The sequence below is a fragment of the Polypterus senegalus genome, chromosome 11 (genome assembly GCF_016835505.1).
Source record: "Polypterus senegalus isolate Bchr_013 chromosome 11, ASM1683550v1, whole genome shotgun sequence".
Classification (NCBI taxonomy): Eukaryota; Metazoa; Chordata; class Cladistia; order Polypteriformes; family Polypteridae; genus Polypterus; species Polypterus senegalus.
Window position 1 is genome coordinate 73,325,748 of NC_053164.1, and position 121,896 is coordinate 73,447,643.

General features: G+C 38.0%; 1 protein-coding gene across 3 annotated transcripts; it reads left to right on the forward strand.

Moving 5' to 3' along the window:
• Positions 1-29,458: 29,458 nt before the first annotated feature.
• LOC120539193 (muscarinic acetylcholine receptor M1-like) lies at positions 29,459-120,126 on the forward strand. 3 transcript variants are annotated; one of them, XM_039769039.1, is made up of 2 exons: positions 29,459-29,823; positions 117,592-120,126. In XM_039769039.1, the coding sequence occupies exon 2, from the start codon at positions 117,673-117,675 to the stop codon at positions 119,299-119,301; it is 1,629 nt and encodes a 542-aa protein (XP_039624973.1). In that variant the 5' UTR covers positions 29,459-29,823; positions 117,592-117,672; the 3' UTR covers positions 119,302-120,126. The 3 variants fall into 3 exon arrangements, with proteins under 3 accessions (XP_039624973.1, XP_039624974.1, XP_039624975.1); XM_039769040.1 differs by lacking the exon at positions 29,459-29,823 and adding an exon at positions 44,866-44,940; XM_039769041.1 differs by lacking the exon at positions 29,459-29,823 and adding an exon at positions 107,785-107,815.
• Positions 120,127-121,896: the final 1,770 nt, after the last annotated feature.

The following is a 121,896-nucleotide window of genomic DNA, read 5'->3' on the forward strand; positions in this document are numbered from 1 at the left end:
CTGAGGAAAAAGGGAAAAGGGGCAGGTTTTTAAAGGGGAAGGCAGGAAGTGAGGTCATAAGGATCAAGCACGTGGTCTTCAGCCATTGGATCACAGCCAGACGTGACATTAGAGGGGCTGGAGCTGGTGTGGTCGACTTCCATTGGCTCGGTCCTGGAAGTGATGTCAGGAGAGCCAGGTGGAATCCCCTGGGAATGGTCTACAGGCAAGGGAGAAAAAGAGTCAGTGTACTCTGCCACATCCCAGCATACCTCTGAACTGCCTTCACTCAAGCCCTTTAGCTGGCCCCCTTGCGCACGTGTGTGACAATAAACATCCCTTTTGTAACCCACTTATTCAATTCAGGAGAGCCTGCACCAATCCTGGCCTACACAGGGCACACATTCACAAATACCCACCCACCCACACTTACTCCTACAGGGCTAGCTAAGAGTTATCAATTGACATAGCATTGTCATTGGAGTGTTCAAAGAAAACCATAATATTCAGGGAAAAACCCACATGGACACAAGAAAAGCATGCCAGTTCCTCACAGCTAGTGCCAACTGTTCATTAAAGAGCTAAAAAAAACATTTTAATTGTTTTGCCCACCATATATGAGAAAGTCAGTGCAAGCTGACCTTCTGTTTCTTAAACATCTTCTGCGTCTGAGATTATGTAAATACATGGATTAATGGAATGGGTGTGACATTTTCTTGGTAATGCAATCATGGGACTGCAGGCATGTCAGACCGGTTTCAAGGGATAAACATCTAAACAGCTTGTAAGCTGAAGCAAATAGCAGACTTTCAGCCCACGCAAATGTTTCTATGGTGCACTTGCAAATGTAATTAATCTCTGTCGATTTCATGTGCAGGGCTGGTCATAACATTATAACGTTATTTATTCTGCTGTCCTCATTTCACCACATAGTCTAATCAAATCCTCAAGGTAGATATTAGTGAAATAAGTAATAGTGTATGGGGTTCAACTCCACAAAGATGTATTCACTGTAGCATTAATTCCTCTGAGAATGCCTCTGACAGAAGGGTAGCCTCAACCAGGAGGTGCACCACATTAGTCATCAAGTCATGGATAAATGAAACCCATTTATTGTGCCGTTCGCACCTTTTCTCAGCATGAGATGACAATTGTATTAAGATAAAAATGATGGCTAAAACTTAGCTGCCATTTCTTTTGTAAATGATTACAATTCCTTATGCCTAGAGGGTGCAGTAAAGACAGAACAGCTTTCTTACACATAATCAGCAAGCAGTGCTGAAGAATTGTAAGAAGCATTTCGCTTAAATGTATGCTCTAGCCTGACATTTGAAATTGCACACATGCATTATTGCATATGACACTAGATATTTTGCTTATTTAATGTTTTTTGGAAAGCAGACCCAAAAAGCTACATTAAAACTGTGCAATGCTATTAAATTCTAGCCAAGACTATATCCTTTCTTTTTTATGCTACTTGTTTCAATTCAGGGTCACAGGGAGCTACACTGGGCACGAGGCATGAGCCAACCCTGGCTAAAGTGTCAGTCGACCATATCAAACATACAAATCATAGTTGCTAATTTGTCTGATATAGAATGTGAAGAGAAAGTGACAATACTAGAATAAAGCCCAACACAGACAAAAAGGGAACGTGTAGACTCCATATACACAGTCTCTTAGAGCTGTGAGGAGGCATTACTAAACACTGCTCCGCCTACTAGAAGTGTTACTATTAACATTTTTCAGTTCATTAATACTTGTCTGTAATTTTCACCTACTCAGTCCTTACATTTTTCTGATCTACTTGCCCTGTTTCAAGTCTAAGGGTGCAGAAGTCTAAACCCACATCATCAAGAACAGCACAGGAACCAACCCTGGAGACAGTGCCAGTCTACAGCAGGGCATACTCACTAATAGTAAGCGAAACAACTTAACATACTCCTACTAAACTGAAGCCATTATTTAAACTCCATCCTATTAGCCTGTCTCTTCTACAGATTACCTTTTTGAGCTGCTAAACAATCATTAATTTTCATTCGTCCATAAGTAAATATTAGCCTCTCATACACAATCTGCTGTTAACCATCCCTCTGTCAGCAAGCTCTTCAAGTTCCATGAAATATTTTATTTATAAAGACACTATGATGATTTTGCTTTATTTTTCAGTCACCTTTTGCCTTTTGGGTAGCACCATGATACACAGGGCAACAATACTTCATTATAGCATTTCGAACCTTGATCGATTCATGTGTAGGATGCCTTCTGTGTGATGTTTGCATTCTCTTCCTTTCTTTAAGTGGATTCCATACAGATGCACTGCTAGCTTAATTGCCATCATTCAGTTGTTGTACTGTGAGTGATACAACTTAAAATAAACCAATGCCAACACAGTCACTAGTCAGTGAAATTGTATACACAAAGTTAAGGCACTGAATTTTTAAACCATGATGCTGCCAATTTAGTTCCTTTCCTTTGACTCACTAAGTCACCCTGAGCAAGTCACTTAGCCATTTTAAATAAATGCAAACTGTTGTACTAAAAGGCCAAACTTTTAAATCTAGGACAATCTTCTCTCTAGAAAGACATTTTAATTAAATAAATACTTTATTACCCTAACAATGTCAGTTGCATGGAATTTTATTTGGGGAAGCTCAGTCAGTCATTTTCCAACCCACTTTATCCTAACACAGGGTCACGGGGGCCTGATGGAGCCAATCCCAGCCAGCACAGGGCACAAGGCAGGAATAAATCCCAGGCAGGGCGCCAGCCCACCGCAGGGTACACATACACATCCCCACACCAAGCATACACTAGGGACAATTTTAGGATCGCCAATGCACCTAACCTGCATGTCTTTGGACTGTGGGAGGAAACGGAAGCACTCAGAGGATACCCACACAGACACGGGGAGAACATGCAAACTCCACGCAGGGAGGACCCAGGAAGTGAACCCAGGTCTCCTTACTGCGAGTCAGCAGCGTGACTACTGCACCACCGTGCTGCCCTTGGGGAAGCTAATCCATATGAAATTCTAACATAAACATAAAGCCTAAGGACCAGAATGTTCATCATTGTCCAACAGTCCACAAATAACAAGTTTAGTTTAAACACAGATGTATTTATCTAAGTAAATACTGAGCATGCTCTGTTCAAATCCTGTATCCAGATATTATCTGTATGGAGTCTGCACATTCACCGTATGCTTGTATCAGTTTTTCTTGCACATTCCCAAAGTCATGTACAGTATGTATGTATGCATCTATAGACACAGAGTATGTCATTCAAAAGAAAGCTAAAATCAGAAACAGCAGCAACCCATCAATGAAAAATGCTGATTTATAACAAAACAAATCAACATACCAGAGTAGCAGTGAAAAGGTGTGAAGTAAAATATAGGATGAAAAAGTCTTATATTATTCCAATCAGTCATAACAGACACATACTGTGATGTTCTCCCTGCTAAACTGAGAATATTCTTTAGGATATGAAAGGGTCTACTATATAAACTATGCATGTCCCATAACTTAATTTAAGAGTTTTCCATTTTCTGGTACTACTGAATGTCTGAAAATCAACTAGAAATTGGCTAAAGATGGAACAAATGCACTTTAAACATTTACCATAATGAAGAGCATCAATTTCTTGCCCATAATCTTTGAGAAATCAATTAGACTAAATTAGTCCTTGCTTTTACCCATTTCATGAATAATTGATCCCCAAAAATAAAAAAAAAAATGTTTGCATATTGAGAAAAATTCAGTTTTTCTCTTGACTAAAAAGCCACAAATACATTCAGGAAAGAAAATATGAAATTCTATTGAGTTGTAATATTTAGCGTTTATACATATTATACAGTGAAGGTGAAGCACTGTGGCACAAGTAGTAGTGTGCCTCACAATGTTTGGAACTGGCAATGTTTCCCGTTGGGGTGCTCAAAATGTGGAGTTTACATGTTCTTCGTGTGCTTATCCTGGGATTCGTCTTTTTTTCTTTCCCCCAAATACTAAATATATAACTACACATACTTCACCTACATAGATACTGAGTTGAAGAATTTGTTAAACATGGATATCAAAAACAGGGCTCATCTCATTCAGATAATAATGTCACTCTGTTGCTATGTCTGTTATTCACAGTGCAATCTGATCTTTGACAGATGTATCTATTTCAGACATTAAAAGGCTGCATATAGCAGAAGAGGTAAAATTTTATTTACAATGACAAATTCACAGGTTATGTTATTTAATGCTATGACTGTTCCTTGCTTCAATCTCTGAAAACCATTACTACATGATACAACTATTTTGTCAAATAGCACTAAAGGGATGGTAACTGAAAATGTTAATGTACTGTGTTTATTGTAATTAACATAATAGCACTACAGAACACCCAAATGCATCATTTTTCAACATAGTCTCTCTTATTCGACACTCTTTCTCCAGTAACGTTGAAGCTTAAAATGCTTTTAGATAGGTGGCAAGTTAGGTAACCACAGCTTCCTTCAGCTAATGGATGGCCTCGCTGGCTGGTGTGACTAATTTTCATTTGTCACTTTACAGACAGATACTGAATTATGAGAGGGGGATCAGCACGTGGAAGCATTCAATGAGGTGAGGTTGTTGCTCTTCTGGAGGCCTAATTATGCAGGTACCTCTCTTACTATATGTCTGTTTTTTTATTAAAAATAAACATTTCAAGATGAGCTTAATCTACTGAGATTATATCTTGGATTTAAATGTATGTAGTAGGTGGTAGTATAAACAGACAAATTTCTCACTTGTGACAAATGAAGTTCTATCAGATCTAATCAATATAATTAGGTTATATAGCAAGAAAGCAGTACTTTTTTGTGCAATTTTTGGTGTTTGGTTTATGACTTTGTATTTTTTGGCTGGAAATCTAATATCCCTGTATGGTAACATTATGGATACATGGCAATAAGATATCTTAGATATGATCAAGTCATGGTCCAAATAACAAAACTTTAAATATTTAATGATTTTCTTATAATTAATTAAAGAAAATAAAAAAACAAACCAAAGAATTACATAAATATAATTTGAAATTGTAAAACTACAAAAGTCAAAAAAATGTAAGAATAAAAAAATTAAAAATCTAAATCCAAAATATTCAACAGAAAATCATAACACAAAAAATGGAACAAAAACAGAAAAATGAAATATAATAAAAACAAAGCCAAATACACTAATCAAGAATCAAACAAAAAAAAAGAAACTAAACTCAAAAACCAGGAAATCAAAACATAATTAGTTAAGTTGCTCTAATTCTATGGTTTTGGAAGGTGTAGATTACATTTTATCATTACTGTGGTGTATGATTTTTGTGCATTATTTCGATTTTAATCTTCATAGCTGTTGTGTGTTTTAATTGCCATTTTTTGACTTTCTGGCTTTTGACCACTGCCTGATTGTTCACAAACCATTTCTCTGTTATATTCTGGCCGTGCTTTCTTTCTTGCCCTTGAGGACTACCAGTTTCCAGCTATGGTATGCACAGACATCAATGAACTCAAAAGCAAAAAGGAAGTCATAGATCAAAGCAAGATGCTAGTTAATTCCAAAACTTCTAGCTAATGGCAACACGTGTTATAAAAGGGGCCCTAGAAATAGAATTCTGAGGAAAAGAAAAGGGGATAAATTACACCTAACCCAGAAAATGAACACAAAGAATGATAAAAAAAAGAAAAAGACTAAAAGCAAAATATGAAATTGTGCTTCCAGAATAAACAAGCTGAACAACATGCCAAAATAGTTATTTTGGACATACAGATAGATTAAAAATTCTTAAGCCAAGACCAAGCAAAGATCAAAACCAGAAAGTGAAGAATATGCAATGCTAGAGCTTAACATTGCATGGTGGGAAGGTAAACAGAGCTAACTAATTTTCGGATTGCTGCTTTCAGTACTTTTCTACAAAAATGGATGCTATGTGCAGCATGTTGCCATCGTTTATACCATTTTTTAAGTGTTGTCACTTTTTGGAACTACCAGTATGAAGGGAGAAGTGGAATGCCACTCATAACCACAAAAGGATGGTGCACATAAAAGAAAAAACAAAATAAATGATGATGCAAAAATACAAAAAACATGACAATACGAATTGACAAATCTTTTAAATAGCGAGGCACATGAATAATAACTTTAAATGTAGAAACTGCACTTTACAAAATTATAATTCGTAACAGAATCTTAACAATGGTTGGCCATTTTCCCTTTATGATCAAAGCAGACCTGCACAGTAAGTGACACTGTTAGTTCTTCTTATCTTCTTGTAACTTAATCTTTGTCAAGTGTAAATTAATGATTTTCTTTTTATTGTTTACCTATTTATTATTGTCACCCTGCAATGTACTGGTGCCCTGTCTAGGGACTGATCCTACCTTAACCCCTGTGCTTGCTCTGACAGGCTCCCACTCCCTGTGACCCTGCTCAGTATTAAACATGCTTAGAAAATGGTATGGCATCATATGGTATGATATTTAGTATTTGGTTAACAGTTTTATAGGTGTATGGGCCTCTGAATTGTGTAGGTGTGAAGCTGCTATTTCAACCATTTGAGGCTAATTAAGGCCTGCTAGAGTCCTTGTTTAATTGCTGGGACAATGAAACTTTGTCTTGGTCCCTTTCTTTGAGTTGTCCTTTCTTTTGTTTATTAAGGTATGTTGATTCTTAAAGTTTTACTTTGAGGAAAGTTTATTATTAAAATGTAGGCTCTTTTAGTTTAAGAGTTTCTCCCCCTTTTGGAATTTCCTATATATTTAGAAAATGAATGTTGATGTGTTAATTCTAAGAAAGGTTCTCCCCTTATGTGCGGCTGTAGTGAAATTTGGCTTCTTTTTGATTCTTCAAAGTTTATGTTTGCTGTTAAATCTGGCTAAATTCCTGGTTTCTCTTCATTATTAAACATTTTTTATTTAATTGTTGATTTTCATAAAAAAATCTTTCAGATTTGTTTTAGGGTTTTTAGGAGTTTGGTTAGGGTGGCACGGTGGCGCAGTGGTAGCGCTGCTGCCTCGCAGTTAGGGAACCCGGGTTCGCTTCCCGGGTCCTCCCTGCTTGGAGTTTGCATGTTCTCCCCGTGTCTGCGTGGGTTTCCTCCGGGCACTCCGGTTTCCTCCCACAATCCAAAGACATGCAGGTTAGGTGGATTGGCGATTCTGAATTGGCCCTAGTGTGGGTGTGTTTGTGTGTGTCCTGTGGTGGGTTGGCACCCTGCCCAGGATTGGTTCCTGCCTTGTGCCCTGGGATTGGCTCCAGCAGACCCCCATGACCCTGTATTAGGATTCAGCGGGTTAGAAAATGGATGGATGGAGGAGTTTGGTTATTCTTCTTTCTCAAGATGCCTAAAATTATAACAATGTGAAATTAGCTTTATCTGTCTCCCTAATTTAGTTTAATGTCATTTAATCTGAAGTAAGGGGCATTACTAATTTTAGTTTCAGAACTGAGATAATCCCAGGATTTAGATGGCATAGGAGTATTGACCCTTTGTAGTAGGGAAATATTACAAAAAAATTCAAAAACTATTTTTGGGACAAGGCAAGGTGCATCTACTGTATTTTGTGGTAAATAAAAATTAAGGTTCACAAGCAAGTAAGAATTCTTATTCTTAAAATTAGACATGAAAGAGCATCATAAAATGAGTAGTATTAAAAATAACAATACGCCCCCCACACACACACTTTCATTTATAGTGATGGATGTTGTTGTAAAACTGAAGTCACGCAGCAGCAGCATTTGCCTAGTAGTGCAGCTAGCACTCAAGCTAGAGCTTTTCAAATTTTGATGGCTGTCCAGATTGTTATTCACTGATGATACAAGTTTTTTTTCAAAAAAACAACCCAGTCCTGCTCACTTTGGGGATGTGGTACATTATCTCTGCACTGTGCTCATTGTGCTGATTATCTTCCATAATATAGCAAACCTCTTATATCTTCAGCCCACTAACAATTGCTTTTAAATGAATTAACTCAGTTGCCCACACAACATTTAAAAGACATCTTAAGGAACTGGAGCAACTTTGAAATTGACACTGAGATTGTCCAGAATTTTTGGTATTTAAAGAAAAGTCAGAGAGAAGGAGGGGACAATAGCGACAATTTATATTCAACAAATCTATTTGAAAACATTATCCTTTATACAGGAGCTGTGCCAATGGGTTCACTTCTAGACATTTTACTGTCAAAATGGATGTAATATAACATGTCAATGGTTAGGTTTTTAAAACTGGAGAATCAAACTGATGCACCAAAGTGCTGTTTGAACCTGTAATAGTCCATTTTAAGCATGACATAACCTTTACATTGGCTTTATTGCAACTAGCTAATACCATTTAATCAGATATGACTAACATGCTTTTTGGCTGTGATTATTTTCTACTTCCCCAGGTACTGTCTTATGCAGAAAGTATGAAGTGAGAAATAACAAAATCAAGGCAAAGAAGTAAGCTAAAAGTCAATGCACCAATGAAAGATCAGCTATCAGAAAAAATTATTACAATGGATTTTGCTTTTAGAGTGGAGCAAAATCAATCCTGTTGCAAGTAGCAAGTGATTATATGCTGACCTGCTGGCTGTCTATAGAGATTCTATGGTGTGCACTCTACTCTCGAGAAATCTCTGCTTAAGGTTATCACATTAGACACTGTTGTGCAGCTAACAATATACAATGGCATTGTAGGAGATGAAAGCAGACAATCAAAAGAGTTCCCATGCCACTCACCTGATAAACGTTTGGCAGCCTGTGGTGACAGCACCACCTGCTTCTTGGAATGAGTGTGAGTTTACAAGTGGGTACTGTTGAAATTTGTATGGCTCAATATAAAGGAACTGTGCAAACAATAAAATACATAGGATTCTAAATAAGAGACTAAAAGCTTCCCTGTATCTCCAGGGCAGTACTTGAAAAAAGTCGAAGATGCTATACTCACAAGAATTTGTGTCATAATTCTGAAATCTTAGTCAGTTTATAAGAGGACTAGACACAAACACTTGGGAGGGCCAAGGTGGCAAGTTTTTCTAGAACTCAGCTGTACTGAGAAGCTGAGATTAGAAAAAAAATTTTTTTTTTCATTGAGTGCTTTTTAGAATATCTTACTAATTATTTATACACAGACTTAGTAACTTTTAATAATGTTAATACAATATAAAGACTTTTTAAGAACAGAAATATAATGCTAGCACTAAATGATTGAAAACTGTGGTTTACTATTAGGGAAGGTGTCATGCGCAAAGCTTTGTGCATCCATTTATACAATAACAAGCTTAGGCCATTTCAGAATCACTCTAAGTAGTAGTATCAGCCATAAAGCAGGACCAAACTCCTAACTGTTTCTAGCTGGAAACACTCAGGTCTGGGTTAGTTTACAACTGCTTGCCACAAATATGTTTGGGATGTAGAAGCGAAAACTTACGTTTCAAGAGAAAACACATGGGGAAGAATATATAAACTTCTTGAAGACAGTGCCAAGGCCAAGATCTGAGCAAAATACTCTATTGGTACAAGTTAGCAGCACTGAACACTTTACCATTCTGCAAATTCAGGACATGTACAAAGTAGAATTAGACCATATCCCAAAAGTATTCATACCTTTTTTTTATTTTAAGTTAATGTTACAAACGAAAACATATCATTCTCATACCCACTTAATTGCATTAAGGGTGGCAAGAGTCTAGGGATAATCACAGCAAAATTGATTATGAAGTAGGGACCATCCCTGGATGGGGTATAAAATCATTAAAGTTAATTTAGAATCATCAACGGACCTGAAATTTAAAAGTACCCTGGGAAAAATCAATGCAGTCACAACAGAGAATGACTGTAAGCCTCCTGGAGCTACAAGGAAATAGCACTAACCACTGTGTCACCAAGTCTATATATATATATATATATATATATGTATATATACTAGCAAAATACCCGCAAGAAGAAGTGTGTTAAAGAAGTTATGAAAAAGAAAAGGAAACATTTTAAAAATAACGTAACATTTGCTTTCTATTCGTTTGCATAAGCACAGTCCTTCACCAGCAATTATTTAATGTTAGCTCAGACCAGGCACTTAAAAGTTTCTCTCGCACTTTTGCTGAGTTTGGGCCAAATAGTATTCTATCTCTGACTATCTCATCTTCGTTTGCATAAGCACAGTCCTTCACCCGCAATTTTAACTCAGTTACAAAGTGATCAAAAGTCTCGTTTATACCCTGCGTCCTCTCAGTAAACTTGTATCTCGCGAATATCGTATTCGTCTTAGGCATGACAAACGCCAGCAGCAGCGTGTCTATGAACTTAATTTAAAGTTAAGCTTTACACCCTGCTTTCCTATTCATTTACATAAGCACAGTCCTTCACCAGCAAGTTTAACTCCGTTACAGCAATTTTAACTCTGTTACAAAGTAATCCAAAGTCTCGTTTATACCCTGCGTCTTCTCATTAGACTTGTATCTTGCGAATATCGTGTTTGTCGTAGGCATGACAAACGCCAGTGGCAGCATGTCTATAAACTTAATTTAAACTAATGGTTTACACCGTGCTTTGTTTCTGCAATAGCTGCACTTATGAATATGCTTGTATGCGTCACTCACTTCATATTCTTTTGCTGTCTTCTCAATTGTGTAATGCATTTTTTGTTCAACTCTCTTTGGAGCTCTTGCTTGTTCTCTGCGTACTGCGTTCACAGTCAGTTCAAGTGAGCTGCTCGGAGTACATGCATCGAAGGTTCTCAGCTGTGCTTGTGCTATCTCATGCGATATTGCGATGTCCACGGCTTTATCTAATGTTAGCTAAGACTTAAAAGTTTCTCTCGCACTTTCACTGAGTTTGTGCCAAACACTAGTCCATCCATGACTATCTCATCTTCGTTTGCATAAGCACAGTCCTTCACCCACGAATATTTAGCGGCAGCGTGTCTATTGGATTGCTGCTGTTGGGCAGGCACTCAATTACGTGGGAGGCGTGATAATGTAGGACGCCACTCCGTCTCACACGGTGACCAAGCTGCAGGCTATGGCCGTATATATGTATGAAAGAAGGTTCCAGTTATGACTGTTACGTGTAGAATTTCAAAATGAAACCTGCCTAACTTTTGTAAGTAAACTGTAAGGAATGAGCCTGACAAATTTCAGCCTTCTACCTACATGGGAAGTTGGAGAATTAGTGATGAGTCAGTGAGTGAGTGAGTGAGTCAGTCAGTCAGTCAGTGAGGGCTTTGCCTTTTATTAGTATAGATCAACTAGCAAAATATCTGCGCTTTCTAGCAGAGAAGTAGTGTGTTAAAGAAGTATTGAAAAAGATAAGGAAACATTTTGAAAGTAACGCAACATGATTGTCGATGTAATTGTTTTGTCACTGTTGTGAGTGATGAGTGTTGCTGTCATATATACATATATATACATCCACATATATACATATATATACATATCTACATATACACACATACATATACATACACACATACATACATACATACACATATATACACACAAATACATATATATACATATACAAACACACACACACACATATATATATACACACACTCTTTGGGGTGCGAGCAACTGTTGCTGGGGGTGGCAGAATCCATCAAGGAAGAAAAATGAAAAACATTATTTGTACAAAATCTTAATTTATTTATCCATTCCTAAATAATTAAATGGGCTATTTTGTATCAGTGCAATACGCTGTTTGTTAAAACGGATGACTCCCGCTCTTACGTGCAAGTCTGCGTGGATATTATGAACTATCATATCTGTTCAAGTTCTATTTAAATTTTAAATAGAAGGAATTATTTAGTCGACAGAAATATCTTTGGTGGGAATGGAAGTCAAATGTAGACATCATTGCATTAATTTTTCTTCACCATACAAATGTAAAGAGTAAATTCGCCTTACATTTCAACCAAAGATATTTGTGTCGACTAAATCAGGGGTGTCAAACTCAATTGCACAGGGGGCCAAAATCCAAAACACACTTTAGGTCACAGGCCGAACAGGATAAACATTTATTGAACACACTAAAACTAAACTTTTAAAACTTTAAAACTTAACTTTTTTGAACATAATTATGAATAAAAACAGACAGGAATATTATTCCAGAATAAATCAACTCAAACCTTAAATAACTTATAATATTTTGCTCTCCATAAAAATATATCCTGTCTAAATTATACAAGTTAGAAATAAAGTAAATGGTAAAAGAACAAACATTCAAATTTCTTTACTCTTATGTAATTTTATATAAAAAATAAACTTAGATTTTAAATATCCCAAAAGATTTTGCTCTCCATAAAAATATATCCTGTCAAAATTATACAAATTCAAATATGAACATGCTGCATAACAAAACCTGGAAATATAAATAAAATGTGTTCTTTTCAGCAATAACAAATCAAATCATTCAGTTGTCTTTGCTCTTATGTCATTTTATCAGAGCTGGACGCCTGGCATCTTTTTTTGGCAACAAGTTCGTTTATGTTTGGTGTGAGGTTCTGTGTTGTGGAGATTCTCAGGATGGACTGCAGGTGCTCATCAGTGAGACGACTCCTGTGTGCTGTTTTTTTAGTCTTCATGACTGAGAAGAGCTTCTCACACAGATATGTGCTACCAAACATGCACAAGGTTCGAGCCGCATGTAGACGGAACTGGAGCATTTTTGCGGTAATGGAGTGAATAAACTGTGCGGGCCCTGCAGTATCGTACTTTGCCTTCAGTGTGCCATTACACTGCAGCTCAATCACCTCCATCTGAATCTGCACAGGTGCAGTTTCCACATCGACGGCAAATGGGTTGCGAAACAACTCAAAATTCTTTTTTTGTTCTTCAAAGTCACCAAAGTGCCGTGCGAACTCAGTGCACAGTGCGCTCAGTTTATCAGCAAAGTGCGTATTTGGGAACACCGTTGTGCCGACTTGGTTCAACATTACTTGGCAACGGGGAAAGTGGGGCAAGTTGCACTGGTGCATTTGTGTCTCCCATAAAAGCAGCTTCACTTGAAATCACTTTGTGATTTTGCACGGGTAAAAACGTCTGCTGGTGTCAGATTCTTCTTTAACTCTTCTGCTTTCTGTATCTTCTGCATTGCATTCAGGTCTTTCAGGTTATCCTGATGTTTTGTCTCATAGTGCCGTCTTAGATTAAATTCTGTAATTACAGCCACATTAGCTCCACAAATGAGACACACGGGTTTACCGGCAATGTCAGTAAACATATACTCAGCCTCCCATCGGTTTTTAAAGGCTCTATTTTCAGAATGAACTTTTCTCTTTGGTATCAAGTGGGCTAGCTTCGCAATAACTTGCAGCATCATAAGCTAGACTTGATTAATGCGGTAAGTGTTCAGCAAGGCAGCTGAAGCGCTGCATTATGGGATCTGTAGTTTATTGTGTTACCAGCGCTTCATATCCCGGCCATTAATAACAATAATAATAATAATAACTAATAATAATAATAATAATAATAACTCAGCAAAAAAAGAAACATCCTCTGAATTTCAACTGTTTTTACTTTCAGTAAACTTAATGTGTAAATATTTGTATGAACACTAAAAGAGTCAACACCATAAGACATAAACTAAAAATGTTTCACAATGTGTCCCTGAATGAAGGGAGGCTCAAAATCAAAAGTACCAGTCAGTATCTGGTGTGGCCACCAGCTGCTTGAAGTACTGCAGTGCATCTCCTCCTCATGGAATGGACCAGATTTGTCAGTTCTTGCTGTGAGATGTTACCCCACTCTTCCACCAAGGCACCTGCAAGTTCTTGGACATTTCTGGGGGGAATGGCCCTAGCCCTCACCCTGCGATCCAACAGGTCCCAGACGTGCTCAATGGGATTGAGATCCGGGCTGTTCCACTGCGAGGATGATCAGCTGTCCTTTCTGTCTTCCTGTAGCGCTGTCTTAGGCGTCTCACAGTGCGGACATGGCAATTTATTGCCCTAGCCACATCAGCAGTCCTCATGCCTCCCTGCAGCATGCCTAATGCACGTTCACGCAGATGAGCAGTGACCCTGGGCATCTTTCTTTGGGTGTTTTTCACAGTCGGTAAAATCATGCATTGACAGAAGTTCCCCTTTGCTTGTATTGCAAAGTGTGATTAAATGCGTGATTTTTTAACGCGTTATGGAGCATGCACATGAAACTCTGCCCCCACGGCTTTCGAGCTCAACTCCATTACAGTAAATGGAGAAAAATAGCTTCCAGTTATGACCATTACGCGTAGAATTCCGAAATGAAACCTGCCCAACTTTTGTAAGGAAGCTGTAAGGAATTCAGCCTTCTACCTACACGGGAACTTGGAGAATTAGTGATGAGACAGTGAGTGAGTCAGTGAGGGCTTTGCCTTTTATTAGTATAGATATATTCATAAACAATTGTATGTTTTCTGGATGTCATAAATAACTTTAAATATATTTGGCTCTTTATTTGACTGTTTCTGAATTTACTCTGTCTTTCTTTCTCACCTCTATGCCAAATTGTCAAGATGCTGTCTAACAGTATTATGGTGTTTAAGCTCCATTCACTTGCAGTACGTGCTATTTGCATTTTTTTGCATCAGTACGTTGTTGTCTTGTGGGAGCAGGTTGAGATGTAATATGGCCCACAGCCTAGGGAAATGGATAGGAAAGCATGTAGTGGCAAGCTGATTGTGGAGCCTTATGTAATTAATTTTTGTAGCTTTAAATATATAATGCAATACACTTATGGAAGAGTGTGTAGTGCACAGTATTATGTAAACTTATCAATTGCTTTTTAATAACACTCCTTGTGAAAGGTGCTGAAATATTACCCGTATCTGTGTAAAATTTGAAAACTTCAGCATTCTTTCTTTAATGATTTACTAATTATTTGAATATTTTCCACCCATCGCCCCAAATCTGTCTCCAGCAAAAACAGATTGTTTGCTGTATGTTAATTTAAATGTTTAGTCACCAGTCTCAGCAATCACCAAGTCCAAGTCACTTGTGTTTTTATCGGTAAAGCTCAGTTTATTTATCACACATGGAATAATCTTGCATTTTATGTCGTTCTTTTGAATTACTTGTAAAAAGCCTTGAGATGTCATTTTGAGGGAAGGCTGCTATATAAACAGTATAAACAGTAATTGATTATATAATGATTTTTGGCGGTGGTGGTTAATGCAAGGTCTTGTAAAAGATGAAGGGCACAATATCACAAAAATAATTAAAAAATACAAATAATTAATAAAGTTATATTTTCTGCAAAGTTCAGAGGAGTTTTAAATCTAAATGTACAATGACTGCTTAAGAAAACCTAGAAAGTAAACAACTAATATTGGTCCAAATCACTGTAGATGTAAAGGTAATATCTACCTAAGTTGTTATAGCCAAAGTTGGTAATGTGTTCTGGTCAAATAATGATTTTGGATGTGTGTTTTATTTATTTGACTTTTTTTAAATATGCAGTATGCAAAACAAGATTTCATGTATCTTCAGACATTGAGGTTTGTGGGCAAATAAAAAGACTGTTGCCTTTCATTCAAGTGTATAGAAATGGAATGCATGCTCTTTTCCAATACATTACTATCATCTTTTCTGCTTAATAAGCATTTTGTAAATGCGTTTGCTATGGAAAGAACTATATAACATGAAGAATGACTGATGCATTCATGCTGACTAAAACATGAAATGCCGTCCTTGCTTTAATAAATACTGCATTTGTTTTGCAATGGTTCTGTTGCTCTTTTGCATGTACAACAGTTTTTTTAAAATGCTTCCTCACTTTATTTTTCAAAAATGTTTTACTTTGATCTTCCACTGAATTTGCTTCACTTTGAGTTGGGCAAAATCGAGAAAATGTTCAGGATCTTCACTGAACTCAGCGAAATGCAGTAAAGTCAATGGGGCAGGAGAAACTGAATTAGTTTTGAGTGGGTTAGAATGGTACAATTAAGTGTCACTGAGGGCTAGGGAAGTGTCTGCCAACTATGCTGTACTGATTAGTGTGGGCAAAAACATGACCTGAGCTGAGAGGCAGCAGTACTAACCACTGTGCCCCCCAGAGATAAAATTATACTCTGAGTCCACAATGCTTTATCTTTCTCTGCTTCTCAATAGCTTGTATCACTAAGACTATCTATCACCTACAGAGTCTGTGCTGCAGAGGATCAGCATTACATACTTAGTGACAGGGCTTAATTTACACTCTATTTGAGTTAGGGTTAGGGTTAGGGTCCAATGTATGCATACTGGTACACACACAGAGCTTTTGATGCAAGAGATCAGTTAATATACTCAGTGGCAGTGCTTGATTTGCAGTCTGTTTGAGCTTCAGAGTGCCAGCAGTTGATGCATGCATCACAGTGTATTTTGGCAAAAAGTGCATGAAGCTGTAAGGGGGTTCCCCTTCCCGATAATTTGTATATTGTGTATAATGCATCACATGGAGGAAAAGAAATCAGGCACAACAGAGAGTACCAGAAGTTATTCTGTTCAACTCCAAAGGGGTTGACCTATCCAACAATGATTGCTTCAGCTCTGTGATGTCATATACGTCTTACAAAGATTTAAGTAAAACTTGGAGAAAAAAAAGTTCTGGAATTTTGTATATTTATGTCTTGGGCATGACATTAAACTGGTCCTCCAACTTGCAGGGAAAACTTTGGGGTTGATGGCAGGATTGGCCTACCAGTGACTGTATAAAACTTCACACAGCTCTAAGACGGTACAGAACTCCATTCTGCTTTAAGAGGGAGTAGCTCTGCTGCAGCCACCCATAGAAAGGCTGCTTGCATTATGAAGGGGATGGGGGGAAGCCTTTGGGAGCCTCATCCAAGGAACAACCTAAACCACCGGAGAGCCAATGGGGTCTGGCCTGTTCAGGATCGGAACTGGTGTGGTACTGAGGTGTGGCCAGCTGCACAGCAGCACTTGGGCCCCAATTTGGGGTGGCCCATCCGGGTAGGAGCGTGGGACGTCTTGCCTCTCTGGCATGATTATCATCTTCCTCTGCTGTCAGGGAGCTTTGTAAACTTTTAGTGGCGGCACTCTCTGAGGTGTGCAGACCTAGAACTGGCTAGATCTCTGTGGGTGGGTACACCTTTTATTGGTCTGGTCAATCTGATGGCTGTCATACTCAGGAAGTAACTGTTGCTGTGGCAGATCAGCTCCTTCCGATGGTGTCCGATGTCACTCCTTTCAACGAGCGTAGTATGAGACTGAGATTAAGGCACTCTCTGGGTGCCTTGTCTGTTTTTTCAGTGTATGCTCTGATCTCAGTGAGTGATGTCTTAGTGATGGAGACACTTTATTTGGAGCTTCACTTAGTGGTTTATAAGTGCCCATGAGGTGACACTCCTCTGGTCATGGGAGATTTCAATGTAACAACTGGCATTGACAGGGTTGGTTATAAGGATTGTGTCAGTCCCCATGGGTCTGCTGACTGTGGCAAAAGTGGGTCTATTTTCCTTGACTTTGCAAAAGGTCAGGGGCTGCAGATTGCTGCATCTTGGCTCCTGTGCGCTGAGCCACACTGTTGGACTTGGTATTCCAATACTGGTGGCGTTGTGAAGGAGACTGATCACATCCTCATGGGCAGACACTGGAGGCTTTTACAAAACTGCAGAGTTTACAGAAGTGCCCAGTTTGAGCATTCTGACCGCAGACTTGTTGCTACTTTGAAGATCCAGTTTAGGTCCAGTAGGCAACCACCTACTAGGAGAATGAGGCTGGACCTGGCCAGACTCCAAATTCAGTCTATTTATAATGAGTTTGCCAGTAGTTTGTGTGAGGAACTTACAGACTTGGGTGCAACTGCTGATCCTAATGTGATGTGGAAGACCTTCTATGACAAGAACCTGAAGATTGCTAAGGGTTGTGTTGGTATTATCAGTGTGCCCAGAAGGAGGTGTTTCATTTTGCAGGGCACCCTGGACACCATCGAGAGGGGTCACAATGCATGGCTTGATGGCAACTCTGGCCTGTACTGGGAAATGAGAAGGATAGCTGCAAGGGCTCTGAGGGCAGATAAAGATGCATTTGTTAGAGGAATCTGTGAGCAGGTGACACACTATCTATGGTCTAGTAACCCACATCCTGCTGACAGAGGAATCAAAGCATTATGCACTTCCAAATATGTTCTTCAGACAATCAGGACCAGTGATGGAACGGTTCTTATTGATGACTCTGCTATTGTGACCCCCTGAGCTTGCTACTTTGAGAAGTTGTTTAAAGCTGATCCTCTAACTTGGACATTGGACATCTCTGGGTCCACGGTTCTTGAGGCTGATCCTCCAATTAGCTGTGAACCATCTAGTCTCACTGCACAAGTGGTAAACCAGCTGAAGGTAGGGAAGGTTTCAGGAATCTGTGGTATCCAGGGTGATCTTCTCCAGACTGGTGGTAAGGCTGTCCTCCTTGCATTGCAAGCAATCAGGGCTTCAATTTGGGAGATGATCATCATCCCAACTGACTAGAAAATGGGATTTGATATCTCCTATCTGGAAGGAGCAGGGTGATCTCCTGAATTGCGGCAACTACGGGGGATAACTCTGCTCTTGGTGCCTAGAAAGGTCCTTCCTAGGGTCATCCTCAATAGGATCCATGATCACTTGCTCACCTACCAGCGACCAGAGAAGTCTGGTTTTATGCCTAACTGTTCTATCATCGATCGCATCACGACACTTTCATAAAGCATTCGACTCAGTCAATTGAGCTGCCCTGTGGGACATCTTGAGACTTTGCGGGATCCATCCAAAGTTGCTGGATATCATGGCTGGTCTGTACACTGGTACTGTGAGTGCTGTGCAGAGTGGAGGCAGAATCTCTGCATTTTTCCCAGTTGATTCAGTAGTTTGTCAAGGTTGTTTTCTTGCTCCTACTCTTGGGTCAGCTTCTGTGTAGCATCTGTTGGTGAAGAAAAATTCACTGATCTTGACTTTGCCAACGATGATGTGATCTTTGTGGACTCAATGGAGGCTCTGATCGGGGCTTTGGAAAGACTGAGCATGGAGTCTAAGTGTCTAGGCTTGCGAGTGTCCTGGTTAAAAACCAGGTCCAGGCCTTTAATGACCTCTTGGGCACAGCCATCAGCAATGTGTCTGTCTGTGGAGAGACTGTCGGCCTTATCGAGAAGTTTACTTACTTCGGCAGCGATATTATGGTTACTCCTCCTATTAAGTCAGTAGACGAATTGGGAGAGAATGAGCGTCATGACTTTGCTGGAAAGGGGTGTGAAGTGCTCCCGATATCTTTGCAAAAGGGCAAAGGTTCCTGTCTTTAGAGCCCTGGTGTTTCCTGTTTTTCAATATGGTTGTGAGACTTGGACGCTATCCAGTGACCTGATACGAAGACTGGACTCCTTCAGTACTTTGACTCTTCTGAGAATCTTTGAGTGCCACTGGTTTGACTGTGTGTCAAACAAGCAGTTGCATGCGGAGTCCAAATGAGTCACATTACCTGCATTGTCAGAGAGTCAGTGTCAGTTATGGCACTACAGCCATGTGGCGCGATTCTAGCTAAAAAAGAAAATAATCATCACTGCAATTTTCTCCTTATTTGCTAAGTGGCTAAGTGCACAAATATGCGCAGCTTATCTGAACAATGTGCAAGTAAGTAACTCCTCCTTCAGAGTTCCTGTTTGTAATTGAGCAACACCTGGCATCAGGCAATCAGGCTCATTAAGGTTCCCGATGGTAGCTAGTGTTCTTCCTGTCTGATTGTATTAAAGGTATGTAATTTTTCACAGCTAATCTTATATTGCAGAAAGCATAAAGTGGATGATTGGATGGATATAAACTTTTATTTGGATGTTTACTAAAAATGAATAAGTTTAAGCAAGATTCCAGTTTAAACGATTAATGTTGCCATAATATTCAACCAAATTGATATCAAGCCTGCTTGCTTTAGATGGTGTTTGTGAAATAGGAGGAGAGTATTAGGTGTGGTTTCTGCAGGGTTTGCCAAAAATTGAGCATATCTCAGTATCTGAAACATTTGTTTTCTTCAGACACAATGGTTTATGTACAGTATGTCTAAATGTGCTGGATAACTACTGGATAAAACTTACATCCTAGACGAATACTGTAGCTATTGCTTTTTGTACCTTACCTTCTAATTAGAGACAAATTTTACCTTCTGCTTGAAATTCCTATAAACCATTTATTTCCATGTTACAGAAAAAATGCAACCTGAGGGCAGTAAAGTAGGTTACACTGTCTTGCTTATACTCATATCACATTTGCTTAACATTCACTGTATTTAAGATAACAAGACATAGCATAACATTATCAGTTATAATCCATTTTAGATTTGGATTTTTGGGGGGTTGGAGCTTATTTTAACAATCTGGGCATTATTCTGGGTAAATGTAATACTTAAGGAATGTTACTTTAAATTTACCAGAAGACTTAAAATTTTAAATTTGTTAAACCAAATGCATGGGCTGATGTACTCAACACAGTAAGTAATTTCAGACTGAGTGCAATGGAAAGCGTAGCTGTGATTTTAAGGAAAGATTGACAGTGCATTCAGCAAAAAGAGGGATGGGGGATGCTCATCAGAGAGTACTAAAAAAGGCTGCCAACATTATCCAAAATAACACATGGTAACTCATGAGTCATTATTGTTAAATTAATTTTACAAACTGGGATGTATGATACAATTAAAGTTGCCAAGTCTGCTTATAGTAAGTGGATATGAAGCCAGTATTTTGGAAAGAGTTGTGGATTGAAGATCTCTGAGCTTTTTTATGAAACATGTCAATTATATATATTTTTTTGTGACTAGCAAACAGTTATGCTGTTCATCTTACAGCTAAAAAATATATATAAATACTCACCAACCACGACATAGATAGATAACTTTTTATTTGGAATTTGCTTCTTCTCCATGAATCCACACTGCATTTCTTCCATATCCTTTGGACGTTCAAGCTGGACTAACAGAAGACTCTGAACTGAATCTGTGGATGAGGCCTACGAAAAATCCAATATCTCATCCAGAGCTGCTTCCATGTCTGTATTCAGTGATGCTGACATAAGAACAGAAGATGTTTCACAGACTAGAGGAGACCAATTGGTCTCTTAAGCTTGTTTAGTTAGGGTCTAGCTGCCCACAAACTAGTATTGATTATGTGTTTTGAAAAAAGGGGTGGATATACTGTACTATGAGGCAGCGTTTTCCCTCAAAGGTTTATTTTTGAAGAGTGATTTATTCTAAAAATATATTAAGACAGCGTTTGCATTAAACTTGGCTTGTTTTTAATTAATCACATGTAACCAGAATTGAAAAATAACTATTAATTGTGAGTCTAATTATGTTAGCATACATCCATCCATTTTCCAACCTGCTGAATCCAAACACAGGGTCACGGGGGTCTGCTGGAGCCAATCCCAGCCAACACAGAGCAGAATCCCGGGCAGGGTGCCAACCCACCACAGGACACACACAAACACACACTAGGGCCAATTTAAAATCGCCAATCCATCTAACCTGCATGTCATTGGACTGTGGGAGGAAACCCACGCAGACACGGGGAGAACATGCAAACACCACACAGGGAGGACCCGGGAAGCAAACCCAGGTCCCCTAACTGCGAGGCAGCAGCGCTACCACTGCGCCACTGTGCCACCCTGTTACATACATGCAGCTGAAATAAGGATGTTTCTTTCAGGCAGGCTTAAGTGATTAGGGCAAGTGCACTGTTCACAGATAGTCAAAAGAATATGCTATGTTTAAGTCTTAGAAAAGCGTATGTAACATATCCAAAAAACTCAGATGGGAGTTACTCATTAATGACAATTTTTACAAATAGCCCACTGACTATGTAAAATGTGTGCATATTTTTCAAGGTGCCAGAGAACTTCTACCCAGAAGCTGTCTTGTGAGAAGAATGCCTCCTGCACTATGCCAAAAAGAGACTAAATAATCAGCATTCCCCACAGAAGAATTGGATGATGATTGTACTGATTGGCTTCTCTTCACCCTATATTTGTATGCACAAATGATTATACTACAATGTATGTTAGGAGCAAAATCTGCATTTTAAAGCAAATTAAACATATTTTGTATCACATTTCTCTTGTCTGAATGTTTTCACCATGGTTACTGAGTATACAGTTAGGTTCATAAATACTTGGACAGAGACAACTTTTTTCTAATTTTGGTTCTGTACATTACCACAATGAATTTTAAATGAAACAACTCAGATGCAGTTGAAGTGCAGACTTTCAGATTTAATTCAGTGGGTTGAACAAAAAGATTGCATAAAAATGTGAGGCAACTAAAGCATTTTTTAACACAATCCTTTTAATTCAGGGGCTCAAAAGTAATTGGACAAATTAAATAACTGGAAATAAAATGTTCATTTCTAATACTTGGTTGAAGACCCTTTGCAGGTAATGACATCCTGAAGTCTTGAACTCATGGACATCACCAGATGCTGGGTTTCCTCCTTTTTAATGCTCTGCCAGGCCTTTACTGCAGCGGCTTCAGTTGCTGTTTGTTTGTGGACCTTTCTGTACAACGTTTAGTCTTCAACAAGTGAAATGCATGCTCAATTGAGTTAAGATCAGGTGACTGACTTGGCCATTCAAGAATTTTCCACTTCTTTGCTTTAATAAATTTCTGGATTGCTTTGGCTGTATGTTTTGGGTCATTGTCCATCTGTATCATGAAACGCCGCCCAATCAATTTGACTGCATTTAGCTGGATTTGAGCAGACAGTAAGTCTCTGAACACCTCAGAATTCATTCGGCTGCTTCTGTCCTGTGTCACATCATCAATAAACACTTGTGTCCCAGTGCCACTGGCAGCCATGCACGTCCAAGCCATCACACTGCCTCCACTGTGTTTTACAGATGATGTGGTATGCTTTGGATGATGAGCTGTTCCATGCCTTCTCCATACTTTTTTCTTGCCATCATTCTGGTAGAGGTTGATCTTGGTTTCATCTGTCCAAAGAATGTTTTTCCAGAACTGTGCTGGCTTTTTTAGATGTTCTTTAGCAAAGTCCAATCTAGCCTTTCTATTCTTGAGGCTTATGAGTGGCTTGCACCTTGAAGTGCACCCTCTGTATTTACTTTCATGCAGTCTTCTCTTTATGGTAGACTTGGATATCGATACACCTACCCCCTGGAGAGTGTTGTTCACTTGGTTGGCTGTTGTGAAGGGGTTTCTCTTCACCATGGAAATGATTCTGCGATCATCCACCACTGTTGTCTTCCGTGGACGTCCAGGTCTTTTTGCGTTACTGAGTTCACCAGTGCTTGCTTTCTTTCTCAGGATGTACCAAACTGTATATTTTGCCACTCGTAATATTGTAGCAATTTCTCAGATGGGTTTTTTCTGTTTTCGCAGCTTAAGGATGGCTTCTTTCACCTGCATGGAGAGCTCCTTAGACCGCATGTTGTCTGTTCACAGCAAAATCTTCCACATGCAAGCACCACACCTCAGATCAACTCCAGGCCTTTTATCTGCTTAATTGATAATGACATAACGACGGACTTGCCCACACCTGCCCATGAAATAGCCTTTGAGTCATTTGTCCAATTACTTTTGAGCCCCTAAAATGAAGGGATTGTGTTAAAAAAATGCTTTAGTTCAATTATCATCATAATCAATTATATTAATATATTAATTATCATCATAATCAATTATGCCTTAGTAACAGTACAGTTTAAAGTAACAAAACAACAAATTACTTTCTTTACCACGTTAACTTATAATTAGAATATCATGTTTAATTGAATAGTTGGACAGTGGTTATATGAGACTGAAATTGCAGAGTTTTCCCTTGCATATTGCAAATATAATTGGATTAATTTAAGTCTTTAAAATTGCCTTGTGTGATTAAGGATATGTGCAACAGTGAGATCTCTCCTTAACGGACATGCACACAAACCAGTGCTCGCTGCTCCTGCCTTGATCCTATTACTGTCACTATGGACCGTACTTCTACATTATCCTAAACTTCTTGTAAATAGGTGGATCTTTAAATGATTGCTGAACTTGTTTTAAAAATAACAAAACTATAAGAAAGAAGGTACTGACTGTTAAGAAAATTAATTAATTGGCCAGTGTTTAGATCAACATTACCAGTTGCGCTGATTCTTTAAACATGACTATGAATTCCAATGATTAATGAGTTTCAACTGCTGATATCTGCACATTAAACATAGCTGGTGGCATAGAGGTAAGGTTTTACAGTATGAATAATGGTAAACGTTTACACAAACACAAGTCCTCCTGCGATGGATTTACAAGCATACAGTCAACTGAAAGTCAGGAATGTGGTGACAATCGGATTCAAAAATCACAGAGGTTACCAGCAATGCATAGCTTTGTTATGTTTCAAAACAAGGCTTATAACATTTGATGGACAACTGAAGAAAGAAGAGTTGAAGTCTTAGATGCAAGAGTTAATTCAATATTGTGCAAAACAACAGTAAGAAATGCAAATTGTTACCCATAAGGAGGAAAAAAAGATATAAAAAATATATAATACACAGATGGGATAAGAAGCAATACCTGAAAGTCTTGAAGTCTTGGCTTAAAACAATATAAAGGTTAAGTAAAACTCTCTATTTTAAATGCTTTTCATAATTAAAAAGGTAATTCAGGATTAAATTTAGCTACAGGTACATTAAATTCCAACAAGAAACACTACTTCCTGTGCAGGAACAAGCATGACCAAGGACAAAATCAAACTAGAAAAATAACGTTTTATTAACATTAAAAAAGCCAGTGAAACAGATTTATGTCTTATTGTAGGACTTTCTTCTATATTTTAGTTTTAAGAAAATTATTATTTTGATACAATTCTAATTAATATTATAAATTAACTGCAGTGTTACATTATTTTTGATGTAAGAATATGTTTAGATATGCAACACAGAAATTCTGCAGTTTATTCTGACCACCATAAACAGAACTCATGCCAGAGCCACTCAATAGTTTCGAATAAAGTAAATGATTTATTTAATCAGCCGGCACACTCTCTAGATTACAAGGACCACTCAATGGCCTTCATAAATCTGTAGTCCTCTTTAGAACAATACCAAGACTTTATTAACATCTTAGGATTTCTTTAATAGGGCTAATACTATTTGAAAAATAAAATGTAAACCCTTCAGAAAACAGAGTTTTTTCTATATCTTTGCAGGAATTCAACTTTCCCCTATCCTTCCTAATTCCAGTTTTAGTCTTTATCCTTGGATCACATGAGTGGAAGAGGTTGGCTGTTTTTTTCTGTCATAAACATCACTGGCGGTGTCTTGTGTTCCTGTGTTCCATTTTCCCTCCTGGGCAGGGTCCATTCCTGATGGTTTGTGTTCCCCACTTCTTGAGGAAAAAAGAAGAGTACAGTTTGAGGCATTGAAGTGCTTCACAACCTATCCCTTAGCATTTCTTTGTACCCCCAGCTCAGATGTCACAATGAATCGGAGCAAACCATGACAACATTTAACAGATATATTGACTTATATGCAGAATGCTGTGCATGAAACTACTGGGATAGTCTTCCGTTCCCAGAAATGCTAAATTGGAATAAGGGGGCCTGAGAATACCATATTGTATTATGTTACTAATATAAAGTTAAAACACTTCAGTTGACTAAAATCTTCATGTTGTTTTTGCAAGCAGGGTGCACAGAATGTGCAATTTCTAATTTCAGCCCAAACATACTATCAAAATGCTGCCAATACAATACAGGTAACTTTCAGTAGATTTGATTTCACATTACAAAGTAATGTTGACAAAATACATACACTAGTAATCTTCTTTCACGACAAAATGGCAACCTCTAACATCCAAACAAAGGTCTCACATGAATGAAAGTCACATGCCATTTATTTTATATTTAGTAAACCAATGCAAGTCATTATTATAGAAGGTTAACACCTTTTTAACAGATTGAAATTTTAAGTTGCTAATAATTATAATAACCCTGGGGCATTTTTCAGCAATCTCCATGTGAGGGGAGGCAGTACCCCAAAATAAAGCTTTATTATTCAAAAAATAAAGGCAGTCGATTTTTCGCTAAAACCTGACAGATAACTTCTCAAACACGTGTTTGCGTCAAATTTAAACATTTCTTTACTTAGAAACTGCTACTAAACTAGGAAAAAACAGGCCCTCACAGTAATATTTTCAAATTTTTGTTTCCTGATACATGTAATGCCAGTTTTTTCAACTCTGAGGTGTTCCCAGACATCTGTACCTATTTAAAGTTTAATGTTTATAACACAAAGCAATGAATAGTTACAGCATTTGGCACCATTGGTCATCCTCCCCTATCCAAAACCTCTCCAAATGACTCCCCCTACTGCATCTACTTAAGCTTGGACTTGTTTTGATCAGGAGAATTTACTATAAGTACTGATGTATCACTTGTAGATATTTATTTTTAAAGTTAATTTAGTACGTAACTTTTCCATAGCTTTTTCTTACAGACTTCAGTGTACATTACTATAGCAAAATGAATTCCTGGCTGTTCCAGACCTCTCAGTTGATTCAAATGTATGTAGTATACAAATGTACAATAAATGTTCATTATTTACATGTGCGCCTGAAATTAATGGTCCCACTAAAGTGTTTGTGAATAGTAATGAAATGAAATTCCTGTATATATACATTTTATTTAAAGTAAAATAAAAGTGCATAGCTTCAGGAGGAAGCAGAAAATTTTAATATATGACAAAAGGCTTCAATGTTTTAGTATGTTTGTGTAGGGGCTTACATACAAGTCTGTTGTTAAACTAAGAAACCAGAAAACCACTTCCACCTCTTTTTCATATTGTAATGATTTATGTTCTGATTTTTAAATGCCTGTATTTTTTAAGTACTGGAAAACGTTTAAATATTTGTAGAAATCGATCTTTTCAAGTATATCTCATACAGAAGTTCATGAAAATTGGCCTTTTAATAATTACAAAACATGTTATAACAATTAAACACACAAACAGTAGCTTTAGTAAATGATCATAGTCCTTCCAAAGTAAAGCAGTAAAGGTCAAGTTTTATGACCCTTTAAAATGAAATGGAAGGATGGATAATTTAAAGCAGTTGAAGTGTGAGCAAATTGCTCCTGGCTTCCTCCCTATGAAAATTTGTTATGGTAATTGTACAGATGGATTTTGAGTCCAGCACATAAAAACAATATGTTGGACTGTGGAACAGACTGTGCTTAATATACTCATGTAGAGCAGTGCCTATTTCATATATTTCAAAATTCCATGGCATTATAAATTGCCTTGGGTTAATTACTACAGACTGACATCACTGGAAAACTATTTACAAATAAAACAACTGTTGAAATTAGCCAACCTGGCATAAGCTTAATCTGACATTTTCTCAATCTAAAACATGTCCAAAATACACATACTAGAGTCTTGACTTGGATAATACATGGTGATCATATTTCATCTCAGCTAGCACAGTTGGTCTTGCTTCTTGTCAGATACTGATTTATATTAAAAACGCTGATGTTAACATGCATACAGTAGCTGTGAACACCAACATTCCTGATCACCTGTCTGTGCTGCTTACTTCATATATATCTATGATTTTCTGAAGCCAGTCTTCTAGTAGGTCAGGTTGGAGAGCATGCACTGGTACATTATGCTGCCACACCCACCACATCCTGGTTAGCAACACCCCAGGCAAGCAAGCAATCCAGTCCCCCCACACCCAGAAACGACTGCCAAAGCCAGGCGTTAAAAGGGCATCACCTTGGTCTGCTGTAGCTGCTTGGGTCCTCAACAGTGAGGATTACCCTCAAGGAGTTACTCCACTTGACTGGATCAAGATAAGTGAATTTCTTCACCAACAGATGCCCCACTGCCTCTGGACCCCACGACCCTGCCCAACACCTAGTCCATGAAAGCATTTAACAGAGTAGGAGCAAGAACACAATCCTGACGAACCCCAGAATCAACTGGGAAAAACACAAAGGTTTTGCCTCCACTTTGCATAGCACTCACAGTACCAGTGTACAGAAGAGCCAAGATATCCAGCAACTTTGGGTAGATTCTGCAAAATCTCAAGATATCCTGCAGGGCAGCTTGATCAACTGAGTAGAACGCCTTACGAAAATCGACAAAGACTGCTAATAAGCTCTACTGATATTCGGGTTTGCGCTCTATGAGAACCCTCAATGGCAGAATGCAGTCAATGGTAGACTTCTTAGACGTAAAACCAGACTTCTCTGACTGGTAGGTGAGCAAGTGATCACGGATCCTATCAAGGATGGCCCTAGCAAGTACCTTATCAGGCACAGAGAGACGTTTTCTCCCCCTGTAGTTGCTGCAATCCAGGCAATCACCCTTCCCTTTCCAGACAGGGATGACAAGTCCCATTTTCCAGTTAGGCATAAAAGCCAACTGCTCTGGTCGCTGGTAGGTGAGCAAGTGATCGTGGATCCTATTGAGGATGACCCCAACAAGGACCTTTCTCTGCACCAAGACCAGAGTTATCTCCCTGTAGTTATTGCAATTCAGAAGATCACCCTTCTCTTTCCAGATAGGGACATCAAGTCCAATTTTCTAGTCAGCTGGGATGACACTCGTCTTCCAAATTGAATAAAAGATTGTTTTCAATGCAAGGAGGACAGCACCACCAGCCTGGAGAAGTTCACCCCGGATATCACAGATCCCTGCAGCCTTTCCTGCCCTCAACCTGTTCACCTAATGTGCAATCTCTGTGAGACTGGGTGGTTCACAGCTAATTGGATGATCAGCCTCAAGAACAGTGGACCCATCTTTTAGAAGTTCTACAAATTTAAACTGCTTTCTTGATGCTCTGAAATTTTGATTTGTCCCCATATGCTGGAAAAAGAAAAAATAATCATGGGGTGTACTTTTTAGATAGGTGTTATATCTAGTAAACCTAAACACTGACTTATCAGCCAATCGCCAGATAAATTAGATATTTGACTAATTGCTCAAGTTTATTGACAAGTGTACAAAGCACAGTGAAATACTTATTTTCACGTCAGATGGTAATGCAACACATTGACTGACATTTCATAAATGAAATACATACACAAACTGACTTATTTACTAATATCCACTTGAATGTATGATTATTATGTGTTATATTAAATATATTCACACATTGACTAATGTCTTATTTGGATAAATGGCTGACTGATTATTTAATTGACTCATTAGTTAATATTAATATTTAACTAAAATGACTTGTTTAATCATCTCTTTCTGGCAAACCACATTAGAAAACGCTCCTGCAGTATTCAGTTTAAATATTAAATATTTAAATATAAAGATTTTATACAAGTAGCTACACATTTTTATGATGCTCTCGCGAAGTGTTATTTTCAAGTCATTCGTGTGATATCTTTCTTCTGGGGCTCGTTCCCGGTCTGTGAGTTCTCCACGCAATATCATTTTTGCGCTCTCATAACGAACTATTAAATGAAGAAGACGCCATCATTTTTAAAGACGCTCTTCAAGAAGAACTGCTAGCAGCTTAACACTTGTGTTCTACGGGGAGAAAGGCCAAGCTCGTCACCTGAACTTCGCGCTGTCGTGACATAATATTTACTCAAATTGACAAGCAGGAGTTGCGGAGCCGCCAGTGCCTGCGCAGCGCAGCTCAGTGCAGGAGAACGACAGCAGGTGAGGAGCGCAAACAGAAGGACAGCTGTGCGCTCGCGCGAGAGGCTAAGACATGAGCCCATCCCGCCGCTCGCTGCGCTTTCGTCAGCTCTCCAGTAGCGCAGGCTGGACGAACTGCGCTCTGTGCCACAGAGGAGTCTTGTGAGCCGGCAGAATAAAGTGAATCCGGACTCTTGGTGATACCATTGACACCTGTTGGATTTACACTTCACAAACTTTGTATATTTGCAGGAAAAATAAGGTAGGAGTATTGAAGTGTGGCGCTGGTGCTGTTTTCTTTTAATTTTTTTTTTACCAGTGGTCTGTAGTCATGAAAATTCAGTTATGTTTTGTCGCCAGAGTTAATACTGCAGTAACGCAGCTTGCAAGCCTACCAAAGGTGTAGTCATTTGAAACATAAACGAAATGCTACGTGCTGGAACGTTTGTTTGTTTAAACTTTAGAATAAAAATAATCCAGTTCAGCAATATGCAAGGTGTCCAAGTAGTGATTTGCATGAAATTTGCCAATGTTCCCTGCTATACGAGGTGTTTTTTTTAGTTTAGGGAGCTGTATTATCATTATCGTTATCATTTAATTGTCACTTTACTTTTTTATCCGAAAGAAATGTTGAAAGTGTTCTTTGCATAAAACCAGAGAAACAACGAAGGAATTTATGTGTATTATGTGAAAATCTATCGTAGCGGAGTCAATTCAGATCAGAGTAAACGAATCGGTAGTTCGTATAAAATGATTATTTTGTCAGCTGTTTTGGGATGGTTAAATGTACTAATTGAGAAACTCGGCACAGAGCTTCCTTGCTTCTTACAGCTGTAATGGTGTAGAAGTGCGAGTATGGCTCTACCCAGTAATGAATGGACTTTCATCCCGTCCAGGAAACGCGTCTGTCTTAGCTTCTGCTTGAATGTACAGAGGGTCATTTCTGGACTGACCAGAAGAAGTAGCTTGCAAAAGGGATTGTTAAAATTATGTTTTTAGCGTCTCAAATTCTACCTGAAGTTTCCAGTGTGCTTTTCTGGCTTTTAATAAAAAATATATTAAATCTCATTCCTTCCGTAAAGTGAAGCTGCCTCTTTACTGAATTAAAGTCTTCAGTTTTTCTAAGAAATTCAGTCGAATATGGTTAAATATGTACTTGTCTTGTTTATGTTCTATTCAGTTGCTTGTTTTCCCTTTTTTCCTTGCCCTCAAATGTTGCTCAGATTGTCCGTTTTCTAAGCGATGAATTATTGAACTTATCAGGGGACACAGTTGTAAATCGAGAATAAGTAAATTCCGCTTTTGAAAACATAACTCAAAGTGGTCATTTCACCATGAACAAAAAGAGTGTAATCTAGAAAGGTGTTTAAGTGGATTACCAGCTATTATCCATCCATCCATTATCCAACCCGCTATATCCCAACTACAGGGTCACGGGGGTCTGCTAGAGCCAATCCCAGCCAACACAGGGCGCAAGGCAGGAAACGAACCCCGGGCAGGGCGCCAGCCCACCGCAAACCTGCTATTATGGGTTTCTGAAATGATGATTAATTTTGGTAATAAAGAAACTGTACCTAATGAATTATTGATTAATAAATTGAATTATTTGTTCAGTCTTGTTCACTACAGTTGCATATTATTAATTTTTTTTAGTTAAATCATTTGGTGTTAAGTCTTTTCTAACATCAGTTTACAGTATTTAAGACCTGTTGTGTTCTGTATGTATGTAGGAACATTTTGAAGTTGTCTTTTTCCATGAACCTGCCTAGACAGGCCAAGACAACCTTTTTTAACATAAAATTTCAATATTACCCTCTCAGTCTTGCAGTTTTTTAATGAGTGTTATTTAAATAGCCAGTAAACTACATTTTCAAGCTAAAACCATTTCAGTATCTCTGTAAGTGTATCATTATTTAGAGTATTTTTATTTTTGTTTTGTTTCATGTCATATTGTGCCAATTGTCATAGAAGAACATTGATTCAATTTTCATGTATAATAATCTATAAAATGAAATGACTTTGCTATCACACTTAATTTTAATAATTTATTTCTACATTGCTGCCTTATAAAATGTATAAAACATTCACTACAGCTGTGTTATCATTATATGCTATGTGGAATTTATATCATACCTTTGCAGCTCTGATTCATCCTGTTTGTACATTGTTTACTTAATCCAGGACACAATGGATCTCAGACAGTATTAAAAGTAGTAAATATGTTTTGTAGTCGGCCTACAAATTCAGTACCTGTTATATAACTTTTACGTCTGTATTAAAATGGCAATGGTTTTTCAGTGATATTCAAAATACACTGATAAAAATTGATATGAATCATTTTTTGTTGATGCGACTGCTTTCTGGTTTGTCAGTAGTCTCCAACAGTCCCAACTCATGCTGTTAGGCTGCCTAAATTGTATAGGGTTTCTTTAGGGAGAATTGGCATTTATGTAGCATGGAAAACTGGATGTACTTTAAGGGGCAGCAGTAGTTGGCGATATATAGTACCTGTTGATCCAGTATACTGAGTAAAATTCTTCTTCTGGTAAGGATTTAAAAAAATATATTTTATTAGTATACTAAACATTAGTGGAAACTTGTGAACATATTTGATGGTAAAATACAAAACTTTCAAAGCTGCATGTGCAAAAGGAAAAGGCAAAGCAAGGTGATTTTCTGTCTGTGTATTAGTCTCTTAAAGATCAAAATTCTTTGTATTGACTTGTATGTAAACTCTATGTAATAAGCGAGTCTATACCTTTAAGAATATAACCCGGAATGCTGTGTAATTCATCTTAATTGGTGAATTGATTCAAACAGGTAGGTAGGACAGAAAGAAGCAAAGTCTTGTGCTATGTTTGTTTAACAGTAGTGAAACAAGCATTTCTGAATTGGTATTACATTAGTTATTGGTTAAAAAAAATACACTTCAGTCTGAAAATTATTTAGAGATGAATTATACCAGTATCTTCCATTTTTTTAAATATTACTTATCCAATGCACTGTGTGGCGATGGCCAAGAAAAATATTTTAATCTCATATTTTCATGGAGAATTGAGCTAATAAAGTTTATGCTTCAATGGAAATGAATGGTTGCCAATGCTGGAAACCGCAATTTCAAAACATCCATTAAAAAATCTCAAATTACTCATGTTGCATAATCCACATAATCTCATCCATTTGAATACTCAAAATGTGTAAAACACATACATTTTTTGCTAAAATATTGGTAAACTGATTCCACTGTTAAACTGAAAGTAACCCACAACCTGGAACCCTTTTAGACAAGGTCATATTTTTAAATTGAAGACTGGACTTTTAGTCCATGTATCAGTGGGAAAAGTGGATCTTTAAGTCAAATGCACAGCCCTGTGTGAAAGGGTTCTGGACTAATTTAGTTCTAACAGAGAAATAGATGTAACAATATTTTAGTTCAAAATTCATGTGGATAACTTTATGTATATTATGTGACACAAGTAAGAGGATATTTTTTTCATGGGTGTTTTGAAATTATTTGCTATTTACAGCATTGATCCCTGTCCACTTCTATTGCAGCCTAAACTGGATTAGGCCAGTTTACATGAAATATGAGATTAATTTTTTTCCTTGACAATCACTACAAAGAACATGGGGTAAGTAACATTTTAAAAAAATACATTTTTGTGTGGATTATTCATTTCATTAAATTGTTATAAAGATTTTGACTATACCCCACTCTCATAGATAACACGTTAAGTGAAGAGGCATCCCTGATATCAGCAGAGTACCTATAAATGGGTATGCAGGTAGAAACTTCAAGAACTATTTGAGGATTTGACATTAGGCCAGTGAGAGCCCTCACACCACTTATTGCTTCTCAAGTGAGACTGATCCTGTAAGTCTGGAGTAAGCTTACAGAGGCGCCGGGATCCATTAGGTAGTTCTCTCTGTGGCCATTGATCTTCTGAACTGCCAGTCAAGCCTTAGGGGTGTAATATAATAAATTATTTCTAAGATGTGCATAAAGGATGATCCCTACCAGAGCAGAATTAAATTTGGACCAGAGAGATAAGATAGAGCTAAGGTTTGTCAGTTAAAGGGTATTGTTGCCGAATGTTTGGTAAAGCAAATTGAAATGCAGGTAAAGAAGCTGTACTGGTAGTGGTATATGTGGGCAACTAGACAAGCCATCCTGTCAGTCAAAAACACATGACCTATGAAAATCAGACATTGCAGGGCGAATAGGATATATTTTCTGCTTTCTTTACTTAGTATTACAAATCAATCAGTCACAACATTAAAACTCCTGACAGGTTAAGTAAATTTCATTGATTAACTTGTTACAGTGGCACCTGTCAAAGGATGGGATAAATTAGTCAGCAAGTCAGTTCTTAAAGGTAATGTGTTGGAAGTAGGAGAAATGGGCAAGCATTAGGACCTGAGCGACTTTGACAAGGGCCAATTTGCAATGGCTAGACAACTGTCACAGAGCAACTCTAAAACAACAGATCTTGTGAGGAATTCCTGATCTGAACTGGCAACAGGGTTATGGGCAGCCAAGACTATTGATGCACGTTGCGAGCAAAGGTTAGCCTTCTGGTAAGATCAACAGAAGAGCTACTGTAGCTAACATTGCTGAAAAATATTATGCTGGCCATGCAAGAAAGGTGTCAAAATTTAGTGCATTACAGCTTGCACATCTGGCTGCATAGCTGCAGATCAGTCAAAATACCCATGCTGATTCCATCCACTGCTGAAAAGCCTACATTTCGCACATGAGAATCAGATCTGGACCACTGAGCAATGGAGGAAGGTGGCCCAGTTTGATAAATCTTTTTTTCATTTAGATCATGCTGGATGTATGTGTGTGTGTGTCGTTTACCAGGAAAAGAGATGGCTGCAGGATTTACTATTGGATGAAGGCAAGCTGACGAAGGCAGTGTGATGCTCTGGATGATTTTCTGCTGGGAAGCCTTGGGTGGTTGTTACTTTCATATGTACCAGTTGCCTAAAGATTGGACCACATACTTTCTTTCGTGGCAATGGCATTCCCTGATGGCAGTTGCCTTTTTCAGCACGATAATGTGCCCTACCAAATGTAAACTTTGTTGAGAAATGATTTGAGGAACATAAAAAAAGAGTTCAAGCTGTTGACTTGGTAAATTACCCAGATCTTAGTTCAATCAAGCATATGTGGAATGTGCTGGAAAAACAAGTCCAGTTCTTGGAGATCCCACCGCACAACTTATAGGACTTAAAGGATTTGCTGCTAGCATCTTTGTGCCAGATACCACACAAAACTTTCAGAGGTCTTGTGGAGTCCATGTCTGGACGGGTCAGAACTGTTTTGGTGGCATGAGGTGGACCTACACAATATTAAGCAGATGGTTTTAATTTTGTGGCTGATGTTTAATTATTCCAGTCTAGGTTTCATTTAAAAGCTTGTATTTTAATATTACATAGGACTTTTTTCGTTTTTCTGTTTCATAGTGAAGGTGGCACATGGGGCAATTGAAGTTGTACATATGGCTATACCCATAAATGGACTGACGTCCTGCCCAGCTTTGCCTTATCCCTTATACCATTTGTCTCTGATTATTAGCAACACTGCTTTCCAAACAGCAAGCTCAGGGAATGGAAGGATGAAGGAATGGCTGAAATAGATTCTGTCTTTCGTTATAGCATGTGTGCACAGATGAACAAGGTAGGGCTGTTAGGAGTTGTAAGATTAGCTAACAGAAACAATGACAACTGAAAACGTAACACTTAAAATGGACAGTAGGAACATTCAAGCCCCTGTAATATTTGTACTAGTGTAGGGTCTACTATCTTTGCATTCACTAAGCATCAGGCACTGCCTAACTAAGTAACTTTGCTCCTCCAGCATGATTATGCAAAAGCTGTTACTTCCCTTCATTGAGTCATTGGCTAATTTCTTTGCAGTGACACATTTTGACTGAACATTGCTATAATGCTGCTATTTTTCCAGTTGGTCAAACTTAGCAAATTTGCATACTAAGTTATTATTAGCAGGTTTATTTTCATGATTACTATTTTAATTTCTGTAATTTTCTGAATTTAAAAAAACTCTATTACTATACGTGAAACACATAATGATGTGCATTAAGCAGTGGTACTCAACCAGCGACTCTTCAAAGGCCAGTTGCAGTTCTTTTAAGTCCTACTTAAGAAAAAGAAAATCTCTAAGATATAAGAAAAAAAATGTCAGCAGAATTCATTTCGTTGTCATCAGTCTATCATGCCCCCAACCCTTAACCACCTGAAAAACACAAAAACAGTTTACCTAAGGTCTTACACTAGGAAAAATAGTGTGAACATTGTGAAAACTAGCATTTAGCAAAAATGGTTAAATAATGTAAGAGACACAAATGTGAAGTGGAATACTGGGCGTTTAAGGATGACTAGGAACTCAAGTTTTTCTTTGTATCAAGTGGTGCAGGAAGATTCATCTGTCTGCTTTGTGATAATGTCATTTTGCAGTTTAAAAGGTCCAATTTGCAGCACCATCACAAAGCTAAACACCCAAAGTTCAGTGCCCACTATGGGCCAAAAAGACTCAAGCAGACCCGAGCTGCTCAGAAAAACTTCTTCCACAATGACATTAGTGAAATGGTGACAGAGGCATCCTACTAAATTGCATATGAACTGATGAAAAAGATGAATCCATATATTGTTGGAGAATTGGTGAAGGATTGCATACTGCTTGCCTGTTTGACGCTTTTTCCCAACAAAAAAGACCTGCAGTGGAACCTGGAAAAAACTCAACTATCAGATTCTACTTTGGCTAGCAGGGCATTGGACATTTCAGAAAATATTGCAAATATTCTCAAGGACAAACTGTCATCCACAGAATTTGTCAACCTTGCAATGAACAAAATCATGGATATCAATGAGACGCTACAATTACTCATCCTCATCCGAGTAATTATCAGTGAGTTTGACATTACAGAAGAACTGCTTGACATGGTTCCACTGAAAAATGGAACAATGGGTGTGGAGACCAAAAAATGCTGTATTGGAGACGTTGGCAAAGTTCAACTTTGAACGAGAAATAAATCACAGCATACACAACGGATGTTGCACCGGTAATGCTTGGTAAGAAAACTGGGGCCATGACTTTGCTGAAAGCTGCACTGAAAAATGAAGGAGTTGCTGGGGGCATTTTCTTATACCATTGCATTGTGCATCAGCAAGCCTAGTTTGCCAAGTTCAAGAGTCTAAATGACATAATGGCAAACGTACTCAAAGTAGTTAATTACATCAGGGCCCATGCGTGAAACCATTTGAACTTTAAACTGCTATGTGAAGAGTGTAACACTCATTACAGTGATTTGGTATTTCACACAAAGATTAAATGACTATCTATAGGACGTATGCTCGCACATTTCATAGACCTGCTTGAACCACTGAAAGCCTTTATTGTCAGCCAATGGGAGACTTTCCAATTTTCTTTTTTGGATGACAAAGAGTGGGTACTTTTTGTTGCTTTTTTCATGTGACATTACACAGCACTTGAACCAACTTTATCTCAAGATGCATGAAAGAAACAACACCGTATATGATCTCTATATGGCTGTCAGAGGATTTTCTGACAAATTGGATATACTCGAACACAGTATCCATGGTTCTGATTACTGATTTCTTCTCCACTGTGCATAAAATGATGGTGATGTTTGTAGATACTGCCCCGTCATGTCAGTCACAGTTCTGTGATGTGCTAACAGACCTCAAGTAAAAACTACAAATCAAGATTCTGTGGCTTCAAGAACCAAGGCAATGTTTTTCTACTTGTGAAAAATCCATTCATGATTGAGATCAATGAAATGAAACAAATACAGTGCATCCGGAAAGTATTCACAGCACATCACTTTTTCCACATTTTGTTATGTTAAAGACTTATTCCAAAATGGATTAAATAAATTTTTTTCCTCAGAATTCTACACACAACACCCTATAATAACAATGTGAAAAAAGTTTACTTGAGATTTGTGCAAATTTATTAAAAATAAAAAAAATGAGAAATCACATGTACATAAGTATTCACAGCCTTTGCAATGAGGCTCAAAATTGAGCTCAGGTGCATCCTGTTTCCCCTGATCATCCTTGAGATGTTTCTGCACTTAATTGGAGTCCACCAGTGGTAAATTCAGTTGATTGGAGATGATTTGGAAAGGCACACACCTGTCTATATAAGGTCCCTCAGTTGACAGTTCATGTCAGAGCACAAACCAAGCATGAAGTCAAAGGAATTGTCTGTAGACCTCTGAGACAGGATGGTCTCGAGGCACAAATCTGGGGAAGGTTACAGAAAAATGTCTGCTGCTTTGAAGGTCCCAATGAGCACAGTGGCCTCCATCATCCGTAAGTGGAAGAAGTTCGAAACCACCAGGACTCTTCCTAGAGCTGGCCGGCCATCTAAACTGAGCGATCTGGGGAGAAGGGCCTTAGTCAGGGAGGTGACCAAGAACCCAATGGTCACTCTGTCAGAGCTCCAGAGGTCCTCTGTGGAGAGAGGAGAACCTTCCAGAAGGACAACCATCTCTGCAGCAATCCACCAATCAGGCCTGTACGGTAGAGTGGCCAGACGGAAGCCACTCCTTAGTAAAAGGCACATGGCAGCCTGCCTGGAGTTTGCCAAAAGGAACCTGAAGGACTCTCAGACCATGAGAAACAAAATTCTCTGGTCTGATGAGACAAAGATTGAACTCTTTGGTGTGAATGCCAGGCATCATGTTTGGAGGAAACCAGGCACCGCTCATCACCAGGCCAATACCATCCCTACAGTGAAGCATGGTGGTGGCAGCATCATGCAGTGGGGATGTTTTTCAGCGGCAGGAACTGGGAGACTATTTAGGATTTAGGGAAAGATGACTGCAGCAATATACAGAGACATCCTGAATGAAAACCTGCTCCAGAGCACTCTTGACCTCCGACTGGGGCAACGGTTCATTTTTCAGCAGGACAACGACCCTAAGCACACAGCCAAGATATCAAAGGAGTGGCTTCAGGACAGCTCTGTGAATGTCCTTGAGTGGCCCAGCCAGAGCCCAGACTTGAATCCGATTGAACATCTCTGGAGAGATCTTAAAATGGCTGTGCACTGACGCTTCCCATCCAACCTGATGGAGCTTGAGAGGTACTGCAAAAAGAGGAATGGGCGAAACTGGCCAAGGATAGGTGTACCAAGCTTGTAAACTTTTTTCACATTGTCATTATGGGGTGTTTATATGTAGAATTCTGAGGAAAAAAAATGAATTTAATCCATTTTGGAATAAGGCTGTAACATAAAATGTGGAAAATTTGATGCATTGTCAGTACTTTCCGGATACACTGTAAGTGACCAGCTTGGAATTACGCAGCTTGAACTAGAGTTTGCAGAGTTAAATGGTTCAGATGAACTTTTAGAAATTGTCGGAGCATCTTCCAAACATCTTCAGACTTGCAAGACACTTCATTTCAATGTTTCCATCCACATACCAGTGTGAAACCGCTTTCTCTGCACTCTCAAAAATAAAATACTGCAGCTGAAACAGATTGACTCAACAGCACACAACAGAGGTCCTGTGAATTGCCGTTTCTAGCGCAGTGCCCGACTACAAATCTCTTGTGTGACAGAAGGATTGTCAGAAATTGCATTGAGTGAAGTAAGCACAATGCTGCTCTTCTAATAACCCCTTCTAATCTAAAATATCAATGTAGGCTACAGTAGAACTGAAAGTCTGTTTCCTTTCTCCTTCAGGAGGGGATACAGGAAAAGAAAAAGGGAGAAATTTGAAGTGTATTGTACTGTATGTTACCTGCTGTTTTGGACTGTGAAAAATGATCTGCAATGTGCTGTCAGTTTATTACCTGCTGTTAATGGCTGGGATGGTCAATAATGCTGTGCTGTTAGCACTTTGAAAATCATTTAATAATGATAATGTTGAAACTGCCAGTAATGTTGAAATTTGTGTTTGCAGTGAAAATAAATAACAGTTATTAAATGATGTATTTCATCCCTTAAAAACATACATTGTCCTTTTTTCTCAAATACATAATGGTTTCAGGGAAGAAGGGAACATATTTGGATTAAGGGTCCTGCAAAAATATTTTTGTTAATGTGGCTCCTGAGTAGGGCAAGGTTGAGTACAGCTGACATTAAAGGGCAGGTTCTGCAGGTGCAGAAATTTAAATGATTATAAAAAACTATGATACAGTACATTACAAAGCACTTTAACGGATTAATTCACCCAAAAATGCTATTTTTTACATATTACTTACACATGTAGTTTGTAGTAATGGCCAAGAAAAAATGTAATCTCATGTTTTCATGTAGAAATTAGATAACATACTGTAGTTTTGACATCTATGCTGAATAATACTGGAAAACAGAAAACAATATAAAAAAAATATGAATAAATCTTATGTAACTCTTGTTGCATAATTCATATATCAAGTCATCTAGTCTTATAGTAATTTTTGTTTTTTTCTAAAACGCTTCCGGAAAACACGGTATTGAATAAGCATTTGAATTGAAGACCCTGCTCCCCACCTCATTAATTTTTCTCAGTCACACTACATATTACATGGTAGTAAGTAGCTTGTAAAAATAGCGTTTTGGGTGGAATACTCCTTTAAGAATAGGTAAGGAAATTACTGATAGATTTACATTAGTACTAAACTTCTTATAGCCCTATGATTTAAGGGAAGGTATGGTGAAGGTGAATGGAATTCTACATCATCAGTTTACAATAATTATAAATTTTTTGTTTATTATTAATTTTATTATTTGAGTATTCTAATGGATTTAGGAATTCACAACCAAACAGCATTGATGAACTATAGGTCTTACACTTGTAAAATGTATTATTGTTCTTACTTATGTTAATCTTGTACTTGTTAGAAGGTATAACCCAATGGCAAAAGTATAATATTCCCAAATTATTTTTCTGTGTTTACTTGCAAACATAGCTATTTGATCACATAAAATAAAAAAGAAATGAGGATCAATGGAATAAAACATGGTACAGAATACTGGGTTGTATCCTGGAAAGAAATTACAAGTAATTGATTCAATCAGCTGAAAAAGTTTCTTTAACATCCCACTTCATTTTGGCTGAAGTTGACTCAAGTATATAACAACAAACCTTTACAAAATAATTTAATATATAGTGATATTTAATTATAAACAAATAATGCTTGTAAGGAACATTTTTCTTATTTTTTGAAAATGCAAAATGAGGCTTTCAAAAACATACTTAGTATTTCGAGTAGTTGGTATGGCCAAAAATCCATATCACTGTTTAATTTAAAATTCTGATTGTTTCAGTAGATACCAATATAATGTACACTGCTCCAAAACAATTAAAAGAACACTTAATCATCACAGTCTAACACTGAATCAATTAAGCATTAGGGATATCAATCTGTCTAGATAGAAAGCATAAGTGATTGTTTATCAACTTCATGAAAGTGACAACAGGTACACTGGAGAGGGAACAGCAAGACAACCCCCAAAAAGGCAATGGTTTTGCAAGTGGTGGCCATAGACTATTGGACCCTCCTTATTCTTCCTGACTGATTCTTCTTAGTTTTGCGTTTTTGCTAGTGTCCTTTACATTACTAGAAGCGTGAGGTGGTACCTTCAGCCGATTCAGGTTCCTTCAGGATGGCACATCCATACGTGAATGTTTGCTGTGACTCCCAGCACAGTTTCAAGAGTATGGAGGAGCTACCGAGAGACTGGTCATTATACAAGAAGAACTGTACCTGGGCTGTAGAAGGGCATCAACTCAGCAGCAGGATCGGTATCTGCTGCTTTGTGCGAGGAGGAACAGGAGGAGCACTGCCAAAGTCCTACAAAATGACCTCCAGCTGGTTACTGGTATGGGAGTTTCTGAAAAATATGTGACATGAGGGCCCAAAATCCTGTAGTAGGACCTGTTCTCAGAACCCATCACTATGCAGCTTGATTGGCATTCTCCAGAGAATACCACAACTAACAGATCCACCATTGGCACCCCTTTCTCTTCACTGATGAGAGCAGGTTCACAATGAGTACATGTGACAGACGTGAAAGAGAGTGGAGACACCATGGTGAACGTTATGCAGCCTGCAACATCATCCAGCATGACTAGTTTGGTGGTGGGTCAGTGATAGTCAAGGGAAGCACATCCTGGGAGGGTTGCACAGACCTCCACGTGCAAGGCAACAGTACCCTGTCTGCCATTAGGTACTAGGATGAAATTCTCCGAGCCACTGTCAGACCTTACGCAGGAGCAGTGGGTCCTGGGTTCCTCCTGGTGCAGAATAATGCCCGGCCAGAGTGTGTAGGCAGTTCCTGGTTGATGAAGGCATTCGTGCCATTGACTGTCTCGCACGTTCTCCACATCTGAATCCAACTAAGAAACTCAGGGATGTTATGCATTGGTGTATCCGACACCACCAAGTAGAGCCACAGACAGTCCAGGAGCTCACTTTTGCCCTGATCCAGGTCTGAAAGGAGATTCCTCAGGACACCACCTGCCACCTCATCAGGAGCATACCCTGACGTTGTCGGGAGTGCCTACAGGCACATGGACACCATACCCACTACTGAGTCATAATACAAGTTACTGTGACGAATTTCATGAAAGTTGGATCAGCCTGTGATTTCAATTTTTGACTTTGATTTTTGGTGTGATATTGAATCCATCAACCAGTTGGTGATTTTGGTTTCCATTTACTATTGTTGTGTCATTTTGATCTTGACAAATTACACAGTATTACTCAGTAAGGATTTTCCACTTGAATACTTTGTTCATCGAGAACCAATGTGTGATGTGTTCCCATAATTTTTTTCTTTCTATTTTGAGTATATTTTTCAGAGTAGAACTTTTATTTTAACAGATAACACAAATATTAATCATTAATCTCTGGGAAGAAGATCATATTTCTTCCTATTTCAATAAGTGTTAACGTTCTGCTATTCAGATAGATTTGATAGCAGGTATTCATCTCTGTCTTCTTCACTCATGCCACTGCCAAGCAAACATGGCGTAGGACATGGCTTCTTCCTGTTTAGTTTGGATATTTCCTGTTTAGTTAAAAAGTTGAAATTTGTCAGGGTGAAACATTTAGGCCAGTAGGTGTCTGCTAGAAATGGACGTTATATCAATATTTAGTGGTAAACCCCCAACAATAGAAAAATCTATATCCCAAAATCTCAAAAATGATCCTTCTTTGAAATTTAGTTACATTTTTATTGCTCGATATTTGTCAGTAATAACGCTGTAGCAAGCTGAGCATTCTTAGGCAGTGCATCCATCCTCTTTTTGCTGTGGTCCGGCAGAGACATGGGGTGTGCAGTTCAATGAAATAAACACCTTTAGCAGAACATGCAGTATTCCCTTTTCTGTCAGCTTCTTCTTACTCCACTGACTTGATTGTCAAGTGCTCTTATAAACATAAACTTTAAGTAAACAGGTGGTGGAGGGGTGGTTGGCAGTTAGGAGGGCCAGCATGATGTTAAAATACATGTAGTATTGTCAGAGAACTAAAGTGTCCTTTGGAGGTCAGACCACGGTATGCTGTTGGCTTGTTGTTCAGAAAGCAGAGTTAGGGAAGTGCCGGTACAGATTACCAGCCCACTTCAAGCCTTGGGTACAACATAAGCCGGTAGCAATGGTATACCTAGATCATTTTAAATGCTCCCGCAGCTCAGTAAAGGGGTCCCCCACGGGCAGAACAGAGAGGAGGTAGGCTTTGTACATGGTTCATTATTTTATTTCTTTTCACATGTTCTTATCTGTACAGTTTTTCAAGCATTCAGCTCATTACATGTATTATGGAAATGTTCAGCATGTAAACCTCAATTCTATAAGTAATAAGTTAAAGAAAAGTATGAATCATTGTATATTTCTTTTGAACTAAGCCAGTACAAGAAGCAGCACAAGATTACAGATTAAAGCATTACATTCAAATCTGAGAGACGCTACCACATTTACAGGATGTGCTACTTTTTATAAAAGTATAAAAACTCAAGCACCCCAGCAGCGCTTCCCTTTCGTTATACTTCTCACCCCTACAGCCTCATCTTCTGGTCTCTGTTTTCCTCATCTCCTGCTCAGCTGTTATTTATTACCCTAACTCAACTTCACCTGGGAGAAATCAAAAATTAACCCATCAATTACCTAATTAAATGAAAATACAGCTTAAAGAAAGAAAACACATGCAATACAATTAACTGTGTATAAAAGAAAAAGATCTTATTTAAAACAAATGTGAATTCAAACAATTAACAAACCATGAATCACTCAATTTAAACACAACACTTACTCAATCCAGTGACATTGTCCAAGCTGTGACTTAAGCCTAGGACCCTGGAGCTATGGAACAGCAACACCAACCTTTATACAATTGTATACCTGATCCCATTTGTGTTCATTAAAATATATATAAACTCTGAGTTTCCTAGTGTAGGCTGCAGCAACTGGGCTCATAAGAGAAAAACAGCAAGTTATCTACAGTAAAATGTTAAAAGAAAATTACTGACTGTCCACTCCATATGCAAATAAAAAATGTAAAATTTAACCTATAATAGAAGACATTAAGATGAAGCACAATGATATTAATAGCCTACCAAAATGTCTGAAATTAAAGATTTTGAAGACAACCGCAGAAGATAAAAAAATTAAAACCCATACAGTAGCAACAGAGACTTGGTCCCATTCATAATAAAAACTGACTATTGAGAAAGACAATAACAGTAATTGCTATCCATAAATATACTGTATACATATATAAATATATATTTTTCCCCATGCTCAATACAATTTCATGTTCATGTTTGATCATCAGCTTCAAGCAACATTTCTTAGAAAGATTTCCAACTCATTGTGGCTTATACTTGCACACACACCTTTTCCTGCCTCCTGGCCATTTTTAAAGTTAAACGTTTAAACTTACTGGGATTTGGGTAGGAAATCAGAGTAGCCAGAGAAAAGATACATGAAAACAGGACAATGCACAGTTTCCAAGCCAGGACTTCAATCTAGTTCAGTGGACCTATGTGACAGAGGTAATAAATAGTATGCAATGCCAGTGTGTCTCAGGCCACAAAGTAAAAATGTAATTTTTCAGCTGATCTGTATATAGGTTTTTCAAACTATGTAAAACAGTTTTTTCAACAACATTAAAAGTAAAAAAAGTATTACTAAGTACAAAACAAAAATAAGTTATTGCACTCAATATAAAGCTGTTTAAGATGAAAGTACAGCCTTCTCCACCGCAATGATTATTTGTCATTATTTACTTAACCTTTGGTATATATATTTGTAGGTATTTGTTTCTGATGAAAATTCCTGAACATACTCTTGTTAATACAGATACTTTCTAACAGGCTCAACAACCCTGAACTAAGGTAAGAGAATCAATTTTCCAATAGACATTAGTTATTTATAAAATATAACCCCATCCCTTGTAAGGAAAGTAACAAATGAATCTATGTGCTAAACATATTAATTTTTATCCAGACTTGCAAGGTTGTATTACCATATGCATATATATTCAGAAGTAAAGTAAAATTAATTTTTTATTCGAATTGCCTACACAACTGACCTATTGGCAGTACTAAAAGTACTTCTTGGCACTGAAATATTTAGTCCTAATCTGTGCAATAAATATGGTCAGAGTAGTTAACATAGTGTAAAAATTCCCAAATTGTGCAGTTTTATGTTTTTTGTTTTTTTCAAACACACCCATTACTCATTTATAGCTGGACAATTGAGAAGTGCTATTTCACTTAACAGTTTTGAGATGTGAGATGAGAGGAAACTAAAGTACCCAGATAAGACCCAAGTACATAGGAGAAGAATGTGCAAAGGCCATGAGCATGCCAGGAATCAACACTGGAGGTATAAGGCACCAGTAGCTACAGCTTTTTTTATTGAGTTATTGAAATATATTCATATGTTCAGTTGTCAGACTCTTAGTGATATGCTGTATAGGCAATTGTATTTGAACTTTTAGCTTTTCTGTATGCAATTCAAAGTAAATGACTTTGTGCATACTTTTAATGTCCAAATCAAATTGATAAAGTCCTTCTGCAACTAAACAAATAATATGAATCACATGACAGAGTGTGACAGGGTGGCGCAGTGGTAGCGCTGCTGCCTCACAGTTAGGAGACCTGGGTTTGCTTCCCGGGTCCTCCCTGCGTGGAGTTTGCATGTTCTCCCCGTGTCTGCGTGGGTTTCCTCCGGGCGCTCCGGTTTCCTCCCACAGTCCAAAGACATACAGGCTAGGTGGATTGGCGATTCTAAATTGGCCCTAGTGTGTGCTTGGTGTGTGGGTGTGTTTGTGTGTGTCCTGCGGTGGGTTGGCACCCTGCCCTGGATTGGTTCCTGCCTTGTGCCCTGTGTTGGCTGGGTTTGGCTCCAGCAGACCCCCGTGACCCTGTATTCGGATTCAGCGGGTTGGAAAATGGATGGATGGATGAATTGTCTTAGTAGACCAACAGAGCAAACGCATGTGAAAGCTGGCCCAGAGGGCAATCAAGTTTTTGTTTGCTGTTTGTGATTTGTTTGCTGTGATACCTGCGTCTGTGCTGTCCCTCCTCTTTGAGTATTATACAAATAGACACACCCATTTTTTTACTTGCATCTCCTTTGGCATTATATGTGGTGTTGTGAGATGTTAAAGAGAGATGTCCAGTATTAGTATTATTCTGTTGATGTGCATTAGACTTAATATTACTTATGTGCATAGTTCATATGGCTGCAAGTTGTGTGTATACTTTACACCATAGATGAATATCAAACATGCATCTTTGATTTCATCCAAATAGAAATTCCTCTGTCCATTACCTGTTATTCCTCAAAGTGCCTTTGAAACTTCAGTTTCCCGCCTCAGTCCTGTCATACTGCATTTTTTTCATAAACTATGAAGATCATTTGAGGATTTAAGGGCTTCAACTGACAATGCATAAAAATCTGATGAAAATTATTTGATCCAGATTTTTAGAAGACTGTAGAACACTCATTCTGCATGTAAAGGAAGCCTCACATTACAGTACAGCAATATCTAAAAGGGTTAATATGTTTATAACCAAAATAAAATAATTTTACAATATGTCATTAATTTTAAACAATCTCTGTGAAAGTACGTCTACACTTTTTTTGTTCAAATTATATGAGGACTTAGCAGTAAATATAAAATGTTAACTAAAAAATACAAATACACCAAAACCATGTCATGCTTCGAAGGTGTTGAAAATGACTGTGTAAATGTACATTAAATTATACATTTTGTGTAATTAAAATATTTATCACTCTGTTTCAATGTCTTAAATGAAAGATTCCAATAATTTTAGAATTTGTGAAGTAGCGGACATTATAAGGTATTTAAGTGTTTAAAATAAAACACCATATACAATATATATGTATGCTATAATGTTTACATCAGTGCAGGAAAATAGCTGAGATGCAAGTTTCTGATAATACTGGACAAGAAACATTTTCAAATGTTTTGTATCATGAAATATTTTTGATGATTATGATCGACAGCTTCATTTTGCAAATGAATATAATTTTAGAGTGTATCGTATAGGGAGTTGGGGTAACACAAAGTAATTTTTATTAAATGTAGCATGTTTAATTGCTTAATGTTTCTGCTTCATTGCATTAGTTCAACTGAGCTAATTTTTTTTCTGCTGATTTTCGTTTATGCTCAGCAACTGATGCTTCTTATTTCAGTGTCAGTTGGCCAGCTTTTAAGGATTCCACTTAACCTTATACCACTTTTCCATCGTTGCAATGTCCTGGTGAAACCTTTCACAATGTTTATTACCGACTACACCACAATTAGCAGGGAAGAAGTATAAGTGTAAGTGCAGAAAATGAATCTTTAGCAAAATGTTGCATTTCCAGGTTTTGCTTGCTTTTGCGCTGACAACCAGTTGCTAGCTGGGTGCTCTGTAGTTGACAAAAAGTTCTCAGCAACATCCTTGAATGACTTCCATGTGTTTTCTGCTGGCTCCACTTCTTTTCTCATCAGTTCAAACTATATATGAAGAGAAGGAAAAACATATCTTTGTTGAGTCGAGAAGTGCTTCATGTATCACACTTTCCCAATAATATGAGGTTTCCATTCTAATTGAAACAGCTTCTTCAAATTTTAATTTTATTCATTCTATCCACCAAAGAAAGAAACGTGATAGTTGGCAAATATTTTCTCAAGTTTGTTTAATTGTAAAAGTACCAACCTTGGCATTTTTTGTTTCTTTTGAATATCTAGCTGTTGTTATTAAAGGAGTACAGTATCATGTATTATGATATTAACCATCTATTATACGCCAAAACATAATGCCTCCTTCATCAATGAGTTTTCAGATTTAATATATATCAAAATAACTAATTAACAAGTTTTTAATAGCAGATGATTTCAGTTTTCATATTGATAATCAATCTGACACCAAAGCAATGGAGTTTATGTATCTTGGTTAATCCTTTCATCTTACTATATTAATCAACCATACATTATATTTATTAATATCCATATGCTTTATATACAGTGGTGTGAAAAACTATTTGCCCCCTTCCTGATTTCTTATTCTTTTGCATGTTTGTCACACAAAATGTTTCTGATCATCAAACTCATTTAACCATTAGTCAAATATAACACAAGTAAACACAAAATGCAGTTTTTAAATGATGTTTTTTATTATTTAGGGAGGAAAAAAATCCAAACCTACATGGCCCTGTGTGAAAAAGTAATTGCCCCCTGAACCTAATAACTGGTTGGGCCACCCTTAGCAGCAATAACTGCAATCAAGCGTTTGCGATAACTTGCAATGAGTCTTTTACAGCGCTCTGGAGGAATTTTGGCCCACTCATCTTTGCAGAATTGTTGTAATTCAGCTTTATTTGAGGGTTTTCTAGCATGAACCGCCTTTTTAAGGTCATGCCATAGCATCTCAATTGGATTCAGGTCAGGACTTTGACTAGGCCACTCCAAAGTCTTCATTTTGTTTTTCTTCAGCCATTCAGAGGTGGATTTGCTGGTGTGTTTTGGGTCATTGTCCTGTTGCAGCACCCAAGATCGCTTCAGCTTGAGTTGACGAACAGATGGCCGGACATTCTCCTTCAGGATTTTTTGGTAGACAGTAGAATTCATGGTTCCATCTATCACAGCAAGCCTTCCACGTCCTGAAGCAGCAAAACAACCCCAGACCATCACACTACCACCACCATATTTTACTGTTGGTATGATGTTCTTTTTCTGAAATGCTGTGTTCCTTTTACGCCAGATGTAACGGGACATTTGCCTTCCAAAAGTTCAACTTTTGTCTCATCAGTCCACAAGGTATTTTCCCAAAAGTCTTGGCAATCATTGAGATGTTTCTTAGCAAAATTGAGACGAGCCCTAATGTTCTTTTTGCTTAACAGTGGTTTGCGTCTTGGAAATCTGCCATGCAGGCCGTTTTTGCCCAGTCTCTTTCTTATGGTGGAGTTGTGAAGACTGACCTTAATTGAGGCAAGTGAGGCCTGCAGTTCTTTAGACGTTGTCCTGGGGTCTTTTGTGACCTCTCGGATGAGTCGTCTCTGCGCTCTTGGGGTAATTTTGGTCGGCCGGCCACTCCTGGGAAGGTTCACCACTGTTCCATGTTTTTGCCATTTGTGGATAATGGCTCTCACTGTGGTTCGCTGGAGTCCCAAAGCTTTAGAAATGGCTTTATAACCTTTACCAGACTGATAGATCTCAATTACTTCTGTTCTCATTTGTTCCTGAATTTCTTTGGATCTTGGCATGATGTCTAGCTTTTGAGGTGCTTTTGGTCTACTTCTCTGTGTCAGGCAGCTCCTATTTAAGGGATTTCTTGATTGAAACAGGTGTGGCAGTAATCAGGCCTGGGGGTGGCTACGGAAATTGAACTCAGGTGTGATACACCACAGTTAGGTTATTTTTGAACAAGGGGCAATTACTTTTCACACAGGGCCATGTAGGTTTGGATTTTTTTTCTCCATAAATAATAAAAACCATCATTTAAAAACTGCATTTTGTGTTTACTTGTGTTATATTTGACTAAGGGTTAAATGTGTTTGACGATCAGAAACATTTTGTGTGACAAACATGCAAAAGAATAAGAAATCAGGAAGGGGGCAAATAGTTTTTCACACCACTGTAGATGTAACACATATTTTCCCCTTTTTCAATATCTGTTACTTCCCCATGTAATTAGAACTAACAAGAATTGTCATTGTTAAGAGACAGTATTTTCATGTAGCAACTTCTTTCACATTTTCTAGTATTATTACTAATCATTTGGAAGCAGCCTCTTATTCTGTTACATCCAAAAATATTCACAGCAAGGTGACCATTTCACTGCTAGGGTGAAGGTCGCAGCTGACATAGTATTTCCAGAAAAGCTAGTTAAAAATCAATAAGTACTACAGTTCTGTGGAAAAACTAAATTATAAAGTCAAAATTTATTTTGTAATACTGAACAGTCAATTATGAAGTTGTGAAAGCACAAATAACTAGATGTAATATAGCTGTCCAGTCTCAGAAAGAGTCGTATTCCTGTAAAGTTTTAAGTAATGCTGTAAGTAGTCCAACACTGCCTTTCTCAAGTGTTGAGTGTCCATTTAACCCAGAACAACCTGTTGAATGGATGAACAAAGCATCAGTGAATGATAATAAAGCTTTTCTGGCTTTTTTTTACAGAATAAATAAATATCAGATCTAATACAGACCTCTAGATCTGAGTAAGCTGAAACTCTCCCATTCAGTAAAATGAACCAAACTCCTTTACAGAAATATGTGTACTGTAGTTGACTTTATAGAATAATTTCTCAAACTCAAATCTTCCACCTGCATCCTCAATATGGTCCCTAAAGACTTTTTCAAGGAAGTCTTAGACTGCTTACTCAGCAATGCTCTTGACATAGTTAACTGATTAATAGATTTTGGCATTTTTCCAAATTCACCAAACTGTTGTAATAAAACCTTTTCTGAAATAAAATAACCTCGGTTATCCTGTTTAGGATAATTCCAGACCTGTCTCTAATGTGCTGTTTTTAAGAACAATTCTAGAAAAAGTGTTTTTGAAATATTAAATATATACTTGATATTAGGTTTAGTGTGTCTCAATTATCTGTTTTAGTTTCTTTATTATTTACACTCATTATGCTCGCTTTAGACTAGGTCATTTCTAAATATAAGGTCAGTTACACCGAGCTATATATATCAATCTCACCAGAAGACCCAGGTACTGTCAGTCCCCTGATACAATGTCTCGGTAGCATTACAAAATGGATGAGCAGTAATTTTCTTAAATTAAACAAAGAAAAAACAGAAACTGTAATTAGATAGATAGATAGATACTTTATTAATCCTAAGAGGAAATTCACATAATCCAGCAGCAGTATACTGATACAAAAAACAAAAAAATTATTGGCAGAGGCAAAAATATTGAGAATATAAGGGTAAAATCCAGATATGTGGAATCTAGGTGTCATTATACATTTAGAATAAAATTTTAAGTCACATATTAGTCATGTTATAAAGACAGTGTTTTTTCATTTAAGCAACAGTGTGATCTTTATTATCTGTACAAGATACTGAAAATGTAACACTTGCTTTTGTTTTTAGCAACTAGATTATTGTACTGCACTCCTGTCATGGATGCAAAGAAAGAAGAGATCATCTGTAGCTAGTTGCAGCCACACAAAATTTAACCAAGAGATTTTTTAACACAGTTCACCAATATTAGCATCATTAAATCTGCTGCCTGTGTCTTTTAGGATCAGTTTTAAAATTCTGTTAATAGTCTACAAGGTTATGAACAATCATGCACCTTCCTACATTACCAATCATAAAGGAAAGGATGTAAAGAACACTGGTTAATTAAATTATACTTCTCAAGCAAGCACTTTCTTTCAATAATCATGGCTGCAGTAACAACAAACATGTTGAATTCAGCCTTAGGCAATATCAAATCCTGGGTGTTTGACATTAAGCAAACAGATATAAAGGTATTTTGTCAGGTAGTAACCTAATAAGAATACAAGTGAGATTAGAAATGGCACCATATTAACGTACATATTGTATTCACCCTGCTTTGATGCCAAGGCCCATCACACTTATTTAATAAGGGAGAATTTGTTTCAAGTTAAAAATCAGTTAAGAAAAATAGAAGATGAAAGTAAACTTATCACATTGCACATTGTTTTTACAGTTTGTACTGTGCTTAAATTGAAGGCATTATACAACATTTCAGTGCATCTATCCACAAGGAACAGTGTTATTAATATTTTAATGCCAACCACATTCAAATATTGCAAAGCAAATAGAAAATGTTAAAATCCAGGGTCCAATATTTTTCAGGAACACAGATCTTAATACCTTCAAACTATTCTAAGCTTTGTTTTATTGCTTGGTTTAAATTATTTAAATACTAGCAAAATACCTGCGCTTCGCAGCGGAGAAGTAGTGTGTTAAAGAAGTTATGAAAAAGAAAAGGAAACAATTTAAAAATAACATAACCTGATTGTCAATGTAATTGTTTTGTCACTGTTATGAGTGTTGCTGTCATCAAGAATTTTATTATCATTATTTCTTTCAGTCAGGTTCGTATTTGGAGGACGTGTTGTTTTGAAGTTACATTCCGTGTTTGTCAACTGTTGTAAAGATAACAGGTTTCATTCATCGAAGTGTTCACTACCCAAATCGCTACTCGTGAATGTAAGATGTTTAACAGGCATTCTTGATATTAACTTGTGGATTTGCCTGCGTATATTTAGCAGCAGCATGTCTATAAACTTGTGGAATCTCTTGCGAGTATTTAGCGACAGCGTCTTGTAAAGGTTGTCACACAATCTTTTATTGTGTGCCTTTAACTGTTTCTGCCACGTGCTTCCTTTTAGAGATTATGTCCCAGTAATTAACCGTCTGTGGGATATCTGTTTAAGAAGAATTGGGGGCAAACTACGCCTGTGGGTCCTTGCTAAACGTACCATGGTGTGATGTAAGGGGAACTGACTGTAAAAAGGCAAGGAGGCGCGTATTTTGAATGAAAAGGGAGAAGACAGCGAAGGAGTGGAAAAATGAGAAGAAAACTGTTTAAATAAAGAGCTAGGAAGGTGAATGGAAAGAAGCAGCCAGCGGTAAAGCAATGAAGACTCCGTAATAAGGATGGTTGGGTGCACGTAGAAGGTGTAACAATAAGATTGTTAAGCCTTATGATAATGTTCCCCCACAGAGGGTTTAGAGAGACGGACTGGGAGAAGTATAGAATAGGGAAGCCCGTGTGACTGTTCTGCTGTTCTCCTTCGACAGTTCTGTGGCTCTGCATATTTCTATGCACCTCTCTAAAGTCAGTTTGTCTTCTTTCAGTAATCTTTGTTGCAAACTTGCATCACTGGTTCTGCACACAATTCGGTCACGTATAAGGGAGCTTTTAATAACACTAATAAAATTGCATGTGCCTGCTAACACTCTCAGATCTGTGACGTAGTTGTCTATATTTTGTCCCCTTGCCTGATTTCTTGAAAAAAATCTGAACCTCTTTACAGTTTCGTTTATTTTCGGGTTCACGTGAGCCGCTCGGAGTATATGCATCGAAGGTTCTCAGCTGTGCTTGTGCTATCTTGTGCGATCTTGCGATGTCCGCCCCTTTATTTAATGTTAGCTAAGACCCGGCACTTAAAAGTTTTTCTCACGCTTTCACTGAATTTGTGCCAAATACTAGTTTACCCCTGACCATCTCATCTTCGTTTGCATAAGCACAGTCCTTCACCCACGAATATTTAGCGGCAGTGCGTCTATTGGATTGCTGCTGATGGACGGCCTTATATGGGCAGGCATTCAATTATGTGGGAGGCGTGATGATGAGGGACGCAACTCCGCCTCACATGGCAACCGAGCTGCAGGCTATGGCTGTATATATGTACGTAAGTAGGTTCCAGTTATGACCGTTACGCGTAGAATTTCGAAACGAAACCTGCCTAACTTTTGTAAGTAAGCTGTAAGGAATGAGCCTGCCAAATTTCAACCTTCTACCTACACGGGAAGTTGGAGAATTAGTGATGAATGAGTCAGTCAGTGAGTGAGGGCTTTGCTTTTTATTAGTATAGATTTACAGCTGTTACTGGCTAACCAGTCAATTTGACAAAGAAGTTCATTTTACCTTGTTTAAACCTGTTAACCAAAGCAGTTTCTATCTACTCTTGAAAGGAAGTGAAAAACTCCTAGAAACCATTCTTAGTTGCCAGAGGTAAAAAGGAAAATCCATAATTCTTTGTCTGTTATCATTAGATTAGTTGAAAAAGCAGAAATTAGTTAAAAAGTGTAATGCAATAGTTTCAAACAAAATGGAACAATATTAGCTTCTTTACACTGGCTGTCTGTCAGTTTTCCAGTTGATTTTAAAATCTTGCTAATTTTTAAATCTTTACATGGGCTTGCTCCTGCCTATTTATCCGAATTGTGTGTTTTACACCAGCCATCTAGAGTGCTTCGAACTTCTGGTCAGTTGTCTCTTGTTGTCCCTCGTACCCAGTGTAAAACTAAGGGGGAACAGGACTTTTGCAGCTGCTGCTCCTCGCCTGTGGAACTCTTTACCTAAAGGTGTCGTGTTCAATTGAACTGTTCAAAACAAGATTAAAGGCTCATTTCTATTCACTTGCATTCCGTGACCTTCAGTAATACTGATGGTTTCCTTGTTGTGATTATGTAACATTACTTCTATTTATTATTTATGTTCATGTATTTTATTTGTATTTATGTTATTTATGTTAATTGTATGTTTTCTTTTATTCTATTATTGTAAAGCACTTTGGCCACAGCATTCTTATGTTGTTTTAAATGTGCTATATAAATAAATTTGACATTGACATTGACATTGACACCAGGAATAAACATTAAAAATTGAATGTGGAAGTTCAAGCAACAGCTTTTGATGTCATACTTTCTTTATGCCTCAGTTCACACCAGCATAAGTATGTAATTTACTAAAAAAGTTGCAGTATTGAACCTGAAGTACCTTTTTTACTTGTTCAGTCCTGCATCAAGTGAATTTTCATTCCTTTTGCTGTACAGTTAATCTACTTTTGAGAACACTGTGCAAGATAGAGTCATCCATGCTTGTGAAGGTAACACCAATTGGGTATATTGGTAAACAATTGACTTATATTAATGACAAAATAAACAGATGTGATTAAAATGAATGAAAAAGGCCAAGAGACTTTCTCAAAAAATAAAACAAACAGGAGCAATAAGCAAATAAGAGCATAGTCAAAAATGTAGGCTAAATAGCAAAATCTTTGTGAGCTAAACATATGCAAAATAATTGTAAAAAAATTGTAATAGGCATGAAAAAGAGCTTTACAAAAGACTTTTAAAACATGAGAAACTACATGTCTAAGACAAGACTGAAAATCGTAAGTCTGTTTAACTCTTTGAGGGCTGAATATTTTTTCCAAAAAACTCAGTTTTCTGAAAAGCACACAAAGCAGTGGTTTCACAGATAAATCACCCTAAAATGTCTGTTGCTACATGCTGTGGCTGCTGTTGGTGCATGTTTGGCATCTCTGTGGCACCGCTGGGGCACCTCAATAGCCTGCAGGAATGCACGATGGGCTGGAGTGGTAGTCCTCCCAGGCGAAAGCTGCCATAGGCAAATCTGCTACCCACACGTGTTCAGCACCACGGGATCAGCAGGGGACTGATCAGCAGGGGACTGATCGGCAGATGCCGGTACCTCACTTTTGTTTGATCTCCATCTTCTGATCATTTGCATCAAATTTTAAGTCCAACAAGTCAGCGTTCGATTCAGCAATAATACATAAAACGTCCATAGAGTATTTTAATTTGCATATCCGCTTTAGTCTCTCACCAGATGTCGATGCCATTTTAGAAATTGTTTGCTCTTCGCTACTCATGCAGGGAATCTCGGTCAAATCAACAAAGCTATTTAACTTTCCTTCTAGCAAAGAGAGTCGAACTAAAATGGAAGGGCGAGTTTTGTCGCAGTTTACAGCTGATTACCATCCTCTACCCCTGAATTTCGATAAAAGTCGACATCAGCCCTGAAAGAGTTAAATGCACCTGCAGATAATCAAAACGGAATCAGCCGACTACCACATAATTATAGTTTACATGCAACAGAAAGTGAGTAGTGTAACCAAAGACAAACTACATGATAAAGGAAAGGCCAATATAATGTGTCAGGTGGCATAGATGAGGGCGTAACTTTAGATATTGAAGGGGGTTTCACCAAATACATCTACAAGAATCATGGCAATTGCTAATTCATTTTTCTACGTTACTATGATATTATTTGTTCAGGACACCTTTGAAGTTTTTGTCCTCTCTGTTGCTTACACGTGCATCTTTATATATTTTACTAGCAAAATACCCGCGCTTCGCAGCGGAGAAGTAGTGTGTTAAAGAAGCAATGAAAAGAAAAGGAAACATTTTGAAAATAACGTAACCTGATTGTCAATGTAAGTGTTTTGTCACTGTTGTGAGTGATGAGTGTTGTTGTCATATATATATATATATAATATATATTTACACACACACACATAAACATATATATATATATACATATCTATACACACACACATATATAAACATATATATACATATACATACATATCTACATACATACACACACAGCTATTTCAGATCAGTGCAATACGCTGTTTGTTAAAACGGTTGACTCCCGCTCTTACGTGCAATAACAAATCAAATCATTCAGTTGTCTTTGCTCATATGTCATTTTAGAGCTGGACGCCTGGCATCTTTTTTTGGCCACAAGTTCGTTTCTGTTTGGTGTGAGGTTCTGTGTTGTGGAGATTCTCAGGATGGATTGCAGGTGCTCATCAGTGAGGCGACTCCTGTGTGCTGTTTTGTTAGTCTTTATCACTGAGAAGAGCTTCTCACACAGATATGTGCTACCAAACATGCACAAGGTTCGAGCCGCATGTAGACAGACTTTTTTTGTTCTTCAAAGTCACCAAAGCGCCGTGCAAACTCAGTGCGCAATAACTCTAGCTTCTCAATAACTTGCAGCATCATAAGGTAGACTTGATTAACGCGGTAAGTGTTCGCAAGGCAGCTGAAGCGCTGCATTATGGGATCTGTAGTTTATTGTGTTACCAGCGCTTCATATACCCGGGCTTTAATAACAATAATACAGTATATAAAATGATCTCGGGCGGATATAATTACACGCGGGCGGATGTGGCCCGCCCCTTGAGTTTGACACATATGGACTAAATAGAACTTGAAAAGATATATTTTTCAAATGTGATCGCGCAATTCAGATAGAGTTGACGCGACTACAGCCTGCATGCCTCAATGAGTCATCCTCCCTCGCTCTTACTTTTTACCGCTCATCTAATGAATACACTGAGTATGGCTTTACCAAAACAATCATTGATGGCGAATAAAGTATCCATTATTCGAGTATGTAGAGCGGATATATATATATATACATATATATATACCCGCGTATCGCAGCGGAGAAGTAGTGTGTTAAAAAAGGTAGAAAAAGAAAAGGGAACATTTTAAAAATAACGTAACATGACTGTCAATATACAGTATTTGTTTTGTGAGTGTTACTGAGTGTTGCTGTCATCAAGGATTTGATTATCATTATTTCTTTCAATCAGGTTCGTATTTGTAGGATGTGTTGTGTTCAAGTTACATTCCGTGTTTGTCAATCGTTGTAAAGATGACAGGTTTCATTCATCGATTCGTTTCTTACTGCATCAATAAACAGCTCGTCTTCTTCTTTATCTGAGACCTGACACACTGCATGCACGGGTTTTTTACACTGTCTTCCTTTAGCGGACATTGACTTTTTCCACCGTGTGCTTTGTTTCCACAGTAGCTGCATTTATGAATATGCTTATCAGACGCTTCATATTTTTGCTGCCTTTTCAATTGTGTAATTCGGTTTTGTTCAGCGCTCTTTGGAACTGTTGCTTTTATCTGTGCACTGCGTCCAGTTCACGTGAGCCACTCGGTGTACTTGCATCGAAGGTTCCCAGCTGTGCTGGTGCCATCTCGTGCTATGTCCATAGCTTTATTTAATGTTACCTTAGTCCTGGCACTTAAAACTTTCTCTCGCAGTTTCGCTGAGTTTGTGTCAAACACCACCCTGACCATCTCATCTTCCTCTCCATAAGCACAGTCCTTCACCCGTGAATATTTACCCGTGGCAGTTTGCTATTGGATTGCCGCTGACGGACGGCCTTATATGGGCAGGCACTAAATTACAAACGCCAGCGGCAGCCTGTCTATGAACTTAATTTAAAGTGTAGGTTTACATCGTGCTTTGTTTCCGAAGTAGCAGAACTCATGAATATGGTTGTATATGTCACTCGCTCGCTTCTTATTGTTTCGCTGCCTTCTCAATTATATAATGCATGTTTTCTTGAGCGCTTTTTTGAGGTCTTCCTGGTTTTCTATGTACTACGTGATTACGTGGGAGGCGTGATGATGTCACACGAAACTCCGCCCCGGCGTTGAAGCTCATCTCCATTACAGTAAATGGAGAAAAACTGCTTCCAGTTTTGACCATTACGCATAGAATTTCGATATAAAACCTGCCCAACTTTTGTAAGGAAGCTGTAAGGAATGAACCTGCCAAATTTCAGCCTTCCACCCACACGGGAAGTTGGAGAATTAGTGATGAGTCAGTGAGTCAGTGAGTGAGTGAGTGAGTGAGTGAGTGAGTGAGTGAGTGAGGGCTTTGCCTTTTATTAGTATAGATTAATTAGGGACAACAACAACATTTATTTATATAGGACATTTTCATACAAATGATGTAGCTCAAAGTGCTTTACAGGATGAAGAGAAAAAAGACAAAATATATATAAAAAATAAAATTAGGCAATACTAATTAACATAGAATAAAAGTGAGGTCCAATGACCAGGAAGGGTAGAAAAAACAAAAAAAAAACTACAGATGGCTGAAGAAAAAAATAAAATCTGCAGGGGGTCCTAGGCTACGAGATCCCAGCCCCCTCTAGACAGTCTACCTAACATAAATGACCTCACAATCTGTCCTCATGGTATTTAGGGTTCTCATGGAAGAACTTGATGATGATGGTCATGTGGACTTCTGGCCTTTAATCCATGAATGTAGGGACATTGTGGTGCTTTGATCGGGTGGTGTGGCACAGATCACCACCACAGAAAACCAGAAAAAGAACAGCGGAGAAAGTATGGGTTAGTACGAATTTCGGAACCACCATGAATGATAAGGATAATTAAATGCATATACAGAGTATCAGGATTAAACTAAAATAAAACTATGAGAAAGCCATGTTAAAGTAAAGTGGTTTAACAGTTTTTTTAAAATGATCCACTGTATTAGCCTGGCGAATTTCTATCGGTAAGCTAGTCCAGATTTTAGGTGCCTCATGTATAAACGGTGTGTATGCACATAAATGTTACGTGCGAACGTTTCCACACTAAAATCGTGATGTATAAAACCTAAACTTAAACGCGCATTTCCACGGTAGCTCATACCGTGGCGTACGCAAGATCTCCGCTCGGTTTAGCAAACTGGCAGCAACCAGCGTCAAAGCAGTACTACTGTTCTTGTGTGGTTACCCTTTCTTTTTTAGATCTAAATCCCTGACACGGCTTTATCATATACACTGAAACTAACTGCATATTGTTTATTAGTTTAAGGCATCTGATTTTAATTAACCTTTAACAATATAATGGTCCAGGGAATAGCCAAAGTATTCTAAATACCATAGCTGCTTTAGCGTTGTTACTCTCACTGCACCTTCTTTTCTTCTTTCAGCTGCTCCCATTAGAGGTTGCCACAGCGGATCATCTTTTTCCATATTACTCTCACTGCACCACTCAGAGTATTTATATCACTGTATCTGAATGGGGAATCACAGCTCAGCAGCTGATTGGAAACAAAATTATCGGGATACAGAATCAAGCACACACTGTCTCAGCCATGCTGCCTATTAAACTGATCTCATAAGGGAAATGTTTCAGAGCCTTTCCTCATGGTTCAGAAACAGTTTCATCCCAAGAACTATAAACAAACTCAATCAGTCCATCAAGTGCTCCTTGTAGAACTGTTTGTACTTATGCAGTAAGTACAATTACCTTACTGTAAACTTGCGATAGTGATAATATTGCACAACCTGAGCCACTTTATAAAGGACATATTTACATATGATGACGATATCATTTTTAAGATGAAATGCAGCAAAATATGTTTATTATACAGATAAAACTTCTGTATAAGTTTATATAGTCTAAGTCTATATTGTTAATAAATAAACATGTGAGGACACAGTGTCACAGCGCTAGTGAGCAGCTGGCGCTCCATTCACGGATTGTTCCTGCCTCGCGCTTTATTCTTCTAAACATGTACTACGAAGATATTTCAATGTTACTTAAAAGTTTTGAAGAATCAGCATTCTAAGCTTACAGATGGCTTAACGTCTATTACAGAGCTGATTGTGTGGTGATTGGGTATTTGTAGAAAGAAAAGGAAGGATGGGAATTGGAGGTTAGTACGTTTGACAGAGACAGTACTACTGCAATAAATTATTTCATCAATGGTCGCGCATGGCAAAGCAAGCATCTTGCATGAGGCAGGAACAATCACTGCGCCACCGTGTTCCCATGTGTAATAACATGCTTTAACTCCTATCATCATGAAAATGATATCACGTATACATCTCAGTATTTTAATTATTCAGAGAGCTGTAATATTACGAATGTAATGGATTCTGTGGCCTGTCAGAGGAAGAGAAAGCCCGGAAGCACGCAGTGATTCATACGCATAGAGCACATAGAAGATCAAATACAAAACAAAGCATTTAACATGCTACTTTAGTTACGATGGGATTTGAGAAACTAGTAAGTTAAACAAATTTAAGATGAAGTTTATGATGTTCTACTTTAATGACAAAATAAACTACATGATTAAAGTGGAAATTTCGAGATTAAAGTTGGCATTTCGTGGTTTTTTTCCCACTGTGTGCCTATTTTTTTTCTCTGTACCCTAATAAGCTTTCATATGACACTCAGACGGTGGGCTACGACTCACCTTTTCACGGCAACTTATCTCACAACTTCATTTTTATTTCAGGCACTGTGCGGCTTTGTGAACTTGAGTTTTCGAGTTTCTCCGACACTCTGTCACTTGATCAACTTCCTTTTGTTGTTTATACCACTGTTTAAACCAACAAATAGTATGTTTTTCCTTACCTCCACTTGGTATTTGCTGAAATTCTTCTATTTCCCCCCGTGCTTTTGCCATTGCCTTTTCACAGAAAACTGAGCTTATGGGCTATTTATATTGAGGCGTAATTCTGGGAGGAGACGGGGCGGGACAGCAGATGCATGCATGCTGGATTTTTTTTGTGCTTAAGCACATTTCTGCTTTTGTGCTTTTGTTATAGTGTGAATTCTACGCACGGCGTTATGCATGAGGCCCCGATCTTTATTTCAAAAAGCTGTAGCTTGTTCTTTCTTATTGTTCCCAACACTTTAAACCTTCTTTCCAGTAGTTCCTCTCTTAAAGTGAAGGATGTGAAAAAATGATTACAGTAATCCCTCCTCGATCGCGGGGGTTGCGTTCCAGAACCCCCCGTGATAGGTGAAAATCCGCAAAGTAGAGACCATATGTTTGTATGGTTATTTTTAGATATTTTAAGCTCTTAGAAACTCTCCCACACTGTTTATAAATATTCTCCGCACAGTTATACAGTAAACCCTCGTTTATAGCGGTTGATCCGCTCCAGCCAGATAAATGGATTTCCAAGAAGTAGGATTCTTTATTTATAAATCTAATATTTTCGCAGTTAGAGCATTGAAAAACTGTTTATGACCTTCTAAATACGTTTTTTAACATTATTAGAGCCCTCTAGACATGAAGTAACACCCTTTTCCTCTTCAAGGTGCGCCGTCAGGAGCAGAGAATGTCAGAGATAGAGTAAAGTAAACAATCAGGCGCAATGAAGGGATCAATGTGAAGGTAACCTTTCAGCATTTTTTTACAGGCGCGTCCGTATCTTCTAAGCAAACAGCCACTGTGCAAACAGCCCCTCCGTCAGGAGCAGATAATGGGGCCAATTCCTGATGGTATTGAATGATGGATAAGTATCTGCCTGTATTTCTCAGAGAGAGTGAGACACAGATTAAAGCAATGAAAAATCAATACGGGTTTTTAGAGCTTTGAAGTGTACGAAGCAGCACGCGGGAATCATATCGTATATCATTGAGGAGTTTTATTTAATATGTAATACGTGCTCTGATTGGGTAGCTTCTCAGCCATCTGCCAATAGCATCCCTTGTATGAAATCAACCGGGCAAACAAACTGAGGAAGCATGTACCATAAATTAAAAGATGCATTGTCCTCAGAAATCCGCGAAACAGCGAAAAATCCGTGATATATATTTAGATATGCTTACATTTAAAATCCGCAATGGAGTGAAGCCGCGAAAGTCAAGGGCGATATAGCGAGGGATTACTGTACATGTGAAATTATGATCAAACTAGCCATGTGCGTCCAACTACGTTGCGCGTGTTAAAGTTGTCTGTGAAGGGCTCCCTGTTTAAACGCAGCTGCCAATCGTGAACTGGGCCCTTCGTCGCACAGCATTATGATTTTTTTATAAGGGAAACAAAATTACAAAGGAAAACCTTTGGACATTGATTCGATAGGAACGGCCCACTCGGAATCACTGTCCGAATAGTAATTATATGGTGGTGTAGGAGCATTTCTGCTTCTGTCCATTCACGGTCTGTCTCGTTTTCACGATGCTATCGTTTCCTCTCACAATGTCTTCTCAACCTTTCTCCAATCTCGAAGGTTGCTTTGTGGCAATCCAAAGAGTAAGGCAATATACACGGAGCAATGGTTATAAAAGGGGGACACATAGGTATCCAGGCTCTTTAGAGCATAAATAGGGATCACTTCACTGACCTGTGAACAAGCCACGGTACAACTGTGAGACGCACAGCACTCGCCGGCTACAACGTAACAATAATAATTTCCGGAGCGTGCCGTTACGTTGTCATTCATTTTACCCACTGTCTTTCTTTCATTCATATGTTACGTAGGCACGTACCTTTTATCTTCGGCAATCTCATTCTCTAACCAGGTCTCAGGAGCTGACCAGCGTAACACTGTCCACCACCCCTTTCGTTATTCCGGCACATTGTTGACATCCGTGAGTAACAAAAACGTACTAAACTGGAAGGTGGTCTACGCATGCATGGAATTCGCGGACAAACAAAGATCAAGATCTAAATAGCCAAGTTTCCCATCCAGTTTTTTGCGACGTTTTGTTATCGACAAACAGAATATACGTAAAAAAAATGTGCGATATTTGCTGTCTCCAGCCTGTTTCCATCCAACTGGCTTTTTATCGATAAAATGGTGTGCGTGATGACGTCATCCCCCCCAAAACGAACTGTCGCATAAGTTTTGTTGTATCACGAAAAAAAATCTGCCCTTGAGCCGTTTCCATACATAATTTTGTTTTCCACGTTACATCCCCTCCACTAAACAAAGAAACTGAGAGATTATTTAGACAGTTTTTTGAAATTTGCCAGCTTACTGTTATTTCAGTTTCACAAATAATTGGAATTGTACATAATATCCGAAGACGACAGCAAAATGAAGCAGTTGTTTATTCGATAGCCCTTGAGCTCGAAGAAAGTACCCCAGTGCGACGAAACCCACGGGTATGGGAGAGACGACGGAATAAGACCTTCTGGGAGGAGGTGGTGGGGAGACACTTCACAGAAAATCTCTGGCTGCAACATTTTAGAATGACACGGCCAACGTTTGAGATGTTGTGTGGATTCATCAGTCCTGATGTTGCGCCAATCACAGGTTGCCATCGACCACCGGTTCCAACCCAAAAGCGGATTGCCATCGCCCTTTACAAGCTGGCAACCTGCGCCGAGTATAGAGTAGTTGGAGAAACTTTCGGGGTTAGTAAAACTACCGTCCATCGATGTGTATATGCTGTGTGCACCGCTATTAAAGAAAAATGAATGCGGCGTTATATCAGACTTCCGACTGTAGCGGAGGCCAATGAAATTGCATACCGCAATTCCTTGGTGCATCTTGTGCCACAGATTTACGGTGCGCTGGATGGCACGCATGTGCCTATTCTTCCCCCGACGGAAGGCTACGCGATTACATTAATTGCAAAGGGTGGCCATCTATTGTTCTCCAGGCCCTTGTTGATGACAGGTGCATGATACGAGACATTTGCGTTGGCACTCCTGGAAGTGCCCATGATGCAGCTGTGTTTGCAGCATCGGATCTGTACAGGTGAGCCTACCTTTCAACATCCCTTCTCAGTGCGATAACAACTGAATTAGTACTGTAACCTGCTTCCCTTAAGGTTTTTAATTAAAACTGAAATTTGAATTAATACAAAATAACGACGTTTAATAAAAAAAAAAACTAAAGTTAATATTAATGAGAGAATTTCTCATTTATGCTAAAACATCTGCCATTTAATAATAAGAAAAAAATGTTTAGATAATGAAACACACGGTTTATTAAATATTTTGACTGGCACAGTAAACTACCTTTGCGGTTTTTGTATTATTTAGACATCCTGAGAGACACCCCCAGGCTACAGTTGATGTGGAGGGAGTTCAGGTACCCCTTTTAGTAGCAGGAGACTCAGCCTATCCGCTACTGCATTGGCTCATCACGAGAAATAACGAGGCTCTTCATCAGACCATGCGAACCGCTCCGCTATTCTCGTTTTGATTGCACGTGATGAAAATGTATCATGTGACACATTTATTTGCGTTAAAGCCCTTTTTTTCCGACAAAAATGTTTCCAATGTAGTTTTTGCGACATCTGAAGTATCGATATGGAATTTATGCGCTAAAGTAAAACGGAAAAATATTATGTCGACATGTACAACATTTTATCAATAATTAGCATTTCCATCAGCTAAAATTTGAAGCGCTAAATATTTTTTCGCAAAAACTTCTTGGATGGAAACCTGGTTAATGAAGATCTCTTTAGTTAATTTAAAGTACAACAATTTGTTTAGTTTGAATGTCTGTGTTTTGAGGTGTGACTGGCGTACTACAGTCTTCAGTAGTATAAGCCTGAAGGAGATTTTTAATGCAATGCCTATGTTTTAGCTGTCTCTCTACTGCCATCTAGTGCTTCTTCTTCTAATTCATTCACGGACAAACAAAGATCAAGATCCAAATGAAGATTATATATAGAGATACTCTATTGGGCACTACCAAGGCAACCTTCATATCCCCTTTTTCTCAGATTTAGATTTTCATTTACAACATAGACTACCTTTGTTTTATTCCATATTTTGCAGACTTGCTGGGCATGTACTGTCAAAAGGAAATTTGTTCTCTGAAAGGTACTTGCCATTCATGAAGAGTCACATATGGGCATGGGTTGTAGAACAGATGCAATTGCTGAACCCATTTATCCCAAACATCCTTTATGACTGTCAGCTTGTCATTTTCCCTCTTAATGTGATATTGTATCCTTGTTATCTAAGCATATAGCACAGGAAAATAAATTGAATTTCTCCAGAGACTCTGGATACAAATGGTGCCCTTCCAGTATTATTATTGTTCTTAAGGTTTGTTGTTACTTAAACTTTATACCTATACATACCGGATAGAATCCCAATGTAGACTTACTGTAGGATTATATCTACATCTTTTTGCTTTTCTCCATACATCTGCCACTTCTGTGTTTGACATCTAAAAATTCATATTTTCCATAGTAAAAATGATTTTGAATTATATCTACAGGAAACATCCCTCAGGCCAGGAAAGAGATAACAAGAGGTTTCCTTTTTTGGAAGTTAGAGTGTCTGCTCTAGTTAGCTGATAGACAAGTTCCTTGGGATTATGAAACTTCAGGAGGGCCACCCTTGAAGAAAACACTATCATCAGTGATAGTAAAAAGGCCTCACATAAAAGAGACAGTTTTGCAAAAGCTTAAATCAGAGGACAATGTAGGATACATTCAGTTTACAGCTGTGTACTACAGGAATTGTTTTTGCTCAGGAATCTGCTGTGTGGTGTCACAAGCTAAACACCCCATATCTGTCATGGATACTGTTCATTTAATTCAGCTGGACTAAGGAATAATGCCTCGTCACTTAATGATGATATCCTTGGAATGGATTGTGAAGAAATCACAAAATTAGAAAACAAACTACGTATGTTATTGAGGAGGATCATGTTCTAATTAAAAAATTCGGTGCAACATAAAACTGCAGACTGAATTTGGGAATCCCTGATCTAAGATAATATTGGGAACAAGACCAATTTGAATCTCAGATAATGAACAAAGGTCAGCCATCCACATGATACACCATACTTTAAATTATGTAATTCATTTAAAAATTATATGTCTCATACACCTACCTCAACTAAGAAGATTACCAAAAATATATTGAGGACTAAACCCGAATTGTAAATGAAGGTCAAGAGGCTATTTCTCTTTGTCATATATTTTGGGAATGTCCTACACTTAAATCATACATATTTCTTCTTATTTGTCAGACAGTTTTTGATTTACAATTATTCCAAATCCTAACAGCATTTTTCACAGTAACAAGTAATACAGCACCTTTCTGCCATTAAACATTTATTGTAATATCTTTCCCTGCATTGTTTGCTCATCACTTTATCTTAGTATATGGAAAGAATTCAATACTTTTTCAGAATTTAACAAGAATATATGAATACTCATCTAAAATAAACTAGCTGAACCTCTGTTAACTATGAGGAAATCTCCTCATACTGGCCACTGTGGTCACACTTCTTCAAGCAGGATAGAGTATAGGTTTTGTGATTGATGTGAGGCATAAATACATGGGATATTCTTTAGTGTTGACTTTGTCCTTGATTGACTTTTATTCACTGGAAAGTAATATACAAAATCAATAAACTAAAAATGAAAAAAAAATGTACGTGGACCAGGGACAGCATTTGTAAAATGATCATACAAACAGATTTTATCTTAAAATCTATGGATTCGATCATACATGAAAATTGAGGTACAAAACTAGGACATAAAATCCTGACCTTGGCCTGACAACTTTCTTCTATATACACAAATTACAAAGCATGTGTATGAAATTTTTTTATGCACATACCATGCCGGTAGGCTACTACTCGTTCACTTTTGTCTAGTTGGGAAACTTATTCCTAATGGTATGTGATTTGTACAAAAGCAATAACCAGCAAACAAACAAAAAGGGCATTAGGTTCAACTGACATATAGTGTGAAAACCTTAAAACTTAAAGACTAAACAGATAGCCAGAACAGAAGAACCAAAATGAGCATGACATTAACATATTGATAGAGGCCAGCAGACGTCAATGCAGAAAGAATATAGAGAGCATGTAATAAGACTATTCAAATTCATTTAAGTACAAACATATGCAATGCTGAATTGCAAAATCATCCCCTTTTTATGAGTCATTATTTCAAATAGCATTTATTTAAATTGTGACATTCACCTTACTCACTGGTCAAGCATCATTAGTTTTTACCATGTATTGGACAGATATAAGTGAAAAGTAAGAACACATGGCAGCACTTTATCTACTAGAGAACTTAATGTTGGGGGTTTGAGAGGGGGGGTTGTCCACCACGAATTGTAAAAAACATTGGGGGGGGGTAATTAAAAGCTTGTTTATACTTGTCACATCTGTGCTGGGTGCAAGGGTAAAAAAATTACCTTGGACATGGGGACACACCAGTATTCGGTTTTTGCAGAGCACGCCAATGCACACTCAGTGCTGTGTATTCAAAGTGGTGAATTTACAGGAGGGGCGAGTTATGTGTGGGCCAGAATGATGAATGAAGGACTTAATATGACACAACAAGTCATCAAACACAAAATGGATATGTTGGAATATTTGAAGAGCATCTGTTCATCATGTAGGTTGCCCTCTCACAAAAATATCATACTGAAAGTATGATTTGACTTTGATATGGTTCATGTGTATTCAATATACATGTAGCTTTCATTGTGAACTACAGTCTAAATCAGTTGTAATCAATCACAGTTTTTATGAATATGGTACATGTTTTTGTAGTTGTTATTGGTGCAACAGCATGCTTCTACCAGTTGTACTCAAACCTTCACTGTATTAGTGTATAGTCTTTAGACTTCTGCATACACCATACTGAATATTAAACACATAGTAAGTATATCAAGCCATTACATCTTGCCTGAAGAAGGGGTCTGAGTTGCCTCGAAAGCTTGCATATTGTAATCTTTTTAGTTAGGCAATAAAAGGTGTCATTTTGCTTGACTTTTCACTAAATTTACATCTAGTAATAAATTTGTGACTTGCATGATCTGTAAAAATGATCTTACTTGGTACAGGAGCACAACAGTAACCACCTGAAAAGAAAACACATCAGGTAATGGTGATTCCTGTCTCATTTACACCTGGGGATTATTCTGTAAAAATGCTTAGTGTCAGTTGTAATGAATTTTCCTCAACATGCTGAAGGCATTCCATCTGCTACCGCTCACCTTCCAAAACAGTACGCTGACTAATATAAGGATTGGCCAATATCACTCCTACTTTGGACTTGCTGTACTATCAACTGAGGTGGGGATCTATGAAGTACCGCCACATAGAAATGTCACATGTTTGGTGTTTGTCTTTCTGGTCTGCTCAGGCAGGCAAAGAAAACAGCCTGTACATGCTAGTTTGAAGTAAATTGGTGATTGACAGCTGCACCCCCAAAAGGCAGGACATCCGATTTCCCGGATCTGTAATTTGCATAAATTGTGCAGTTTTTTAAAGAGAGAAAGAAAACAGTAATCGGAGAGAAAGACTTACATGTAATCTAAACAGATCAGTAAATTCATTAGCCTTTTTTTTAGAACATTACAACAATCTAGACGAGAAATGGCGATTTGGCCCAACAAAGCTTGCCAGTCGTATCCACTTAATTCTTCTAAAAAAAACATCAAGACGAGTTTCGAAAGTCCATAAAGTCTTACTGTCTACCACACTACTTGGTAGCTTATCCCAAGTGTCTAAACCTCTTAATGGGAACAAGTTTCCAACTGTGTCTCCATGTTCTTGAACAAAATTATCTTAATCTATACTAATAAAAGGCAAAGCCCTCACTGACTCACTGATCACTAATTCTCCAACTTCCCATGTAGGTAGAAGGCTGAAATTTGGCAGGCTCATTCCTTACAGGTTACTTACAAAAGTTAATCAGGTTTCATTTTGTAATTCTACACATAACGGTCATAACTGAATCCTACTTATGTACATATATACATCCATAGCCTGCAGCTCGTTCGCCGTGTGAGGTGGCGTTGGGTCCCCCATCCCCACTCCTCCCACGTAATTGGCTTCCTGCCTATATAAGGCCGTCCATCACTCCGGACTCTTCATTCCCTTCCTTGCTTCGCCACAAATATTCTCCTTGCTGATCACTGCAGCCTTTTTATTTAATCTACGGCTTCTCCGCTGTTTTATTGTGCTGATAACTGCAGCCTTTTTATTTAATCCCTGGCTTCTCCGCTGTTTTATTGTTTGTTTATTATGCTTATAGTTATTGTGTAGGTATTTTAGATTTACTTTACGTTGTTCCGGTACCCATTTCTTTTACCGTTCCAAGCGTACCCCCATTAACATGTCTATCGAGGTGATCACCATCGATCAAAGAACTGTAACTTACCGAGTGGTTTCCATGCCCGGAGATGCCGCCTGCCTTTTACATTCTCTTTGTTACATATTGCACGGCCATATCAGGCTCACTCTTGATATCTGGAGGAACATTGTGTCTTATGTATTGAATGACTGGGACAGGTTCAAGGTGTGGACTGATGACGGTACAGGAGATAATTATACTACACAGGAGCACTATAAGAGTGAAATGCTTAAGCCCTTGACATATGCTTCTGCATATGAGTTGATGGCTGCCACTGAATTGTTCGGTTGTCGCTTTCAAGTGTACCAAAATGGCCAAATATTTTACACCTTTGGAGAACCGCCAATGCCTCTTAAACATCTTAGATTCACAGGTGACGATTTGAGTAGTGGACAATTTGATGTTTATGAATGTTTCAACTCTCAAAAGCTGGATTACTTCTCCGCTGCGTAGCACAGGTATTTTGCTACTCATTTATAAATACTAAAAATAGCATCGGCCCTTGCATTGACCCCTGTGAAACACCACTTTTAACATCCACCAATTCTGATATGGTTCCTCACACCATAACCCTCTGATTACTGTGTCTGAGCCAACTCTGCACTCATCTACAAACATCACCCTGAGCCTGTCCTTTTAGTTAGCCTGCTGAATTGGTGGGCCTCTCTTTATTAATGTTACTGACCCAGCACACCACAGCATGGAAAATCGCACTAGCCATCACAGAGTTGTAGAATTTGTGAAAGATGTCACTACCCACAGTAAAGGAATACAGCCTTCTTAGAAAAAATTATGCTCTGCTCTTTCTTACAGTACCTCTGTGTTATGAGACCAATCCAACCTGTCATCGATGTTGACCTCCAAGTACTTGTAGCAATGTACCACTTCTATATCTACTCCCTGAATAGTGACCAGGTGTAGGGGCTGCTTAGTGTGGTGAAAGTCAATAACTAGTTCCTTGACTTTGCTGATGTTAAGTTGTAGAAAATTCTTTGTGCACCTAAAATGTGGGTCCAGTTCTTCAATAACATTCTGATAACTGACACTATTAGCACATTAACATTTGTGCCAGTCAGTAATAGATTATTGATAATGGCAAGGATGGTACCTGCCAGAACATTGATTGAGCTTTTCACTAGTTATACTGGGGCTGGGTCTAAGAGACAGGTATTATGTTTCATTTAAGAGAATAAGGTTCTTATTTCCTGTTCTGTTATCAAGTTAAAATTACTAAAGTGGTGTTCGCAAGGAGAGACAAGATGCAAGATGATGCTGAAAGGTGTAACATTGGCTGCTTTGAAGAAACTGGGGACTATACCTTTTAACAGTGACATATTTATTATTTCCAGTATTGATTGTGCAGCTATTGCAAGTCATTTTTTCATAGACGATGAATTTAGGCATAACGTACAAGTATTGGGTTTTAATGTGTAAATTGGATGTGGAGTTTACTGCTCTGCCATAAATTTACTAAGGTGGCAGGTGGACAGTGCTACATATGATCACAATATTACTACATTTGCAAACTTATTGATTATTCTGTACTTTTAGGTAGTGTAATATTAAAGAAATTTATATACTTTGAGTCCTTGCAGACTGATGCATATACTCTCCATCTCAATACTGATTTATGGTGTTCTAAGTAAAGTGTTTTTACTAAACCAAGGTGAATATTTGTAACTTCGATAATTTTATTTTGAGAAAAGCATATTTATCTAAAGCCTTCAAAATATATGAGTATATTTATGTGAGATGGTGTAAGACAAAATTGACAAATTAATATTTTTGTATATGAATATAGCCACATTTTGCTATCACCATTCAACCTGATCACTTTTCTATCAAAGCTTTAAAAATATGAATACTAAAAGAAAACTTGTCATACTGCTGTAAGTACAAAGGTACACATGACAGCATTTCTTCTCTTCTTCTGCCCTTCTGTCTGGCTCTTGTTTTGAGGAAGCACTATAAGCCTGTCGAAGACCCTTTGATACTTGTCAAGGCAATAGTCACAGCTAATGAAATGGAAGGGTTGCTCTGTCTTTCAGTGATAGTGTAAGTAGCCATAATCAGAAGGAGAAGTAACATCATAGTTCATATAATGAAATTAGAGGCATTTTGGGTATGATTAAAAGGTATATCACCTAAAAGCAGGAATCCTTAAAAAACAGTGACAGTAATAGAGATTAGATGAATTTGGTTGAGGTTTCTCCACAGTGATGAAGTCAGAAGAGTTGATTTTTCTGGTGTCAAGTGGGCATGTTAAATTAGTGTGCATCATTATTACATCATTATTGTATACTAGCCGAAGCCCGCCGTAGCATAAAGTGGTGTAAGAATTGGAACGGAAAACGGTGAGAAAGGAATTCAGTATAACAAAGGCTTAGGAAACCACCGTCGCAGTATAACGAAAATAGCAAGGAGGGAAACCAATGCCAATGGTTGAGAGAGTACCTTCCTGTAGCAGGCTACGGAAAACATAGACATATATAGATAGACGCCGCATTCACTGTGTTGCCCAGTCGACATGATAAGTCAGCGCATCCGCCCTATTGTGAGTGGTAAAAGTGGCATTTAAATGGTATCGTTTACATACAACAGATTTTGGCAAATCATTTACATGCAATTATTTATATACATTTATACACTAAATGCGTGTGTATCCCATTGTCTTAAAGTTGGTGGGCGGGGCTCTCTGTCTTGCTTGCCCTTAGTTAGAGTTGGCAGGCGGGGCTCTGTGAGTAAGCGATCGTGGCTTTCTGTCTTGTGTGCGGTGTAAAGTCAACATGGCTCAGAGGTGCATGTGGACTTTTGCACAGACGAAAGTGACTGAGGCTGTGTTTGGTGAGTTGTTGCATGCCTCAGAAGCGACGCTGGACTCGGGAGGACAGTTACAGTTGGCGTGCGTGGCTCTGTCGTGCATATCCCATGACGCGGTAGGAGGGTTAGAGTTGACGGGCGGGGATCTATCGAGTGTATCCCATGGTCTTAGAGTTGGAGGGCGGGGCTCTGTCTTGCTTGCGCTCAGTGTCTTGCGTGCCCTTAGTGAATTATATATATAGATATTGGGGAAGCGGATATCCATGCAAGCTAGAGGTTGGCTCCATAGCATCAGAATAGAGCAACTATATAACGTCAGAAGCGCTAATAATTACTGTGCTTATGGTAACAGTACTGTTCCATTCCTTGTCTATTCCTTATTTTTAGCAAGTCTTAGCAACAGGCAGTAGGTTCAACTTTCCAAGTTTTGCTGATAAAATTACATTAAAATTACATAATCATATTAAAAAGGGAGCTTTTTGTTCCAGAATTGTTTAGGGCCAGTAGCCTGCCATTTGATGTCCCAGTCACTTTTTATGGCTTTCTTGTTTACAGTACTTTTTTAGTATTAAGTAAAAAAAAATTTTTTTCAGCAGTTCCATGTTAAAAATGCATCATAGTAAGTGGAAAAAATTCTTACTTACTGTATACTCAAACCAGTTCAACTTAGAGGTGACCAATAGCAGAGGAACATTTTGGAGGATAATCAGCCAAAGGGCAGGAAATGCACTTAACACTGAGAACAATTCTGTCTTCTCTTCATATTACATACTGTATTATATGAGGTATTCTGTATTTTGTGCTTACTTTGCAAGTGTCATTTCATAGTTTTAACCGAAGTTAATTTATGTTTAACGTCACAAACTTGAATATACAACCCTGAGTGGAAATAACTGGATTCAGAAAATGTATGTTAGGGTGGCACAAGATAAAATTAAAACAAAAAATATGCTTTCACTCTTTGTATAAAATCAGGGTAGGTCTTTCAGGTGCTTTGCCAGGTTGAAGTGTCTCCTCTTTGGTTTGCATTGGTTGGAGCCAGTTTGCAGACTGTTTTCATTGCCAACAATATTACCGTGAGCATCTGCCTCAAAGGCAATGCATTCCCAAACATGACATCTGCTCATGGACCACAGAACTGGGGGTTCAACTGAAGGCCCGGGCCACCATTCACCTAATATATTCTGTGTAGTTATATTTTTACATAACCTACATAGCAAGATTCACACTTCCAGAGAAACTATAGTGAGGTGCGTATTGGTAAAGTGTGTCGATAAAAAGTTTAATTGCAGTCTGCACTGGGGATGTTACCAGAACCAATATTTCGGTACCAATTTAATACCAAAGTTCAAAAAACAAAACAGTGCCAGGTTTTGGATAGTACCAAATAAATGTTGGCAATGTACTTATGTGTGATTGCAAGTAGATGAATGATTCTGAAAAGCACAGTAAAATGTCAGAAATAGCAGAAGTAACATTTGAAAATGCTTTTTCTGCAAGAAAATTTCAGTGTGCAATTGTGGGAGTTGTGCTAGATGTTAAAAAAAGAGCCTAACACACACATAAACATTTCATTATTACCATTTATATCCCTTTACAGAGTTGGGTCAGAAATAGATTCATGTGCACTTTGAGAATGCAGTAATGTGACTAACCAGATGGGAGTTATAACACCAAAACATTGCACGTATCCAATGTTATGCATATAGGTCTGAGCACACTGGCAATGTTAACAACAGTTGTAGCAAATAAAAATCAAAGCAACATTCAAACAAAGTGACGATTTGTCTTATCTACACTGGCAATAAAACAAGATGCTCAATATGTTAATACCAAAATAAAATTTATTTAGTGCTTCAAAGCACAAAACACTACTGTTATGCCAGTTAGCAGGATGGGCAAAATAGCTCATTTCTTTGCTAAACATGAATATGCAAGAAATGTGTGTCATTTATTTGGTTTTAGAAGCCAGTCTAATGTTCATGAGTATAAAGCACATACAGTATGTCATATATTTGAAAGGTATGTTGGTGAATGTAATGCAGTCTGCCAGTTACACTGCAGATCCAGTTAGCATTCTAATTCTAGATAAAAGATAATTTGAAAGCAGAACAACAAATGGTGTTTAACAGGTCTGAAACAATGGGTTAATATGAAACTAATAAGTTTAATTTTACACAGAAAATTGAAGTTTGGACAAATGTAAAAAAAAGGAGGGCCAGGTTAGCAAAATTAAAGCAGCAGGAGTTTGTGACATTTAAAAATTTACTCAATTTAACTCATCCCTTAAATATTACTCTTTAGTAAGTTTTTTAAAAAGCTAAAGATGCAAACGTAAATCTTATAAATCTTACAATAGCAAATGTTACAAACCAAGCAGGGGGATTATCTGGCAGAACAGATTTTAAAGGCATGTTGTTACATAAACTGCTTTGAAGAGTCTATTTAAATGAAAATATTCATTATTCAGATTTTTCTTGGAATTGACTAATTCAGCAGTACAGATTTAATAATTTTTTGAAATTTATTTTAAGTATTTATTTTAAACAGTATTTTTCAGTTACTGAAGAGAAAATGTTAGAGAATAGGTTTTGAATAAATAAAATATATTTTGTTTGTGTGTATAGTAAGATAAATAATATAAACCCCCTATGATTAAATCCCCCTAACATTACAAACTTTCACCATTTGTTACACTGGTGGAATCCCCATGACTATCACAAATTAAAATTCAGGCCTGCATTTTATTTTGATATTTATGAATGCCAATACTAGTTTACTTACAGTAAATGATAGTTGGGCACTGTAACTACCTCATAGATACAGTATACCACTATTTTAAACCTGCTGTTACTATTACTGTTTATATATTTTATGTTTGTTTTCAGAAAAATACACAATATTGTTCACCTGAATAATGTTGATGCTTGCTATTACTGTGGTATCAAATGGTTATAGAATATCATGAAATTTCACTGGTAGTGGTTTGAAATATAAAAATTCTGGTATCATGACATCCATACTTTGTACATGTGATAATAAATCTGAAATGAACTTGCACTTTTATCATAGCAGAGTCTTAAGTATTTGAAAGAACCAACACTAGTGTTCACATACCATGCCATTATTAAGTTCACAAAAGCAATCAACACATTATGTGCTTTCTGTGGAATGTCTTGTGCATGCACAATAAAAAAATAATCAGAAAATTAAAAATGGGAGATTATCAGATTGAGCTAAAGCAGGATGAAATAGAATGAATTGTCAAAAATGTATTTTTATACCTAGTCTCTGTTGTTGAGAAACAGGATGCTGTTTTTGAGTGAAAGTACAGTAAACCCCCGCGAAGTCCCAGTTCAGAGTTCGCAGCCTCAGTCATTCGCGGATTTTTCCTTAGAACCTATCTAATTAATAGCGGAAACTACAAATTTATATGGCTTTTTTTGTGGCAATACTGTACAGTAGAGAGAACAGGAGGCAACTGTAGAGGAAAACGCGGCTTGGGATGGTGAAAGCAGCCAATAGAATTTGAAACTGCAGCTCCCAGCATTCCCTGCAGTGGCTCTGATTGGTGTTCTGCTGAGGGTGCAGGGGCTGTTCCGGTCAAAGGATGTCAGCGCAGCTTTTAAAAAATGGGGCCGGTGACCAAGAGCAAAAAAAAAGTTTTTGTAATTTGTGTTACAAGTTCCTGTCTGTCTGCCTTCTGTTGGGTTACCTGTACTTATTCATTTTGTCCTGGATCGTTTTGTGGTTGGCGTCTGGAATGTCTGCCGTCTGCCTGTGTACATGAGTACTGTAAGTGGATTCATGGCCATCCTGCAAAGAAAGGAGCGCTCCTGAACCCGTCCACCCGTCTTCACCATTTCAGGAACTACCAGTAGGACTATCTTTACATTCCCATTCAATGTGCGAACCTCTGGACTATGTATTTTCATCATTACATTTCATCCTTTGCCATTTTTCATGAACATTTTTCATGATTTATTGTGTGCGTTTTGTTTGTGCTTTGTTGTACAGTATTTAATGTGTAGTCGCCGTAAGGGGAACAGGTGTGGTATCGTTTTTTTTATTTAATTCATTTGTTTTCATTACATTCTTTATTTGCTGTTTGATTACCGGTTTGCTTTATTTTTGTCTCCGTTTGTGAGTGGCGTGCAGGCTGGGCCAAGTCTGGGTGCATCCCTGAAATCTCCACCATAAAAATAAATTGCCGTCTTCTCAATGGTGTGAATCTTAGCAGCACCGGACCACTACAGCGTTATTCATTTCTCCTTACTGCTGATTGACTGTGATGCATCTCCAGCTGAGAGTTCTTGAGTTCTCTGTTTTGTTCTTCTTAACCCTTAAACCACCACATCCAGCTATAGTCGTTTCCCAGTGCCACTTGCGAGCATGCAGGAGCTGATCAGTCAGTGCCGTACATTCGCTGAGCAGCCAGCTCATGACCACTTCCAGCCCCTGCAGCACTGCAGCCTCACTGTCCCTGGGATTGAGCCGCTGCACTAGACTAGCCTGCAAGCATCAGCGCTTACCTCAGTGTGCTTGTGTGCAGCCAGTTCAAGCACAGTTGGCTCAGTGATTTACTGAATTTCACCCATGACGTCAGTTGCACTTTGTACATATTGTTCCAGTAGGTTTTTAAATAGTTTTTACAGTTCATTAGCAGGGTGTAAAATGATCAGTGTTGCAGTAATAGTGATGCTATTTGCATGAAAAAAAATGTGTTCCATTAAAATTTCACTGTTTCTTTGTGAATTGTGACGTTTACTTAAAAAGTGCAGCAAAAAAGTATTTGGCATCCAGGGATGCATTAACCCCCAAGTATGTGGCAGTTTAAGGGTTAAAGCCCCAAGATGCTGCCGAAATGCCCTGCACTTTCTAATATTTTCTGGCAATGAAAGCGCACTTGCATAAATTACAGTACATATAGTGGTAACATCTGTATTTTACATTCTAGCACTGCGGGAGACATAGCAGTACAATATACAGGTTTACCTTTATATTCTTTTTTTAGGTAATGTATTAAGCTGAGTATGAAATTAAATTAAAGTGTCTTGGGGGCATATTTAGGGTTTAAACTATAAAAATACAGTGGTGGGCTGGCACCCTGCCCAGGGATTTGTTCTTGCCTTGCGTACTGTGTTGGTTGGGATTGGCTCCAGCAGAACCCTATGACCCTTTGTTAGGATATACCGGGTTTGATAATGACTGACTGACTGACTATAAAATAGGCATTTTTTTAACCACATCCAAAATTCACGCTTTTTCACAATTTGCTGATGGTCTAGGAACATAACCCCCACGAATTTTGGGGGTGTACTGTACTGTAATTAGTAGCTTTTACTGTTTTTTGTCAGTAGAGATTCATTTTAGTCCACACTTGGGTGCTGATTCAAGCCTTTAATACATTACATAGTTATTCATCATAGTACTTTGAAATTAACTTTTAATAACTTTTACCAATCATTTTAACATCACCAAATCCCACTACTGGCTTCTGTTTCTGGTGCAGTCTTTGCTGTAGGACTCCATATTTACTGCCAAGTTGTTGCAGATGCTTTTTAAAGTTGATGCTTCAAAGTTTTTCTTTTTGAATATTGTTATGTTTTCCAGTGCTGTAGCTGTAACATCACTACTGTTACCAATTTTCATATGTAGTTTTGTCTCACATTTATTTACTTGTTGGTGTATATACCGAAGTAGTTCCTATACTTGCAGGCAGACATGAGTGCAGTACCAGCTTTCTTTCAGTAGTACTGATACAGTTATGTTTTCTGAATTTTGATATTGGTTCTTCTGAAATCACAATTATGGCTTTTATATAAAATTATGGCTTAACTCTCTGGTTTAACTTAACTAAAGCAGGAAAATCTCATTGCTCCCATTGAAATTAGTTTGAGACCACAATGATATGACTTGTGAGATGAAATTATTTTAAGGTGCAGTGTCAAGCATTTAAATAAGGGAACTAGAAATAATTACAAAATGGATTTATTTTTAACCCAGCACCATACTTAGCCCAATAATGGAATAGGGGCTTTGCATTCATTTTCTGACTGTAACTGATGAAGCTACAGTTGTCCATTCAGTCATCCATTAATTTTTCAGCTGGGTTATGAAGCGTTATCAGTGTTGCACAGAACAAGTGCCAATCTTGACTACACTGGGAACCTGCCTTGGATTGGGCACTTCACTAGCACACACTCATATTGGACTGATTTTGAGTCATCAGGTAATCTATATTGGACTAAATCCGGAGTATCTGGAAGACATTTTCATAGACAGTAGTAGTTACAAGTTTCAATCCCATTTATTATCTCTGTATCTGTAGCTAATCAACAATGGCGAAGAAATGAGCTGTTCCATTTGTTTATTGAAAAATAAAATGTGCTTAGTTTATATTTCAGATCTTCCATATTGTCCAGATATTTACAAATTTATTTTCTTGTTTGGCATAGGTCATAATCTTTTAAAGTATGAGGCAAATTCTTCAAATGATATAACGGGTAATGCGTTAATGGAAATGTGTAAATACAGAGACACACAGTTAGTAGTTTGGTATAATGTTGGTATTGGTGTACTTGATTGCTGAAAGCAGATCATCAAACACTACGTTTGTGTCCCTCATTGGGTTTTGTAATGTTTATCACAACTAAAGTCTAATGAATGTAGTGAAAATACATACAACACATATTTTAACGGTACAAATAAGATCCAGTCTCCTGTTACGTTGAATCATTGTAATTTAGGTCACTTCAGACATAGTTAGCAAATGGCCTCCTTGGGTTCTCACAAGTGACCTAGCTGGTAAAATACTTGCAGTGTTTTTAAGGTCAGACCACAATATTCCACTACATCCAGGTTCACAAAACAGAAACAGGGAAGTACAGGTACAAGTCTTGGGTACAACACAAGCCAGGAGAGAAGCTATTCCTTGGTCAGTTTAAATTCTTACACACTTCAATAACAGGGTCCCACATGGACAGGATATAGAGGAGGTGGACATTGAACATAGTTCACGATAATGCTTTCTTTTCACCTGTTTTCTGTGCAGTGAATTAATGTCCAGTTCATTGCAAGAGCCATAAATCAACCTGTAAAATTCAATGCTGTATGTGTTAAAAAAGCACAATCCAGTGCTTTTGCTCCGTCTCCTCAAAAATTTATGATGGTACAAGATTATAGTTCATAGTGTTACATTCAAATCTGACTGAAGCTACAATTTTTGCAGAGTGTGGTACAGGGTAGAAGTATATTTTTACCCAAAGTGCCCAATATTCCTACTACTCGCATGTTTAAATTTAAAATTGTGTTTTGCAGTGAAACGTCAAGAAAAGCCAAGTCACTAGAAAATTGATTGATCTGCAGTAGGAATGTTTTACTCCTGGGCAATTGTATGTAGCATGTTCAAGACTAACAAGCTCCAGTAAAATAACAATATTAGCCTCGGGGGGGGTGGGGGGAACAAAAAAACAACAATTATTGTATACAAAACAGTTACTTAAATAGGACTTTTGATATACTGTATCCGATTACCCCTCTGCACTATTGGTGAGGCTGGGTAACAAACATATCTAGTCTTTTTACATATTTAAATGCCACCAAGAAGTTGTTTAGTCCACTAGATACAAGAACAAGTGCAAATATGAGAAGAAGACTTGATCCTTAACAATATTGTATTTCTATCAATCAGTCTTGATTGTATTAAATAAAAATGAGAAAATGTAAGTATGTTTCTCTCTTTCTCTTAGAACAACATAATGTTCCTTTACATTGAACTTTGTGTAGCATACGGCATCAGATAGCAAACAAGCTACAGCATGCCCAACAGCTGGTTGTGTGATGGTATAGCAGTAATCAGACTGATTTAATCTCTGGGTCCATGTTGCAGTGTTTACTCTAGTTGGAGGACATAAAGGGTTGGAAAACAAGAAAGGGAATATACAGTAAACAGAGCACTACTTTACAAATGGCAATTCTATAAGACAGGGGTTCTGTCATGTGCTGCTCAGGACTTTAATCTCTCCTAGAATTAAAATGTATCCTTCCTCATTGAAGTATACAGTCCTTCATATTGATGGGTAAGCATACAAAAAAGTGACCATGAAATAAACATAATTCAGACACTTGTGGAGACTAGTTATGGAGATTTTCTAGCCTGTGTATTATAATCATTTTAAAGTAATCAGGAATCAGTCTAGAAGTCTGACAAAATAAATTCTTCAGTAGTTGCTCGGTTTATTTTGGGAGGGATCAGTACAGGAAAGTGCTCTAAAAATCTTTCTCAAAAATGTCAAAGGTCAAAAATTGTGATTATTATACAGGACTATATCTTACTGATTGGTTCTGTTTTGTGGCTGATCTGTTCTCATTACATTTACACATTCTTTAAGTTTATAAGAACAGTTGCCATTTTTATTTTTTGGGGAGATGGTTTTGAGCCCTAATTTTTTATCCTTTTTTATTGGAATTATCTAAATGTTTTGGGAGTAATTATTAAAATACATTCTTTCTTGGGATAAACAGTTACAAGTATAATTTATCTTTGATGTTTGAGATCTAGTTTTGCATTAATGTGACTAATTATTTCTTTTTGTCTTGGTCATTCTTGGCTTCAGGTGTAAATTATATTTATACATAAAGGAGAAGTTCTGCTTTTTAGTTTTTCACAATTATGTATTATCTTGAAGCATTTTTTAATTATTTTTTTTAAATATTGTGTCTGTTCCTACAGTATACAATGGTGTTATAAGACTATAATGTCCAAATGTGAAAGTAAAAGCCTTAGAATGTATCAAATATATCCACTTTAAAATGGCAAAGGTTTTGATTTAAGAAAACATGACATTTATGAGACATCTTTATGATAATGAAAGGAATTTGTAAATAATTGTTTTATCACAGATTCTTGGTACTATTTTCTCAAGGTGAGGAGGCGTTGAGTTATGACAAGACCAAATTAACCCCCACACCTTTAACCCCCATGCTTTACATTCTGTGTTGTTATTTATTTTACATAGCTACAGAGTGACATGCATTCCAAGTGAGAGTGTAGTGAAAAAAGTGCATAAGAGTTTCATTGTACTTTACACTAGTGCTGGGAGGTATACCGGTTCATACCGAAAACTATTTTTTATTTTTGTTATGATATGGATTTTCCTTATACCACAATACTGGTTTAAATAGCCTAAACAATGTTCGGAACGTGGCGCAGTGGGAAACTGTTTAAGGGGGGACCTTTTTCACTGCTACACCCCTAAACACACATGCAACAAAGTACTGGACATGCGTTAGTGGAACTTTTGAGCGGTAAAAATGGACAGAGAACATTCTGAAACTGAAGCTGTAGGAGACGATACAGTTGAACATTGTTGCGATGTAAGATTTTGCATATAGCTTGATAAATGTTTTGTATGTCTTTATTTATAAGGTTATAAATTTATATGGTTTGGGAGCAGGTGTTAAGATGTTCTACATGTATTTCCCCCACTGGTCTGATGTATGGCTGTTTGGAATTGGCTTGTCTCCGAGGCCTTTAAGTACCATGATGTCCTATTGGCTGTAGGGGTTGGACAGAAAACCCATAAATTTGCTTGTTTTATCTCACTCTCTCTCTCTTACTAACATCTGAAAGAAGCATCTCTTGCTAACCTGTGATGATGAAGACAACTCAATGAAGAGCACAGCTCGGCAGACATATTGAACAGACATGTGGCTGAAAGCTGAGCACCAATGATGCCTTAACTAGAGACGTTTAAAGTAACTACAAGTCTGTGTGCCACCTAAGCTACACATCACCATTTAATCAGGTTGTATGGTTGCCAATATTCAAATGTACTTTGCATATTGTTATTATTTATGAATATTATCAATGATACATTATTTTATGTGTAACTTAACTCCTGCTTGTCTTTTTTTACTACATCTAATTGCCTGAGGTTATAGATATAGAAGGGAAGGTGGGGATAAGTTATATACAATAATACCTTATAAACAGTGGTAAGTCTGTGAGATTAGTCATTCTAAGGCTACATATTAATAATACAGTAGGGGAAAGTAGAGCAATATATTACTCTACCAAGATAAAGCAAACAGGATGCTGAAAAAAGGAGCTGTGTCTGTTGTCTGGAGATACTTCGGTTTTAAAAGGTTGGATGAAGACCAAACAACTATTTATGGCAAATGCTGTAGAGCTAAAGTTGTCGCCAGAGGCGGCACCACAAGCAATTTGCTGCACCACCTTAGCCACACACATGCTTTGGAGTACCATGAATGTGTGGAACTAAGACTGGCACCCTCCATATGCTTAGATAAAACTGAAAAAGCTAGAGGACACTCGAGTCAGACGTCACTTGTAGACACGTTTGCTAGAGGACTGTCTATGACAGAAAAAGCAAGCGGTGGATGAAGATAACCAACACCATTACAATCCATATGGCTGATGTGTCAGTGGATAGAGATTGTTAACATTAACAGAAAGTGTAGTTGGTTTACAAAACATATTATCTATTCATTCCTTTTCTAAGACATGTTCAGTGCAGTACAACTTTTGTCAAGCACCTCTGGATATTTTACTAAGTCTAAATGCCTCTTTGGATGGTTGAAAATATGTTGTCAAAATTATAGTTTAAGTTGTTTGCAAAATTTGTTCAATAAAAAGGTTCTATATTTTGACTGCAACTGTCACGCAATGTGATTCCTTCTCTTCATTAGTGCCACCCCCTTGAAAATGATCACTTTATGGGGCGATGCAAACCTGTATTAATACTTGTGTGCACATTAAAATGTTTTTTTGTACAATGTACAATTCTCATGACAGTGGAATAGGTTATTCTTAGCCAGTCTACTGCAGTAATTGCAGTAGAAAATGTGGTTAACATGCACTCATGCATGGGAAAAAAAATACCATTGAATAATTTTGAAAAATACTGTGATATAGAATTTTGGTCATACCGCCCAGCACTACTTTACACACAGAGCAATAAATATGAACTAAACTGATTACACTGCATTGCATTTTTAATAAAATCCATAAATTTTTGAACGTGACAAGCACCTTTTTCATATTGTGTCTTACGCACGCTCAATCAAAAAAAAATCTCAGAAAATGAAAAGGGCAGCATGTTTCATAGAGTAGATGGAAGTAACCCAAACCAATTATAGTGTATTATTTTTTTAATGAATGATGAGTTGCTCTTTCCTGAGGATATGGTATTAAAAGAACTTAGCTCATTGTTCTTAAGTAAGTAAATTCATTGACACTGGTGCCAGTCAATCCATAAATACACAAAGAGAATACATAGACTACATGGAGAGCCTGGTGCTGTGAGGCAGGAATGGCAGCTCTTCACCACTCATCCTATGTTAAAATATTTGTACTTAACTTACTAAACTTCAGCCTGATTAAATTTTGCTACATTGGCCCTGGGATGTGTGTGTGTGGGTGTGTGTGTGTATATGGGTGTTTGCCCTACAATGGACTGCCTCCCTGACCGAGGATTGTTCCTGCCTTGTGTTATTTAATATTATTGTGCCTATTAGGCTGGGATAGGCTGTACCTGTACTGTGAAAATGCTGAGGATAAGCAGTTTAGGAAGATGGATGAATGGATGTACTGTATGCCTGTAACGTTTGTTCAGTTCTTGTTACTTGATTTTATGCTACATAGAAACTCAATATTCTCTCTCACTGAAGCACAGATCTGCATAAGCAGTCCAGTGGCAGCAGGAAATATCTTTGTGAAATAAAGAAAAAAGCTTCCAAATATTGAAAGAATATAAGCAATCATGTGACTTTTTGCCTTGAGCCCTCCCCAACCATAACCTATTGTCTATAATAGAGGAGCAGAAGCTTTAGACTCATCAAAAATGCCGATATCCGGTTTCTGACGGATCTTGACGTTTTAGGGTCCTTCTATACTGAAAACATTGATATCTCAATGTTCAATCTGATGGGTGTGTGTGTGTCTGTGTGTCGCAGTTTCTTGAGGACATTCTAGAGCTAAAACGGGTAGACGGGAAAATACCAAACTCGAAACTTAAGCCTGTTATGAGATGACGATATGTCGATTATTTTTTGAGCCAAATTGAACAAGAGAAAAAGACACACTGGAGGAACCCTCAAATACTGTAATTCTGCAATTAATTATGAATTCTTCTTGTCAATTGCTATCGTAATGATCTATTTTATAATCAGAAAGATGAGCATCAGAGTGGTAAATAATTACTGAAATGTTATAGAATAGTTCGGGTAACTTGGATCCTAGGGCTCAAAGCCTACTGGCACTCCTGTCCGAATTTTTTTTATTTATCATTGTCTAGTTATCTACAGAACTGCACATTTGGGCATCAGCATTCAATATTGTAAGACTGACTGGCATTATCCTGGCTTAGCTTGCTGCTGCCAGACACTCTTATTGCCTGCTAAAAAGTCTCAGCTTGCCTGACAGGGCCAAATTATCAGAATGCAGCTTTGTGCCTTAACTTACAAGATGATCAATACCAGACCTAAACAAAATTATATAGCATTTTTATGATGAATACTGTCATGTGCTTTACAACTACAAATTTTGTGTATAGTTTTTTTCTTGTTGTTGTGATGTGAAATTTTGCATACAAGTTGATAAATATTTTGTCATAAGTCTTTTGTAATTTAGACAAAGCAATGCAATATTAGTGTTACATTATAGATAATAACAGCAATGGTTTGATGGTTTAAGACCCGCTTCCCCCCTTTAGGAATTTTATGACAGGGTTGGGGGAGAAGTGCCTCAAACAAGTTTGGTAAGTGTTTCTCTGAAAAAGTCTCTCAGTCAATCCCCATAGGAAAACCAGGCTGCCTAACTGCCAAGCTTTACTTTAACATATGGTTTTGGGGGCAGGTGTGAAGGTGTTCTATTCCCCCATTGGTCTGAAGTATGGCTGTTTGGAACTGGCTTGTATCAAAAGCCTTTAAGTACCACAACGCACTATTGACTCTAGGGGTTGGACAGAAAACCTATAAATTTGCTTGCTTTACCTCACCCTCTCTCTCTTACCAAACTGATGAAAGACCATCACACACCATGACCTGAAAAGGACAACACAATGAAGAGCACAGCTCAGCAGCCATATTGAGACAGGCATGTGGCCTGTTCTGAAGAAAGCTGACCACAAAATGATGCCTTAACTAGAGACATTTTAAGTAACTAACGAGTCTGTGTGCCGCCTGAAACTACACATCAACATTTATCAGGTAGTATGGTTGCCAATATTCAAATGTATTTTGCATATTGTTATTATTTATGAATATTATCAATAATACATTGTTTAAATTGTAACTTACCTCCTTCTTGCCTTTTACTACACCTAATTGCTTGAGGTTATACAGTGGGATGCAAAAGTTTGGGCAACCTTGTTAATAGTCATTATTTTCCTGTATAAATCGTTGGTTGTTACGATAAAAAATGTCAGTTAAATATATCATATAGGAGACACACACAGTGATATTTGAGAAGTGAAATGAAGTTTATTGGATTTACAGAAAGTGTTAAATAATTGTTCAAACAAAATCAGGCAGGTGCATAAATTTGGGCACCACAAAAAAGAAATGAAATCAATATTTAGTAGATCTGTCTTTTGCAGAAATTACAGCCTCTAAACGCTTCCTGTAGGTTCCAATGAGAGTCTGGATTGTGGTTGAAGGTATTTTGGACCATTCCTCTTTACAAAACATCTCTAGTTCATTCAGGTTTGATGGCTTCCGAGCATGGACAGCTCTCTTTAACTCACACCACAGATTTTCAATTATATTCAGGTCTGGGGACTGAGATGGCCATTCCAGAACGTTGTACTTGTTCCTCTGCATGAATGCCTTAGTGGATTTTGAGCAGTGTTTCGGGTCGTTGTCTTGTTGAAAGATTCAGCCCCGGCGCAGCTTCAGCTTTGTCACTGATTCCTGGACATTGGTCTCCAGAATCTGCTGATACTGAGTGGAATCCATGCGTCCCTCAACTTTGACAAGATTCCCAGTCCCTGCACTGGCCACACAGCCCCACAGCATGATGGAACCACCACCATATTTTACTGTAGGTAGCAGGTGTTTTTCTTGGAATGCTGTGTTCTTTTTCCTCCATGCATAACGCCCCTTGTTATGCCCAAATAACTCAATTTTAGTTTCATCAGTCCACAGCACCTTATTCCAAAATGAAGCTGGCTTGTCCAAATGTGCTTGAGCAGACCTCAAGCGGCTCTGTTTGTGCTGTGGGCGGAGAAAAGGCTTCCTCTGCATCACTCTCGCATACAGCATCTCCTTGTGTAAAGTGCGCCGAATGGTTGAATGATGCACAGTGACTCCATCTGCTGCAAGATGATGTTGTAGGTCTTTGGTGCTGGTCTGTGGGTTGACTCTGACTGTTCTCACCATTCGTCGCTTCTGTCTATCCGAAATCTTTCTTGGTCTGCCACTTCGAGCCTTAACTTGAACTGAGCCTGTGGTCTTCCATTTCCTCAATATGTTCCTAACTGTGGAAACAGACAGCTTAAATCTCTGGGACAGCTTTCTGTATCCTTCCCCTAAACCATGATGGTGAACAATCTTTGTCTTCAGGTCATTTGAGAGTTGTTTTGTGACCCCCATGTTGCTACTCTTCAGAGAAAATTAAAGGAGGAGGGAAACTTACAATTGACCCCCTTAAATACTCTTTCTCATTATAGGATTCACCTGTGTATGTAGGTCAGGGGTCACTGAGCTTACCAAGCCAATTTGAGTTCCAATAATTAGTTCTAAAAGTTTTGGAATCAATAAAATGACAACGGTGCCCAAATTTATGCACCTGCCTGATTTTGTTTGAACAATTATTGCACACTTTCTGTAAATCCAATAAACTTCATTTCACTTCTCAAATATCACTGTGTGTGTCTCCTATATGATATATTTAACTGACATTTTTTATCGTAACAACCAACGATTTATACAGGAAAATAATGACTATTAACAAGGTTGTCCAAACTTTTGCATCCCACAGTAGATGTAGAAGGGAAGGGTGGGAGAAGTTATATGGTACAGTACCTTAAGAAGCAGTGGTAAGTCTGGGAGATCTGAGGTATTCTGACAAAGGCTACATATTAATAATACAAAAGGGGAAAGTAGAGTAAAATATTACTCTACCAAGACAAAACAGTTGTTTGTCTAGATTGAACAAAAATAGGTTATTTGACTTCCTTAACGTATAAGAGTTGGAGGTAAAGTATTGAGTTGACAAACCTGACATTTTTAAGTTATATAATTTCTTATTCACTATGCTACACTGTGTATCTGTCATACATTCTAAAAGCAAAGGTTGATTTCAAAGAGAAGCGAATGTAGATCAATGATGACAGGAAACAGCTGTCATTAAAAAGAAATTTAATTTTTAAATTAAAAAAAAATAAATTAAAGGGGTTACAGTAATACTTCTAACATTGTTCTATTGAAATATTTATTGATCACCATGTTCATTTCCAAACAACTACATACATTTATTAATTTTTGAACCCATTTAATCATTCCAGAGTAAAGCATAGAAACTACCCACACAGCATCCAGCATTTGGCAGAAACCATTCCAGAACAGAATCATATATTTGAAAAGTGTTTTAAAAATTAATTTGCCCTTTGATTAGTTGACAATTTATGTTTCTTTGTGGTAAATAGTGACCTCTAAATGATCTCATTTTTCAACATTACATAAATGCATTTTTTTACTTTCTTGTGTTTCTCTGACAAATGACACTATTTTTACAACCTTGTGAAATGTGCCATATGTTTGTACCTTGAGGACCTCTCGTTTTTATTTTGCAGTTTGTTACAATGTTCGTAAAAATGACATGTTTTTGTAACTTTCTTTGAAAAGTATGGTGTGTTGAGTCATCATAGGAATTAGTTATTACAGACTTTTCTCCTTCCTGCAAAGTTCATAAATCTTTGTATGTTTCAGCAGAAAGTAGTTGAGTTTTATTTGATGGGTCTCAGTGACCCGTCAATCATACTTTACTGAGACTAAGCCTTTCATAGTTTGAAATTTCTTTTTATAATAAATTATATTAACATACAACAAGAGATATTAGACACATACAGTTCAGCAAAGCAGTGTAACTAAGAATCGAAACAATACAAAATTTTATTTTGTGTATTCTGTTTTTGCCACTTGGTGCCACTGCTGCTATTCCTGCTCATGGAAAATGACAATGAAGATATTGGGGAACTTGGAATCCAAGATGAAATGATTTATTCTTTTTTATTAGACTGCCCAATATTTATTTATTTAAAATATTATTAGGAGGCAGAAGTTGTAATTTGGCCTACATTACCAGAACTTTGGCTTTTTTGACATTAGCTGTGATTATGGTTGCATAGTAGTACAGTCCTTAGTGCTAACACCTCACAAATCCAGCATTTCGGGTTTGAATCCTGCACCTAGTTGTTGTCAGTGTGGAGTCTGCATGTTCTTTCCATGTCTGCATAGTGCTTGCTCTGGATATTCCTCTATCATCCCCAAATATGTATTAGTTTAGGTTCATTCCACTTTGGCCCCTGTAAATCTTTGTGCATACACACATGGGCCCTCTGCTATTTCCTGCCTTGCACCTAGTGCTGTGTAAATATCTCCATTCTCCTGTAACCGTAAACTGGAGTAAGTTTAAGAATGTTATATTAAACACACCATTGGTATTGAACAGCCATATAGCAGCCTAAAAGTATTACAAATGCATCTTAAATTGTACAATATACTTAAATATATGTCCCAGTCTTAAATGAAAATGAATAAAGACTGTTTAGGGCACTTGTAGTACTATGTATTCATTTTAATGACTAAATTTAGAAAGGCTTAATGTTAAACTTACATTTCATCATCAAGTGACTTCTGTACCAATTGACAATGAAAGAGAAATAAAGAGATAGAAATAGGTGGAGCAGTGCTTAGCATACCTGAATCTTTTAAGAAATGAGCATTAAGTATTTGTATGAAGTGAATGAGGTGTGTTTCTGTGTCCTTAAGTGCATTGTAAACAGTACTTCTGAAAATGTGAAATCCAAGTATATGGGCATTTTTTTCAGTTGTTTCTTAAATATTCTGCCCCACATACTTGTTGCTAAATGTTTCTATACTATAAATTGATTATTATCAACTATAAAGGTGAATTATTAATAGATAATGGAAGAGGTATGTGATGACGAATGCTTGTTTTCTGCTGAACAGTGGAGTTACTAAAATTGAAAATAAGGCTTTTATTCTTTTTGAATATAATGGCTAGTACAACTTAATGACCAGCTCAAAATACCTTAGCTGATTGCTACACTAACAGACTGGGTACCTGGAAGAAGACTGGAATGGACCAAGTCAACACCATACTCTGCCTTACACTAAGTTTCCTAAACTTAGTCTTTCAATTTGTGTTTCAATAAAAGTAAAGAAAACAAATATAAAGGTGTAAGGTGAACACAGTATATTATAAAAAAAAGTTAATATAAACACAGAAGTAATTCAAAGTTCACCAATATATACAGTACATTTAATAAAGTATAACCCAATATTTTTATATATACAAGAAAATTACTCTCTCCACAATAAGCATTATACACAATATACTGTATACAAAAAATTCCATTAACCAAAATCACACAAAGTTTGGATTGAAACAATCACTGAGAATGATGTCTTTAAAAAGCATCCAGCATAAATCCTCAAATATACATGAATGCAAAAAGTGACAGAGATAATCTTGCTCTCCTGAAATGAATGAACCAAAACAGATTTTAAACCATTTTCAAGATATGAGTCAGAGAAGCTAGTGAAAGTGAACTCCGATGAGACGGACAATGAAATTCTCTCGGGACTAAGAGAGTTATCAAAAAATGATTATAGCTAAGAATAAAATGGCAGAGTATGAAGAAAAAGATCAGAAAATGGAATTGTGCTCTGAAGTCCAATGTATATGGAAACAATCTGGAAATATTTAACTGAAACAGGAATTCCCAACTTAAAATGTCAGAAACGGTCAATCATTCTCCTCCTCATTGTATTTCTGTGGTTGGTTACTTTTATACACGTAGCAATTCACAAATATGTTAAAGGACAACAATGAAATGCAACAATTAAACAGAACAAAAAAATAACAACAATAACAATCATGTAGCAACACTACATATTACTGCCTCAGACTTCTTTGTCTCTGGGTCTAGTCCATGACACTCTGGTGCTTCCATGTTTTTCCTGTGTATGTGGGTTTCCCTCACAACTCAAAGATAGTAAGATTAGATTGATTGGTGCCTTAAATGTTGTTCACTATTTATTCAGCAGGAGTGTGGGTGTCACCTACCTAAAGTTTATTGCTGCTTCACAAAAAAATACTAATGTGATAGAATTTGAAAGACCAGTAAAGAGAAGAAAATAGCTTTAAGGAGCTAAAAAAAGAAGTAAAAAGCTGGTTTCATGTTCATACCTGTGCCTCTTTACATATTCACTACACATTTGCACTTGTTCTATTATAGTATATACCAGCACATCTGTGTTTATTGCAGTTACTGAGTCTTAATTTTATACAGAAGATGTGATAAGTTATTGTTTACAAAAAAAAAATCAAGCTGAACACAGTTTAACAGTGACATCCCCTTAGATCATGTGGTCAATTTTATCCAAAATAATTTAACCAAAGCTTTAATTTTGAAAGGTAGTTTGTGAAAAAGTTGGTGGTTTATAGTTGTGATTGCTTGTTTAAGAAAAGAAGCAAACAGTCCACCCATATTGTTTCTCAGCCTTAGAAGTACATGATTTAAAAGCAAAGTAAACTAACTGCATGCCCAACATTTAGCGTGTGAAAGCACACATCTGACATGCGTCATTAAACTGGCTTTTCAGTGGGTGGGGTAGAGTGTTTTCTAATATTTATTTAGATTGACCTGGAAGAGCCACACAAACCTCAAACTTCTAAAATCTATAATGTATTTAGCATCCTTCCCAAACACACAGCCTACACTTGTGTTTCATTGTTTTCCTTAGTGATGAGTAATGACAGGACAGAATAAAAGTTCAACAGCAAACTATAAAGTGTCAGCTTTCATTTAAAAACTCAATGTAGTATACAATATAATATTTACAAAGATTAGTATCAGCACAAAATGTCTGTTATTAGTGCAGTCCCATTTTTCTTTGCAAAAAAACTTACCTTCTCATCTATGAAATGTTAATGTTGTCTGAAAAGTAATGTAAGAGGAACAACCTAAGATACCTGTAAAGGCATGACTTTGTTTTTGAATTTTTGTGCAAGTCATTAAATGCTCTTAATAAATATCATGATTAAACTAAAGGATGCTCATAGATGTATATTGTACCATAATATCTTGGGCCAGAATTCAATAACCAATTTTGTAACCTGATACCAAATATAAATGTGTATCTTAGGTAAAGTGGGGTACTGAGTTGTCAACTGACCACAACTTACTGGTGTGTTGGCTGAAATGGCCAGTGCATTTGATTAAAAGACACAAGACACTGAAACTGTTTTAGAATACTTAGTGTTGACCTATAGTCGGGTTAAGCTAATTCATCACCTCTGAAAGACCTTTTTCCTATAATCAGGGGAAACTGGGATACTAAGTCAGAATGAAATTAGTTGAAGACCTCGGGAGTGTAAATACCTGCATGAAGCTGACCAAAAGACGGTTCTGTAAAAGGTATTAACCATGGATTCCTCTTATCGGCACAGGTACTAAAGAAAGCAACCAACTTTAAGAAGGAAGCACACATGCAGCTTTTTTAAAATAGTCTTTAGATATGATTAAGAAGTATTATAAAACAAGCCTGACTAAGAGGTACCATTGTTAAAACAAAGACCTACATGTGGAGAATGCTGTTTAATAGATATTAGAGCAGTTTGGTGTGTGATGAAGGAGTTTCAAGTGATCTATTTCATAAATCAGTAATGTTTGCCAGGGTGTATACTATTTTTTGCAAGAGTGGGAAAGATTTACTCATAATTGTGGAAATTTTAAAACAGTTGAAGAAAATATTCAAGCAGTTCATCCATCTGAATGGAAAACCTGGGGCTATGAATCCATTGATTTTGGTTTAGGTGATTGCGGTGCTTGTTGAACTCAGCAACTATAAGACTGTAGAAACAGATGAAATCTATCCAGAAATTCTGAATGTGTTTTGGTTGACAAGGAAATTCAGTTTTAGAAGGCAGATGAAATGTCACTATATTCATAGACTGTTTTTTCCAATTTTTAAAAAGTGAGGTCAAAGGATTTTTTTCCACTTAAAGAAAAAAAATACTCCTTAATCTCTGGTCAAAGGATTTCAGGCAATAATACCACAACTGATTTGAAAAAGCAGTGCAGATTATTTATTTGCCTTAGAAACTTGAACCACATTGTATCTTTGTACAGATATTTCAGGATATTTGAAGAGTTAAAAGAGATCCTTTGATGTGGAGAAGATTTATGACCACAGACACCAGGGTGCCTTTGGGGGGGATATGTTAAGAGAGCATGATGTTCCACTGCTACATACCATCTGGTCCCGCTGTTTGTATAGCAAAAATTGTGACTATATTCTTAGTGTTTGTTAAAATGAATACATCTACATCTGAGAATATAATTCTCTACTAGAAAATGTGGCTTGCTATGTGTTTGTGAGAGGGATACAGCTACCTCACATGGAAGAGCTCAAGTACCTTGGAGTTTTGTTTGTGACACAGCAATAGGTACCATGAGGCCAACCAATGGATTAATGCATTGTCAGAATTAGTCATTGCATGAAGCTGTCAAACAAGTGATACTCATTAGTGGTCAAACACTTTATATGATGACCAAAAAAACTGAAACTTTGAAAAGCGGTAACCAAAAAGACCTTTTGCAATATTGTATGCCTCATTAACTCTATGTCATGAAGTGAGGAGCTCAGTATTCTGAAAGGGGCATAAAATAGAGCTGCTGTGGCAGTGTTCACATCTAGTGATCTCCCACTAGAGCTGTACTTGGGTCTTCCTTGTGGAGGCATAATCAGTCACAAACCCTGAACATACTGGAGTAATTCCTTCTTCAAGATGGCTAGTCCCAGTAAGAGTTGCAGACAGTTGATAAAGACCTAGATGGCTGATCAGCTATGTTTGCTTAACAAGGCTGCAGCTCCCTCCAGAGTAAGAAGATAGGAGAATAAAACAAGAACTGGATAAGAAACTTCTCCTTCAATGTTTAATGACACTCCTTAGGATCTAGGGTCTTTGTTACCATTGGACAGCCTTACTTTGTTGTAATGCATTCTTTGCACACATTGTACATTGTAGAAAAAGTTTTAAAGGTCTACATAAAATATTTATATAGTTTTGCTTATGTACCAAAACGTACTATATACTGCATCATATAATGTATAGTATTCTATATATATCGATCAGAAATAAATTCCATATAGCATTGCAAATTTAATTGTATAGTGCTACATCCCTAAAAACAATAACACTGTGAGCTTTAAAATCTGCTACTGTGGCTTAGTTTATATCATCTGACTGTGTTTGTTAAAATTGTTACCTTGCATATTTAACACTTTGGTGTGATAGTTTTTTTAATGTGGTTATGGAAATGGGTCACATTTTAGTTTAGGTTGTAAATTAGTTGTTAAGAATCTGTAAACCCTTTATTAATAGTGCAATTAACAATAAAACATTTATCATTAAATACATAAATACTCTTGAAATTCTTTATGTCCATTACATATTTTCTTCAAAGTCATGTTAAAAAGGCCTATAATCTGTTTTATAACATGCTGACTACTAATTGATGTTTATAACAGATGCCTAAATCTAAGCATTAACTAGAAAGGAATGAGCTTGAGTGTTTAAATATAATTGTGATGATCCATCCATCCATTTTCCAACCCACTGAATCTGAACACAGGGTCACAGGGGTCTGCTGGAGCCAATCCCAGCAAACACAGGCCGCAAGGCAGGAACCAATCCAGGGCAGGGCGCCAACCCACCACAGAAACACACACACTAGGGACAATTTAGAATCGCCAGTCCAGCTAACCTGCATGTCTTTGGACTGTGGGAGGAAACCGGAGTACCCGGAGGAAACCCACGCAGACATGGGGAGAACATGCAAACTCCACGCAGGGAGGACCCTGGAAGCAAACCCAGGTCTATTGCAATGATATTATCATTATTATTATTATTATAAGTGATATTGTTTATGGTAAAATTGCATAGTTATTAAAGCAGCCTTGTCCATAATGTTTGACATATAGCACATTCTGACAAAGTAACATTAAAAGACACTAGTAAACAAAGGTTTACACTCCTAATGAAACTAAGCCTGAACTAGAAAGTCTGTTTGCTAGAGATGCCACGCATTTTGTTCAGGGATTCGGCTGGATGTAATGCAAATAACAGCTGGCACACACGCCTCCTCTTTTAAATGAAGATCGGCTTGAAACTTCTGTCCTCTGAGCCACAGCATGTTTCATTAACCAACAAGAGCATTTTCGTAAGGAATATGGCTCATACAAATTTCCTTTTATATAAAGGCAAAAATATTGCCATTGCTGGTTTTTAAAAACAGACGGATAGGAAAATTTTGTGCATGATGAGTGAGTATTTGTATGTTTACAGATGATAAAATTGGCATATTCATTCACTGAAGTATTATAAGTTATCTGGATTGTTAGTTGGCTATATAGCAGCAAATTCCTCCCGTATGACAAAACAGTAAAATCACTGTCTTTGTAGAGCAAATCAGTCTGCTTTCTGCCTGTCCTAAAATGAACCATTTATAGGGATCTACAGAAGGCAGTGACCAATTTCAGGCTGTCATTCTGTTGTCTTTTCATTGCACACATTTTAAAAGACAACTGGCATAGCATTATTAGCAGTACTACATTAACATGAAAGCATAAAAAAGCAATATATTTTTTACAAAATAAAATACATTCACAAATATTTACATTCTTAAAATCTCATCATAATATAAGATGCTGTATATAATATACCCAGAAAAGTCCTGAGTATGGTGTTTAACTGCATGCGGCCCTGCAAGTGGTCTTCCAACTTGCAGGGGAAACTTGGGGGTTGGTGGCAGGATTGGCATTCCAGCCACCGTTAAAACTTCACGCAGCTCCAAAATGGCAGACAGAACTCCTTTCTGCTCTCAGTGGAAAGAAGACTGGAGGACATAGGAAGACTGCTCGCATTGTGAAGGGGAAGGGGGAATGTTGTCTGGAATCTCATCCCCAGAAGGGTCTAAACTGTCAGAGTGCCAATGGGGTCAGGCCAGTTGGGGATTGGATCTGGTGTGGTGCTTGTCTCTCTAGCATGATGATCATCTTCTTCCTCTGCTGCCTGGGAGCTTCGTAAACTCCACATTTTACTGGCGACACTCTCCTAAGGTACACAGATCAGGAGCTGGTCAGTCTGATGACTGTCATACTCAGAGAGCAGCTGTTGTTGTCCGATGTCACTTCTTTTAACGAGAGTATTATGAGACTCAGATTAAGGCGCTCTCTGGGTGCCTTGTCTGCTGTTTCAGTGTATGCTCCGACCACGGTAAGTGATATCTCGGTGAGGGAGACCTTTTATTCACAACTTCGCTTGGTGGTTGATGGGTGCTTGAGAGGTGAAAATCCTCTGGTCATGGGTGACTTCATTGCAGCCACTGGCACTGACAGGGCTGGCTATGACAATTGTGTTGGTCCTCATGAGTCTGGTGACTGTGTAGAAAGTGACTCCAAGTTCCTTGACTTTGTAAAAGGTCAGGGGCTGTGGATCGCTAGATCTTGGTTCCAGATCCACATCGTTGGACTTGGTACTCCAATACTGGTGGTGCGGTGAAGGTGCAGTTTGTGTGAGGAACTTGCAGACTTGGATGCGACTTCCACTCCTAATCTGATGTGGGAGACCTTCCATGACAAGACCCACAAGGTTGCTGAGGGTTTTGTTGGTGTTGCCATAGTACAATACATTTCACAGTATTTTGACATATTCAGAAACTTAATCAGTTAATTTTAGTGCAGCAAACTGTAAGCAGCAGCAAAGCCTATGTAAGATCATTTATAATAGGTTTTTAAGTGTGAAGACAGTGGAGGAGATTTTGAGCAGGTTTAAAAGTGTTTTACATTTAAATCAAGGACAAGTTTATCCCAAAATTTAAAAACTGTAAAAATGAAAGAAAACTGTGTGGTAGATAAATAAAGAGCTAAAAAAGAAGTTTCTGTGGAAAACGGTCATATAAGGTGTTAAAGACGGATATCTCCAACTGTAAATGTAGGGCATATGAGAGCATGAGAGGAAAAAAATGTAGGATCAGAGAAAAAAAATTTAGAGGCAACAAAAATAAAATTCAAAATATACTAGAGATCATAACAACAAGGAGCCTTTACACATTCCTCGTAGAACTAGCTTCAAGGAGGTAACCACTTTTTGTGGTATTCAATTTTATCACAGAACAAGGTCAAGCTCAGAACCACCCTGATTTATAACAGGCAAACCAGAGTTGTCAGCAAAACTAACAAGCACATCAATCAAGACTTGTGACAAGAAACTGGAGTACATAGGAAAAAACATGTACTTACGCACGGAGAGAGCATACAAACTACTTCTACTGTATATAGAGTCTGAGCCGGTGCCTGAACCAGTGAGGCAGCAGCAGTAAACCACTACATTACCATTTTGCTCATATAGTTGCACTAATGTATACATAGCAATATATTATATTGAGTGTCTCAAATGGTAAATGAGAAAGGATATGTATACAAAAGCTTAAATTGCTCAAAAATCATCACCTCCTCTAAGGAAAAAAAAAGATAGTAAAGCGTATTTGACATTCAACCATTAGCATCTTGAGCTTCATAAATCTTCAGTCAACAGACTTCTTTTTGTCCAGGAACAAAAGTGCCACCATGAATCATAATCTTTTGAAATTCTGGACTTTGTTTGAACATTTAGAATTGACCATGCTTACCAGACCAGTTTCAGGCCATATAAAGAATATACTTACTGCTATTTGAAAACACACTTCTCAAAACCACAAGACTATGGACGTTCACATGATTACGCCCAGTGTTGCCAAAGAAACCCAGGTAAACAACTCAGACCAAAAACAAAGCCAAAACTAAACATAGTGTGGACTAAGCAGCAGAGTAAGCAAACAGTGCCCGAAGGAGCCAGAGGAACAGGAAGAAAGAATGAAGGCTGTAAATGGTCTGGTCTGGTATTAAATTTGTGGCTACCAAGAAACAGACAGAATAAAGATGAAAACAGCATAGTACCCATCTTTAAACAATGTAGGAGGAAGAAATGAATGCCCATAGAAAAGATAAGTTCATGTTGTCACACATTTTAAAAAAAAATGCACTTCAACATTTCACTTTTTTCAGTATTTTAGTAGGGTCACGGAAGATTAAGTTTTTAAAGACAATTAAGAGAAATAACAAAATACACAATAGCAACCTGATTTACCCACAAAGTCAGTAATAGAAATGATAAAGTTCACTCTGACACACAATTTATTCTCTTTTGGGCAAGATTTCTACTTGCAACAAATGGGGACTGCAATGGCCTGTCAGTTTGCACCTCGATATGCGAACCTATTTATGGTAAAATTGGAGGAAGATTTCATGTCAATGTGCATCTTAAAAACAATGTTGTATCTCCGCTACACAGATGACATCTTCATAATCTGGACTGCCAGTGAGAAGGACCTCCTCCATTTTCATAATGAATATAATTCTTTTCACTCCAACATAAAGCTGAAGCTGAATTGCTCAAAAACAGAAGTCAGCTTCCTTGACACCACCGTTCAACTGAAAGACGACATCCTTGTAACTTCTGTTTTTCACACATCAACAGACAGACGGACCTACCTGAGAAGTGATTGCTTCCACCCCAAGCATATAAGGCGCTCCATTATTTTCAGCCAAGCAATATGGTACAATCGTATTTAATCAGACCCGACAGACTGGGATCAACAACTGCAGGAGCTCAGACAAGATTTAATCAGATAAGGTTACCCCCAAAACAACAGATACTCAAATAAGAAGAGCTACTGCCATACCCAGAGACAACCTTCAGGAATATAAAAACAAAGACAAAAAGAATTGCATCCCTCTTGTTGTCACCTACAACTCACATCTTGAAGCACTTTGAAAAATTATAAAAGAACTTCAGCCAATGCTAAACAACGACCAAACACTGAAAAATGTATTTCCTGAACCTCCCCTCCTGGCATACAGACAACCACCAAATCTGCAGCAACTAATTGTCTGAAACTCCCTAAGTGAACCAACAGAAAATGGCACATCTCCCTGCCTACAGAACAGATGTAAAATGTGTGCTCACATTTATAATACAGACTGTATAGTTAGAACACACTGTCAACATCACATAAAGGGATAATGTTTCTGCAGATCATCTAATGTGGTCTACCTAATTCTCTTCATGAAATGTCCTGACACTGCACTCTATGTGGGAAAAAACTGGACAAACACTCCACCAGAGAATGAATTTACTCAGGTTCCACATTAAAAGTGGCAACACAGATGTTCCTGTAGTGGCCCACTTTAACGGCCATGGACACTGCGAGAGGGACTTTAAAGTCACAGTGCTTATGGGCAACTTCAGAACACAGCAAGAGAGAAAAGAATGGGAAGTCAACCTCATGCTAAAATTTAATACATTACAACATGGTTTGAATAGAGACAAGAAGAGATTTATGGCCAGGTATGAAGATTGTTTGCATCTCTCAGACTGACACAGACAACCTGACTACAGATCCACATTGTATGGAAAAAGTCATCAGAAACTATAAAAGACTTTGTTGGACAGTTATCTTATCCAAAGATCTTGACTATACACTGTTCTTCTCTCTTGTTAAATGCCTGAAGAGGTCTATTAATTTTTTTACATTTAAGATTTCTCACTTAAAAATTTAACAATGTTGTATAAACACAGGGAACTCCAGTTTCTGTATTACATCTTGCCTGAAGCTTGCATATTGTAATCGTTTTAGTTAGCCAATAAAAGGTGTCATTTTGCTTGACTTTTCACTACAATAGCAACATAGAAACAGAGTAAAGATTAAGTTCAAAAACTTATATTTCCTTCAAAGATTTGACTGGACATGTGTCAACAATGAAAACAATTCATTATAATGTGTAGGTCATAGAGATTTATGTCCAGTATTAATCAGACTAAGGAAATGAAACCTAAATAAGTCACCAAGGCTAACCGTTTTCACAGAAGCCATCCAAAACTTGAGCAAATGTAGAGATAAGCCTTTTTCTGTCAGCGTTCCAGCTGTGCCCATCCAGACTGAGGAAATATATTATGAATGAAATATAAGTTCTGTGGTGGGCTGGCGCCCTGCCCAGTGTTTCCTGCCTTGCACCCTGTGTTGGCCGGGATTGGCTCCAGCAGACCCCCGTGACCCTGTAGTTAGGATATATCGGGTTGGATAATGGACGGATGAAATATAAGTTTAACTTTATAAGTAGAAGGTATAAAACAAGTGACTGCAATTTACAAGCAGTTTGGTTCCCCTTGCAAAAAAAAATATGGAAGCTATTGTAGAAGATTTTCACAGTAGTAGTATTTCACAAATTAAACAATGGAGATATGTTTCAACAATCTGGAAAATATTTATGAAAAGAGACAACAAATATTAGGTAGTTATAGTGGATATTACATTGTATATCCACAATTTTTTGAAAAAGCTTGTAAGAATGTTTTTATTATGCTACTAATATCCATTGTGATGTGTGTTGAAGATAGTGAATGTTGTCATGCCCACAAAGGTTGAGGACACAAAAAAATCAGAAATCAGAACTGAAAAATGTGTTATTTGCAACAATAAAGTTAATAATTTTTAGTATGAATTTTGTAGTGCTGCCTTATTTTGTAAAATAAATTTAGATGCTGTAAAAAAAGTGTATTGTGGTGTGGTTATAGTATAGTGGGTGTCCACAGTTGCACACTATTGTTGCTGTGAAAGGTGCTGTCAACCCTAAATTGAATGAAGCAGGACTGAGAATGTTACGATGTGCTGCTTATGAGAAAGGGCAAATGGTGAACTGAGCAGGAAGGAGATCAGAAGAACTGTTTTGTGCAGATCAATGAATCACTGAATCTAGAGCAGGTTAAGGATGCTATTTAGACCCTGCTTAAGAGACAGTAACATGTGAGCTTACTAGTTACTGCATATATTTTTTGCCTTCATTTTAGAAAGGTTCATGCAGTTGCATATGCAGCACATTTAGGCATCAGTCCTTTCCGTCTGTGTTCCTCTATGCATTCACTGATATGTTTATTCCATTTTCTTAACAAATTGTAAACTACAGCTTTTTATATCATAGCTATTGAGGTGAGGAAAAGCATGCATGAGGGGAAACACATTTTATCAGCTTTATTATTGTGCTTTCACACCTGCCAGTAATATGCTATCCCAGTTCTCTCTATGAACTGGACACCAGTCTGTCCCAGATAGTGGAAATGTAAAACATTTAAACTCAATTGTGAATCTAGTGTGCTGTCACTTACTACAATTCAATATTGTATTGAAGTAAAGTCGAGACAATTTCAAAATTAGATATGAAGTGTGATTTGTATCCTGTTCTCAATGACAATATAAAACAGTACTTTTTCAAATAAGTGTTGATATTGCCTCAGAGATTTAATGGAGCTTTTGTGTCATAATAACAGGATGAATGCCTGAATTCTTTACTAATTTTATGCTAAATGTTTGAACTGTCTATCAGTTTAAGAGTTAACTAATGATAAAACCCCATGCTTCGACTGTCAGACAGAAATATTGCTGGAAATTAAAAAAGATGAATGGTGGTTAACCCTGCTGCCTCACAGGTCCATTAGACTGGGTTAGAGGTTCGGCCAAATTACTGTAATTGTGCAGTTTACACATTCTCCAGATGTTTTTGTGGTTTTCCTCTTAGTGTTCTTGTTTTTCTTCTGCATCACTCACAACCCAGAAATGTGCAGGATTAGTAAGCAAGTGACTCTAAATTGGTGTGCTGAGAGAAGGAGGATGTGTGTGTTAGAGTGTTAAGTGATTTACTAGTGACCTATGCAGGGTTGCTTCTTGGTCCATTTCTACTGGGATGAGTATTGGCCTCCCTACAACAATGTAATGGAACAATGGATATCAAAATTGACGAGTTCATGGATTTCAAGCAAGTAGATTTTAGAGATTTTAACAAGTAAATATTATAAATGTTTTAAAAGTACAGTTGACAGTGTGCCTCCATCTTCCTTCAAATTAAGAATAAAACAATATGAATTTTTACAGTACATATTTTATGTAATAGTGATTACCCTGTGCAGTGATTAGTGTTGTTGGTTCATTGCTTCAGTGTTCTGTGTTTGAATTCCATCCTGGTCAGTTTGGAGTGCAAAAACAATGTACTTATCATTAAATGTTAAAAAGAATAGTTTTAATGACAGAAGATATCTTTTGAATAACATCAGAAATATACTTAATTAGTTCATTTTACAAAACACTTAAGTGTTGAATCAGAAGAAAAAAATCCTTTGATTAGTCATCATTTTGTTTGTACCACAAAATCTCAAAAGATAAGTCACATGGTTATTGTTTGCTATTCAGGATGTATTTAGGAACCTCTTGGAAACCTGTCTGTGTCATTTACACATTACTGTATTTACATTATGTATATGTCCATCCTTTTCTTTCTAATTAAACTGGTTTGCTTAGAGACAGCACATCCAAAAGCAAAAACCAACTCATGATAAAATGCTAGTCCATCACAGGACATGCAATCACAGCACTGATATAGGACCAATTTAGAGCTTCTAGCTAAAGTAACAAGTATATGTTTGTATTTTTATAGCAGAAATCCAAAATAAAATTCAATACCAGCATAGAACCAGAATTTTAAAAAATTAAATGTACTGTGTTAATATGAAATAAAGTAACTAAACTTATTCAAATTACCCAAAAATTACGTTAGTTTTCTTTTTCTATTGATTGTTTATACTTTAAAGCAGTTAGATTTATTTTTCTATTGATTATTGTCCAACACTTAACCCAAAAAAATTAAATTTGTTTCAGCAGTTAGCCCTATTTTTGGCATGTTTCTTATTTTACTCTGTAATAGAAGGCTTAATGAAATTCTTCATAGAAAACTAATGTGGCCCTTGGAAGACGTTCCAAAATTCAATGGCATATTGACATGATAGCATCACACAGCTGCTGCAGTTTTTTCAGCTGCACATCCATAATGCAAATCTCCCATTTCACCTTGTCCCAAAGCTGCTCTATTGGATTGAAATCTGGTGACTGTGGAGGCCATTTGAGTACAGTGAACTCATTGCCATGTTCAAGAAACTAGTTTGAGATGATTTGAGCTTTGTGACATGGCGCATTATCGTGTTGGAAGTAACCATCAGAAAAGGGGTACTCTGTGGTTATAAAGGGATTGACATGGTCTACAACAATACTCAGGTAGGCTATGGCATTTAAATGATCCTCAGTTGGTGCTAAGGGGCCCAAAATGTGGCATGCTTTCATGTTGTTGACACCAAATTCTGATTCTGCCATCCAAATCAAGCAGCAGAGCATCTAGCAGAAATTGAGACTTATCAGACCAGGCAATGTTTTTTCTTCTATTGTCCAATTTTGGTGAGCCAATGTGAATTGTAGCTTCAGTTGCCTGTTTTTATCTGACAGGCATGGCACACAGTGTGATCTCCTGCTGCTGTAGACCTTCTGCTTTAATGTGTTTTGCTTTCAGAGATGCTCTTCTGCATACCTTGGTTATAAAGTTATATAAGCTATAAGAGCAAATTACCTATTCCCTGTGTCTTCTTACTATAACTGCAGTGAAGCTAGTCTCTTTGCAAACAAAAGTGATCTCTACCATTTCAATTGGTCAAAAACACTTGGTTTGAAATTACTTTTTTTACTCGTGAGTTTGTGGTGTTAAAATGTTTAATGTTCCAGTTGAAACACTTTAACTTATAATCAATACTAGCTAATTACCCAGTGGCTTCGCTCACTGAGTGCAAGGGAAAAAAGTAAAATTTAGTATATAAACTAGCAAAATACCCACGCTTCGCAGCGGCGAAGTACTGCCTTAAAATTTTTATTAAGAAGAAAATTAAACCTTTTAAACTGAGGGAAAATATACCAATAATTATTTGTTAAGGATCTCTTTGTATACCACATTGTGAGTTCGGCCCTCCGGTTGTAATATGACCAAGCTGTGCGCTGAGCTTACTCTTGAGCATGTAACGTACAGTTGGCCATGTGAACAGTAATCTTGTTTCAAATCTCACAGCTTGGATTGCTGCTGTCATAATCGGTTTGAGTTTCATGGTTTGTTTCAATTATGACAGTATTTGCAGGACTTGTGTTGAAGAGACATTCGGCATCTGTCAAGCGTTGTAAGTATACAACCGATTTCATCAATAACTTCACATCCAGCTTTTGAGAGTTTAAACATTCATAAACATCAAAGTGTCCACTACTGAAATCGTCACCAGTCAATCTAAGATGTTTAAGAGGCATTGGTGGTTGTCGAAAGGTGTAAAATATTTGGCCATTTCGGTACACTTGAAAGCGACAACCGAACAATTCAGCGGCAGCTATCAACTCACATGCAGATGCATAGGTGAAGGGCTTAAGCATTTCACTCTTCTAGTGCTCCTGTGTAGAATAATTATCTCCTGTACCGTCATCAGTCCAAACCTTGAACCTGTCCCAGTCATTCAATACATAAGACACAATGTTCCTCCGGATATCAAGAGTGAGCCTGATATGGCCGTGCAATATGTAACAAAGAGAATGGAAAAGGTAGGTGCCATCTCCGGGCATGGAAACCACTCAGTAAGTGATAGTTCTTTGATCGATGGTGATCACCTCGATAGACATGTTAATGGGGGTACGGTTGGAATGATAAAGGAAATGGGTACCTGAACAATGTAAAGTAAGTCTAAAATACCTACACAATAACTATAATCGTAATAAATGAACAATAAAACAGCGGAGAAGCCGTGGATTAAATAAAAAGGCTGTAGTTATCAGCAGGGAGACGTGAATCCTGTGGCGAAGCAAGAAGGGAAAGTAGAGACTGCAGCGTCGGACGGCCTTATATAGGCAAGCAGCCAGCAACGTGGGAGGCGTTGGGATGGGGGACCCAACGCCGCCTCACACGGTGACCGAGCTGCAGGCTATGGACGTATATATGTACGTAAGTAGGATTCAGTTAGCGTTGGGAACCCGCGTACCAAATTTCTTGAATATGGGCCCATAAGTAACAAAGACCGTTGAAAAGTTCAATATGGCGGCCAACAGCGGCATCATACCACTGAAATAAGCATGTACATTGGTTACGGTTAGCACAGGGAAGCCGCCTACCAAATTTCGTGAAGATGGGGCCATAAATAAGAAAGTTCAACATGGCGGACGTTGTCGACCGTTATGACCGTTACGTGTAGAATTTCGAAATGAAACCTGCTTAACTTTTGTAAGTAAGCTGTAAGGAATGAGCCTGCCAAATTTCAGCCTTCTACCTACACGGGAAGTTGGAGAATTAGTGACGTTGAAAAGTTCAATATGGCGGCCAACAGAGGCATCATACCACCGAAATAAGCACGTACATTGGTTACGGTTAGCACAGGGAAGCCGCCTACCAAATTTCGTGAAGATGGGGCTATAAATAAGAAAGTTCAACATGGCGGACGTTGTTGACCGTTATGACCGTTCCGCGTAGAATTTCAAAATGAAACCTGCTTAACTTTTGTAAGTAAGCTGTAAGGAATGAGCCTGCCAAATTTCAGCCTTCTACCTACATGGGAAGTTGGAGAATTAGTGACGTTGGAAAGTTCAATATGGCGGCCGACAGTGGCGTCATACCACCGAAATAAGTACGCATATCGGTTTTGGTTAGCGCAGGGAAGCCACCTACCAAATTTCGTAAAGATGGGGTAAGCCTTCTACCTACATGGGAAGTTGGAAAATTAGTGACGTTGGAAAGTTCAATATGGCGGCCGACAGTGGTGTCATACCATCGCAATAAGTACGTACATCAGTTTCGGTTAGCGCAGGGAAGCCGCCTACCAAATTTCGTGAAGATGGGGCCATAAATAAGAAAGTTCAACATGGCGGACGTTGTCGACCGTTATGACCATTACGTGTAGAATTTCAGCCTTCTACCTACACGGGAAGTTGGAGAATTAGTGAGTGAGTGAGGGCTTTGCCTTTTATTAGTATAAATTATTAAACAATAAAACATTAACATGTAAGAAGTAAAGATACATTGAGCAGTACTGGAATGCTTTCGGGTAAAGTACATTTTAAAGGCGCTATAACACAACAGGTAAGTAGCACTAACAGCAGCTTAAATGTATTTGGATCATCTCTCGGTAGGAGATCGCTTGTGAAAGGCGCTACACGACCGCTGTGGTATAGAAATTACATTTTCTATGCGACCCTTCAAATTTCTGCCTGACAACCTTGCACTATGTGCCTGTGATTTAAGAGAAAAATTATTCTGAGAAATGTGGACGCTGCCCTTCCATGCTTACAGGCAGAAGGTCCAAACAATTTCCAAGCACAAAACTCAATATGAAGAGGTAGGTACATCTTCATAGATGTAAACCCTCCATCTTCTTAAAAGAATTCATCACAAAAGCAACCTTGAATGTTGCAGGGTTTTAGTGACCTGAACTCACCTTAAGGGACAGTAAGTAGTCGTGTAGCTCAATTTGCAAAGAGACTTTTGCTTCGATGGCGCCGATCACACTCATTCGCAAATTTTTCCACTCTCTCAGGAGCCGATGGCGCACTGGAAGTGTCACAAACAGTGCAAGAAGGGAGGACGCCGCCAGTAACTGAGAAGCCCTTGACCCTGCGGAGCAGCCCGACATTCCATGCCTCCGAGCATCCACTTTGTTCTCACAACCCCTCGCCACTGAAGGCGGTGTAGTCTTCACAATTTGTACAGCTCAGCGCAGTTAAAAAGTAGAAAGATGCAAAGCTGTTTTCCTAATCTCTTCTACTATCAAGTACTGCCAATTAAAAAAAAGTTATAATGTGGCAGTTTCCGTGACAGTCACGTGGACGAATAAATAAAACCTCTCTATCAGAACATGCCTGGCGGCGGACGGCTGAGCACTGGAGTCCAGAGAGGAAGACTGGGAGACGGCAACACGGGGCGCACTTCTATGGGATAGATAGGCGTGTTTGTGTTAACTTCTTTTCAATATCAGTAAAGTAACTCTCACATATATAACAATTTGTAAAGACAACATAAAAATGGCGTCCACAAACGAAGTGATTAGATCCTGTATTATAATATGTTCTATGGTCATACGTAATTTCCTTTTCGCGTGATCATACGTAATTTCCGTTTCAAACGCGAAAAGAATTTTATATATATATAGATTATACAGTCACTCTTTAAAGCAGGAAAGGAGAAATAACTTTTTGACATTTACCAAAGCTGTTCATTTCCCACTGCTGAGCACAGCTATTAATAATAATACATCCTGCAGAGTCTCGCTATGACTATGTGGGCATAGAATAAGATGTGTATTTGTATAGCTTTATCTCTTTTCTCTCTTTGGTCTTAATTGTTTAAAGTGAAATTTGCACTTCACTCACAAACATTCAAATTGTGTCTTTCTATTAAGTTACATAAGCTAATTTTTACAGGTGTGTAATATAATGATACCAGTGATGTTAAACTAGTCAATCATAGAACAGTATAACAACAACATCAACATTTATTTATATAGCACATTTTCATACAAATAATGTAGCTCAAAGTGCTTTACATGATGAAGAAAGAGAAAAAAGACAAAATAAATAAGAATTAAAATAAGTCAAAACTCATTAACATAGAATAAAAGTAAGGTCTGATGGCCAGGGAGGACAGAAAAAACAAAAAAACTCCAGATGGCTGGAGAAAAAATAAAATCTGCAAGGGTTTCAGACCATGAGACCGCCCAGCCCCCTCTGGGCATTCTACCTAACATAAAAATATAGACTGAAGATAACTGAAACAAAAAATAAACAGATACAACAGATAATTAAAACAGATGAAAATGGTAATAATTAAAATAAGTGAAATAGCTGAAATTGTTTATATTGACCATTATGCTGCTAAAAATTGTCCAGGTTTTAACAGCTTTGCTAACCGTGTGGTTTAGCATAATTTAAAAATTCATACATTTATGGAAAGTAGAATAATATGCCCACTTTCCCCAATGAAGCAACTTCATAAATATCAATTACAAATTCCATAGTATGAATGACACATCATTATATATGAGCCAATATAGAGCCAATTTAGAGTTGTCAGTCAATTGAATGCATTTATTGTGTGGCATGAATCTGAACTCTTTGGAGGAGACTCACACCATCACCGACAGAATTTATAAATGCTAGAAAGACTTATTGCTCCTAAATTAACTTAAACATCAAAAGTAAATATAAATTTGAAATAATTGCAAAAATCCATTTTGGTCACAGTTTCCTTTGCTATGGTATTTGAGGGCATTTTTCTTCTTTAACACTAGAATCCCTGAAGCCTATGAAAAAACTTGTAATCCCAGCCCACCTTAATCTCTTCACACCTCTCCATCAGCGTCTTTTGTTTTGCAATTGCGTCGATCAGCACAAGCAGCAAGCACCCTGCTGTCCCATCCCCCACCTTGATGGAGCTCAGCTCTGCCAGCTCAAGTCAAGGCTCCTTATCTGCGTGTGAGGCTCCTGGAGTTGTATAAGGTAAGTAATACAGTATATCATTATTTGGAATACATGCATTTCATGTGTGTTCGGTGTCTACAAAGATCTGGGTAAGAGTAGGATGAAAGGAAATGTGAGGCAAGAAATGCTGATCACACACCTAAAGCAGAAACTTTTTCTTTGTTATACTAATAATGACGTGAAGTGTATAATGGACTTTAGTCCAAATATCAATAAAACATGCACTTTTATGTGAGAATATAACCGAAGAAAAAACAAACATTTGATTTAAATGTTGCTGTCAAAGAGTTAAAAACCCAAGCTCAGATGTCAATTGACAGGAAGTTGATACTTATTTTTGAATAGTGTAGAATTAAGAACTGCTGCTTTACATCTCAAAGGTACCAGGTTTGAGACCGGGTATTCCATGTTTTGAGCAGCGAGCTGCTATTATTATTATTATTATTATTATTTTTACCATCTAATAAAAACATACATTTGATTTGAGTCTGTAACACCCGGTGTAAATTTTAGCTACTTGAAAAAGTTAGCGCTTGTTTTTTTTTTTATTCAGTTGTATTCTCTCAGTGACGTTCACGTGGTACAGCGACCTTGCCTTTCCTTCTCTGAGTTAATGGCATTTAGCTCCTTTCTTTTCACAAGAGGAGTGCTGTGGCTGATGCCTGCTCAGAACTATTTGTTGTACCGGCAATCAAAGATACGATGTCCTGTAACCGCTATCAGGCTTGACAAATGTACTGTACAGGACTGTAACAACAGACAGCTTTGTCACAGCGCTTTCGCTGGTTAGTAGACTGCTGTACTCTGCTTGGCACCATAAAGTAAAATTGGACTTTTACCTGCAGCTAAAGTCAGTTCAGTACACGAGCAATTCACCACACTGCTGTTTAGATCTGGCTGTGCCATGATGATGGTGTATGGTGCTGCATTCTCATTACCATGCACCATAACACAGAGTACAGTCAAGCTCGAAAAAAACAAAACATGTTCAAATGGCATAGCGTTTTAATGTATGAATGTGTGTGTGTGCACGAGAGAGGCAGAGACAGATTTGATTTCATTCAAGTGGTTACTGGAATATAAAATAAACACTTTCGCAAATAACAAAACAGGTGTGCTTTTATTCAAGAATGAAACTGAATAGCAAAAAACCCAAGTAATAATAATAATTCTTTGCATTTATATAGCGCTTTTGTCACTACTCAAAGCGTTCAGCAATTGCAGGTTAAGGGCCTTGCTCAAGGGCCAACAGAGCAGAGTCCCTTTTGGCATTTACAGGATTTGAACCAGCAAACTTCTGACTGCCAGTGCAGATCCCTAGCCTCAGAGCCACCACTCCGTGTGACAACAAAATACCAAGAAGACATTATTCACCAGTGTTTGTGTGTCTGCTGATATGCCTTCAGCGATATCTTTTACAGGTAGCAAAACTTTACAGTGGCTGTTACAGACTGAAATCAAAGGCTTCTGTTTTTGGGCGCATACACCGTCATCACCTCCGTGACACTCCAAAAGATTACAAATAGAAAATAACTGACTTGAACTGAAATGAAGCCTAATTATCAGACAAAAACAAAACAATAGTCTTTCAGCTGGCAAGTATCAAAAACTGGAAGAAGCATAAAGCAAAAGACTAGGAAACCTATTAGTCCTCTTTCTAATTGTACTGGTAACCAACAGTAAGTACTCGGTTTTGAATTTTTCCAGAAATACATTGAATATGCTAGGGCACCATCTTTTATGCAATGCATGTGATGGCTTCATGCATCACGATGACAGCACATCATGATGGTAGCAACTAGTCTTTCCAAAGCCAGATGTATAATTCATATGTCTGAAGACAACCATGAGTGATTGTATGTATGCTCTTAGTTGTTGGACTTGATGTAAGCTTGAAAAAAATGACAGCTGTATTCATGAAAAAAATGAACTGCAAAATATACTTTTGAAGTGAATGGTGTATCACACTCCGTCAAAAGGACTGTTGTTATGAGAACTGAAGAATCACAGGAGATGCAGAATTTTGTACTCAAAATACCCAAATTAACAAATCTGCCTAACTACACCAGTAGAAGCATGGACCAGGCTGCACAACATCCACCTACTGACTGCATGTAGAAATGAGTAACTAAAGGAGGTTAACATTACTGTCTAATTGGAAATGCAAACATGACATGCAAAAATAGATGCAATGTTTAAACACGTGGCATGTCTGTAGACCACAAAGCTTATCTATGCTGTTGTTGAGCCATAGAGTCATGCAATAGATAAAATAACAAAGATGTCATAGCAGACAGAAGCACTTCTCAAAGTGGAGCCATGTAACTGTGGTGGTCAATGTGTGTGTGTGTGCGTGTGTGTCTTTGTCTTCTGTCATTCATTAAAACATACAAATTAATTCAGTTACATTGTACTACGGAACTCCTGAATGGATAACAGCAATTTTGTTGTTTTTTTTCTCTCGGTGTCAAGTTCCTGGCACAAGTTTCATTTGTACTCTCCTTGAAACCCTGGCAGTTTAAAATGCATTGACAAGAAAAATTGGTGGCAGGTTTTTAGAAAGAAGCTCTGTGAGTGTAGCCTTTGCAGTGCACACTTTCACCACTATTCACTACTAACTTTTTAATGGGTTGTCCTGTCTCTCATTTGAGAGTCACATCTGGCCCCGTGCCCCTAGGCACGAACAGATGCCATCACTGCATACAAAATAGGGAAACTGCATGTGAACTACCAGTTCTAACAGTAAAATACAACTATAAGGTATACATAAAGTGTTCACAAAAGTAAAGATCAACATAATGTACATAGAATAATGGAATTCTATGTGACAGTCTGGGTTTTCATGAAAGATCTGATGAAGCCTCAGAGGCAGTCCTGGAAACTGTGCTGTAAAGAGGAGCCAAAACAATAAGGGAGTCCTCATCGACTGTTTGCGTGCTCTGCTTTACTTCTGCTGTTAAAATATATGCTGTCTGGTTGTCAAACAAATATAAATTGGCCAACCTGTGAGTTCTTTAATGGACTAGATCGATGTTGATTTCTGAGATGGTAGGCTCTGTTTTACATAATCCTATTCTGATAAAAGCTCATCAGGATAAGAGAATGAAATGCTTTGTATGCTTGGGGGACTGTCAACGTGAAGGGTCAGAATGAGATGAACTCAAACTTTGGCTGATTGAATACTGTAAATCAAGCTCTTTGGAGGTATAACCTACTTGTGCAGATGATGACAACCATCAGTTCATCCATTTTTTAAACCTGTTTGTCCCATAGTTAGGTTGCAGCAAGGAGAGCTTATGCTTGGGTCAGTCAGCCTAAGTGAGGAAATGAACCTGGATGGAACTGAAGTATATTGCAGGGCAAACTCTAACACACACTACAGATTTGATTTTGACATGCTGGTGAGGTAACTCACTTGGTTTCTGTGAAAATAGGCAAACCTCATATAGTCACTGACTGGGAAAAATTATGAACCCAGGTCCTGGAGATACAAGGCCCCAGCGGTGGCCGCTGTAACACAATACCATACATTTTTCCCATATGGCCTACTTTATTTTAAATTAAATTTGTTGAGATTAAGTGAAATAAGGTAAACAATATGAAGATAAAAGTACAGTGTTAGAATTTATAAAGAAGAAATTTAGAATGTCAAGAAATAACTCCATTTTTTACAATAGTAGTACTAGGGTGTTGTACCGTGTTAGCCATTATGAATGTAGAGAAAAGTCAAGCAAAATGACACCTTTTATTGGCTAACTAAAAAGATTACAATATGCAAGCTTTTGAGGCAACTCAGGCCTCATGACATCTTGCCTGAAGAAGGGGCCTGAGTTGCCTCAAAAGCTTGCATATTGTAATCTTTTTAGTTAGCCAATAAAAGGTGTCATTTTGCTTGACTTTTCTTTACAATCTATATAATATAATTCACTAAGGCAAGACACCCATGGAAAGCACGCCGGAAGGGGCGTGGATTCACTAAGATGCCAACAAGTGAGACGCCTATGGTGCACGCAGGAAGGAGCCATGCCCACCAACTCTAAGACCATTGGATACAACGACAACTCGCAGAACCACGCCCACCAACTCGGACGCGACGACACAGGAAAAACAGCGTCATTAATGTTCATCTGTCGTAGAGTCCACATGCAGCTCTGAGCCACGTTGACTGTTCATATAGGCATGTTTCTCACGGAAGTGAATCATTTATATGCAGCGTGTAAAACAGTTTGCGAGGGGTATCCCATGGGATCCTTAAAACAATCCTTTAAAACTGAGGTTAAAACCCAATGAAGGAAGCAGTCTTTAAAAACCAATAAGCCCTGTGCCTCTGTTTCATTACCGTCTCACCTGCTTCACCAATGCAGGCCCTGCAACAGTCGAGACGCTCTCTCAGCAGCTGACCTCCTCTGTGCCTGTCCGGTTCACACAGAGGCACCACACGACGTGGCAGGACTATCTAAGAGGAGGCATGTTTGTCTTGGATGTGAATCGTTGTGTGCAGCGTGTGAAACAGTTTCCGAGGGGTTTCCCATGGTCTTAGACTCGGTGGCCGGGTCTCTGTCAGTTGCTCTTGCGACAGGGCACATGACCAGGCAGTGTGTATGCTTCGAGTGCGAGGGTGGACGTGACAGGACCATCTAAGAAAAATCATGTCGAGGCTGTGAATCGCTGTATGCAGTGTGTAAAACAGTTTGTTTGTTGCAGATGTGAATCGCTGTATGTGGCGTGTAAAGCAGTTTGCGAGGGGTATCCCATGGTCTTACAGTTGGTGGGCGAGTCTCTGTTAGTTGCTCTTGTGAGCGGGCACATGACCAGGCAGTGTGTGTGCTTCAAGAGCGTGGGTGGATGCGACAGCACCATCTAAGAAGATTCATATTTGTCACGAATGTGAATCACTGTATGCAGCGTGTAAAATGCTGTATTGTATGTTGCCCTCTCCAGAGTTACATCTTTTCATTCACCTACAGTCGTATACACAATGAAGTAACCAGTCTTTAAAAACTGAGTTTTCGGTTACGACGCACGACCGCGTGCACCATTGCAAACTGTTTTACTCGCTAAATACAGCAATTCACATTGCGACAAACATGCGTCTTCTTAGATGCTTCTGTACTTTGTACACACCGCCCTCCCACCGTGGTCGGGTGTCTTGGTTGATTATATGGAGAAAGGCAGCCAAAACCGCACAGAGCAATGAAAAGTCTACGTGAGTCACAGGTGCATCTGGACTGTGCAAAGACGACAACGACTCGAGTGACGAGTTGGAGGTGGGCACATGAGCAGGCAGTGTATACTGAACGAGAAATCAGCAGACTAGCATGACAGAGGCAGCGGAGTGGACGTCCTTCTCCTCTCCTCCCGTTCCACCCTGAGCGCCGCACGGACAATTGTGTGTTGGTTCGTTCCGTGCATTGTTACAATGTTGCTTTTCTTGCTGATTTATTACATTTCTGATTTTTCAAATGTTAGTTTTCTCCTTGTGCTTAAAAATCATTAAAAAACCGGCCTGATTATGCGGCGTATGGTACGCCGCGGGTTGGCTAGTAGTAGATAAAATCTTACCTTTCACTGAAATATACTGTATTCAAAATAATTTACACATATATGTGAGTCACTTGATTATCTTGGACTTGTTTTAGCTATCTTATATGTTAAGGGTTGCTTCACTTTGTATCTTAATCACAGATTTTACAATGTCTAAAAATGCAACCAGTTCAAAAATGGATTAAGTATTTTTTTAAGACAATGTACTGAATTTTTAATATTTTACTTGTATATGCATAAAGCACTTGCTGCTTAGTTCTGTATGATGATCTTGAAAATGTAAGGCCTCTCTTTGTCGGAGAGGTTGCTTTTAAGGCAGCCTCCATATGCGTCAGTAACTTTTTCTATTTCTCTACTTATATTTTGTCATACTGCTTAACCTCAACACAATTAAACAAAATCCAACTATATGGGAGGCAAATTGTTTAGCACAGAAGCTTCACAGCCATTGGTACTTACAGTACTGTAGATGTGTATCCAGGCCGAGTCAGTTTTTATTTTCCTCCTGGTACTCCCCAATTTATGAATGACTGCTAGTTTTAAATTAAACTGGTAAGAGTGGACAGATGTGTGTGTAGTGGACTGCCATCACATCCAGTGAGAGATCCTACTTTACCCTCTATGCAATGTTATGGATAAACTAGATTTGAAAAATTAACTAATGAAAAAGCTGGCATTTTATTTTATTAATCTTTTTATCATTCTTTCTTCCAAGAGACACATTACCATTTGGTCTGAAGCCATCAAGCATAGCTAATTCTGCCATTGTACTGATGAAAACTCCAAGTAAAGATTCTTCTAGTATCCGAGGACTCCTTGTGTGTATAGCCTGTATGTGCCCTTTTCAGTGAGGCACAGAGGACCCTCACGTATGACAGCCTGCTTTGCTTGTTAGTGTTGAGTGGCTCCCATGCAGATGGTCCTCTACTCATGTGTGCTCTGAGAAAAGTTAAACAAGCTGTGAAGGATAAGGATTGTAAAGTGTGCTGTCAGGGCTTTGGAGTAATGCCAGCAATTGTCTTTACTCCTCATTGCCAGTTATTAAACCTTTATGAGGCACCCAAGCACTTAATTACATTATGACTCTTATCAAAGAGAACATTAAATATTGGTTAAAAAGAAATTACAGTTTTAACCCATTCTTTCTCAGTGAGGAGTATAATTTCAAAACTGTACAAAGGCTAAGGACAAATGATGCCCAGGAATCCTAGAGGCAAAAATAACAGTAATCCGCAAAGCATTATTAACCTCACCTCGGGCAATGATGAACTTAAAGAATGAATTCATCTCCACACTAAGCAGGCTTGATACTCCACAGATGATAGTTGTAATTTGGAAAATAGTCACTTGAAGCATTCCACTGTAACATAACGTCTTGGCCATTCCCTATTCACTTAAACAATTTAAAAGCTTTTAACAGATTTACCTCAAAGCTTTATAGAATGGATTGAAATCCTCTGGACTCTGAATTTAATTAAAAATTCTTGGACTTTTTTTTTTTTTTTTTTGTTTACAAATTTCCGACACTGTCATCTATGTGTCTGTCTGGTAAGAATTTGCATTCATTGAATACCACTGGAAGACATGTGTAAAATATATGTACTGTATGCACTCTCAGCCAATACTCAGTATTACTTTAGTACTATATAAAAATGAGTTTAATCAGATCAGAGTACACAGACCACTATATGAATATGCACTCTTTCAAGTGCCTACTCTGAGCTTTAGAGCTTCACTTTGGCCAACATAGCACAATTTGACATTTAGCAACTGTGATGCAGATGAGGATGAAGCTACTTGCTCTAACTACACCTATCTGCCATCTTTAAATCTCATAATGACAGGCTTCATGGTTGAGTTTTAGAGCAGCACAACTGACGCTCTCAAGCTCTGTGAACTGTGAAACCTGACTACATTGAATTTGAACTATTCATTCAAACAAGATTGTGTACTTCATCCTGTGTCCAGGAACGTTAGGTTCAATGTAGTTGATTATGAAGCACAAGGTAATTATGCTGTAACTTTCAGCATCAAAAGTGAAAACAGGATTGGAGATCACAACTGGCCACACACAATCCCACCATACTGCCTTCAACAAAGCAAGTGAGACAATGCCAATTCAACCTTGAGACACTTGCTTTGCTTACCGTGCATTATCCAAACCTCTTTGGCTTTATGTGTCTGCCAGCTTTCGGTGTTATCTGAGTTTACTACAATGCCAATGACAAAGACCGATAACTGTAGTGTGCATTAACACATATGAGGAGGATGAGATTGGACACATTTTGTTCCGCCCAGCTAGATGTGAGAATGGTAAATGAACTATAGTATATGAGCAGAATATGTTCCCGAGTAGTCAGTAGTTACGTGAGTCTTAAACTAATGTATGTAGAAATTACCTCACTGTCGGCTGACCAGTAAGGATGAAATAAATCTAATAAAAGTATTATCATTTTCTGGATTTTAAACTTCCCATGAACATGCTTTTGATGTTTTCATTCGTATAATCAGTAGATTATTTACTAACTAGGAAACACTAGAATCTCCAGTCCTCTAAGAATGGTAGTTCATGCGCTTCTAACAAAACACAGAACCCTGTGCCACCACCTCTGTCGTGCCCTGACGGTGTACAAGACTGTCTTTTGCGATCAGAGTGTATGACTGGCATCTGCAATCAAAACGAACAGTCGGCCTGTGCAGTGTGCTTCACTGTCATCCAGTGCTGCAGCAATTCTTTTCCTTTCACCCTTGATTTCCTGCATGCTCACGCTGTTGTTATTTTCTTGTCAGCTATGTTAAGGCTGTACCACCACCTGCCATGAGAAGGATCTGAAGGCCAGAAACATGGCAGAGAAAGCCCACACTTCCAATTCTTTGGTCATGTATAACTTTCTGTTGCGCATAGAGTGTCTGACATGATAAATATGGTCAATCAGCCTGTACGATGTTCTTCGCTTTCAACAGAAGTCACCATGGCTCTTGTCCTTTCAGCCAAGGATTTGAAACATAGTTACTTGGGCAAGGTAGACTGCTCTCCAGTTCTTAGATGCTGTTACGCATATCACGTCACAAGCTCTCAATTAAGATCAAAGCTTAATTTTAATTTTGGTGTGACTGACAACATTTAGCACTTGATATACTGTATATAGATAATAAGTGATGGCTTGGTATTGATGAATATAAATGAAAAAACTAACCATCATATGATTGTAAAATCTATTATTGGCACGTAAGGAGAAAGAGAAACTGGAGTTTGGAAAAAATGAATTTTTCAACTTTTGGGAAAAAACTGTTGTTAAAAAGTTTTTTTCTTCATGTTCATTTAACTATCTTGTCAAGTTCTTTTATTCTATTGTCTGTTTCCTTCTGGTTATCGCACATCCAGCCACTAGGATGAAGTATAGTGTCAAAACAGGGGTTACATTTGCTTTTTGATCTGCAACTCATTCATCCATGCATTTATTTTTCTAACTTAGTTATTACAATACATGGTGAAAATAAGCTAAGGTCTGTCATGACAGCATTGGATACAAGACAGCAACCAAACCTGGATGAGACAACAGCACACACAGGACACACTCTTTGTCACCAGTATGCCACTGTCAGAATCATCCAGCATATGCCACATCAAGCTGACCCAGGACACCCAAAGCCTCATATTTTGTCTCTTCAAACTGTTGGCATGATACGGCCAATGTGCCTGTAAGAAATTAGAGTAGAGTATCATGGCAGAGCAACAAGTGCTGTAAGGTCAAGAAGCTCCTGCGCTGCCAGGTTACTGTCACTTTAGTGTTGGCCTAAAGTGTGGAATTCCAATAGTGGTCATGAGTAAACCTAGTCAATGAAATACTGTACCTGTTCATGCAGATTTCCTAATTCGTTTTTTTAAGTATTTTTTATATAACGATCTAGTAAAATGAATGCATGTGTACAGTATGCTTATGCAGAAGTATAAAATACACACAAAGCTTTGCAGAACCATGGAATGAATGCTTTTCACTGGTCAATTTAAAGAATAAAATGTTATCAGCTCTTGTCCACAATAGACGGCCTGGTGTATATAGGAGATCACTAGGTACCTACTTTAGAAACAGATCAGATACCGGTTGCTAAATGTTGTGCTTTAAAAGGATATCTTTACCCACAAAGAACAACCTTTTGTGTGACTGTAGCGTTTTCTATTATTATGTGATGCTACAGACAGTTTGAAATTAAAAAGCCACATTAAATCACCTTTCTTTTTTCCCCAGATTCAGAGTAAAGCTACTGCTAATGTCCTTGGAAGAACTCATCAAAGAAACGTTATCTTCTGCCCAGAACCTGAGCCAAAAATGCCTCAGGTCACCCTGCCCCACACCAGTCCTGTGATGAACCTTTCCATGATTTCTACTTCTTTGAAACCTACATTACCCCCTAATTTCAGTTTGGACGATCCCCTCGGTGGCCACACAGTATGGGAGGTGACCCTCATTGCTCTTTTCACTGGCACATTATCTCTTGTCACCATCATTGGAAATCTCTTGGTCATGATAGCATTCAAGGTAAACAGCCACCTGAAAACTGTTAACAACTACTTTCTGTTGAGTCTAGCCTGTGCTGACCTCATCTTGGGAGCCATTTCTATGAACTTGTACACAACTTACATCATCATGGGACGATGGGCTTTAGGAAACCTTTGCTGTGATATTTGGCTGGCAATTGACTATGTGGCTAGCAATGCTTCAGTCATGAACCTGCTAATCATTAGCTTTGACCGCTATTTTTCTGTCACTCGACCCCTCACTTATCGAGCAAAACGGACCCCCAAAAGAGCAGCAATTATGATAGGACTAGCCTGGGCAATTTCTTTTGTTCTGTGGGCACCAGCAATTATATTCTGGCAATACATTGTTGGCAGCAGGACAGTTCCGCCAGATGAATGCTACATTCAGTTTCTGTCTCAGCCGATCATAACGTTTGGAACAGCCATTGCTGCTTTTTATTTACCAGTGAGTATAATGATTATACTTTATTGGCGAATCTACAAGGAAACCAGAAAAAGAAGTAAGGAGCTTAAAGGACTAATGGGTTCTGAAACTAGAGATTCGGCTGGCCAAGAAACCCAGCGGATCTCCAACAGCAGTACAAAAAGTAACAGTAGTTGGGAGACCACCACTACACAAACAGGAGAAAATGGAAACCTGCAAAGTCCAGCCACACTTGGTAAGAATACATGTTGGCCTTTCCTGAAGAAGACACCTTACAAAAGTAAGGTCAGCACCAATGGGAGCTGGATCAACATCGAAGAAGAAGGGTCTCCAGAAAATTCCACTTCGTCTGATGAAGAAGAGTCTGCACTAGAAATGAAGACCATTTGCTCAGCTGTTGGCCGTGTTCCCTTAGTGCAAAATGAAGATGAGGACAAGACTGACAGCTTGGATGAAGAGGGGAAGTACAGAGCCAAGAAAGAGGGCCACACAGGTATGACTTCAGTGGTGGATCGCAATTTGTCCAGAGTGATGAATGACAGCAGAAACGCTGCAACTCCAAGTGCATCCAAGCGATCTTCTCAGCTCACTGCAAGCAGCCTAAATTCCCTCACCGCCCACTGCAAAGCACAGGCTGTAGTAGCCAAAGGGAAAAAGAGAAAGAACCAATCCTTGATTAAGGAGAAGAAAGCTGCCAAAACTCTCAGTGCCATCCTTTTGGCTTTTATTCTAACCTGGACTCCCTACAATATCATGGTGCTGGTCTCCCCTTTCTGTAAGAAATGTGTTCCTGGGAAACTCTGGGAACTCGGTTACTGGCTCTGCTATATCAATAGCACCGTGAACCCAGTGTGCTATGCTCTCTGCAATGAACATTTCAGGGTTACTTTTAAGATGCTGCTCCTGTGCCGATGGGACAAGCGCAAGTGGGGGAGACCTCAGAGAAGTGCCCCCTCCTCTTTGCGTAGTAAGACACAAAGTAGCTCTGTCTAGAATGTGACTGACACAGGCTGGGCCGAGTAATGCTCACAAGGAGCATGCCTTGGGACAGGAACAGTTGCCCAAGGTTTTCACGATGGCACGGTCGGCAGCATATGTGTAAAGCCACAGGAAGACTAATGAAGACTTGGGGCGAGACCGTGCCAGGGAAGACACAGGCACGCTGTGTTTCCAGTTAGCCTGGAGGACTGCGCTCAGCCAGGTGAGAAGGGCAGAGCCCTGGTGAAGGAAAAGCAAGAGCAGGAGCCTGTGGAGTTTCTTCCTTCTCTTTGTTGGGAACTGAGGCAGAAAGCTTACAGGAATTTCATCTGCTTTATGCTTAAAATATGTTGGTTTTCTGGGTTTGATCTTAAGTTTGTCTTTATAAAAAGTGAATAATGACAACACTTTTAGTTCAGGGTGTTAGTATGAGCACTCCCTGACTATTATGTTCAGGGTGGATTCAAATGGGATTTTACTCTCTTTCTCCTTTAGAGGAGTTTCAGTGTCCTCTTGCACTACAGTAAGTAACTGGAGGCAAGAATAAACACAAGCAGTTTCCAGCTGCCAAAAATACCAGTAACTGGTTTCCATTAGAAGGAATGTTGATGTTGGATATGTGAATCTGTCAGCTTGGAGAAAAAAAGGTGCTACTAGCAAAATCTGAAACAAATTCTCAATTCATAGTTTTATTCTAGAAGGAATATATATATATACATATATACAGCAAAAAAGAATATTGTTTAAAAGCACACCATTCAGTCACATGCGGACCGACTGCCACTTATGAAATGTTTGTTAGCTTCCTAAATAAAAGGTGTTTGACACTTACATTCTGGAGATTTGTAGTCTGTCTCTCAACTTTTGTAAATATGGTCAATGCAAAAAGACTTACTAGCCAGAGGAAACAAATGATACGGTATATCTCAAAGGATGGTCAAACAAAGTGAGGGTGATGCAGTGGTTAACCAAAAACACTTACAGAAAAAGGAACAAATGATAGCTTGCCTTCTCCCTTATTTCAAATGAATCATCAGCCTAGCCATTTTCTTAGCCCACTTTGTCGAAAATACAGTGATGACAAGCTGGCAGCATTAGTCGTCAAGTAAGAAGCAGCACTTACTTGGTGGCATTTATCAAAGAGCACTTCAGTTGTCTCAGAGGTTTTAGAGACGCAAAAGGGAAGCAGGTTACCCCATGAAAATGAGTGCATGCACAGATTCCTGAGAGAGTGGCCGGGTGAGGAATCGGAAACAAAGTCATCCTCTTTAACTAAACATGGATGTTTCATTTTATCAGATGGAGCTCAGCTACCCTATTTGCCAGGCATGAAGCTTGTATTTTTCGAGTCTGGTTGCTCCATCTTTAGCTATAAGTACCATTGAAGAGTCACATGAACAGCTTCGAATCTGGGACAAAAGTGACTTTGTAAGGTTGTCCTCATTTAGCAACTTGAAGCCAACCATTACTCTCAAAGTGGCTTGCTTGCATGTTATTAATGGCAAGAACTTGTACGTTTGTATACTGCCTGTTTCGTCATAATAGGATCGGGGAGGTAGCATCTGGATGTCCAAAAATTGCCTTAAAAAGTATGGACTGGCCCAGCCCTCTAATAACACTGCTGTATCTACTCTGGACACATATGGACTTTCCTATTCTTATTTTCTTGGAAACTGGTCCTCTAGTGTGTCCATTGCCAACTTGACATAAGCTTCATTCATCCATTTTGTGAACTTCTTTTCCACCTGTACACAGTCATAATAAGAAGAAAGTATACTCCAGAATGAATAGCAGGCATCCACCAACACTCACTCTTGGCGGTCCAGTCACTCTTTGGACTGAGGGAGGAGCAGCTTTAGACGTCTCCGGGCTCTTCTTCAATCAGGTGGGTCAGGGTGGGTCTTCTGAGCCAAATTAGAAGTCATTTGTAATAGAAAACAGAACCTGGTGGAGCTTTGGAGTAAGTGTCCTAATTCTGAACAGATGACTCTAAAATAATAAGATAATTTAGATCATATTTATGTGCCAGCTCTTAAGGAAACTGTATTATATCACATATATACTCTGGTTTACTGTTTTTTAGTCAAAAAGTAATGTTTTTGTCCCATTTCTTAAAGATGACCTCCTTTTCTGTTTTTTTGTTCAATTTAAATCTTAACTCACTAAACTCACCCAAGTCTCTAGCCTGTGTCATCAGCTACTACTGGCAAGGATTGGAACCAAAAACAAGGGGACCACCAGATCAGGTAACCAGGCCATCTACAAAATCAGTCTTGCCAGTGATAACAACAACTGAACAATTTATAATTGCAATTTAAAAAAAACAAAAAATGAAATCAGCTGTGGTGCAGTCAATTGTGGTGCAGTTTCCAGCTGATAAAGTGGACCGCAGCCCCCCGGTGTGCTGCACTGTTGTTACTTTAGAGTAGCTCGCCAGTTTTGAAGTAGACTGGTTAGGCTGCTTTCAGCTGTACTTCATTGCCCTCTAGTGGCTGTAAATCAGAAACAAATGATGATGCATTTGTGATGTAAGTTTTAAGTTTTGGTACACTTGAAAAGAATTTGTGGAGCCAGAGTCCTTCAGGGTATCATTTACCCTTGCTTTTTAGA

What these genes read in the sequence shown, in the direction of transcription:
- LOC120539193 (XM_039769039.1), top strand. Translation starts at nt 117,673, where the DNA reads ATGCCTCAGGTCACCCTGCCCCACACCAGTCCTGTGATGAACCTTTCC.